At 44.7% G+C, this 143,066-nt stretch overlaps 1 protein-coding gene across 13 annotated transcripts; it reads left to right on the top strand.

Annotated features, from left to right (window-relative positions):
• Positions 1-37,882: 37,882 nt before the first annotated feature.
• TNRC6C (trinucleotide repeat containing adaptor 6C) lies at positions 37,883-136,700 on the top strand. 13 transcript variants are annotated; one of them, XM_088176640.1, is made up of 25 exons: positions 37,883-38,571; positions 38,742-39,385; positions 58,387-58,486; positions 59,270-59,291; positions 81,488-81,856; positions 98,897-101,482; positions 108,431-108,640; positions 109,838-110,004; positions 110,648-110,752; positions 111,195-111,275; positions 111,902-111,971; positions 112,167-112,312; positions 117,550-117,723; positions 118,948-119,094; positions 119,517-119,639; positions 120,927-121,010; positions 122,054-122,285; positions 123,928-124,095; positions 125,133-125,324; positions 125,462-125,605; positions 128,286-128,402; positions 130,668-130,862; positions 132,131-132,201; positions 132,904-133,043; positions 135,557-136,700. In XM_088176640.1, the coding sequence occupies exons 3-25, from the start codon at positions 58,424-58,426 to the stop codon at positions 135,915-135,917; spliced, it is 5,967 nt and encodes a 1,988-aa protein (XP_088032766.1). In that variant the 5' UTR covers positions 37,883-38,571; positions 38,742-39,385; positions 58,387-58,423; the 3' UTR covers positions 135,918-136,700. The 13 variants fall into 13 exon arrangements, with proteins under 13 accessions (XP_088032766.1, XP_088032773.1, XP_088032770.1 ...); XM_088176644.1 differs by lacking the exon at positions 37,883-38,571 and having other exon boundaries at positions 38,625-39,385; positions 111,902-111,959; positions 117,574-117,723; XM_088176643.1 differs by lacking the exon at positions 37,883-38,571 and having other exon boundaries at positions 38,625-39,385; positions 117,574-117,723.
• Positions 136,701-143,066: the final 6,366 nt, after the last annotated feature.

The raw sequence follows: 143,066 nt of genomic DNA, 5'->3' as shown, positions 1-143,066 counted from the left end.
AGGGCAGTTTGGTTGGCTGCAGCAGGCAAGGCAATGTAAGAAATCCTTTTTTCTATTGTTATATGAGAAGTACTTGCAGGGTGTCATTTCCAAAGATGAAATTTGGCCCAGGAAGAGCTGCTGTTGAGAAGTGCTTCTCGTTGTTCTGCAAGAAATTGGATTTGATTCGTCTGAGTTATGAACCTTTGATAATCATAAGCTTACCATAGCCAATACATTTTTCTCCTAAACTCCCAGCTGTTTTCTATAATTTTCTCCCTCATCCAGACACACATTTCACAGGGAGAAACAAGACTCCAGAAAAATCCTCTTCTTCCCTCAGTGCCATAGTCAGCAGGAAGGTGCTCACTTACAGGCTTTGAAAAACACACACAAATACAGGATACCTAAATGAGGGGGTTTTCCTGTTTTCCCCCTCTGGAAAGTACTTATCTTTCTGAAGGATCTTTGGAGCAAAAGTTACAGAGCTTGACATTTAATTCCTGCAATTTGGAAGATCCAAGTGGAATCTCCTGTTCTTCTGGGGAACTTTGGGTGAGTCACTCAACTCCTTGGCCTTTCCCTGGCCAAAAAGAGCCAGGACTTTGCCTTTTCTTCCCACAGCCCCCTGCTTTTGCCTATTAAAGTACAAAATCTTTTGGGTCTGGAAGATGCAGTCCTGGATGGTCCCTCTTTCATCTGTCTGTGGAAGGACAAGCCATGGGCACCCCTGCAACATTTTACAGAGGGAGAAAAAGTGTCTTTATCCAACATGTTGCTTCAGGTGAGATAAACAGGCAAAATTCCTGTTTGCAAAAAGCTTTGCCTCATCTCTCCTCTAACTTCCTTCAGGAGGCCACAGCTCAGCTCAGTGCAAGGAGGATGTGCTTACACAGATACCTGCAGAAGGGAGAGGTAAAGAAAAGAATCTGGAAATGTTTAATGTTGTCCACATATCAGCAGAGTTCACTCTGTTCATCATAATCCCATTTTCTGCCTCAAACGTGTCATTACTGCCCACTGGATTTGGGGAGATAGCAGCAGAAAATGAGCTGGAAAAACATCAGACAGTTTGGGTCTTTTTTTAAAAAGTCATTAATACCTTTAACATAGTTAATGAACTGCAAGCAGCCCTTGGAGTGGAGAAGGATAAATTCACTGTGGGTGAGACAGTGAAGGAAGGCTCTGCTGAAAGGCAGGAGGAGAGTGCTGGGTTTATTTGGGCTGGAAGGCAAGCCCTGTCCAAATGGCAAAGAGAAGAAGGGAGATGAAAAAGGCAGGAGAGTGTGGTTCCTTCTCCTCAGGGCTCTCCATGGGCAAACAGAGATGTGCAAGTGGCTCCCACCCCTGCTGCCCTGCATCAGCAATACTGCAGTGCTTGCAGAGGTGTTGTCACCAGGAAGGTGCCATCATCTGACTGTGTGCACCTCTGAGAGGATCACCATGCCCTGTGTGCACCTCTGAGAGAGGATCACCATCCCCTGTGTGCACCTCTGAGAGGATCACCATGCCCTGTGTGCACCTTTGAGAGGATCACCATGCCCTGCCCATGGCTCACAGGCAGGCTCAGCTGAGCCCACCCCTGTTGGCTGTTCTCAGTTTCCTGAAGCAGACAGGAAAGGGAAGTGAAGCCAAGGTGTTATCCCAGGCTGAGCTGAATTCCTCACTGCCCACAGTGCTCCAAAGTGGCAACTGTAAAACTCACCCCATTTATCCACTGTTAGGGTGGGCAGTGCATCCCAGGGGAGCCCCTGCTGCAGCCAAACTCCAGCACTTCTGTTTTGGCACCCGCAGCTGTGACCTGTGTGCCAGCCCAGAGCCCTGGGAGCTGCACATGGGCTCTGCCACTGCCCTCCCCTGCTGGCTCCAGCCCTCTCTGACCATGATAAAGCACTGGAGAAATTGTTCTTCCTATGTACCAGCCGTGCTGTCTGCACACCGACGAGCGGATCTAATTTGCAGCACATCTCTCGGGTGGGGAGAGGAATTTATCCTTTTGACAGGCAGAGAGGGGCCAAGTGCCTTGTCCAAAGCATGGAGTCTGTGAATTACCAGGGACTCAACCCAGACCTAAACGGATGCCCCAGCTCCTGGCACACACTCCCTGCCTGCTGGCAGCTGCTGGAGCGTGAGCAGAGAGCAGAGCAGTTTGTTTTGCAGGCTGCTTATTTATAAGGACAGACTCTTTTTGGGTTTTGCAGCACTTTATAATTTAAAATTGTCTGGGCTGTCATGTCCCTGTCCTCAGGGCTCCCGTGGGGGGCAGAGGTGGGAAGCTGGGATGAAGAGGTGGCACAGGCTGTGAGGGGCAGGGCTGGGGCTGCCTGGGGGCTCTGCTGCACAGCCCTGCTGGCACTCAGTGCTGGCTCCAGGCAGGAGCCCTGGGCTCTCTTCCAGGCCAAGGAGAGCTTACAGGATTTAGCAGGCATAAACTACAGTGCCACTTCCCTGCTCTCTTGACCCTTTCCATATTGACCCTGTCAGCCTGGCACAAATTTGTCACCTCCCCAGTTTGTCCCGGTCACCATCTCCTGTCCCATCCCAGTTGTTGCCCCTTGGGCATCTCAGCCTGGATCCTCCCTTCCCTGACCTCTCTCCCTTTGTCCCTTTCCCCACCCACCCTGCCAGTCTCAGTCCTCCCCTCCCAGGCTCTTTCCCAGCCCCATTTCTGCACCAGGGCAGTTTCCAGCCCCCAGGGGCCAGCCCTGCCTCACCTTTGTGCAGCCCCCCATCAGCACAGTGAAAAGCTCGTGGCAAAGGTAAGGCCTCGGCCACCATGCTCTGAATTTTAAGTTCCTCCTCCAAAGCGTGCAAAATTGTCCAAAAATTTCGTGCCAACACAATTGTCCCACAAAACCAGCAGGGCTGCAGAGGCTGGAGATGGTGCTGGGACAGCTGGAGAGGCACACACTTGCTGCAGAAAGTTTCAACCCAAACAATTAAATCCTTGAAAGAATTTCCAAAAGCACCTAAGCAGGTTACATGCCTAATTCTCAGAGCCCAACGGGACTTGGACATCTAATCTTCTTAGCTGCTTTTGAAAATCTTTGCCAGGTGCCTGCTTGCCTGTTTAGGTGCTCTAAAACCTCTGTGAGTCTGAGCTGTGGAGTGTGGTCAGTTTGGGTCAGAGCAGAATTGCAGCAAATCCCATCTGGAGACGGTTATTTGGGCTTAAATCTGAGCTGGGCAACCAGCAGGGTCCCCAGCCCTGCTGAGGGACACCATATGTCCTTTGTCATTTTGCTTTATTCTACTTTTGGCAGACTTATCATGGGTAAGGCAGAAAGGCAGAGCCTTCCCTGTGGGCTCTCAGCTCTGTCAGGTACCACAGAAAGAGACTCTGCTGCCCAAAACTCCCTGTGCTGTGGGGTTTTTGGCAGAGCTGGCCCATAATGACCATTGCTGTGTGTGGCTGAAGCTCCAGGCCAGTAGGGGCAAAGACAAAACCTCCAAGAAAGAGAATTGAAATCGGAGCAGAGCAGCTCTTTGTGGAACAGCAACACTTCTGTCCTTACAGTGCTGCTGAAAATCAGAAACTCTGCAAAGCTCTGAGCTCTTGGCCAGCACCTCTGATGGAAGGAGAACCACAGACTCTTCTGAGCTTTGGAAAATCAGGTTTGGAGTGTGAAACACAGACCTGTATGAAAAAATTTTGGCTGTAGGACAGCAAGGACAACCCCGATGTGTGGGAACAGGGAGATGCTCCAGCATGAGAAGGAGGACTCAGGGTCCTGTGTGCTGGCTCCTTGAAAGCTCAGGAGATCAGCAGCAGTGCCCAGCACCTTGGGGGATGCCCACACTGCCACATCCACCAAGCCCTGACAACCTCTCCTCACTGAGACTCTGACCCCTCCTTTATCCAACTCTACCCCACCCCCAAAAAGTGACCCCATTTTCTGGGAAATTATTTCCAGTGCAGTAATTGCAGGCTGGAAATTAGACCCCAGCCTTCAAAGAGCAGGCTCTGAAGTGCACATTAGCTCTCTGCCAGGATGAGCCATCGTACCAGTCCCTGCTCGTCTCCTGCCTGAAATTATGTTTGACTACAGGGCATGAAATGTTATTCATCCTTCCCCATCTCCCTCCCATCCGTTTCTATTCAGATTCAGCACCGAGTGGTAGCAGCAGCAGGTATATGAAAAGGATTTTCAGGTGTTCGTGTGTCTTTTCTTTCTTTTTTTTTCCCCGGCTCCCCTTTTATACATGAGAAAGCAGCATGAAAGGCAAAGCAAATGAGAATGGGGAAGAAAGTGCTGGATTTAAAGCAATCTGTGAGCACGGGGGTGTTTATTATGTGCAAAGATGGGGCTGTGGTGTGCAGGGTGAGTGGCAGCGTGGCCCCAAGAGCCACTGCTCTGATGGCCATGGTCAAGGCTGGTGTGGAAAGGGTGGGGCTGAGGCAGCTGATGGGCACGAGGTTAATTCTCATTTCACTCCTTGGCAGCAGCAATTTCACGGATCTCGTCATCTGTGGACAGTTGCAGAAAGGGGAGATCAGAAATGACAAATATCTACATTACCTTCAGAGATTAAAATGCCACCAAATGGTCTTTTAATATGAAACTGCTGGTGGTTCTGGGATTTGGTTGGTATAAGGGACCATTGTCAGCTTGGGATTTATTTTATTTTAATTTAAAAAAACAAAGCACACTGAGAAAAACATTAAAAAATTGCAGAGGTAGCTGGAATTTGGAGGCTACCATGAAAAGCAGAGTGGATATCTAGGCTGGACATCTCCCATCTGCATGGATAATGGATAATCATGTATTTTTCCCACCAGTCAAAACCAGAGTTAGTTTTAAAGAGATAGAACTGGCTCTTGCCGTTTCCTTGTCAGTGTTATCTCATTAGGATCAATACTTTTCTTTGCTTTTCTATAAGCCTGAGAAAATCAGGGGGATGGATTTCCTCTAACAGGATAAAATCCTTGCAAAGGACTTTGGAGAAGTGAGATAAGAAATTAACATTAAGGAACGTGATCGCTATCGTGTGCAGAGGTTTTCTGCTGAACCCCACCTGAAGCTTGTTTTCCAGCACATTTACATTTCCAACAAGCTCCAGCTCTTGCTGATTTGAAGCTGCAGGGTGTAAAACCCCCCGGGGCTCTGCTTGGCTGAGAGTTGTCTGTCCCTGCACGTAGGAAATCCGGGGTGATGCCGACCTTGAGGCACAAAGGGATGCAGGGACAGGAGGGTGTAGGGGACGTGCAGATGTTGTGTGTTGTTGTTGTTGTCATCCTGCTCAGGGCAAATTAAAGCAGAGCAGTGCAAGGTTTTATTTCGTTTTTCCTGCTGGAGTGCAGCAGTGGGGATGGAAGAGCCGTCCCTGCTCTGGTGTGACCCCAGGGTGCTTTGGGTTATTTTCCCTCGTGTCTTTCCTCCCTCCTCCCATCCCTGCTCTTCTTAGCTGCCACCAAACCTCCTCTTGTGCTGTAGGAGGAGAGAAGAAGGGAGGGAAGGAGCCAGTGCGGGGTCTGGGTCAGGCTGGGGCGCTCAGGGGAGGAAGGTGAGGAAGAGGCACAGCAGCATCCCCTCCCTGCCTGCCCAGTGCTGCTCCCCGGCTCCCACACGAGCTGCTGCTCGGGGCCAGGACAAGCCATAAATCAAAACCTTCTTGTGCGCTTTGATTAATGCCTGGGAGGTGTGGGATGGCATTGCTGGTGTCCCCAGGCTGGAGAGGTGGCAGAGATGGATCTGGAGGCTGCTGCCATGGGGGCAGCGTGGGCATGGCCAGGGCAGCCCTGGGATGGGGCAGCACAAGCTGAGCAGCAGCTTGGCAAGTGTGAGAAACAGCCTGGAGGTGTCCTGGGCAAGGGAAATTTAAAGCATTTAAGGAGAAGAGACAGGGTGACTCTGCAGGTATTTAAGGAGAGTCCTTCTGGTTTGGCTTAGAAAGAAACCAGAGGATGGAAAATGGAATGGGAGGGTGATGGAAGCTGGCTGATGGGGGTGGGAACTGACAGCTCAGGAGCAAATGAGACATGACAGAAAGGGGGGAGATAATTTAACAGGCTTGGCCTGATATTGTCCTTCATAGTCATGTCTTGATTTTCTCTTGCTTTAGGTTTGTCAGATCTGATTTTGCACAGAGGATGCAGGGGGGGACTGGTCTGCCCTGATGTGCTGTGCAGAGGTGCCTGCACAGCTGCCTGTTGCTCCTCCAAGCCACAAGCATGCAAGAAACATTTGGTTTTAAATGCCTGGAAGTATTTTCACGTTTTTAAAATGACCTCTTCTTCACCATGTGCCTTCTTGAGAGCTGTTGTGCTATTTTTTGCTCCAAATTTCCAAACAAATCCCACCCCCTAAGGCAGAAACCACGAGCAGGAACCATCAGGAACTGTCAGCTTTACTGAACTAAGCAAAAACTGAGATTTCCAGCAAAAGCCTTTGACTCCTGGTGGCCACCTCGGAGCAAGAGGCTGCAAGCCCTGCACCCTCACCCTGCTGCTGAGGCTTGGCAGCTCCCCCACGGTAGGAGGTGTTTGTGGTGCAGCAAGGGGAAGGTTTGGGGGGGATTTCTGTCCTGCTGGAGCCTCAGCCTGGCTTCACCCCACAGCTCACCAGGCTCCAGCATCAGCTGCTGGTGGAGTCCTGAGGCTGAGGTAAAAATCTGTGCCCTGAAAGCTGCTGGACACCAACTTTCCCAGCCAGAGGGGATGTGGTGAGCTCCCCTTCAGGGCAGTAAATCCTGTGGTTCCTGGGCTCACCCCTGCTGATTTTGCCTGCTGTGACACTTTGGGGAGGACAGGACACACTGATGGCTGTGAGGACAAGCCACAGCCCCTGGGCACTGCAGTCAGGCCCCCAAGGGCTGGGAGAACCAGCTCAGCTCCAGGAGCCCACACAGATCCTGCTCCAGCCCTGCCCAGGGCAGGGGTGTCCTGAGCCAACCTTGGGACCTCCCAGGCCCTGATGGGTGAAGGGTGGTCCCTAAGGATGGTGCAGACTGTTCCCAGGGTCACTGTAGGATGGGTGCCCCTCTTCCAGCTCCACATAATAATAATAATAATAATAATAATCATTGGTAGTTGAGTGCCCTTCTTCCAGCTTCGCATATAACAATAATCATCATCATCAAGCTTTTAATTTTTAACCAAAATGGCCACATAAAATAATTTCTTAAGCCCTTTGCCCATGGCAAATGCCTTAGAAGGGCATAAAAGACAAGCTCTAATTTTCCTCCCTGGCCTTTTTTATGGCTGTTGCCTGGCACAGCTCCTAAGGCACAGGTTCTGGCAGCTTTGGGGGCTGTGCCTCCACCCTCTGCAGAGCCAAAGGCAGGGAGCTGCTGGCAGCCAGGGGCTCTCAGGAAAGCTTCTAATTGCCATTCCCCTGCAGATATTTGCTTTGGTCTCCTCAGGCCAGGCTCTCCTGGGCTCCTGCTGGGCTGTGAAGTCGCTGCCCAGGGCACGGCACCGGGGGCTGGGCACGGATTGCAGCAATTTAAAAACCACTCCTCAAACCCCAGAGCCAGATGGGGATTAGAAGGGGTTTGCCACAAAAGAAATAAAAAAAAACCTCCCAAGGCATGTCGTGGTGGTGAATTTAGCCATCACAGGGGTTGGTAATTACAGGGAGGGAATGAGCCTTGGCTCACGGGGTGCCCTGGGGAGCTCGGGAGGTGCTGCTGGAGTGCTCAGGTGACACTGCAGGTGACACTGCAGGTGACACGGCCCAGGTCACGGCTCACTGCAGTACCAGGGGCTCCTGGGGTGATGTCCCACCCCCCATGAGCTGTCCTGGGAGCTGGCACTGGGGACAGCTCAGTGGCTGTGTCCAAGCCTCTGTGCTGAGCTCTGGGGGTGCTGTCAGCCCAGGGGGAGCCCGGCCTGCCCCTCCCTGGAAATTCCTGCATAAACTATGGAAAAATGCCTGTCCTTCCTTGGGTGAATCCCACCTCACCTTTCTCAGGCTCCACCCCGGCTCTGTCACAGCCTGAGGGACCCAGAGGAGCCTGTGCCCGAATGCAGGGTGCCAACGCTGTGCACAAACGTTCTGACTGGGAAAAACCCTGCACAGCTTGAACCTGCTATGAACTCCTCTTGGATGTGAGCTCCTCTGGCTCTCTGTAGGAGTTACACAATGCTCTGAGTGTGCTGAACACTGCAGAGCCATGACCAGAGCTGGAAGAAGAGAGGCAGGACCCCAAAGCCATGCCCAGGCAGGGGCAAACCCTGCTCGCTGGCCCTGGATCTGCACAAAGCTTTGTGTACATAACACAGGGGTGACGGGCTGAGGCTCAGACCTTTTTCTTCAGCTGTTTCTTCCTGGGGAAAACCAGGGAGAAAGGAGCTGCACAGTGCCCAGGGCAGCCCTGCCACCCTGCCTGGCCCTGGGGCAGCCCCAGTGCCACTCAGGTTATCAGCAGCCTGGGCCAAGGTAGATTTTAATTGTCCACATCCCTCTGATGCCCTCTTCATTAGGCTGGGTAGGCTGCCCCAGGATCCAGCACATGAGGAAGGTGAGACGATCCTTTCTTAAAAGGACATTGCCCAGTGATTTTTCACACGGCTTTGAACAGTTTTGCTGATTCTTTTATTTTTAATTGGTTCCCCTTGGAAAACTCGTGCTGGAATCTGTGTCCTTTCATCATTTTGTGCTCTGTTGATGCCAGCAGAGTGCTCAGAACTGCATGGGGCACACGAGGGGCTGGGGTCACCTCACACATCCTGCCCATAAACTGGGTCAGAGATTGACAAAGGGATTTTAGCTGGTGCTGCCATCACTGTGCAAAGCCTGTGGGGGTGGTTATGGGAAGGTTTGATTAGAAGAGACCTATGGAAAGGTTTTCCTTACCCTGAGGAGTGTCCTTCACTTCCAGGGCAGGTGGGGTGAGGTCATAGGGGTCTGCAGCCACTCCCTGGGACCGAAATCTGTCCTGAAATGACTGTGTGGGTCTGCTGTGTGATGGGGAAGGGGGAAGGCAGAGCTGCCAGCCTGCTGCTGGGGTTAGATGGGGCTGGAGCTGGGACAGCAGCACCTGGCACCCTCCACCCCCTGGCAGGACCTTTCCTGGCAGGGAAAGCCTTGAGCAGCATTTTGGGGTTGTGTCACTGGGTCTCATTTCTCCTGGGCTCCACACTGCTCCTTTGGGAAGTCCCCAGCCTGCACCATCCTCTCAGCCAAGGGGTGAGACCTGAGCACTGCCACCACCCCAGCCCCCAGCACAACCACCCCAGCCTGGCACCCACCACCATCCTCACTTACCTTGGCCACAGGTTATGGATTCCTGTCCCCTGCCAGGCAGGGGGGTCACCCATGAGAGCAGCTGGAGCCTGGCACAGAAGGGAAAATACAAGGAGATAGAAAACAATGATACACAAAATGCCTGATTTCCTTCACCTGTGCTGAGTGCACTGTGGGTATGTGTGGCTCAGCACTGAAATCTCCATTACCTGGGCAGGTGCAATGAGGCACCACCCACACACCAGCACTGCCACTTCTGCCTTTCCATGAGCTGAGAAGCTCCTCTGGGCAGTGCTTCCCTCACCCCCTTCCCCTTTGCTTGTTCCTGCTCCTAGAAGTCCTCCTCCTATTCAACCTCCCTGAACTTCATCTTTCTTGGGCCACAGGGTTCAGTGCACCCTTGTCCTGGGGAGCACAGCTATAAGGGACAGATGTGAAGGAGGGTGTTGGGGTTTTGGAATAGAATCACAGAAATCCCAGAATTGTTTGGGTTGGAGAGGACTCAAACATTTTGTTCCATCCCCCTGCCATGGGCAGAGACTCCTTCCACCAGACCAGATTGCTCAGGGCCACATCCAACCTGGCCTTGAACTCTTTCAGGGAGGGGGCAGCCACAGCTTCTGGCCCTAATAGATGTAATAAAACATTGCTGGCAGTCAGGAGAGGACCAGTGGAGAGAACTGGGCAGTGCTGCCCATGCACAGGAGCAGAGCTGGGGTCCCACACCCTGCTCAGCCTCAGGGAGGAGGCTGATGTGAGCCTGTGCCAGGGCAGGGGGGCTCCTCTCCTCAGCTCAGCACTGCCCATGTGATGGGCTGGGGACACAGACCTTCACCCTGACCTCTGCTTGGGTTGTCACCACCTTTGAAAACAGTTTTATACCCCTCAATCATTCCTCAGAATAATTTGGTTTGTGGGTTTTTGGAGTCCATTTAGGGAAGTTGTAGATGTTTTCCAGCACAGTGGAGGGGAAGTTTTGCTGGGTCACAGCAGTGCCAGATCCATCAGTGGAGCTGCTCAAAGCTCAGGAATTAAACTGGGGTCAAACCCAGGGGCCCCAGCACCAGCTGCTGTGACCAGGGCCAGGAGAGGAAGCTGTGAGCAGGGAACAGAGCACCCCCAGCACCTCTCAGCAGGGCTGGGAAGCAGGAAGGCACCAAGGGAAGGTGCTGGCCCTGCAGGCATCACCCCAGCTGAGAGAGGGGGTGACTGTGCTGCTCAGGGTGGCAGCTGGCAGCCTGGAGTGAAGGGAAGAGCATCCTAAAACCCAGCAGGCAAACAGAAATCCTCTGCACAGCAAACTGCCTCCATTTCCACCCTCACTCCCCTGGTTGTGCTTCCCTGCCCACCTCCCTCCATAGCTCAAGGCAAAGGGGACAGTGACATTTGTCACTTTTTTCACTACCGTGCTCACAATGGTTCTCTTTCCTCGGGGCAAGAGGAGGTGATGGGTGTCCAGCAGCGGCTCTGGAGCTGGCTGGGGATGGAGCCTGGAGCCAGAAGCATCTCCATGCCCCTCCACCTCCCCCAGGTAGGCTGTCTGCCTCCATTCTTCCTGCTGCCACAGACCTGCCTTTTACGAGTCTTTAAAGATAATGAAAGGACTTACAAAGCTTAATATGAGTCAAAGTGTTTTCAAGAAATGTCAGCTGCCACATGTCTCTATTTAAATAGGGAAAGGGGTTTTTTTTTCCATCTGTAAAGCACAAAACCATACTGCTGTGTTAATTCATGAAAATGCCATGGAATGTGGCGGTGAGAAGTAAAAAGGGAAAAAATGACCAGGTCAGATCCACTGGCAAAGATGAGTGAAGTGCTGAAAGGCTGAACAGAAAATGTGGTGTTTGAAGAGATTTGGTGCCTGATTTAACGCCGTCCTTCCCTCTGTAGTTCCTGTGCTATTGTATGGAACACGATGGGCCCTGGAGCAGAGGCTGTGCTCCAGCCGGCACATTTGTACCTTCAGCAGGAAAGAAATATGCAAAAAAGGATTTTTTTTTTTTTTTCATTTTGGGAGTGAGTGACATTTTCCTTTAACAGCCTTTATCTCCTGTCCTTGTGCCCAGCTCAGACTTGCCCTCGACCTCTGCAGCCTCTGGGTGTTTCCCAGAGCAGAGCCCAGAGCACAGGGCTCCTCCAGTTTTGTCTGCATGTGGAAAAGGGCCTTGCATCTCCCTCCAGGGGGACTGGATGTTCCTCTGAGCAAGAAAACCCCCTCTCTGTGGCAGGAAGGACCCCTAGTCCCCACCAGCTGTGTGCTCCAGTGTTATTGCACACATGCCATGCCAGGAGCTAGGAGCTGGGATCCAGGAGCTGGGATCAGGAGCTGAGATCAGGAGCTGGGATACAGGAACTGGGATCTAGGAGCTGGGATCAGGAGCTGGGATCCAGAGCTGGGATCCAGGAGCTGGGATCAGGAGCTGGGAGCAGGAGCTGGGATCAGGAACTGGGATCCAGGAGCTGGGATGAGGAACTGGAATCCAGAGCTGGGATCCAGGAGCTGAGATCCAGAGCTAGGATCCAGGAGCTGGGAGCAGGAGCTGGGATCAGGAGCTGGGATCAGGAGCTGGGATCAGGAGTTGGGATCAGGAGCTGGGAGCAGGAGCTGGGATCAGGAGTTGGGATCAGGAGTTGGGATCAGGAGCTGGGAGCAGGAGCTGGGAGCAGGAGCTGGGAGCAGGAGCTGGGAGCAGGAGCTGCAGCCCAGTGCCTGTTTGCACAATGGGAGTCTATTAGCTGAGTTACTGCTGTAATTTCCTAATGGGACAGGGAGCGTGCAGGAAATGATAGAAGTGTGTAATTAAACCAAGCCTATCTGAGGATCTTCCATTACACCATGGTAATTTCTGGGTCTCAGCATCCTTCTCTCCCTTTTTCAGAAGTGGGGGAGAAGGGAGGTGTGAGCGTGGCTTTTCCCTTGAAGCCATAGGTAGAGCACCTTTATGGTCATAAATCCCTGCTTATTTATGATCCAGGGAAGTTAACCTTCCAAATCAGATTACACAGATAATTCTGTGCTTTGCCTTTGCCTGGCTGGCAGGAAGCAGAGCTGCCAGGGAAGAGGCACTTATTCCAGCAGTGGAATCTGTTGTGTATGGGAATTTAGCAACATCTTTCTGAATAAATGGAGAGCTCTCCTTCGGGACTCACTGTGTTTTATTGCAGGAGCTATTAAAACACTATGAGAGCAGCAGGGATCAGGGCAGCAGGTTTGGTCTATTTGCAGAGGGTAGTTAACCTGGTTATTTAGAGTCCAGCTGTAGATGTTCCTCCATATTCCTGAACTGCAAGGACTAAAAGCCACAGCAGTTTGCAAATTCTCCTTCCACGCTCCACTTCCAGGACTTGCTGTTCTCTGCCTACTGCTCAGGGACCTGCTCCTGACACTCAGGGCAGGTCTGCCAGCACCTGCCGTGATCAAACACTGCCAGACCCAGCAAAACATCACAGCACAGATGCAAGATTCCCACTGAAGCAGGCAGGAGCCAACGTTTTGAAGACAAAGCCAGGCAGCCCAGGCTTTGCCCTAGAAAAAGCCCCACTGGAAGATGCCAGGAGGCTGACAATAGGTGCTGTGCACGGAACAGAGGTGTCTCCTTCAGGGTTATTCTGGGCACAAGCCCTTGGGTGATTGATGTCCGACACCTTCAATGCAAATTCCTCTTCCCTGGGTCTGGTTTTGACAATGCAGCCCCTTTGCTCTCAGCGAGGTGAGCACAGCCTTTGCCCATCCAGGCAGTGTAGAATGAAGCACTGAGGAAAGTGCATCTGCACTGGGACAAAACCACCTTTGTCTGGCCTTTTTAGTGAGCCTGATCTTTAAACTGCTGCACTGACATAGTCCCATCCTCACTGGGAATATCAGCTTGTCTTACATCCTTGTCCAATTTACAGTGTTATTGTTGGGACAGGGTAAACAGTTACTGAATGCAAGCAGATATTTTATGGCAAGGAGGGATCTGAGATGCAAAATTTAGAATTTAGACTCGCAAGAAAGCAAAACATCCCCAGAATTGCACTGAATAATTGGATTTAAGGCTCCTGGGGTCATAGTGGGACATGAAGAATGGCAGATTCACACAGTTCTTCTCCTTCAGTCAAGTATTTTGTCATTTGGATGCAAATAAGTGATCTGTGACCATCTTGCTGAGATCTGTGCATCTCACTGGCAGCTGGCAGAGTTCTTTATTCTCCCATAACTCCTGCACCAACATCCCACACTGCCTTCTTCTCTTCCTTTGAAAACTTAGGCTCTCCTTCTAGTTAAATGGCTCTGCTCTAGCATCAGCATCTCTTGGTCCCACCAGACTCAGCAGGTACAAGAAAGGTGAAAGCTGGAGTGTCTTTTTTGAGGACATATTGGGCACACTGGCAATTTGGGGTGAATTTCCCCCTCTCTGCCCTGTGTTAGTTTCAGACAGGTTGGAACACAAGTAGAAATGCAGAATTTCTCCTTTCAGAGACAGACAGAGCAACCACCAGCAGGTCAGATATGCAAATCTGAACCTGTGGCGTTCATCACAGCCTGATAATATTGGCTAAGGGTGGCAGAGAGGATATTCCTCATACAGCCTCTGTGAGTCACTTCTGGAAAGGAATAGATCCTGATGCCTGGAATTTCCTGGGCAGAGGCTGCAAGCTGACAGATTTTACCACAGAGACAGTCCAACCACCAGGAATTGGTTTAAGTCCAACAAACAAGATCCTCAAGTGACCTAAGAGCCATTGGGGTGTGGCCCTCCAGAGATGATAATGGAATAATTTAGGTCAGAAAAAACCTTTTAGATCATCAAGTCCAACCATTAACCCAAGGTCAAGGCCACCACTACCCCATGTCCCCAAGTGCCACGTCTATGTGTTCTTTTAGTACCTCTAGGGATGGCAACTCCACCACTTGCAGAACACATGACAGGAAAGATGGGAATCTGACAAAAACGCCTCCCTGCTACATGAAATGAGTGTCACTGCATGAAATGAGTGTTACTGCCTTAAATGAGTGTCACTAGCACTAAGAAGGATGGGAGAAATAAAAAAAAGAAGCCTACCCAAACATGCAGAAGTCTGTGAGGTCTCTGGGATCCTACAACTACTTCAGGCCTGCCTGAGATGCCGAGCACTTGGCAAAGACAAGATCCAGGTGAGCAGGATGTTATTCTGCATTCCTATCAGAACATTCAGAGGTTTGTATCCTTAGGTTATTGGCATCCTGGGACAGTGGATAATGGAGCTATAAATTACCACCATTAACTGTCACAAACGTGACTGAAGTGCCCAGCTGGAGACAGCACACCCCAGTCAGCTACTGCAGCACCCAGGACCTGTTCATCCAACATAAAACATCAGTAACTCGACCCATCTAATCCCTTGGATTAATGAAATAATCCTGGAAGGAGAGGGTTTGAAGCAAAGACTTCTGGCCTTTCAGCAAAGGGTCCCAGCTGGAGGTTTGGTGGTGGCAGGACCTGTGCAAAGGGGCACCTTCCCCACTGCTCAGGTGCCTGTGGATTCACCTGCTCTTGCCTTCTTAGAGATGTGCTGTGAACTTTGTAAGCCTGAATTTCAGTGCTTGTCCGTGGTTACTCTGCAAAGAGACTGCAGGTCCTCGTGGACTTTGTGCAAAATCCTCCCCTCCCCTCCTATCTTCAAATTTTGCTCGTGCTAAGGAGATAATGAGTGTGATCCTGCTGCAGCCTGGTCCTGCCCAAGGAGCATCCATTGCCTGGACTTTATTAGGCTTTATTAGGACTTTATTAGGCTGTTGGGCAGCAGTGGGGTCAGGGGGCTGGGCAGGAGGTGAATTCATATAAATGAATTCTTCATTGATAAATGCCCAAGGAAGGGCATCCCGGGCAGCACTGCTCTGCTCCAAGGACAGCAGCGAGGTAGAGATGAACAAATCAGCTATGAAAATTATACCCTTGCCTTTCCACTTAGGAGAGCATTATCTGTGCACCCTGATGGAGGCCTGGCTGATGATAAATGGGTGCTAATGGGAAGGAGGGAGTAGATCTGCCAGTCGTGGTTGGTGTTACCCATCCCTTCCCCAGCTGTGTGAGGAGCCTTCATCCTCTTCATCACCTGGGCAAGGAAAATGAGAGGCACAGCTGGGCACACAAAGCCCCCTCTCATTCCCAGGGAGCTCCTGACACCACGGAGTTTGAGACCCTTGTTTTGGATGCAGCTCACCTAAGCACAATTAAACTTTAATTAGTAAAAGCTCATAAGCAGCAGTGAAGGAACACATCCTTGGCATTTGCTCACAACGTGGTTTGTGTGTCTGTGCTTTGCAGCTCAGCCTCGTTGGAGTTTTGGTTCCCTTTCTCTGCATGACTACAGCAGTATCTCTCTGCAAATTAATCTATTTTAATGTTGGGGTTTTTTTTGCTGGAGAAATTCTCAGCATCAAAACAAACCTGGTGTGTGGGTAAGGGAGTGATGAGGAGTGAGTTCTCTCAGCTGATCCTCACTGTGAGCACAAAATGCCTGAATTTTGGTACAGTTTTGATCCAAATTTGCATCTCATTTTGGATGGGATTAGCCAAAACAGTCCCTCTCATCTCCAGGGCAGGTTGCAACTCATTGAAAAAAAGAAAAGAAAGAAAAGGAGCAGTTACTTTTTTCCTTTCTCCTTCACTAAATTGCAAAACCCATTCTTTTAACAATTAGTATCAAACATATTTTTGCTCATATTATTCCTTAACTGAATAATCTCCATGTATTATATGGTGCTTCTGAGATCAGACATTAATGTATTTCTCAAAGGTAATCTTTAAATGCTCAGGCAGATTTTGTAAAGGGGAAGATGTTGGTCTTTTCTAAATAATTTGTTTTGTTGGAGGAAAGGTTATATGTATTTATTATGAAATGCAATAACATTTTAATGAGAAAATACAGCGTTAAATATATTTCACGTGTATTTATTTCTCAGAAAACTCATATTGTTCAGTCTTTGGGTGGAAGCCAAGCACTTGTAACAGTTACCTGGCATGATGTGGCCCCGTGACAGAAAGTCTAATGAAGACTTTCTTGATAGGAATGTAATTGTAAAGAAAAAAAATGATTAAAAAATTGGTTCCAGTGCTCTGTGATCCAAGAGTTCATTTGTTTCCTCATTCATGCACTAAACAAGTCCCTAATTAATCTTGAACCTTGGAGAAAGGAGACTAGATTGGCATTTTCTGAATACGAACGTACTTCTCATTTTGGAAAGTTTGAAGAGGCTCTTAAGCATTCTCTTTTAATGGTATTTTTGCAAGGGTTTAAAGTGGCTTCATTAGCCTGCCAAAGCCACTAATTGCATTACCATATTTTTAAACTTAGGAGATTCCTTTAAAAAAAAAAAAGAAAGAAAAATTAGATTAATTTGCTGGCTGAAAGCGCCTGAAGTGTTCAGTGAGTGTCACAGTCCTCAGCGTGGCACTGAGCAGTGGTGGCTGCTGGGCTGCCCCAGAGGTGCCACCCCTGCTGTCCCTGCTGGGCAATTCAGGCAGCAGGATCTCCCATCCTGGGCATCTCTGCCCATGGAAACCTGCCTGAATTCCTGCCCATGGAAACCTGCCTGAATTCCTGCCCATGGAAACCTGCCTGAATTCCTGCCAGCCTCCAGGAAATCTTTGTGCAGGGGCAGACCTGTGCTGGATCTGTTTGGGGTAGAAACCAGAACCAACTGATCACACACACCTACTGATCTCTCCCACATCAGCTTCAGATGGGGAATAAAGAACTGATTGTGTTTTAAGCATCTCTTTTCCATCAGTGGGGGATTCTCAGCAAAAGCCCCCCCAGCCCTGGGGGTGCAGCCCATGCTGAGCACTCAGCCTTACACAGCCCTGCCGTGTCCAGTGGCCAAAACCCTCCTGAAATCCCTTTTGGTGGTGCTGATTAACTCCAGCTCCTCCGTTCCTCTGTGCTCTGAAGTGTGAAAGGGATGGAGTCAAAGGCTCAGATGGAAAGTGCCAGCCAAGTTCAAAGCGTGGCTGTGTTCGTCCAGCTGTTCTTATTAGAGTAAATAGGCACCTGAACTGTAATGAGGTCACTTCCCTGGATCTTGCTTGTGTGCAACCCCAGGTGGCTTATCTAAGGTAATATGAATAATAAGAACAAGATAAGATAAGGCTGTTAGCCCCAAACAATATTATCAGCCTGTGATTTTAGCTGCCTACCTACTCCATCCTGACAGCGAGGGATAAAAGAAAACCTAAAACTGCAGCCTTGGAGACTTACAAAAGCCTTGTTAAAGCCCGTACGAGCTCCGAGAAGAAATATTACCCTGTCTGGGGGAAAGGGGGTGGAGGAGAATCAAGGGCACCAAGAAGAAAATACAGCTCACGGTTGAGGGAGTTGGGTTTTTTTCTTCCTTTGCAAATGTGTTCTTGCTCATTTCATTGTGAGCACCACAATATATTATCAGCTTTCACGGAAGTGAAGAGTCGCCGAGGTTTCATTAGTTATGTTTATGCCAATAGAAATAAATCTCTGCAGTCATCAGAACAGGTTTGTTCATACTCCCGGTCCTGACTGGGGAATTTCACTGGCCACATCCCTGTTGTGCTGGTGGAGCAGATATAGTTTGAGATATACTTTGGCCTTATTGATTTGAAGGCTTCTTCATTACTTCTCCAGCACTGCAGATCAATAGCCATGCCTAGAGCAGCATAATAGATTTTTTTAAAAAATCAATTAAACAGAATATTTTTAACAGAGCCTAGTGCAAAATTCTGTTGCATTTCGATATGTGTGTTTTAAGCCTTGCTGCATTCACCTGCAGACCCTGATGCCTTGCTAAGGAATGGGAGTCTTTGTTTCAGCATCCCTGTGCTGTGGTGTTCAGCCTCCAAAGGAGGAGGAACGACTCAAGATTAGAAACAAGAACCACCCAGCTTTTCTCCTTTGAAACCCATATTCATCACTGCAGCCTCACCAGAAAGTGAAATAATGTTTGTGGTCTTGGCTCAATCCCCAGTGGACAATAATTCAGTTAAAATATACCAAAATCTGTCATGCTTTTCCCTTGCTCCATGTCTCTGAACACCGGGAGATGAGCTCCTCTTAAATTAGCTTTCATGCTCGAGGGGTTTCCTTGTGCATGCAGAGCCTGATCCTGTCCCCGCTGGGGCTGGTGACAAATTCCCTATTGATTTTGGTGGCCCGGGACTGGGGTCAGGCAGCAGCGTGGGTCAGGGCAGCCCTCGGTCTTGCTGCCATCCTGGAGCTGGGAAAAGCAGCTGCTCCTGTCCTGGGGGACTGGGAGACTGTGCCTGGCCCTGGAACTGGCTGGGAATCTTCCGTGGCAGATTTTAGCAGCAGTGCAAGTGGTTAACATGGTGTAACAGAGGCAGGTAAATCCAGGAAAGGAAAACCCTCATATCTCAGAAGCTTTTCCCCAGCAGAAGGATGTGATGAAGGATTCTGGTGTTGTTCTGAATGGTGATGCTTTTGCCAGTCACAGCTCCCTCAGATGGGACACTTAAGGTCACCCCACAGGCAGCCAAAACCAAATTTCCCCATCATTATTCCTCCTTCTCCCTCCTTCCCACTTTTTCCAGCTCTATACCAGCTGCTCTGGGCTGCCTAAGCCACTGGCCACTCTCCCACCATTTCTCCCTAAGCCCCAGGTTGAATTATTTCTTTGAATTATTTGCATGGCAAATGACACGAGTGGGTATTTTCAGAGCTTGCCTTGTCACATCCCAGCACAGCAGCTGCAGCCACATTGGGTTGGTTTGGCTGGAGCCTTTTTCCTTTGCAAAATGCAAATATTTGTGGCTACAACCTCTGATGTACTTGAAGCTGCAAACTGTGAGGGTTTCTCAGCGATCCAATCCAGATCTGCACACTGTGGACCAAACAAAGCAAAGCCTTAGGGTAAGGTGCAGATCCCCCCTCCCTCTGTCTGAGTCCATCACCAAGCCAGGCTGCTCCAGCCCCATTCCCAGGGAGATGCTGTGGCAGGGGATGATCTGGAGGGGACAGACTCCTCTGCATTGCTGTTGTAGGAACAGCTTGTTGGCCAGGCAGGGAGCTGAGAGAGGCTCATCGGATGCAGCCAGCTCCTCAGATGTCTGCAGCTGGGAGGTCTGGAAGCCTCCTGGTTTTCTTCTTGCTGTCATCCACGCGTGTGGGGGATGTGAGAACCACTTCGAGAAAGCCATGTCTTCCCTCTGCTCCCTTGGTTTTAACTTTAAACATTTTATATAGCCCAATCAGCTTAAAAACATTGTTTAAACCTGGAAAGGGAAGTGGTGCGAGGCAGAGCCCGAGCACACGGGTTGGATCCCACCCAGCCCATCCCAGCCATGGCAACTCAAGTTTAAAAGCCAGCGAGATGTTTTCTGTGTGGATGTGAGCTGGGGAAGAGGCAGCAATGAGGGGAGGTGCCGGGTGTGCCTGGGGCAGTGTGCTGGGCTGAGGGCTGTGGGAAGGCTGGGTTGGGGGCTGTAGGAGGGCTAGGCTGGGGGCTGTAGAAGGGCTGGGGGCTGTGTGCTGGGCTGGGGGCTGCCAGCCCGGCTGGGCTGTGCCAGCAGGGCAGGTCTGGGCGGCAGTGCTCACACACACACACTCTGTTCATTCATTTTTCATGCCTCATTTTCAGGCCTGCCTGATTTATGAACCTCATTCTTCCTTCCCCTCGGTTTAAATTTATCTTCAGAAAACAAAGCCAGGGTTTAGAGCAGACCTTCCCTTCCCTTGAGATGGAGAAGCCTGAGTTGGTTTAAGGCCACCAGCTCTAACCAGGGCACGAATGATGTCCTGGGGACCTGGAGGCTCCTGGGTGAGCAGCTGCCCCCAAAGGTGATGATCACCCTGCTCCAGGTCCTGCCTTCACCCTGAGCCCCATCCAGTCCTTGGCAGGAGCTAAGCCAGCAGAAAGGCCCCCTGTTTGCCAGCAGCTGGGATTCCCTGGGAAGCACCAGAGCTGGAATCTGGAGTGGGCTGGGAAGCCAGACAAGGAAAGGCAGTGAGACAGGGAACACAGAGCTAGGGGGAGTGCTGGATGCTGTGGGGATGGGAGGTTTCCTGCCCCACCTCTGGACACTGCTCCCACTGTCCCACCAACCTCTGTTGTCCCCACTGACCCTCAATAACCTGGCAGGGACCACTGCAGGGGCTGCCCAGCCCTTCCCTCCCACAGCCAGCAGGGCAGCTCCCATTCCTCACCGGTGCCAGCAGCTCACTTTGATATCCTGCACTGGCACAGCTCCTCTGGAATTGCCCCATCTGCCCCTGGATGGGAACAGGCACCCATTACCCACCTTTAGCTCTCATGTATGTCACACAGACATCCAGGCAGCAGAGTGAGGAGCCAAGGGGCTCTGGATTCAGGGAAAACACAGCCCATGGGGCTGGGATGGGACTTGCAGCCAGTCTGCCATGGTGGCATTGCTGGAGCTGAGCTGTCCCCTGGGCAGCCACGCACGAGGTGGCTCAGGGCCACCTGGGCTTTGCCTTTTCCATGCTGCAGGGCTGAGTGAAGTCTCTGGTGACCCTTCCAAGGGTCACCACGATCCCACAGCATCCTTCTCTGCCGCCAGCTGCAAAGGTGTCAAAGCTGGGGACAGCAATTCCCACGGTGGCACTGCCCTGGCACAGGTCCTGGCATGCCATGCATCTTCTGCTGTGCACCACTGACCTTCCCTCGGCTTCAGCTGCGCCAGCACTGTGGGTAATTACTCAGAGAGCTAAGAAAAGACCTTGTTATTAGGAAGCTTTTTTTCCCCCAGTTATCTTTCAGCTAATTTTTCCCCAGTTCTTAATTTGCGCCTGGCTCCTCGGAGCCGTTTCAGATCTGTCAAGTGCTCTGGTGAAACGCTTGTTTTTGTTTGACTAACACGTTCTGGGGGAGGGGGCCGGCGCTGCTTTGGAAGAGCCGGTCTGTTTGCTTTGGTGATAGCAGTGATATTTGGGAGAGACAGATGGAAGGCACTTTTTATTTTCTGCAGACACTTTATGATCCAAGCTGCTCATATTGTATAAGAGAGGCCAGATGCCTTGTTAATTCATAGACATGTTTACAGCATGGAGCTTCTAATAGGTGAATATGAATACTAAATAGTGATTAGTGCTTGTCTGACAGACGTCTCCCTCCTGACTGAAATTGGATCTAAGTTTGACCTTTGGTGAGGGAGGAAGGTATTCTGGTATATTACAAGCCTTTTTTTTTTTTTTTTTAATATAAATATCTCTTCTCTGCGTGTAGAAAGACAAATCCTTCACAGACAAATCCTTTTTCTTCCCACTGAAGGATGTATTTGCCCTACAGACACGCCAGGCTGCCAAGCTGGGCCGTGCCCCTGTCCCCATGTCACTGTGGAAATGGAGGGGGAGCCCTCTGAGTATTAAGAAACTGTGTTTTAAGTGGGGGCCTGAGCCCAGTGGTGTTTTAGTGCCCACAATGGGTGGCATTTTGGCTTTGTGAGAGGGACTGAGGAGCACCATGGCTTTCCCCCTGCACCACTAGGCTTTTCTGGGATGCTCCAGGTTGGACAAAAGCTGGTGTCTGTGATTGATGTCTGTGCACCCCGTGCAGGAGGAGAGGCTGCAGCAGCAAACCAAACACAGAGGATGGAGGCTTATAAACAGGACAAGGGAAGGGTATGGGGAGAGAAAATAATTAGCCAAGAGACTTATTTTAAGAACAACCCCAACACTGCTGGTGGAAGGGGCCACCAGCTCTTTCAGAGGATGGACCAGAGTGCCAGGACTGTGTTCACCTCGTCCATGGGGCTTCACAGCACCTCCCTGCAGGACCCAGAGCTTCGTGCACATGGAAAACACTTTGAGAAGCAGCACCCAGTGTATGTTAAATTGTCCTCAATGTGATATGACCCCAAAACCAAGAGGGTGGCCATCAGCCCAGGATGGGAGCACTGCTCTGGTGTGTGACCAGGCTGCTCCAGAGGTGGGGGGTGGTTTGTGGAAGAGAAAGCAAGGAAAGAAGAACTAGATCTCAAAAGTAGGTATTATTTAGGTAAACTGCTCTTTAAAGACAAGCAAGCACGGACATCTCTCTTTCCTTAAGGAATAGCCCCCATTTGTGGAATTGCAGACTGTCTTTGGGAGGATGCAAAGCTGAGGGAGAGCTGCAAGGGGCAGCTGGCTGCCAGCAAGGTCCCACACTCTGGGGCTGTGCCACTTCTCCCTGGGGACTGCTTCAGTGGCACCAAACCCAAGGGACCTGGGGGACACAGCAGAGCAGCTGCACAGCCCCAGGTGACCTGTCCAGGGCTTCCCAGGAGCACACCCTTGGCCACACTGTCTCTGTTATGGGAACCAGGAATTTCCCAGCCTGCTTTGGCTGGGAGAGCTTTGTGATGCACAGAAACCTGGTGGAGCTTTGGGAGGAAGTGAGAATGCTGAGGGAAAGCTGAGTGCACAGCTTTTTATGGCTGTGCTGAGCAGCCACAATGAGGGACACTCCTGTGTCACCAGCTGGGCACATCCAGGTGGAGAGATGGTCCTGAGCCAGCAGGAGAGCAGAGGGAGTCTGGTGAGCAGCCAGAGTGTGGAGTGAGTGGGTCAGGCCCTGTGTCCCCAGCCAGGCTTCCCACCCCAGGGAAGGTGCAAGGCAGCAGCACTTATGATGTCCCTGCATCACCAGAGCATCCTTTAATTGATGTAAAATCATCTCATGCCCGTCCAAGGCACTTTGGGACAGAGGCACCACGTATGGATTATCACCCAGGAACCACCCCACAAATCTGAGTGGGGCTGCACCCAGCATAAGGGAGACTGAGCTCAGTCCCTCACACCCAGCACCCACGGTGCTCCAGCTCCTCCCAGCACACAGCAGCTCCCAGCTGAGGCTGCTCACTGTTTTCCATGGTTTCCCAGGTTCTGCTGGGCTCCCAGTGGCTGTGTGGGGCAGAGAAGGGCCTGGCTCCTGGCACAGCCCCACTGGCTCGGAGCACATCAAGGCAGAGCTGCTGCTTCCTCTGGAGATGCAGCCCCAGCCTGTGCCTGTGATCACGGCTGGGTGCAGTGCTTGCCTCGGCTCGCTTTCATCCCTTTCCTTTTCACTTCACTCTTAAAATTAGATATTAAGTTTATTCCCCAATTAGACCAGGAAAGGATAAAATGTTTGGTTTGGGGGATTTTTAGTTTTATTTTTTCTTTTAAAGGCTCACTCTTGCTGTGAATTTATTGGGTATTGCTGACAGCAGAGGAAATCCTGTGGTTTTTGCTTTCCCTGCTTGTTGTTCAGATGTGAAGGTACAGAGGATGCCTCAACCCTCGAGTGAGCTCAGCTCTCACACAAGGCAGAGAGAGCACAAGCGATTGAGCAAAATCAGTCCCTGACTCTCGTTTCTGATCTCAGCCTCCCCTCTGCTTGGACTGGGAGCTGAAGCAGGAATGTGGTTCTGGCAAACAGCCTTAAAAAGTAAATTGCTTGCTCTGTGGACTGAAAATCACACTCTTTCTCCTCTAACCAGCTCCTCTCTACAGGGAAACAAGCCTATAAATGAACTAGGAAAGAGACCTGGCCTCGAGAGCTTAGCAAAGCAAGAAGGTGGCAGATCATGGGAGCTGTTCCTGCAGTTTGGTGGGGCTGGTGCTCCTGCCCTGCTCTCACCCTAGAACCAGCCTCTGTCTCTGGAGAGGAGGAGAAAAGGGATTTACCACATAAAACACCATTAAGGACTTTGCTTTAGGTACCAGCTGAGTGCACTTTGGTGGCCATAAGCCAAATGATGTGTACCTATCCTGTGTGTATGTATGGAACACAGATAAGCTTGTTGCAGGTTCTCTCAAGGCAGGCTCTGCCTCCTCCCAGCTGGGAGGGAGGGGAGGGAAGGAACAAACCCACAGCCTCTTGCACTGACATCAGTGCCTTCCCCAGACCTGGCTCTCTGAGCTGCTGTGGGGCTGGTGCTGCCAGCTCAGGAAGGTGGTGCTGTCTGCTCCCCTCTCAGAGCTGCTTTGGCTCCAAACCATATCCCTTCCCAAAATTCCAGCATCCTCCTGTGCCCTGGGCTGGATGGGACAAAGGGGGCTCTGGCTCCAAGGCAGAGGTGGCAGAGGGGCTGCAGGTCTCCCAGGGATGCCCTGCATGTATTTAAACCCCTCCAGTCAGCAGGCAGGAGAAATATCCTTTGCCTTACCAAAGCTCAAAGTGACTCCTCCATTCTCTGCCTGTGACATTTCCAGGGGGGCCCTGGCTGCCACGCAGGGCTCTGGCTCTCAACTCTGCCAGAAAAAATGATGGTGTTTGGAGCTGGGGTTTTGGCTCAGACCCATCTTGAGCAATATTGTTTCTCTTGTTTTCGAAACCATAATGCACTGCACTTGGTGGTGATGTCAGGTACTTGTGGATTGTAATTACTGTGTAACCCAGCAGCCTGGAGAGGGATGTCTCAGGAGGGGCAGCCTGAGGGGAAGGAAACTTAGTCCTTTATGAAATGCAGATGTTTTTAAAGGGCTATAATTAACTGGACTGGATGCAGAGTATTGCTGATATAAAAGTTTAACAGGCTTTTGATTTTAAATGTTTGCTGTGTACTTCCAGGGGTCACTCAGCTCTGCAGTGCACGATTTCAGTCCTGGCCATGCTGCCCTCAGGGTCACCCTTGTGCTTCGGGTTCAGACCTTGCCGTGGTGCTTTTTCTTCTCCACCCAAAAACTGAGGAGCACCAAAACTCTGCGTGCAGGGCTGTGTCCCTCAGCTCCATCCCTCAGCACAGCACAGGCTGAAAACTGGCTTCAGGATGATGCAGAGAATGAGGCAAGACGGGCAGCATGGAAAAGAAAAACAAAACCCCCCAGCGTTCATAGCTGAATAGGAGCGAGCTCTCCAACCCCAAGTTATGAATTTTGTCAATGAAATTAGCCAACAATGTTTGGGAAAGAATAAAAATAAAGCAGCGAGGGCTCAAAGAAAAACTAGCCGAGGCCTGGGAGTGAATGGGGGCTTTGTTCGGGCTGCGGTCCCCTCAATAGGCAGCTGAAAGCCGGTGAGTCACGGCGCTGCTGCCGGGGCCTCCCGGAACGGCCAGGGGGAAAATCCGCCTCGCTCCCATCCCACAGGCTGACCGGCCACAGAATAAAGTTAATTTACTGCTAAAGTTAATTTGTTGGGTGCGAGGAGGGAAACGAGAAGCATGTTATAGTAAAGGCAGCAGCAGAGAGGCTGTGGGAAGTGTCTGAGTGAGGGCTGTCCCTTTGCTTGCCGGGTTTGCTGTGGCTTTGGGTCTCACGGAGCCTCAGGGATCCCAGGAACATTCCCTGCAGGGAGAAACCACCGCAAGAACGCCCTGGAACAGCAGTGGCCTGATGCCAGTGAAGGGATGTGCATGAGCCCGGCCACCTCCAGGGCTGGCTGTGCTTCCTGGGGACAGCCCCGAGCCTGGCACCAGATCCGTGCCAGCCCGAGCTGGCCACGGGCCCAGCGAGAGTTCTGGGGGCTGCAGCGCAGGCAGGGCCGGGCAGCACCTTCGGCCCGCGGGGTGGGCTCGAGGGGCACATTCCCAGGCTGTGATCTCATCCCCATCCCTGGACACACACTCCAAGCTTTGGAGAGCCAGGATATGCTCCCCGCACAGACCTGGCAGGGTGAGAATAGCACGGGGAGGGACCAGCAGGGACCATTTTGTGCCCAAGCGCTCCTGTGTGTAACATGGGGCTCTGCAGCACGGAGCCCTGTGCGTGGTTTGGTGAGAGTAGCTGCTGTTTCCAAACAAAGGGCTCCTTTCTTCCCAGCAAGCAGAGGTAGCTGGTGTGAGCTGAATACAACCTGCCTCCAGCCTTTGTTCCGTGCTACCTCGCCCATCCCAGCGCTTGGTGCTCGGCATTGGACAAATGTACAGCAGGAAAAAGGCGGTCCATCCCCCACGGGGCTCGGAGGAGCTGCCTGGCTTTGTCCCACCACTTCAACCGTGGCCCTTCCCAGAGCCAGGGATGTCCCAGCTGAGGGCTGTGGCTGTGCAGGGTGAAGGACTGTCCTCCTGGCACTGGCGTGGTGTGCCAGCAGCTATGCAAGCACCCAAGCTCCTGCCCCCCCTTCCCCATCCTGGCCCTGGGCACGCCGCCACGCTGCCGTGCTTTCAGACAGGCACAGCTTGTCTGGGGAGGCGGATGCCGAGCAGGGGAATTAGGGCATTGCTGGGGCCATCCTGCTGGAGCCTGGGGCTGCACAGGGGGGAGCACGGCAGCGGCACTGCGCAGCCCTTGGAGTGGAAATCTGGTGCCAAGAGCCAGTGCATTGGATTGGTGTGGATGTCCAGGCTGTGACCCTGTGCCATGGGCTGGTGTGGATGTCCAGTCTGTGACCCTGTGCCATGGATTGGTGTGGATGTCCAGTCTGTGACCCTGTGCCATGGGCTGGTGAGGATGTCCAGGCTGTGACCCTGTGCCATGGATTGATGTGGATGTCCAGGCTGTGACCCTGTGCCACAACCCAGTGCACACATCCAGCTTTGGCTGGGCTCTCTTGTGGTCCAAAGTGCAAACATCCACATCATCTCCCTCACCATGCCAGCCAGTATCTAATGAAGCAGAGAGGCACCAAGATCATTTTTGGCTGACACATCACTTGGGAGGAAATTTTAATGGTTTGTTACAGTATTTTAAAATCTGGGTTAAACCCAGAAATGGCACAGCAGAGGTAAATGTCAAACAGCAACAAAACGGTGCCATCTCCCCTTCCCAGCTGCACAAGGCCATGTTGTGACCAAGGCAATCCTCCTTTCTGCTCACATCACCTTTCCAGATTTATCATTTTAATGTTCTCTGGGCCACCAAGCCCCACAGCTGTAAATTAATTTTTAAAGTAATACAGGTTTTAAAACTTCCATCTGCTTTAATGAGCTTGGGGGAATCCTGTTGTATTAAAAAACATGCATGCAATTATTTTTCCATCTTGGGTTTCACCAGTTCCCAGCACCACTCGGTGATGACATCTTCTTCCCCTCTCCAAAGTGTTTTCTTGTGATAATGTGGCATTGTATCCTGATGGTGTGTGTGTTTTGCTGCACGTGGGCAAGGCTAGAGAGGACTTCTCTAAGGACAAAGCAGTATCATTAGCAGGTCCCTTGGTGGCTTCCCAGTCACCTTTCCATTAATCCAGTTCTGCATCACAGAATTACCGCAGCGGCTAATGAACAGCTCCAGCGCCGGGAGCCTGGAGGTACCGCATTAACCGGACGTCTCTTTGAACTGTCTGATTTCTGGTGGGAAAACTTCATGGAAAAATGAGATTGTGTTTGTTTTCACAGCCTTCTGCATTTGTTTTTAAATATTTGCTCACAGTAGTTCCGGGTTTTTTTTCTTCTTTTTTTTTTTTTTATTAGCAATTAGCCTAATAAGGCACCTTTTCATTGCTTTGCATGTAGATTAACCACTTCAGAGAGTACAAAATAAACATTTTGCAATGCATGCATGTATCTTCTGGAAAAGATGAGTAACTTGCTTCCACTGAGACAAAGTCCTCTTAACATCAGGGTTTTGCTCTAATCATTAGTGCCCAATATTTTTTTTTTGTTCGTTCCCCTTTATTTCCCCTAAGACAACTCCTTACAGCGTTTGTTAACCTGAATTTTTAACGTAATTAATTCTTATTTAGCTAGTGCATTCAAAATGATGTTCTTTATAAGTAACAAATAAATAGCCTGAGATTGTGCATCTTCCTTCTGCTATTTGAGCATTTAGAAGATGCATCTCGATCAGCCTGGCTGGCTCTCAGTCAAACCAGCAGAGCCAACGAGCTGCTGTGCACTTCATGCAGACCCTCCTCTAGTTCTTCACCCCCATATCTGTAGGATCTAAACCTTTTCCTGGCTTCTCTGTAGATGTACCCCCAGGATGTGCTCCCAGGATGTGCCCCCAGAATGTACACAAAAATGTCCCCCCAGGATGTCCCCACAAGGATTTACCCCAAGGATGTCCCCCCCAGGTTATGCCCCCAGGTTATGCCCCCAGGATGTGCCCCAGGATGTGCCCCTAGCATGTGATGTGCCCCAAGGATGTTACCCCCAGGTTGTGCCCTGAGGATGTACTCCCAAAATGTACACCCCAGGATGTGCCCCAGGGATATACCCCCAGGATGTGCCCCCAGAATGTACCCAAGAATGTGCCCCAAGGATGCATCCCCAGGATGTCCCGACAAGGGTGTACCCCAAGGATGTCCCCCCCAGGTTGTGCCCCAGGATGTGCCCCTAGGATGTGAAGTGCCCCAAGGTGTCCCCCCCAGGTTATACCCCCAGGTTGTGCCCCCAGGTTGTGCCCCCCTAGGATGTCACCCCCACGCTGCCACCCCCAGGATGTGTCCCCAGATGTGATGTGCCCCATGATGTGCCCCAGGATGTGTTGGTGGCCCCGGCTCCTCCCGGGCTGGCCGGGCACGGCCCCAGCTCTAATCAGATCAGTGCTGCGGCGCGTTCCCCCAGCAGCGGGAACAATGAGCTTCTGTCCCACCCGCTGCCGCAGTGAGAACAAGAACCAGGCCGAAAAACAGGAGGAGAGGAGGAGGAGGAAGATCTTCATTTCTGAGCGAAGCTGTGCCCGTGCTCGCCTCCTGCCTGGGCGAAGCCGAGCCGCTCCGTGCCGCCCCATCACTTCCGAGCGCGGCTGAGGGACCGTGTGGGGTTTTCCATTGCCACCCCCTCCAGGGACCCTTTGCTCCTCTCGTGCCCACACGGCCCCTTTCCAGAGCGGGTGACAAATTCCACATCATTGCAAAGGAATTTCCTTTCACTTCCAGAGACGCTGGACCAGGCTGGGTGCAGCAGCGTGGCCCCTTCCCTGTTGGCATCTCCCGAGGGGGTTTGCTGGGCTGCCCTGGGCAGGGAATGCCTCCTCCAGCTCCTCCTCCTCCTCCCATGAGCAAATGGGGTCCAAATCTGGAGGATGACCAAGCAGTGAAATGGAGATGGATCCATGGACACCACACTGTCCTAAACCATGGAATCACAGAATGGTTTGGGTTGGCAGGGGTTTTAAAGGTCACCTAGTTCAACCCTCCACCATGGGGGCTTGGAACTACCTTTGCTCCTGTTCCAGGCTTTTGCCTAAATGACAGCTGCAGGTTCTTGGGGAATTTGATCTTGCTCCCACTCTCAGGGCCAGGACAAGCCCAAGGTTTCTGGCTGAGCTCCAGGCTGGCTCCCCTGAGCACTCCTCACCCTCCAGGAGTGTGGCACAGCAGAGCCCAGGGCTGTCAGAGGGACAGCGATCACCTTGGATCAGCCAGGCTGTCCTGGCCCCACAGGATCAACAGAAAATCCACTATGGGTTTTCTTTGGAAAGGTTTTTAGGAGAGAAGCTCTCAGGAGAAGGTCCTTCCAACAAAGCAGGAATCGTGCTCTTCCCTGCTGCTTTTTTGCCTAAATCTTTCCCCTGGGCCAAGCAATTAGTTGGTGTGACTCAGTGGCTTTGATGGAGCACCGCAGATTTACACCAGTTGATGAGCTGCTCTGATTTTCTTATAGAAAATCACAGTTAGACTGTTACACTTAACCTGTACTAAACTGTGCATGAATGATTTATTGTGAACTTCTCATGCAAATGACATTAATAGACTCTGTCATACATAGAAGATGCTGGAAGATTACTAAAAGCTGCTGCACTTAAAAATGTTTCAGAAGAAAATAATGTCTTATATTGTATTACTTGAGAAATCCATCTGATCTCCCCTTGAAACATGAACATGAGAGAACAGTGTGAAGGTTGTGCTGCATCGTGTGCAGTACCTTGAGGCTGTAACAGAAAAGCTACAAGAAGTATTTTAAAGGAATATATATCGATACCCAGAGCTGCATTACGAGCAGGGAGAGAGCTGTTTTCCTCACGCACATCGTTCAACCAGCCTCGTGATCCAGGAGTGTTTGATGACTTCAGGATCACACTGCAGAGAAGAAACAAACCAAAAGCAGTCCTGTCTAATTAACTGAACATATTTACATGTGTAAAACTCTCCTGTAGTCCTGGTAATGACTAATGCATAATTATGCACAGACAAATCCCCACAGTAAACACAAATATTTTTGTTTGTGATTATTTATCTCAGGAGAGCTTGGCAATTTGTCAGGGCTTTGCTGAGCTTCTCAGCTGAGTCCAGTGAGGTGTGGGCAGTGAGTGACTGCTGTGGTCACCCCGGGAGCTCTTTCAGCCATGCAGAAATAGAGGAAGGCAGCTTTGGGCTCACAAAATGCTTTCGCATTGAGAAATGTAGATTTATGAAATCACAGAATTGTTTAGGTTGGAAAGAACCTTTAAGATCAAGTCCAAGCATTTACCCAGCACTGCCAAAACCACCACTAGACCATGTCCCTCGGCACCACAGCTACACATCGTTTAAATACCTCCAGGGATGGTTTGGATCAAAACAAAGTATTTTGCAAGTTTATTCTAATTCCATGGAAATACTGTGATTCCCCCCAGTTTTAGACAACATTCACAACCTTTTCATTTGACAACCCTCCCTTTTTTATGCTGTCTCCCTCAGACTATTGGAACAGGCTCATGTGTGCTCATCTTGTCCAGATGTTAGCAGATGATGTTTGCCCACAGAGAAAAGCCATGTCCCAGTGGCTCCTTCCACTGTTCATGTTCAGTTATCTGAGCTGCAGGAGACAAGTAGGATTTGTACTTTGCATTTTGACTTCAGTTTTTGCTGTCCTGGTCCACCCCAAGGCATTTCATAGCTCAGCTGCAGGGACAGACAAATTTCCCCTACCCAGCCCCTGACCAGGGCCAGTTTGACATCAGCCCTGACGCCCCTGGTTTCAGTGGGGCATCTGTACCAGAAAATCCATCATGTTTTGATTCTACACAGCCCATTGTGGTGGTCTGGAAGGCTGTGGGGAAGGAGGGCATGGGGCACCATCCCCAAGCCAGCACTGCAGCAGGTACAGAGAGCTGTGGGAGTGTCTGCCCAGTGCCCTGAGCACGTGTGGGAGCTCTGGTCCACCCCACTGTGCCTCCTCTCTGAGCTGCCATCACCCTGCCTGGGAGCTGTGTCACATCTCACCCATACTGGTGCCTGCTCCTGCCTGAATCCCCCGGGGCCAGCAGGATCTCAGTCTGCTCTCTGAGCCCTCTCTGCCATGTCATCTTAATCCATGGAGCCAAGCAACCCCCAGTGATAAATTCATCACTTAGTCGCTGGCTTTCCTCCTAAAATCCTCTTCAGGGAACAATTCTCCCATGTCTGATACAGTGACTAATTGATAACTTTCTTTAAGGGGACTGCACAATAACTTTCTTTAAAGCAGTATATTATGATCAGTGGGTTTTCCAAGGAGTGTGCTGCTCTCTTAATTCTCACCTTCATTATTTTAATACCTCCGTAAAATGGATTTCTAATGGATCTATATTGCCATAAAACTTTAGGGATGGTGGGTGGGTGTCAATAAATTTTTTGCAATCCGAGCAGCTCTGCTAGCTGGGTAGGGAGCAGAGTGACAGGCTCTGGGGAGAAGCCAGGTCTTGACTCAGGATTGCAGCTTCCAGCAGTGTGACCTTCCCTGATTTGACCCTGTCCTGCTGTTTCTGAACACCTTGCAAAACTTCATTAAGCAACATGACTAGTATCTGTCACAAGCAATTCTTTCTCTCCCACCTCCTCACCCCAGGGATAAGTCATATCAGCTCTGTCAGGAATACAGAAGCTGCCCTAGGTACAATCCAGCCTGAAGTGTTGATACCTGGTGAGTCTGTACAGAGCAACAGTCATCACATCACAGCGTTTTCACCCAAAGTTCCCACGGCAGGCAATAAATGTACATTACACTGGCATCAACCCCCTTCAAAATGTCCTCTGCCATCCACACAGAAGGAAGGCAGCAGCCAGGATGCCCAGCTTCATCAAAGAAAGAAAGAAAGAAAGCAGTGGATGTTATGGCCCTCTGAAGGTTTTACAGAGGTCAAATTATTCCCATGTGTATTAGCCAGGACATTGGGTAAAACTCTTTTACCATCACCTGATCTCATAAAAACTGCCCAAGAATCTCATTTTTGTCTCATCCATATGGGCTATCATAACTCGTTTTTACCTTGAACACTGAAGTCGCTGGCCCAGCAACTGCTCAGAAAGGAGCTGCAGCTGTAAGCATTTGCCATTCTGCCATCCTTTACCCTCAAGAGCTCCCAGGATTAGGAGGTGATGGAGTGAAGGTGATGCCCACACTCAGCACATGATACAAAGAAATCCTCTAACAGAAATGTTGGAGGCTGAAATATGCTCTGTTATTCCACTGGCAGCATTGGATGACTGATATATATTATAAAGTCCTGCTGCAAAACCCCACCAAAGGCTGGTTTGTCCTAAGGAAATGGTGTTGGGCTGCCACAGGCACTGCACAAACCAGTGTGGGAGCATTTCCTGGCCCAAGGACTGGGGTTTATTTTTTAACTTAAGTATTTGCAAGTTCTTTCACCACTGCTTTGATAGCTGGTGAGGTGCTAGAAGGTATTCTCCCTAGCCCTGGTTTCAGAGGAATTTTTATCCCTTAGGTGTTTCTTGGCTACAGCTGTTTGAGCTACCAAAAAAGGTCAGACTGGTATATAAAGTAAATTAACCTTTTTGTAGCCTGCTCCCAACTCTGCTTTTTTTTTCCATTGGGGTGAGAGACTTGCAAACAAGTAGGAAAACCAAAAGCACTTTGACTTTTGAGGACATCATGAAAACAGCTCCAGTGCTTCCCATACGTGCAGGAGGTGAACCTAAAAATCTACGAGCTGAAGGAGACTTGGAAAAACCTTTTTGGAAAGGCTTTTTTACAGCAAAGAAGCACTGGCAGCTTCCTCCCAGTTCATTGAAATGTTGGGTAATCAGGGGTTTTTCCCTTTCTGCTGCAGGATTTTTATTACAAACACTTGGCTTGGTGCCCCAGTCAGTGCCAGAGGTGACAACTCCAGTATTTCACTGAGGGTTTGCATGCTCAGCAAGGGTTTTCTGTACAAAACCAGGGTTGTCTGTAACATTTGCAGCCGTGCCTGGCTGATGAGCACTGTCTGTGCCACTGGAACACTCTGTGTCTTCCCTCTGCTTGTTCCAGCCCCCTTGTATCAATAAGTGATGACCTAAAAAACAGAGGAAGAGAGGCTGATTAATGGCAATACTTTTATTCTCAGAAGCACAAAGGGAAATTTGCATCTGCACATTCCTCCAGTCTATAGACTTAACTCGAGGTGCCATATTCACCAGAGTTCCAACCTCTAAACCATTTCTTCCTCTCCCCCAAAATAAACCATGGGGTAAGCTATGGGGTGAGCTATGGGGTAAGCAAATCCTGGGCTCTGAGCCCTCTGTTCAGGGCAGATTATGTATTTATTGTAAAACAGCTATTGATAATAAGCAGAACATGTTATCACTGCTGCTGTGGCAGGCAGGGTAGGGAGTCATGTGCTTCTTGCTCGCTTTTTGGCCTCAGGACACTTGTGTTCCTGTTTGTACAATAGCTCTGCTTGGAGAGCAAGAATAAAAAATACCATGTTTTCCCCCCTGCCAGATTGCTGTTTAGCATTGTGCTACATCTCTCTCGTGGGAAATACAGGTTAGAGACTCTCGGGTTGGGGAGGGAATTGAATCCAGATGTTGTGTTTTCGGGGCAAATGTTTCAAGTATTTGGTTGTTACACCAAAAAAGGGGAACCAGCCCATCCAGTGCAGGGTAAGAGGTGAACTCTCAGACTCCTGTAATGATGCTCACCACAGCGGGTTTGCTGATGGGAAATGTCTGTGCCAGACATCAGGAGGAACGTGGGGTACCAGCTTTTCAGGAGCCCTTTCCATTTTGGGCCAGTGCCATGGAGAGGACATTTCATAGCTGGGTACAACCACCCTGATGTAGAGGTGTCCCAGCAAGTGGGAGGAAAATGTGGGGAAAGAAGTGTAAGTTATGAAAGTGAGTTTTTCCAATAGAAAATGATGCATAAATTCAGTACAGTTCATTAATGGTTGAATCAAAGACCTTTGAGGTCTTTTCCAATTTAACAATTCTGTTATTCCATTTAAGTGTTCACCCTGAAGACACAATTTGTGGTAGGGTGGCCAGGAGGGATGTGCTTGCATCCTTCAGAGGGACTCTGTACAAATGGCATGCACGTTCATATATTCCTTGGAAAACTTGGGAAGAGGCTGTGGAATCCTGGCTCCCCAGAGTGACCCTGCCCATCTGATCTCTGAGCATCCCCTCAGACAAGGGAGAGCCTTGGAGCTGTAGCTTCACATTGTGTGGGCTCTGGGAAATCCTGTTCAGCATCAGAGTCTGGATTCTCCTGAAGGAATGAGGTTGTGTCACTGGAGCATGGCCAATGCTTGACTTGTGCTTTGATATTAATTTTGTGTGTGCTCATTATTGCTGGGTAAGAAGTGCAAGAAGTGCTTGGAGACAATTTTGCACTCGGTTGGGTGATACAAAACCAAGCAAGAGGTGTAAAGTCTACGGAGGAGGAATAGTTTGCCTGGGTGTGGTTGAGCCACCCCAACAGAGCCCTGAATGTGTGAAGACCTTTGCTTAGCTCAGCTTTGTCACTCTCAGCAGAGAAAATGCTGTATCTGTGTGAGTGCCTGGATCTTTGTGCCCAAAGCCACCCAGCCAGCACACCCAGCACCCTGGGAACACTTTGGTCACAGTCCTTGCACAGAGACACAGGCAGACTGGGCAAGTGGAGCTTCACAGGCAGCAGAATCCCTCCTGCTCTGTGAGCACTGAACCGCTGGCATCATCTGTCCCCTCCTCCCCTTCACACCAGCTCACATCTGTTCTTACTCACGTGTGACAAAAAGCCACTACCTGAGCGCTGGGGGGAAGGAGAGGCTTCAAAGGCAGCAGAGGCTGTGCTGGAGCAGCTCTGGCAAAACACAGCTCAAGGAGAAGCTGTGCCCTGCCAGCGTCCTGTCAGCTCAGGCCGAGGGGCAATTAGGGGACAGATGTACCATGCGTGGTGACAGCAGCCACCAGCTGCTACTGAGCCTCAGCACATGCAGCTGGGGGGGCAAACCCACCCAGATCCGAGAGAGCCCCCAGGGAGAACAACCAGGGGAGTGGGAGGGCAAAACCCCAGTGGGAGACCAAAGTAGGGGGAAAAAAGCAAAATGACATTGGATAAAGCCCTGTATTAAATGGTAAAAGAGCTCAGGTAAGACATGAAAAAGTTGACTAGAATGTGTTTTTATCCATTAAGGACAGTATTTCAGAACAGGAGTGTCAAACACAATGGGCTCTCTGTGTCTGTGGGGCTGTGGTTATATCATGGTCTTGATGGTAATTTCTCCAGGGCCAAGAAAACAGATTAGTACACAAATCACTTTCAGTTTTATTCCATTTTGACATTTCAGGGTCTCCAGCAACTTGGCATCGCTCTGCGAAGCCAGAAATATTTGTGTGCTAAAAGTGTGTTTTGAATTACAAATATTTCAACGTTCACAACACGAAATTTAGGGACCCAGGAACATTCCTCCGCACAATTGCCAAGCAGAGTTTTTGGTGCAGAGCAGCCTCCCGTAGGTGCATGAGAAGGATGTTGTGCCACAAGTATGGCATGTGGCTTCTGTTCTGCCTCTCTGCAGTGGCTTATCAGGAGAGCAAAATCTCCTTGGGAAGCAGCAGTGGTGAGCTACTGCAGCTCTGGGGTGAAGGAATCTATAGGTGCTGACTTATATTTAAGTAAGGACAGTGAGGGGACACAAGGGCATTTTCGTCCAAGCCGGGTCTGCCACCATCCTGGTGTATGAATTCACTCCCTGTGAAAGGTGCCAGGCTGACATTCAAAATATGGGGGGGAAGGAAAAAAGAGCCTTGTTCTTAATAATTCTTTCTCTTCTTTGTGCTGATGAAGTACAATGGGACATTTAAATCTGATTTTTATAACATTTTGCATTGCTATAGATCACGGTCTGACCTGGAGAAGACACTTTGTTCTGACTACAATGATATGATATTTCATATTTTAGTATTTTTTTTGTCTTCCTCGTAGTGTTTCTGTTGCATTCTGGCACAATATGGGCTCCCTCCAGTGGTCAAGGGGCTCCGGGCTCCTGGTGTCGTTTGCCCAGGGGCTGGCACAGGGTGGCTTTGGGGCTGGCATCACAAATGGCAGAAGGAATCATCCCGGGACTGTGCTTCTTTCAGCCCGAATCCCCCGCTGTGGGTGCCATCCCAGCCGCAGCAGTGACAGCCCTGCTCTGTAACCCGGGCTCCATTCAGATTCCAGTGGAATGGCCTGAGCAAATAAAGATTCAGGTTCTGGATTTCCTTGCAGTTCCCAAAACGTTCGCTGCAGAAGGGGGAGAGGAAACAGGAGAGGAGAGAGAACCGGGGAAGATCTGCTGAAAGACCCAGACACAACAATTTTTAGCAAAAAATGACTCATTATTTTTTTTGCATTCCACTCTTCCCGTGGTATTTTGAGACCAGATCCTGACTTTCTCCTGACAGAAACAGTTAATGTGGTTATTGTGGGGGACAAGTCAAGCGCTACCACTCTGAAATGTGACATTTCCATCTCCCCTCCCCGACCTGCACAATTCCCGGCCGCTCCCGGGGCTTGCTCAGCCACGGGTGCATTTGAAACACCGGAGTCATTTTTGGAGGCACCTGGGTAGGACGGGGATTCCCTCTGATGGCCAAGAGCCCTGCAGGGCTGTGCGGGAAGGTGTCCTGGGGGGCCGGACCGTGTCCATGGATACCCCGAGAGTGTAAGCCAGGGGTGTCCCTGCAGGTGTGTGCCCACACCTCAGTGCACACCTACACCTGGTGTGCGTGCTGGGACACGCACGGCCGTGCGCACTGCACGTGCCAGGGTACGGATGTATCCAGAGGGATGGATGTTTAAGGCAAGGGATGCTGGCAGAAAGAAGGGGCGCTCTTGGCAATTCGGGGAGCAGCAGGAATGCTAAACCCCTCCTTTCCACCACTGGATCAACCCTCCCAGACGTGTGTGAGGAGGGGTGAGGGCACCGACCCCCATTTGCACGGGGTGGGGGGGGAGCCCCTCTGCACTTCTTTATACGCTTTATACCTTTTTTGGGGGGTACAGCTCTCCTGCCACCCCCTTGGCCAGGGGTTGTGCGGAAGGGGTGAATGCGCCTAATGCCGTTTGCCCGGTGTCTGTGTGTGTGTGTGTGTGAATGCACTGACCCCCATTTGCACGGGGTGGGGGTGAAGCCCCCCTGTACCGCGGGGGTGTGCGACGGAGGGGTGAATACTCCGATGCCCACATGGACCGGTGTGTGTGTGTGAAGCCCTTTTGCACCCCTTCCTGGGGTGCACAGCCCCTCCAAACCCCTTTAGGGGGACACATCTCTCTCGCCATCTATCCCTCCACCCACGGTGGGGTATGCGAGGGAGGGCTGAGCTGCCGTTCGCCCCTGCCGCTGGCAGGGGGGGGCTGTGTGTGTGTGAAAGCACGGGCACCCATTTCCCGGGTGGGGGTGACCCCCCTGTACCCCTTTGGTTTGAGGGGGGCACAGCCCCGCCCCCTCTTCCCGCGGGGCGCGGGCTGCGCGCGGCGGCGGTGGCGGGAGAGCGCGCGCCTTTGCGGGGGGGGGGGGGGGGGGGGGGGGTGTGGTTTGGGTAGCATAGGGGGCGTGGCCCGCGGCGCGCGCGCGCGCCCTCTCCGCTGTTTGGCTGCGGCCGCCGCGCTCATTTGCATATCGGCGGGGGCTCCCCCCTCCCTCCCTCCCTCCCGCCCGAGTCACGTGGTCGGAGGGCCGGGCCGTGGGGGGGGGGAGGGGGGAGCGCGGCACTTCCTGTTCGCGGCCAGCGCGGGAGGGGGCGCGCGCGGAGCCGCCCCGCGGTCTCGCGCTGCCTGGCGGGGCTCTGTCAGTCAGCGACAAAATGGCCGCGGCGGCGGCAGCGGCGGCAGCGGCTCCTCTGCTCCCCAGGGCGGCACCGGCGGCAGCGGCGGCGGCGGCGCGGAGGAGCGGGGGACCGGCCCGGCAGCACTGAGCCCGGCACCGCCTGCCCTGCGAGCGGACGAGGCGAGAGCGAGCGGGAGAGACGGCGAGCGGCGCTGCGTCCCCCCCCCTCCCCCTCAGCACCCCGGCGGACCGACCGACCCTGCCCGAGGCGCTGCTGCGGTTCCCCGGGGACACGCCGCCGCCTCGGCTGCCCCGCTCCCCGCCGCCCACCCGGGTCCCTGCCGGATCCCTGCGGAGGACACGGAGAGAGCCGCGGGATCCCCTCCCCTCCCCGCCTGCCCGCGGATCCCGCTGCGAGCCAGGCACACAGACTGTCGGGTTTCCCCGCTCCCTCCTCCCTCCGTGAAAGACTTTGCTGGATCCTCCTCCCCGGATCCCCTCCCCGCGCTCGCTCCTTCCTGCGGGAGCGGCTGCTGGATCCTCCTCCCGGCCCGGATCGCCCGCGGGGTCCCTGCGGAGCCGCGGACCCTCCTCCCCTCGCAGAGACACCGCTGGATCCTCCGCCCCCCCGGAGCTCCCGGCGGGATCCTCCTCCTGCCCGCAGCCCCATGTGAGACTCCGCATCCCCCCGTGCCTCCGCGGTGGTGGTTTATTATTTTTTTTCTTTCCCCCCCCCCACCCCCACCTCCTCCTTTTATTTTGAAGGGGGGATCCATCTTAAAACTCTTTTCTGGATCCCAGATTCTCTTTTTTGATTTGCACTTTTTGAAAAACCCTCAGATGCTCCTCCATGTGGACTGAGAACCCATCAAGACACACACACGAGAACTCATCCCGATCAACTCCAAATCCTGGCTTTTCGTGGGTTTTGCTGCAACACATAAAAGCAAACTTGTATTTAAGACACACTCGTGCAAAAATTTAGCTGGGGACTTGAACGTGTATTTTGGTTTCTTGGTCTTGGTTATTTTTTTTGTTGTTTTGATTTTTTTTTTTTTTTTTGCTTCACTGGAAATCAGAAGCTTGTTTTGGAATTGGACCTGCTTTTGCTGCACTTCTCCTCTGGGCTGGATAACACTGAAGCTCTTTGCTTTTCTACTTGGATAGTGTTTTCCTGTTGATCTGTTGGGTTTTTTTTTCATCTCCTGTGTGGCAGACTTTTTTTTTTTTTTTTCCCTGAGGGGGGTAAACAAACGACAACAACAACGAAAAACTTAATTTTTTTGGCCGTGTGAGATTTTTTTCGTATTCATATTCGTGAAATTACGGGTACACTTACAAAAAAATTAAAAAAAAAAAAAAGCATTAAAAATAAGAAAGGAACACGTCAGAAAGACCCCTACACGGTAGACAAAATACTCGTTTCCTTACAGCAAGACTGAATCGAAAGCTGCCAAAGAGCCCCATAAAGAAAAGACTAAAAGGTAAGAAGGGGTAAGAGCCTCTCTTAATCCGGGCATGGTAGAAGTTAGCAGGGGAAGAGACCTGCAAAGCCGGTGCATTCCTCCTTTTTCACAAGTCTGAACGAGATTCTTATTATTTTTAAACTGCTTATTAGTCAGCGAGGCAAGAAACGCCCCAAAACATTTCAAAATCCATTCTATTTTTATCCGATTTTTAAAAAAATGAGAACAACCTCCGGATTTTTTTTTTTTTAATGCTAGAATTAATTCCATATTTTTTCTCTGTTCGGAATCGCTGCTTGGCCGCGAAGAGCGAGCAGAAAGTGCCATTTGTGAGCGTGTTGTGCCACTCAGACATGACATGAAGGCGGCTTCTGCTGCAAGGCATGACCGTGTGCTCTTCCTTTAGAACTTACACGTGTGAAAATTATCGCAGAGCGGGTTGGAAATGATCCCAGGGCTGGAAAATTGTTGGCATGGCCAGCAGTGCTGCCCTGTGGGCGAACACAAGAGCTCCAGCTTTGTCCTTTGGCTGCTTTCTTTTAAAAGTTAAAATATCTAGATTTGTGTTATTTTTCCTTTTTTTCCCCCACGTAATGAGATTGTGAGGATCCGCAGTAATTTTCTCCTGAGTATTCACAGAGAGATCTTCGTCTAAACCTGGAATGTCCAGAGGGAGAGAGAATATTAAACAGAGTTTATTCCTTTAACTGCGACCCAGAAGGGGAGGAAAATGGGGAGGGCTCAGTTGTTAACCTGAGAAATCTTGAAACACTGGAAGTTTATTAATTGTTCGAGGCTTCTTTGTTTGTATCACAAGTTTGTGTCAAAGGTTAATCTTCTTAATATGTAATTAGTTGAAGGTTCAATTATGGGATTTATTGGACTCAATTGGGTTTTCCCTCCTCTTTTCCCATTAAAAATAATACTGCAGGTCTTTGTGGCTAGTTTATTTTCTGCTACGACTGGAGTGTATCTGCGAGAAGAGATTTATTCAATTATTCTAACAGCCAGTTTAAATTTAGAAATAATCTTTGGGACGTCATACCCGTGTCTGTTGCATATTTTTCCCTCTCGTTTGCATATGTATGTATCTGGCGAATTATGCTAATTTATGTACAGAAATTTGCTGTGGACATTAGGCCGGTTAAGGTAATTAAAATTCCAATAAATCCCGCTGTTAGTGGGCTGGCCGGTGGTGCAGAGCTTTAAATCAGGTGGGTGTCGGTGGTGCTGTGGACCTGAGGACAATGCCAGAGCGGAGGAGCAGGAGAACATCTGCACTGCTGCTGGGAGAGCGAGCCATGGCTTCCAGATCCTGCCCTCCTTCCCTGCGGTGGGTGGGTTTGGTTTTTTTTTTGGTTTTTTTTTTTTTTTTTTTGGATTCCCCGACGACTGAGAATTTAAGTGGAGTTTCCTCTCGGATATTACATTTTTTAAAAATAATAATTTCGAGAAGGTAGTGGGAAGGTACACACGGGTTCTCACTGCTTCCCCTGGTGTTTTCCAAGGAAATAGGAGGTGACTTGCAGTGGCTGCAACCTGTGCTTAGCACATCACAGAGTTTCCCACAGCCGCGGTTCCTCGGGTTCAGGAATCCCTGGGATGTCTGGCTGGCTGCTCCTGTGCGTTATTTGTGAGCTCAAAATGGTGTGCTGAGGAACAGACCCCGGATGCGCTGGCGTCCCTGCTCTGCTCAGAATTCTCTTCTGGAATTCTTTCCCGAACGTGAAAGCATCAGTGTCAGCCCTGGGTATAGCCCAGTGAGGGAACTGCTCCAGCCTGTGCAGGCTCGGGCTGCCCTGGGTAGCACTGTGGTGCTTTTTGGGTGAGATTGCAGCAGCCTCGGCTGATGGATAACCTAACCTAGCTGCTTCCGAGCCCGGGACTCAGTCTGTGAAAAAAGCTGTAGTAAATCAGATTAATTTGAACTTTTTTTTTTTTTTTTTTTTTAGAGAAAATGAACGCTTAAGGGCACCAGCAGTAGTGTAATAATGCCTTGTGTGGTTTTATCGTTATCTTCAAAGGGGACCGGATCATTTCTGACTGAAGTGATCTGCCTGGCTTCCTGAGATGAGGAAGGTTCATTACAGTCCAGCCCCCGGAGAACAGGTGCAGCCATAGGGAAAGCTGCTGTAGCCAGGACTTGATCCAGGGTGAAAGGGATGGGTGTTAGTAGGGGCTGTATTTTAGGCATTATTTTGTACTTTTGTCTAAAGGTCTTGTTTGTAGCAATGAAAGAAACAAGACAAACAAACCTTTTTATTGAGAGCTCCTCTGGATTGCAGCAGGATATATTTAGGATATATTAATATTCCTGTTCTATGTGTGGATTCCCATATTGACAGATTTAAGTCTGGGTATCCATCAGAGTGAGAACGGTTGTGTTACACACGGATGTTTTGTGTGTGCTGTACCTCAGCTTTCCAGCACATGGATTATTTTGAGCTGTCAGCGTGCAGGGCATCAGTTCCAGTGCCTGGGAATGTCCTTGTGGGCAGCCTTGGGCTGTTCCATTTCCCTGCTGGCCACGGCAGAGTGGAGTTTGCTCTGGGACACTGCCTTTGGGCTAAAAACCATTTGGGGACTTGGGGGCTCACCCTCAGCCATGGCAATTTGGCTTCCTCCAAAATCTGTCTCTGGTCACCTGTGAGTGGGTGGGATTGCTCGTTGCAAAGCCTGCTGGACCTTGCTGGGATCAGTGAAAACCCCACCTCTGCCTTAATTTCTGGTTTCTTTTCCAGGATTTTTCTTTTTTAATAAGATAACACACTCTGCTTTTGATGAGTTGAGATCTTTCACTGGTGTTTGAGGGAAGTAGAGGTTTTTAAGACTTGGAAAATAATGAGATGGAATTTCCTTAAAATGAGAAAAACATAATTGGGCATAAGATTACTTTTGATCTGAAGATTCTTTGCTGAAGTTCTCAAAGCTCCTATGTTCCCTACCTTGCCAAGTATGGACTAACAATAAAACAAGATAAAGTGAAAGGTTTTGTCAAGCAGGAACGTAGAATCTCCTTGTGTAGTGGAGCAAACTGTTGCTGAGTGGCAGTCTTACAGAAAGCATAGCTTTAAATTAGTCTAGAAATAAACCCGCTTATTTTTCAGTTTTTTTCATTCAGAAAGGCCAGGAATTTGATTGACAGAGTTACTGCGTGCTGTTCACTCAAAATGACCTACACTTCTGCAGCCCGTTCAGATGCTCCATGCCATGGAGACTCCTTTTCTCTTTCGTGTTACATTTATTAAAAGCCCAATGGCAGCGTTTACTTTCAGTTTTAGCTGTGAAGACTTAACCAAGAGCGGGGGATGTGGGAACGGGTAATATGTTAACTTAGCAGCTGGCCTCGCCGAGATAAACATGCGCTTTTCCAAATGCTGTCATCTGGCCCCTTTCCAAAACAAGCTGAAGGAGGAGGTCAGGGGTGGAGCCATCCCCTGCTTCAGTAAAAAGAGGCTTTCATTTGGAAAGAATTGCCAGATCGTATTGACTGAAAGAACTGCAGATTTAAAATAAAATGACCAAACCTTTCCTGGGTAAATCAAATGGTCTCTCTTGATGACTTCAATTTAAGTGCCTTGTTACAGTGCTGGTTCTCTTTGAAGGTTCAGCAGCTTCAATGCAGAGTGCATATTTCTGCTTTTTTAAAAAAAACAGTGCTGTATGTAAGACTTTGAACATGACAACTGATGAAAAATATATCATCTTTGGTTACGGTAGAGACCTGCAACATAAAAGTGCTATTGTTTTAACTGTTTAAAATTCAGATTACAAGATAATGGTAATGCCATTAGAAGGTTTCCCCTTGGCCTGGAAGCTGCAGGTAGGAGTGTGTCGATCCCTCAGTATTAAAGATGAATGATAAGGAAACCTCTTAAATGCCTGTGACGCTGCAGTCTAGCCAATTTAGGATCAGCTGATGCCTTCTAGTGATAATGGCTTGAGGTTTTCAGCTGTATTATGAAGATATCAGCCAGGGCAAATAGTGTTTAGAAGAGAAGTATACTTTATTGAACGGGGAGATGATCTAGAAGTGACAGAAAATTGCATTACTAAATGATCTATGTGCTCTGCGCCGTCTCTTCACTGGCAAATGCTGTTGGTAAAATGAAAGATGGCTATGCTTAATGTATGAAAGCAGAGGAATCAAAGTATTATTTGATCTCCCTTTAGGAATCTCTGCTAGTTAGGAAAATTGTCAACCAAAAGCATGGCTAAGTTGTACATCTTAAATGCCAAAAGTAGATGTACTTAGGCTTATTTTATCTTTACTTAATCATGGTTAACTTCACTGTGGATTCCCAAGTACAGTTACAACTGTGTTTTCTGAAACTTCATTTGTGCACCTTCCTACCTTGTCACCACTATGTTTTAAAATCTCCCGCCCAAGATGAAAATGTCTGGATTTGATCATGAACAAACTGGCTGTTCCTGCACAGAACAGTCACTGTGCTCTTTGAGGTCGTGTCAAAGATGGTGGAAAATGCAGCACTACTCTGAAATACGCATCTGATTCTTTTGTCTTTTTTTTTGAGGAGTAGCATGAGTAGCATGTCTCTCTCTTCCTCCCAATAAAAAAGACATTTCTGTCACTGAAGGCAGCTGTAAAATAACTGGCTGGTTTTGCATCTCGGGGTTCAGGGTACCAGGCCAATCTGAGTGAGTTTTGGTCTCAACCCTGGGTGTGAATCAGCGCTGTAATTTTTCAGCACGGAGGTCTTGAACGTAGTTGTAATTCAAGTTCATAAAATATTAGAAGCCCTGACAGTCCTGAGGTCTGGTTTCTGGAGCTCTTCCCCGTGGGTTTGCAGCCAAGGATGGCTGAGAGCGAGAACAGTTATCTGTGCTGCAGCAGTGATGGTTTATGGCTGGGTGCCCAGATTGTCTGGCTTTGCACACAGCTTTATAGTTTGCCTTTGAGGGCTGTGGAGGAGGTGGAAGTCATTTGTAATAAACAGCTATCTGCAGCCTGCTTTTTCTGGGGTTTGAAATGTACAGCCATTTAAAAAATTGCAAACTAGATGTGCATTTGCTTAGATTTCAGTCCAGAACTTCTATGTTTTAGGAGCTCGGTTATGAGAAATGGTAGCAATTGCTTACTGCGTTGTATTGAAAATACCTGATATTTATCCCTTGGATGTTTGGGATGGTTTTTAAGCTCTGCATTGCTAGTCAAGGAGATTTTTCAGGTTTGGGTTTTTTTTTGTTTTTTTTTTGCTTTTTTTTTTTTTTATTTGAGAGAAAAATTGACTTGTCAAATCGGTTGGCATCCTTTATGATAATTAAGCCCCTGAGAAAAATATGTTTATATATCTCAAAACAGTTAGAATGCAGCTACCAGCTATAGGCTCATTTAAGAAAAGATAACAGCCACCCCCCTTCCACTGCAAGGAAAACAACCACCCTGAGCTATGTTTAGTGGCTGCCCATGGGTGTTTTCAGAGGGAGATCCATTCTTTTCTCCACTTCTCTCCTCCCTGTTTCTTGTTCCTGGGCTCTGTGCATGTTTTCCCATGCTGATTTTCTGAAGGGATGGTGGTGCTGCCTTTGTTACGGTCTTGCCCAAGAGGAGTCTCTTAGAATGGCATTACCTGATTTTTCTTAGATGTGCTGTTTTCCTTCCTATTCCTTCCTTCTCTTCCTGTGTTCTGTATACACAAAGTTTACAGTTTTCTCTCTCACCCTGTATTTCCGAGGCTTCCTGGTGGGAAGTGGGAGAAGCTGTTTGTTTTGGTGGAGGGATAGGGAGCGCTTGCCGTGGTGGCTTGGATACGTTCTGGGTGGTCAGTACATCCACGGATCGATTGTTAGTCCAGGCTGACTTCTGCCAAGTCTATTTTAAGCTCAGCCAGATATCTGGGTTGTGTCAGTCCGTTTTCAGTCCTGCTCAAGCCTCTGACTCTCAGGTCTTTTAGTTCTTCAGAATTCCAAAGTGTTTTCATGGCTGATGCTCATGTCATTCATTGGTGCTGACAATGGAGATCCTTGTTTTTAAACAGTTGCTGGTTACTGGTAAACAAAAGAGCATCAGCCCAGTGCTTTAACACAAGCCATTCTAGAAAAAAGGAGCAGTTCAGGGAGAATGCCAAGGGAAAAAAAAAAATCAGCTGTACAGATGCATAATGTGCCGAGTCTCATTTTCCTGTGTTCCTGCAAGGTCATTAATAGACTATAGAAGGTGGACTTGGTGGTCTGTAATGTTTTTACTTGAATTCAGTGTATCTACACAGTAGCCTTGAGGATGATCCTGCACATGAAATATGAAGCTAAAAACTTCAGTAGTATAACCTATTGCAGGGGGTGTGTGTAAATCAAGTCTCTTTATACAAGTGTATTACCAAAGGCAGGAGCAGGATTCGTCATTATCCTTCTGCTAACATCATTCTGTCCATCTGCACGTCTCAACTTTCCTCTTCCCTCAGTGTTTTTAATTGCACTTACCAAGTGCACAAACTTACTTAACAGAGGAGAATTGCTTCCAGTTTCTGTTGTCTGAATTTTTACCACATCCTCAGCTTTGAAATGGGTGCTGCAGCTTGAAATTCTTTCTCTTGCAAAAGATGTCCATCTCTGCAAATCTAATCATCCTTATCTCCTTATGCTGTCGTGACTGGAATGCTGTAAGTGCCCAGAATTGTACCTCATTCCTGTTTTGTGATGCAGGAAAAATTGCTTTTAGTTAAAAATAACCTGTTGGCATATGTGTGCTGTTCACATCTTCCTGCCTATGAAATTATTTGGTTTCTCTTTGCTGTTGTAAACTATAATGAGGTGTATGTTTATCTTAAGTCTTTCAAAAATAAATTAATATGGAAGATGCAGCATCCTCTTATAAGGAAGGAGGAGAGCCTAGTGGTAGCAAACTAAATGCTATTTAATGTTTTCTACTATGATAATAATAAAATATATGTCTGATCCAGGTGTGGAGCTAAATTTGGTCTCTCCCAGTAATAGAACTGCTGCTGTTAAGGAGCAGAGTCTCTGTATAAATGGCACTATTTCAGGTGAAAGATTGATTATCTGGGACTTTGTGGAGCTTGGTGAATGTGTAATTTTTACTATTTCTATTCTTCTAATCAATCTCATAGAACTCAACTCCTTCACTTGAGAAAAGAATGGTCCGAGTAAGTCTCATTACACCAACAGTGCATTAGAGATGTCAGTCTTTATACTCTGCTACCACATTTACATATAATAATTGAATAAAGCAATGGTTGGCTTAGTGGATGGATGTTTGCATAGTGATTTGCCTAAAAAAAAAGACCCTCAACTTTAATTTTTTCTTACATTTGTGAGAATGAAATGTACTTCACAAATTTCTAGGTGAAATCCTGCAGTGATGACAAAAGTCATTGCTTTTGAAGCCAACAACCCAGACTGATAGATACAATCCTTTTTATCTGGGTGATATTGCAACACTGATAGTCCAACTGCACTGAAATTGTGCTTCTATCCTGCCCCAACCCCAATCCCTCAGTCAGCATCCAGACAAGCAAGAGCTGCTCTTTCTGGAATTCTGTCTGCATCTACTGATCAGATAACATACTTGGAGACATATTGGATATATTTCTGAGAATATTTGCTCCCCTGGGCGTTTCATGCACTAAATGAAGGCATAAAATAGTTATTGCTAAGATCATAATTGACCATAAATTGATTTCCAAAGTGGTATTTACTGCAACTAGTCTTCCTGTCCTGGAAGATCATTTATGGCTATTTCCTTTCCCCATCTCTCCCCCACCCTGTCTCTCCTCCCCCATGGAGCTGCTATTCATTTGCTAAGTTGAAAAATGGATGATGGCCCATTCTGATGCTGGGTGTGATATTCTAATTTATGCTTTTACTATGGAAAGTGGAGTAAAGGAGCAGAGAAGTTTTTTTCCATTAAGTCCATCAAGTTTTAAGGATTACCCTTTCAGCACTGCAGAGCTAATCTTTTAAACTGTGGTAGGTTTGTGGAAGGAAAGTTGCTGGCATGGATTATGCTGTTTCCTTAATTTTGGATGATAGGATGTTTCTTTAACTGAATCCACTTTCCAGCTTAAAGATAGGTACAGAGTAATTGTTTCTTATCTTACTCAAATTATGTTGCCATCTTGATTTTTCAAAACAGCCTTGCAGCTGAAGATACAGTGGAACAAAAACTTTAAAGCTTCAAAATGTATTAAAAGCTTCAAAAAGTATTTTCTTTAAGTTAAATGACATGATTATGACGAACAGCTTTATTTTTGTAGTGAAATACTGGGAGTGTGTAAAGTGCACAAACCAAGTAGATTTTCTTCATTTGTGTTTAAACTTTCACAAATTCGCAGTGCACAACTTTGAGTACAGTTTATTAGTCTATAGAGTGTTTTGTCTTCCTTGACTCGGATCAAATTTGGTGTTAACCTCCTGCCGAGAATTCCAGGACCCCTGACATTTTATTGTGACTCTTGATTAGCTCACCAGGGTTCCTGCTAAGAATTCTTCTTTCATTCATTTGATAAATTGAATTCCCTATTCACAGTGCCTTTAAATAGAATGGTATTTGGAAAACTTGAAGACAACAGCTTGAATGTTCAATGAGCTCACTCAGCAAATTTAAAAATGCAGAGGAAGGAAATTAAGGGTTTGTGTATTCTGAAATCTTCTGAAAGAATAAACATCTTACAGAAACTTGTATCTCCATTATCATACTCGCTTTAAGTTGATTTCCCTTTTGGTTTCTATGACGAGGAGCTCTTTTGACATCTCTTTTCCTTTTTTCATCTTGTTTTGCCTTGTTGTGTCAGGAGCTGTGCATTCACCTTAGCTGTCCGTGTGGGAGCAGGAATGATGAGGTGACACAGCACAGAGGGACTTCAGCTTCCCCTTCAGCCGTGTGTGTGTGTGGAGAGAGAGCACCTCATCCTTCCCACCCTGGGCTCCATAGCAGGAGGAACAGTGTCCTTGTGTTTTCCTGATTGTAGCTCCTTGTGACACCCCCTCCCTGTGAGGCTGCTGTTCTTTGATTCCCCCATCCAGGTCTGCAGGCTGCAGCAGTGTCCTCATCTCCCACCACTTGTGCCTCCCCAGGGGACACCTGGAGATCTCAGTGCTGTGGTAGCAGAGGCCCAACCCCTGTCTTTCTAGACATTGGCTTCTCCAGCTTCTGCCACACATCTAGGAAATTGTTTTAATATCACAGGAAAGCCTGGGCTGGAGGGGGCCTTAGGTCATCTCAGAGGACAGATGAATGTTCAGGTCGAGTGACGTGTGTGTGTCTGGTCACTGCTGCTCTCACTGTCCTGCTCCTGTGTGTTGCTGTTATTCTTGGACAGGCCTGGTACAGTTTCCCTGCCTGTGGGTAGGAATGAGGGCAGTGTGTGCATTTTTCCACTGTGCCTGTGGCAGGAAGTCTGCCTAAGGAGAGGTGTTACTCACCTTCCTGGGCCTGTTTGATCACTCATGAGCATGGACACCCAATGGACCCGTGTGTCTGTGGCTGCTGTAAGCTACAGGGGTCTTTTGCTGAAGATGTAAGCACCACCTTATTCCCAGAATAAACACAAGAGCAGCACCATAAACATATCTGTCTTCAGGGGAAATTCTATTTCCTACATTTTGATGTTGTTGGTTGTGTTGTCCAGCCCCACCTGTGTGAGAACACCAACCTGATCTTCAGTCTGTTAAATAAATAAGTTCACTGTGCTGACAAAGTGCTTGGGCTCTGAAATCATTGAGTACTGGCACCAAACAGTGATGGAAGGGGGAAAGGAGGATTAGGCGTGTTGCAGATCCCTAGAGGCAAAAAGGTGCGTCACTGTAGTTACACAAACAAACTTTTCAGTTGTTTTCAACAGAGGAGCATAAAGGCTTAGCTGTGCTTGCTGGAGGGCTCTGAAAGTTTGCTGCACAGTGCTCCCAGCTTTGACCTGTCCCTCCTGACCTCGTTGTCCCTCCACAATGACAGGTGACCGACTGGCTCCACCAGCCTCCGTCCCTGGGAGTGGTCAGCTCTGAGTCTGCGTAGCAAAACATCCTGTGGAGCTGCTGCTCCTGTTCCAGTTTCCTGGCCTCCTACGTTGCAGCGTCCCTGTGCAGCTGCCCCAGGAAGCAGTGCTCCTCTAAAGTGTTCTTGGAGTTCAGCTCAATAGAGCCAGCAGCTTGTCTCTGTAGGTTGATTCTGCTCCTGGATCAGCTAAGGGTGACACTTAGGGGGCTTTGCCTCTGCTGGCACAGGGCTCTCATCTTCTGAAGTATTTACAGAAACCAAAATAGCCATCAGTATCTGGAGAGACAAACATGCTGTGCTCTTGCTGAGCTGCTGGATTCCAAAGCTGTTTTCCTTTGTGCATTATGTCCCAGGAAGATTGGGGACGAGCTGTGGAGCAGATGCCAGATCAACTGAGGGTAACTATCATCAACTGGGAGGGAGGCAGTGCTGGGAAAGTAAATCTGGTTATCTGCACTCTTCACAGTGTGTAGCTTAATTTTTCCATCACTCCATGTTTGCTGGGGGAGGAGAGTTGTTTTTCATAGCATGTTTCTTGCTGTTTGTAGGCTGCTTTGAGTGATGAATTTAATGCAAGCTTTTTTTGTGGGTGTGGGGCTTTTTTCTTTTTGTCCTTGCATATCCTGAGTGGTGCCCATGGTGGGGTACTTAAAGTCTGCTGGGGTGTTGCCAGCAGATTGAGGGAGCAAATTCTGATGTGGTTCATGCCTGAAATGCATAACTGGCTGAGGTTTGGTGTTCAGTTCTAGCCCATGCTCAGATTTGCCTACTAACTCCTTAAGCTGCCCCATGTTGGAGCTTGTATGTCCACTAATAGGCCTGCACTGTGGAGAGCAGCACCTTCACAGGAGAGGGGATGTACCTGTGTGGTGGCATCCCTGTGGGATTATCTACATGAATCTCTGCATTTGGATTGGAACTTCCATGATTGATCAGGTGATTGTCCTCACTTGCTGTGCTTTGATTGGCATCATGTGTCCTGGAGTGCAGTTATCAGATTCCTTTTAAATAAAACGTCACTGGATGATGAGTTCCAGGGGTGCAGTTAATGCTTTCCTGCTGCATGGGAGCAGACTGGAGCCAGGCTCCACCTGTAACAGGGATGGTGTGAATAGGAAATCCTCTGCAGTGACAGCTTTGCTCTGCAGATCCACTCTGGTGTGCACTGCTTAGCAATGAAACACCTGAAACATTCCTGCTTGTACTCCAGTGCTCTCATCAGTACCCATCCCTCTCAGCTAACACACCAGGAGAAACTGGAGTGTGTTAAACAAAACCAAGAGGAAGTCTCTAGATGAAAAACAAAAACTCCAAGCCCTGCAAACATTTACAGGGACTTGGCAGTGCTCAAGGGACTCTTCAAACTTGTGGCTTCTCAGTCATAGTTCATCTGCATCCTTAGTTTATAAAACCTTTTCTTCTCTGGAATTTCCCCCCTTAGTCATTGGTACTAACCAGTAGAAGCTAAAGCAAGGCCAGGTCGGGGCGCTTTTGAAAAATATCTTGAATTGAATAATAGTAACTACCTGTTCTGCTTTATTTTTGTTCTAATCTAATCTGCTTGAGTGGTTATTTACCTTACATGTACATAAAGGAGAGTCACAGTAAGTTAACATTGGGTGAACTGGAAACTTCCAGTGGGAGCCCAGGTCCTGCAGCACACACCAGCTGGAATTCTCCTTTTCTCTCCTTGGGGTCCTGCCAGGATTTTATTGCTCTTCAACCAATATTCCAAAGTGGCATCTTAGAAACATCGTGTGCTACTGCTGGAAACGCAGCCTTGAGAAAGAGCATGGAACACAGAAGCTCTTTCTGATCCTGGAATTTCTATTTTACAGGTTGTAGGAGCAGGATTATTAATTTAATCTCTTGGACAACATAAAATCTGCCTCTAGTTTCACCAATTTTAATTGAATGTGTTGCTTTTCACACCATGTTCTTTGCTGATGCTGTGATGTTCTTGGTTGGTTTTGAATGGCAGCTACACTCTGCTCCTGCAGAGACTCCAAATTTGGTGGAATTTTTAAGTGACTGCAGGAATCCAGCTGCTACCCCTGTTCAGAAGATCAGCTTTCTGTTACACATTTCAGGATAAGTTCACCATAAACTGGAGGTATCAAAGTCCCAGCCCACATCTGTTAGCAATGGATGATGTCTTGATGTTTCAGGGGAAGGAATCCCCTGTCAAGACAAACAATCTATTATATAATTGCAGGACAGGGACATAATCGGACAGTGAGAAGCCCCAAAACATGGGATCAAGAAATCATAAATTGAGGTCAAACAAAAACTCTTATTTATGACTCCCCATGGGAGCAAATTTGCACCCAGACTTTCAAATTACAGGGTGTTGTTTGAAGCTGTGTGCTCACACCTGTACATGTAACTGTTCCATAGACTTAACCTTGTCCACAGTGGTGTGGCTGGGGGCTTTTCCCCCACTAACTCCCTGGAAAGGAGATTGTAGGATTTCACTTTGTAGGGCTGAGTAGAGGCCTCCAGTTCCCTGTCTAATTGTTTTTGTGTCTAGGAATCAGTGTGGCCTTGTATCAGTGCTGCTTCATGAAAAATAAATCTTCTTTTCTTTTTGTGTTTTTCTTCTTTTCTTCTCCAAATGTGTATTTATAAAGACTTGGTATACATTTTAATGTTGGGGTTTTTTTTAAATGCTTCAGTGTGGAGGATTTTTCTTTTCGCCTAATCCAAATCTTCTTTGTTGCAATTTAAATTCAGTGCTACTTACCACAGCTAAAGGAAAAAGATTTTACTCCATGCTTCTCTTCTTCTGTCTTTAACACCTTTTTGAATAACAGGGTTGTGATCTCTTTAGATTAAGTGAATCCAAATCTGAAGTTTTTTTTCAAGGGTCTGTGCTTTTTTGATTTCCTTGGTGCTGTTTTCTGGGCTCTCTAGCTGACCTGTGTCTCTCTTGCAGTAGATAGTCCCAAACTGGACCCAGAGCAGCAGCTGAATGAATTTCTGACCATCTGTGATGTTGTGGCTTTGCCTTTGTAGTGAAATCCGCTGTAGCACCTGCTTTTTTTCCTCCCCAAAACTGGTATTCTGCCACTTGTTCCTATGCTGTATTTATATAGGATTTTTCCTGCCAAACATGGTACCTTGCACTTTTTCTCACCGATCTTCTGCCTTTTTTCTGCATTTTGAATTTATCAGGGTGTTCTGAATATTGTCCTTCCCTTACTGTTCTGCAGCCCCATGACTTGATATATTCTGGAAACGAAGTAAGTGGACATATTTTTTTCCAGCAGCAGAGTGGTTAATAAAAATTTTTCTGCTGGATGTGTGGCACACTGCAACAAAAATTCATCAGGTTCCTGCCTTGTGGGAGGGGTTTTGTGGGTTTTTACTGCAATTTTGTTATTATAATTATTAAATGATAGTTCTTAAACCTATCAAATAATAAAGCAGTCTTATTCTTACTAACAAAAATCTCCATGTGGATTGACAAGTCAGTTATGCAGTTTGGTTGCTTCTCTCTCATGTTTTCAAAAATATCTGGGACTAGGCTGTAGGAAAAAAAAATCAGATTTTTTTTTTTTCTCCACAAATCCTTGTTAGTTCTTGCTGATGTTTTTCTCTCTTTCCTTGTAAATTATATGCACAATCTTTGCCATCTGCTGCTCTTCCAGAGTGCCATCCATCCACCTGCTCATGCTTTAAGGTAACCTGCAATGGCTCAGACATGGTTCTTCCTGTGGTGAGTGGCAGCAGGCCCAGCCAGTGGGGGAACATCCCATTTCACTCGGGAATTTTTAAGCTGTTCTTGCCTTTGCTGGCTTTATTTCCTCTTTGGAGTGGTAGCAAAATGTTTAGCTCCATCTTGTTTTCTTCCCTGCCATTTCATGTGAGTTTTTTTGAGAAGCCAAATCATCTCGAATTTTGGGTAAAGGGATTGTAAACACATCTTGGGTGTCTTGCCTTGCGCTGTATTCTGCAGCGCTTTGGGAGGGAAGCCAGAATGGACCATTGCAGTGGTGGAGGTGGAGATCCTGGGCAGGAGCAGCCTGGCTGTGGGTGCTTTGCTGCCCCTGGCACCAGCTTGGCCAGAGCCCCATGAAATCCCTGGGAGAAATCCCTGGGAGAAATCCCTGGGAGAAATCCCTGGGAGAAGTGTCGTCATCTGCGGGCTCCGCACCAGTGCCGGCGGTTGTTGGCCATCTGTTCCCTGCTGACCTCTTTAGGGAGGGCTGAAGCAGAAAGAAAAGTACTGTCACTTCAGCCCTCTCGGGTCATCTGTCACTGCTCCCCCTTTCCCACCCAGAATCTAAACTAATATTTCCTCTTGCATTTTAATGAAGCACTTAAAGGTTGATTTGTTGTTGCTTTTTGCATGCACGGTGCTCATATTTTTCTGGCCTTTCTCGATTTGTCCCTGTGTGTTTGTGCTGGTTTTTTTCATATTTCCTTCTTATTTATTTGACCTAGTTTTGCATGCTGCTTTCTTTTTTGAGGTGATTGGAGAGCTTGTAATTAGGGACCAGCTTGACTCTTCTTGATTAATGACTGAGCCTGGATATCAAGGGAACAAAGCTGGCACTTTAACAGTCACACCAGCTCCTTCCCTTCACCCATATTTACTCTGCAAAGGTCACAGAGCTGGGCCATGTTAAGATAAAGCAGGAAACAAAATTAGCAATAGGCAAATACAGAATTTTAGTTTATCTGTTTCAGCACTTGGGAAAACAAAGATTGCTGGTGACCTCTTGCTTTGTGCAGGATTCCTGCCATGCATGTGGATATCTGCATTGTTGTTTAAATTCCTGGTGATTTCCAAGAAACAGCACCTGCCTCTTCATATGGGAGAATATTTCAGGTGTCCTGAAGGAATCAAAGCCTGCCTTTCCAGAATTTGATGCCCTTTTTTTGATGTTAATTTTTGATCCCATTTCATCACCACCCTTCAAGCTGTTTTCTACCTTCAAGATTTCAGCCACTTCTTTCTTACAATCAGATCTTGAAGGATGTCCTAAGTAGTAATTTTCTTCCTTTCTGTTTGAAACTTTATGATACCAGATTTGGAGAACTTGTCTTTGAGAGCTCGAGTCTGTGCTGTCCAAACCCTCTATTATCTGTTATCACCTGTAACAATGCATGGATCTATTAATTCCTTCCATAAAGCCTCCACAGCCTGTGTCTGGATGATTATTTGCCAGTTCCTTACAATTCTAGTTTAAAGATTTTTTTTTCCCATTATTTTCCCTTCCCTCAGCACTGTTAGGGAAAATGCCTGTGCAGGAATGCACAATGGCCTCTTGTACAGTGAGGGAAGTTAAAACCAGAGCAGTGCTTGAGCAGTTGTGTGCAAGCTGTAGGATTTCTGTCAGTAAGAGCAACTTCCACAGCTGTCAAGACAGTTTATTCCAGCATAAAGTAGGATTTAAGGTACAAGAGGTATGTTGGAATTAAAGTATGGTGGCTAAACCAGACAAAGGCATCTGTGGGCAAGGATTAGGAATGTTGTGCTGAAAAGGCAGTTTTCCTATGTTGTTAAATAAACCTTCATTATTTTGCATATACAACAATATTAATGAGGTTGTTGAGGTTTGGAGCAGGTCTCTGTTCAGCCTTCAATTACTGCAGGAGCTTCTGAACTCTAAAATACTGTATGGGCAGTAATACAAATAGACTCTACCTGAAGGTTGTTGAAGAACACTGTTCCCAAAGGAATATTGCAGAATGCTGTCAGAATATCTCCTCAGTGCTGAGCCACAATACCAGCTGTGCCTTAAGCTGTGGAAGCAATCCAGCTAGAAAACTCAAGTTCTTACTTAGCTTAAAAAATAAATCAGCCTAGATTTGTTAATTTTTTAAAGGGATTAATAAAGCCTTTCAGCAGCAGGCAGTGCTGGAGTTGTTGTGGCCCTGACCTGCAGCTCCTCTTGCTTTCCTGTTCTGGGAGAGCTCTCCAGCACAGGCACTTTAAAGATAACTTGGGTTAGGCTTGGATTTCATAAGCGATTTGCAATCTGTGAAAACACCACTTCATTCTGTAGTAAAACTCCTTGCTCATAAAAATCCCTCCCGACTCAGATCCATATGGAAGAACAAGGCAAACTCCTCCAGGGATATTCTGAGACACTCCTGCTTTAGAACATGAGCTTTGTGTTCATAAATGTTTTAGCGTATTTCCTGCAATAAAGATTAAATTGTCGCTCAGGAAGTAAAGCTGCAACATGTGCTTTTGACAACGTAATCAAACTTTATATAGCCATGTTTTTATTGTTTTCCTTTTGTTTTGCTCTTAGATGACTAATTCCTGCCTAAAAGTGACAGCACGAGTTGCCATCTGAGAGGCCGCTTGGAGCTTTATTTCTATTTTAAGCATATTTAAAGCACATGGATTCAGAAGTGTCATTATGTAAATCAGTTTTGAAAATTGAGCTCCATTAAAAATTACAGTATCGTTTTCTGAGCTAATCTGAGGCTATTTTAATCTCAGAAATGAAAAAATAACCCCACAACCAAACCTCAGGTTTTTTTGAGGAGTGGCACTTCCTACCTCTGATGTTGGAATTGCTGTGCTAATACGGTAATAAAATACATTGTATTCCTGGTGCATTTGGAAAATCCACTGACACGATGCATTGCCTGGAAGCAAAAATTGATAATGGAGTCTAGTGTAAGGAATGGTTTTGGCAGTAGTGAAAGTTGATCCCCAGGGCTGGATACTTTAAAGGCTTGGCTGGACCAAGAAAGGTTGGACCAGATGATCCTTAAAATCCCTTTCAACCTGGTATTTTAGGAAAAGAACTTGATATCACAAAAAAGAGGCCTAACGAGGAGGTTGGGTAATACATACTTTTATAGCTTAAAGAAAACTCTACATGTTAAGCAAAGTGGTGGTGGTTTGTTTTTCTGTGTGGTTTTTTTGTTTTTGTTTTTAAATACTGCCCTGAGTATTGGAGGAGATTTAAATGTAACTGTGGTGTTCTGGGGTTTCTTAAGTACTAGCAAGAGGAAACCAAAAAGTTTCTCATTTTACATGGACTTGTTTCATTCACCTGCTTTCAAAAACCAAAAAAAGCTGAACTTGCTCTGGCAATAGTCTGACAGCTTGGGGGAGTTCACTGGAACAGGGCCTTTGTAGAGTCTGCTGTGACTTGGGTAGGGAGCACTGCAAATGAAGGGACTGGATGTTGTTTCTTTGTAGTTACTGAGATCCTGGGGACTTCTGTTCTCCACTGAGCTAACAGGAATAAAGGCAAATCTATTGCAGTTTCAACTCGGTTTCTTTTGGCAACCTAAGTCATCACTTTTTGCCAAGTCCTAGAAGAAGCCATTTAAAAGTACAGTTTCAAGCACCTTTGTCTTAAGTGCAATTTAACACGGACTAGAAATCCCCACCTGCAGTTCCTAAGGGCAGATGTTTCCCAAACCTCAGTTTACAGTGCAGGATTTAAAAGGTGCCCCTTTGGAACTGCCATAAACTGAGTAGTCGTGCAGGTGGTGAATTTCTGGTCATGACAGAAGGTGGATCAGTATTTAAAAAACAGAAGCCTAATGCCATTTCAGCTGTCTGGACCTCCAGTGGTGCACCAGGAGCTCCCAGATGTGCCCAACCTCTGGCTGCTGTTCCAGACCCTGGGTCTTGCCATATCTCTCACTTCTGTAAATAGTCTGAGTGCAGTAAAGTGTCTTAAAAAGGCACTAACACCTAAATTTAGAGCTGTGAATTGCTTTCTGTAGTGTTTATAGTTTGGGGTGACACAATGAAAGGGAATCTGCTTTTAATTTAGTCTGGAGCTCCATACAGGATCTGTGTAAGCTTTAAAGCATCTGCAGTGGCCAGGATCAGTATTTTCAGGCTAGTGAAAAAACCAAATCCCAGAATGCCCTTCAGCACCAAAATATCAAAAGGCTACAATGTTCCTTTTTTACAACAAAGGGAAACTATGTAGGAAAATGCAAACTTGTTAAGAGGCAAAATGTTTCGTGGGGAATGTTTGAAGACACAATGTGCAAAATCTGAAGAGTGGTTTTCTCCTCTAGGTAAAGAAGAATCTCACACATTCTGACCAAGAAAAAAGAGTTTTGTAACTAAAAAACTCTTTCTTAACAACAGCAAAGAAGAGAGAGGGGGGCTGCAGGATTTGGCAAGTGAAATGTAAAGCAATAGGAAATTAGGCTAAAAGTGGTCTTGAGGAGTAATTGGAAGACATTGAATCTAATAATAGTGATGGTAATGGCTTCAGCCCATCAGAAACAGCCTTCTCAGAAGATCTGTAAGGCTGATAAATGATCAGGACCTGAAGAGCTGTCAAGGAAGATAAAGGAGTTATAGAGAAGTAAATGAATTATTTGCATTGGTATTTATTGAAAAGGATGTTGGGGAGGGTCATTGCTATAACCATTTATTTCAGTGATGGACATAGGAAGCAGAGAAAAGAAGATCTCAGATAGGTTTTCTTCTTGATTTGGAACGATTCAGGTTAATTTTTAATCAAAATGATGCTGGAACAGTCTTGTTTTGCATTAATGCAAATTCTTCAGCTAGAATTTATAGGATGAACACAAAATATGATTATTGGAATTCATCTGGGCCTTAGTTTACAACTCTTGAGAACAAAATTGATGTGTATGGAAAATTAATGCAGCATGTGTTTGATCAAAAAGAGAAAAATAGTTGCAAAGTAATGCACTTGCTCATGATCTTCAAGGTATATTGTGAATCACAGCTGCTGAAAGCCAGCAGAACTTGCATTAATTACTTGGGTTTGTTGCTTTTTTTCCCCAGTTTCAAACTTTCTTTCCCTAGAATATGCTAATATTAAGCAGTACTTACGAGTGATTGTGGAAAGAGGTTCCAAATAAAATCTATCCATTCTGAATTCTCACTGCCTGCTATTTTATTTGTTGTGAGTTTCAATTTTGGAACAGCTCTTTTTTAGTGCTTTTATTGCAGCATTAGAAGCAGCCTTTTTTAGACATGAGATGTAGAAAGTTAGCAATGCAAATATGGATTATTCACCTTCCTAGAGAAACTTCATCTTACTGAAAAGCTCTTCCTAACCTTTGTTTTTATCAGGGAGAAAGAACAAGAAACACAAGAAGAGGAACATTTGATGGAAGAAAAGAAAAAGAAAAAGCAGGAAGAAAAGAAAAAGAAGGAAGGTGCTCAGAAAAAGGTTTGTTCATGTTCGTGTTGCAATCGATCCCTTCACTTCTAAACGGGAGTGTGGGTGCTGATGCTGCAGCTTCACCTCTGGGACTGAGCCTGGCACAGGTGATCATTACCTGGTCACACAATCCTGCCCAGGCTGCTGTGCCAGGGCCTTGGCACTGCCCCTGCTCTCCATGCCCTGCTGGGAAGGGGCTGCTCCACATCCACACCTGCTTCCCATGGCCACTCCTCAGCCTGGAGTACCTGGATCAGCCCCAGCAGGTGCTGGGGGCACTCTGGGATCTCAGGCTCATTTTCTGGATTGCATAGTTAGTTTTAATTTGAAATAGGAAATGATCACTGTCTTTTCTGATATAAAAATCAGACATTATTAAAAAAAGGGTAGATAGCCAGATTAAAAAGTAAGCAGGTCTTCTGTGAAAGCTGCTAAGTGTGGGTGGATTCACTGGGATGCTGGACAAAGTCACAGAAGTTAATTCTGCTGGGGGCTCAAGGGTTCACAGACTGTGTGGGTGCTCAGGAGAGGGTGGATGGGGCTGCTGCACCCTCTTGTCATTCTTTACACTTCTGTGGCATCTGCTTCTGGCCTCAGTCAGACAGAGGTTGCCATTCCCACATTCCCATCACATGGAGTTAAACTAACATTCTCTAGTCCTTAAATGAAACGAATGCCTGATTTATGTAAGCAGACTCTGCAAAAAGTTAGGCCTGCAGCCCTATAATTATTCAGTATAATTTGCAATATTGACAAGTAGTTGATTTTTTTTTTGTTCTTCTCTTCTTTCAGGCTGCTGAACAAAAAACCAAAGGTAAATTCATGTTTATTCTTTGTGAAATGTTTGATATTTTTATAAGCTTGTTTAAAAATGTGCTTGTACTTTTTATTCATTGTGTCTGTTTAATGAGAGGAGTATATCTTACTAGGATTGTTATGTTCCTAAAGTTTTATTGGGATTCTCAGCATAAGCTTTGGCTTATCTTGCTGGGTATTCTCCAGCAGCCTTTTGACAAGAATATATGGATTAATTTTCTGTGAACCATAACACAGCATGTGTCATCTCTTTTGTCAAGACAGATGCAGTTTTCCATTTAGTTGTTGGTAGTTATTTATCTGTTTCAAAGACAAGTAATTGCCCCTTTCCCCTTGCACAATTCAGCTCAATTGAATGTGTAAACTCAAGGAGCTTAGGAGAAACTATTTCCCCCGCTGCCACCATTGCCTGTTTTTCTTTCTGTGTGGGTTTTTTCTGCCTGGGAAGTGAGTGGAGCTGCTTTGCAGCAGGGTCAGGAAGCAGCAGAGGTAAGGAATGCCTTCCCCTTCGGGGGCAGTGGCCTGCCAGGTTCCCTAGGAGAAAAGGGAATGAAGCTGTGCCTTTCAGAAAGGTGAGGAAGGGAGGCAAGGTAATGTCTGTCTTCTGCAGCTGATGGCTTACAAATCTTTTTGTGTCATCTGCCCTTTGATTTGAGCAGTTCTGAACCTGCTCAAATGCATTGGCATTTATTGGTGGGTAATTAGGTGACAGACAAGCAAATGGAGCTTCCCAGAGTTCCAAAGACTGAGAATTAGAGAAAAGCCCAAGCCTAACGTAAGGAGTGGACTAAACAACTTATGTTTCAAACACTTCTTATGATTTAGACAGCAGAAATTAAATATTACTTCAGTACTACGAATTCAGAAAAATAAAGTACTACCTGTGTGATGAAGATACTGCAACAGTAATTTATTGAAACTCTGTCCTTTTCTTTCTAAGTTTTTCCTGTGTAGAAAGTGCAAGGTCAGAAAGTTCTAGTTTTTATTCTGTAGCACTGTGAGATCTCATGTCATTTATAACACTGGATTTTATTTCAGGAGAAGGGAGCAGAAGTATGTGAGTCCCACCAAAACTTTGGTACATAAAAAACTTTGGAGTTAAGATTCATGAGAGCAATTTCTAAATGGAATCTAAATGGAATATTTCTGTTTTCACAGTATTGCTTGTTTTGTTCTCTGTATCAGTTCGTTTCTGTGTGAAGAGGTTTCACTGTTCCATAATGGATTATAATGACTTTTTAATATCACAATTGAGCAGCAGATGTTTTTGCTGTCAGGGTAACTAAATTCATTTTCACGTGTTAATGCAGTGGCTCTTCATTTCTGTTACTAGTGAGACACAGAGCCTTCTGCTTTCCCTCTGTGGGATGTTACTATTTCTGTCTCTGTTGTGACAGCTTTGCTTTTAATTGCTTGAAACTGCCATGTTTAAATTTCTAGTTAATAACTTCAGTTTTTCAGGTATGCTTGTGAGTTTGTTTCTTTCAAACTTAGGGGCTGCATTTCTCTGCATTGTGTTGGATTTTTTTGGTTCACTCTCCATTTGTTTAAGCATCTTCTACTGCTATAAAACATGAATCAGGAAGAAGACAGCAGCCAGTAAGGATAGTTATGTTAGTGGTTAAGCAGCTTTGGCATTTATTTTTTTCATCTGTCAGAAGCAATGATGCAGCTTTTTGTGGTTGGAAGGGGGAACCTGTCCCAGAAAGAACCCAAACCTCCTGTTCATGCTCAGAGCAAGGGCCAGGGGTTATTTACAGTCCTGTAAGTGACCTTTCTTTGAATTTCCTTTGTCTGGCAGCCACTCAGGTTGCTCTGTGGAAATGTTTTATTTCCACTTTATAGTGCAGTTCCTTACATTTATCTTTAGGAGGGATGTGCATGAGCTCATGAAAGGCAACAGGAATTTCTTAAAATACAGAAAATATTAAAATAAAATTAATGAGAGGAGAAATTGACTGAACTTTTTTTCCTACAATATTCACAGTTGACTGTAAACTTCATTGCAGTCCTGCATCAAGTGCTTTATTTGGATACATTTTCAAGGTTGAGTGACCCATGCTACTAGAACTAAAAGGCAACACAGGGATTATCATTGAATTTCGTTAATTTATTTCCTATCTGGGACACAGCAATTAAATTAGTTGTGATGCCAGGATGGCAGGGTAAAACTGAGTGAATGGACTGCAGCAGGTAATGCATGCCAGTGGGCAGGAAGTATTTAATCACAGATTAAAGCTGCACTGAAATTGGACATTTTGCAAAATGTAGATTTTGGCAGGTAAGATCTTTATAAATATAACTTAATTGAGCTGCTTGTAGTAACTTTAAAAAAAATGGCTTAATTTTATGTGTGTCACTGAGTTCTGCAACTGGGTTATCAAGGCAGTGGGAGGTGCTTGCACCATTGGGTCCTAGTGGAGAAGAAGAAGAAATGATACCAGTGCAGGTGGATCTGGCAGGGTTTTTCCGTTGCTTTCTCAGCTGGCTGGGGCAGGGTGTGTGCACAGGGCCTTGTTTGCTCTCAGCAGTGTTTGTGGAGGAGAAGGCTCTTTGCTCAAGTGGGTAGGAAGGGCCAGGTGGTGGGGCTTGAGAGGGAGGGGAGGGTTTGCCCTTTGGGTTGGTTTCTTCTGTGCTAGAAACCTGTGACCAAGGTCTAATTATTTTTAGTTAATAGTCAGTTTTTCACGGATTTGGCTGTCACAGAGGTGTGGAGTTGCTGTCCTGGCCATTAATGTGTTTAGTACGTGTAGCTCTGAGCTGATCTGAGCTGCTGCAGCTTCAGTCACTGGTGAGGCCTCAGGAAAGAGAAAAGAAGTAAGAGGAAGGAGGTTTCCTGTGGGTGTGTTTGTGGTGTGTTGTCAGTTCAGTCTTGCTCTGAGGCCTCAGTCCCAGCTGAATGTTTCCATTTGTGATGTGGAACACAAGCCCCTTCCAAAACAAACATGCATTTCCACCCTGAGGGGAAGGTATGTGGCTGCTGCTGGAGTCCAGGGCTAGGAAATGCTCCCTCACACAGCTCTTGCATCCACCGAAACAAATTATTTTTTCTGTTTAAACAATGATCCAACCCTTTAAGTCTTCTCTACATAACAGCTCCTTCAGTTTCTCTTTTTTTTTCCTGCAACATTGTTTGCCTGAGTATTTTTGCGAGGCTGGATCTTTTATAAATACCCTGTTGGCAACAATTCTAGAGAATGTGTGAAAGGAAGAAAGATTGGAGAGCTGATAAAGACCTGAAATGTTTCTCAATTACTTGAAAACAAACGAAAGTAGTCTTCCTGTTCAGCTGGAGAGAAGCACTGCAGAATTAGATGAGGTGGGAAATGAGCAGGTTTTTATTGCACATTCAAGTTGTTGTTCTCTTATGGTAATTTTTTTGAGAGCGAGACTATTGAGCACAGGCTATTAGTGTTTATTTTACATATGCAGTTTATGTGCACTTGATCAAGAAACTTTGTGTATAAAGGCTTTTCTAATGAAAACATTCAGCTGTAATTGTGAGCTCTGTTCTGTGTGGTAAAGGGTCACTAGTATGGGAATGGCTGTTACTTAATAACTATAGGGGCTTTAAGGGGTCTGTGCTTGTCATAAATATTATCAGGGTGTGTTTTGCTGCCTGCTTCTCTTCTAGCCATCCTGCTGCAGGTTTAGTCAGCACAGGTGATCAGTTCCTTGCCTGCTTCACTCCCACTTCAGCTGAATGCATTTGTCTAAAGCTGATATAAAATAGCATGAGTGGTTTGCTACTCAAACATCCACCCTGGTAATTGAAAGGCAAAGTATCCATCCAACCCTATATCATTATCTGCAATAAAGGTAAGTGCTAAATCTGCAAACACAGATGTAAAAACAGCTAAGTCTATACACCTCAGTTAGTCTTAACATAGAAAGTATTTTGGTAAATAATTTTATTAGTAATGTTAGCTGGAAAATATTTTTATCCCTTTACTGTAAAGCAGAGATGGTCAATCTGTGCCTCTTGGACCTCCATGATCCTTGTAGGTCTGTCTGGCATGTTCATGGCATGGGACCAGGAAGGGAGGGGTGGGCTTTGCAAGGGAAAAATGGGAATTTCAGCTCACTGCTGGGGGATGATGAAGCAGGATTGCAGAAGCTGCAGTGATGCTGGGATTGATTCAGCCTGTCCAGCACTGCCTGTCCTCTGTTGCAGTGGTGCAGTGGCTGCTGAGCTGAGCACCATTCCCTTCCATCTGTGCTGTGCTCTGGAGCTGTCCCCTCCCCCAGGCTGTCTGGGCTGTGTGCCTTGGGACTCCTCAGTGTGAGATGATTTTAATATGCAGCTCGCAGAGTCAGGGAGCTCGTCTGCAGCCTGGGAGATTATTCTGCCAAGGTTTACACTCTCATACATTTTATTTTGGGGGATTGAACAGAGAACACTTAACAGTGTGTGGTTGCTGGGTGAACTGTTGTGATGTCACAAATGTTGGCATATTTCCTTCAGGTTATCTGTTATCCCACAAGCAGTGCTGTATATTTTACCTGGAGGAACATGGTCCACTCTATTAGAAAGGGGATTAAAAAGAAAGAAAGAATGGATGAAAATACCTGAGATCCCATCCCCTGCTCTGGCATTTCTGTTGGGGTGACAGGAGTAGCAGCATACCTGTCTCCAAATCAGCCATGTAAATGATTGCATATTTTAAATTGATTCTTTCCTTACCTGCCCAAATGGGCTATTAGAATGTTCTCTGCCTGTGCTCATGTGTGTGTGAATCACCTTCCTGTAACCTCCATTCTGCTCATATAGAAATGAAGTTTGTGGATAATTCTGGCTGTGGTAAATGTTACTGGTGTTTAATGGTAATTTCATAGGAAAGAAGGGAAAATGAAAGTTTTTAAAGAATCTCATCAGGATTTTAAGTAGAATTGCAACAGTGTGTAACACAGTCTTTTTTAAAAAGAAAAGCCTTGTAGGAACCAGCAGAGGCTTTTTCCATAAGATTAGAAAATGTGTTCCAGCCTACAAATCAGGTATGATTTACAACAGATTTACAACCTCTGACTCATTTGAGTATTTATAGCTTGTGCTTGAATATCTGCCTCTGTCATCTTGTTAGTTAAGTGCTGTGTTTGTACTGAACTGCTGCACATTGTAGTGACAAAATGTGCCATAAATCATCATTGCAGAAGGAGGGGGAGCACTGCAATAAGTTCTTCAATTAGATCTTAATATGCAGTCACTTGATAACTTAATGATAACCTGTGGCCATACGTTAAGGCTTTGTAGCACAAAAATGTTTTCTTTTTGATAAACGTTATCATGGGGGTGTTTTGCTATTATAAGTATCTTTAAACAAACATGAATTTGTTCATAAAACCCACTGAGATATCACTTCTCTGATAGAGGAGTAATTACCATTTTACAGCCTGCACAGAGTAGAGGATGGAGGTAATTTGTGAGTCCAGTGCTGGGTGAATAGGAGCAGAAAATGCAAAAAGATTGGAGCAGACAGGAGGAGCAATTTGCATAGTCAAGGAGACAAAGCAAGAAGGTTGAGCTTGGGAGAGTTGGAGTTAAATATTAGAAAAAAACCCCTTTGGTTTCCTACCTGCATTTCTTTCAAGTGGAGTGACTGTGACAGGCAGTATTAATAAGCTTTTTGCTCTCAGAAGTGCAAGAAATATTACGAGTATTTTCAACATTGTCATTGTAGGTGAAGGAGAAAAGGTAAACAGTAAATATATGAATAATCTTTGGTAAATTTTATTTGAGTTTGTAGCTCTTTCAGTGTGTGTCTTGCTGGTTTGCAAGTCATAGGTGTCCAAGAGAGATTTCCATTGAGAATTGGTGTCTTTTTGCAGGAGAGGGTTTGTCACACCAGGACACCCTGAGCCCTGCAAGCAAGCACTGGCAGTTGTGAAGGTTTAAATCTTTTGTAGCTCCTGGGAAGCTGCAGATTGCCCAGCTTTCAAAGAAATGTTCTTTTCAGACAACAACACACCAAAGCAATTAGTATACAGGTTTTTGGGAAAAACATTTATCTCTTAAAGAAAAACAGATATATGACTCTGGGGCTATTTGAAATTAAAAGAGTAACATGAAATATATTCTTCCTAATGTACTCCAAGCTTGAGTTGGATTTACAGGACAGCTGCCCCCTCAGAGGTGCTTCCATGTCAGTGCTTGCCTTGTGAGCTTTGCAGATTGCTCATCTGGGAATGGAAAAGTAGGTAAGGGCTCAAATAGGTACTCCTAGTTCTCCTCAGGTAGTTTTTACTTTCCTTAGAGATGGTCTGTTGCAGTTTGCTGTTGTGCAAATTTAGGCATAATTCTCATAATAGAAATAGGTATAAGAGAAATAGAAATAGAATCATAGAAATACAGTTAGAATTATATGGGTTTATCAGATTGAGGATGGCAAGAGCCTGACCTGTAAATATTTAGCTCTAGAATTAGACAAAAATAGGAGCTTTCCAACACTAGACACAATTGGTTAAAAGCACTTTTCCAGTGCTCTAGGTTGTTGTAAGGGTTGATGTCCTGCTTGAAGGCAGCAGGACAACATGTGCATCATCAGATTTCTATTTACATTGGCCATTTCTAGCCTAGGACATTTTCTCTCCAAGAAAACCCTTTGAGGAGAGAGTAATCACAGAATGAGTAACACCAGCTTGGCTTTTCTACTCTAGACCTAATTGTCAGGGTGCCCCTTGGTGGGAAATGCTCTCAGATAAATCCCAGTTTGCTTTCTCAGCAACAAAACTGCCAATACAATGTTGCCAATACTTGTTGACAACTGGATATTTTAGAAGATAAATTTTTACCCAGCTGCACAACGGTAATGGTGTTGGTTATGATCAAACTGCATGCTGGGTTATAGGTATTTATCTGCCCACAGTGAGTGCTTTGCTCCCTGCTGCTGTTCCCCAGTGCAGCGTGTGGAGCATGTGGGCTGTGAAATGGTCAAACTGCTGCTCTTTTGGCATTGCAGCAGCTCAGGCTTTGGCAAATGCTCTATTCTTCTGTCAGTCTGCTTGTAAAAGAACTGTTTTCCAATTATAAATAAAATGATGTCTGATATTTGCTCTCCATCAGAGCATGTACGGCCCAGTATTTCCTTTGTAAGATGCCACTTTAGTATCTGCTGATAGCAGCAGGCAGCCATCCCACATCTCCTCCCCACCCAGCAGAGTCTGCCATTTGTTTCCTTGGAAGTGACTATAGCACAGCTCACCTGTTCATCAGCTGCTTCCTTCTCCCTTTACTTTCTGAACTAAAGTCTTTTGTTCACTTTTATTCTTCTTTTAAAGAAACATATCCACAAAGGCAGTTTCTTCTCTGTCTTGAGGCCTGGCTCACGCAGGTTTTCATGCAGAAGGCAGCTAACAGTTTCCCATGAAAAAATGACCTATCAGCTTTGATTTATCTGCAGTGTGCTGACCACTTTCCATTATTAGATTATCATCTTGCTACCTGGAGGAGGCTTGTAAGGCATATAAATATAATGTAGATAAGATCTGCAAACTGTGAGCTGGAGAAGAGGTTCATCAGGAAATGTATTAGCTCGCTTTGGTAATGATTGTTTTGAGATACATGCCGGGTTTCTAAGGTTACCTGATCCCTTCCTCTGGAAGGATGAAATCCACTTTGAACTGTAACACTAGTACATGCTCCTGGAATAGTTGCCATACAAATGCTGGAGAGGGTTATCTGGGGAAAAGGAAGGGAATGAAAACGTGTTTTTGATTCTTTTACACTGTGTGTGAAGCGTGTGGCCTGAGGGACCTTGTGTTCTCTTGTTGACTATCTGCTGTTGACATTCCTCTACTCTGAGAACCCTTGGCTTCCCTGTGTTTTGCTAGATTATTTTAATGTTTTTCCTGAGTTGTTAAAGGTGGTAGCCCATATTTTAGAAATCCTACAGGACTACTTAAAATGTCTGTTTAGCCAGCTCACATTCTGGTAAATGCTCTGAAGCTTCTGCTCAGGTGTGCATCGTGCACCTGATCCTTCAGGTTCTTCCTGAACTGGTTCAGGCAGTGCAGTGTGCATTAGCATCTGGAGAGGAGGTGATTTTCCCTGCAGGCATCCTGGGGTGGCAGCAGTGGCTCATGCTCAGCTGTCCTGTGGGACCTGTGTTTAACAGCCCCACGAACGCCTCCAACGCTCCTGGCTGGCACCCACTGTCATTATTGCTTGCCCAATGGGAGCAGCTGAACTTGCTGTGACTCAGACTCCTGCTGGCCTCTTCTCATGTTAACAACTGTTCTCTGTTTTATCACAGTCTCCTGAAGACCTGTCCTCCTGTTTCCAAGATGCTCTTAATGTTTCAGGCATAATTTCTGATTTGGCTCCTGTTGCTATCGTTTTTTAATCAGTTTTTGTGGAGCCAGCCAGACTTTTCATCTTCAGGAGGCTGGACAGCCTCCTAAATGTGTTGAAGCACATGAGTTGCTAACCTAGAGAACTGATGATTCTTCAACTCTGTTGAAAATTGAAATGCCACCTTGAGGTCTTACTATCACAGGACTAGGTATATCCCTTTAGAGGAGCAAAAGGGGATTCAGATTTAACCTTCTCCTCTCTCTCAGACAGGAACAACAGATGTTCTTGAAAGATGTATTGATTTTTGTTGGAAAGGCATCTTCCCATTCAGCCTGTCTTTCCTATAACTTAAGCCCCTTCTTTGCTGGCTGCTTGGCCCAGGAGAGCTGATCTTCCCTTCTACTGCAGAGGCCTTTTTGTGTCTCCTGTTTTTTCCTTGACAGCCTGGCCAGTTTTCCCTTGTGCTACTGTTTTCAGGCTGTTTTTCAAACCGTAGTAACTTATGTTTTTCTTGTTTGGAAGTCCTTCCAGTGAGTGCAGAATTATTTTTTAAATGCAGTATCTGTATGTTGTGGTTCAACCCCAGGCAGGAGCTCAGCCCCTCGCTCACTCCCCCCGGGCAGGATGCTGAGAGAATTGGAGGAGTGAAAGTGAGAAAACTCGTGGGTTGAGATAAAAATAGTTTAATAAGTAAAGCAAAAGTCACACACAGGCAAAGCAAAGTGGGGAGTTGATTCCCCACCTCCCATGGCAGGCAGGTGTTCAGCCATCCCTGACAGCAGGGCTCCATCTCAGGGAGCAGTGCCTGGGGAAGACAAACACCATCACTCCAAACATCCCCATCTTTCTCCTTCTCCCCCAGCTTTGTGTGGAGATCATGACACCATCTGGTGTGGAGTATTCCCTGGTGTCAGCTGGGGTCAGCTGTCCTGGCTGTGTCCCCTGCCAGCTCCCTGTGTCCCCCCAGCCTCCTGGCTGGAGGAGCAGAGCAGGCTTTGGCTCAGCAGTAATGAAAACACCCTGGGTTATCAGCACAGATCCAAACCACAGCCCCACACCAGCTACTGTCAGAAAATTAACTCTGTCCCAGCCAAAGGCAGCACGCTGTGACTGGAGGGTTATTGAGTAGCTTTGAGTTAATTTTGAACAGTAACCTGCTGCTGTGTGCAAGTAAAACCTAAGGCTGATTTATTTTCTGTGCCTTTCAGGCTCAGCCCATTGCCTCGCTCTGTAATCCAGGCTGTTCAGAGCAATGCTAATTCTCCTCTCACTTTTCTGTCCCTAAATTTAGCTTGCCATGAGAAACTCCCAAGTTTCAGATACCTTATTCTGTAAAGACCTCGATTTGATAATGTGCAGTTTCTTCGTCACTCCCCATTTCTCCTGTTTAATCACTACCCATTTTTCCCCTGCAGGTAGTCCCCTGAAGTATACATTTAAATATATTCCTTGCTTTAATTTCCCCAAAGTTTCCACTGCAGTTATTTAGGCTTGATTGCCAAACCATGAGAGCCCTTCCTGCAGGTGCTGGGGGTGTCAGGCTGTCCTGTCCTGCACTGACAGTTCTTTCCAGCTGTACATGTGAGCATCCAGCATTTCCTTTCTCATCAGGAGAAAGTCTTCAGAATGAAATAGGAAGAAAATAATGTGTTCTGTGCCACCTTTCAGACACGGGCTCCATCATAATTCATGTCTTGCTACAGCTTCCATATCTTCCTGCCAGTTTCCAAGAGTAATAATTTCATTTTTTTTTCCTTTGTTGTATAGTTATCTCTAATCTTTTCCAGTGATCACTGTGGGAAATCAGGTGAGAGATTGTCTTTAGCCTCCTCAGTTGTTCAGCTATTCCTTCCCAGAAAAGATCTGTGGAAGACTTTGTGATTTGGTGTCTTATTACGGCTACTAAGACTTAAAAAAAAAAGTAGAATTCTAACTTAAAATCTGTGGATAATAACTTAGATGCATAGTAAGATTGAAGAGCTAAGTCCATAATCCCATTTTACTGATACCTGGGATGTAGGTGGGATGTTAAAGCTCATCTTGTTCTACCCCATGGGGGTGTTACAGCCTTAACTCACATTTGCTGGAGATTCAGGGAATGTTTTAATCTTTATTTACCATATTCTTTTAGTGGCAGTGCTGCCTTTCCTGTGAGTGTTGAGCTGGGCTGGTGCTGGGGCTGACGTCATTGTCACCCTGTGGCCGGTGGCAGATGTGACAGCTCCGTGTGCTCCCTCTGCTGTCACCAGCTGCCTTCTCAGCACAAACACAGCTTCTTCCTGAAAACTAAATAATGGATAAAGCTGAATTACGTGGTTCAGAATTCTGAGAAGTGAGTATTTAAATAGCCCCCACAGTGTCCTGGTGTGTCATGAGTTAAAGTCAGGGTTATGGGGACAGCACAAACACCATCAGCTGGCAAATTTAACTTTTTATTTACATGAGAAACTGGGAGCATTATAGATTTGCCTCCCAGCTGTCTGTTCTTCAAAGTGCAAGAATCTACTTTAAAAAACAAACTTAATAGTGCATTGTTAGATAGATCTGCAAAGCCATTAGAGGGTTGTTATTTTTGTACCTTGCCTAGGCAGACATGGTGTTTTCCTCTTTTTCCTCTTTGTTTGAAATTGGCTTCTTCTGCAAGATGTTTTCATTGTTTTCTACAAAAAGCAGAAATGAAACTCACTCTCTGGTAACTGAACACACTCATTGGAAGTGTACAATTTACCCATAGTGTGAGGGGAGGAAGAATCTTAGGATGTCACTTATTAAACCAAGCTGTATTTCTTCTTAAAATGCTGGTGTTACTTCTTTTAGCTAAGTCTAAGCCCATTTCTATGGAATAACTGTGTGTACTGCATGTGCAGTAATTAGGTATTCCTTCCTAGTGAGGAGAAGACATGTGTCTAAAATAAACTGAGCAGAATTTTTGAATTAAAATGAAGTAATAATATTAAGTTATTATTAGTAATCTTTATTAAAACATCTTTAATTTCTTTTAACATTCATGTAATAGAATCTGATTTACTGGGAGTGGCATTTAATTAATTTAATTCAATTTAGAGAGTTAACTCTATTACATATTAGTACAGAAAATTACCTCTGAACAGTCATTTCTCACTGGTGACATGCAATAAGTTAATTTAGCTGGGAGTTCGTTTGGGTGCATTGTGAGTTCTTGGTGAAAGTTGCTATGGTGACAGCCCAGGGCTGTCACTGGGACAACAACCCCACTGCAAACATGGGATGGATGCTCTGGCTTTGTCCTTCCTGCTCAGAGTGGTGCTGGAATCTCAGGAAGAGCTTCCCTGGGCTCACTGAAGGGGTGTCCTGCAGACTGTGCTCAGCAAATGAACTCACTTTGGCTTTTCTTTGGCTCCACCTTATCTGCAGGGAAATGACTGCTCAGTCCCCATCAGGTTTTAGTCTGCTTTTCTTTAGGAGATTTCCCTGAAGAACCTGAATAGGAGAAGGTCTGTAAATGCTGGAACTGCTTTCTTCACGTTTCTGAATAATTTAAATCCTGTTTTTCATATTAATGCACGATGGTACTGGAGACATAAAAAATCTGTTCAGCTTAAACTGAATTAATGAAGAGTTTGCTTCAGATTCGATGTTGAATCAGAAATGAAGAGTTTGCTTCTGACTCTCCAGGTTTGACTGTCAGGTAGATGAACTCAGAGTTCCAAACAAAAACCTTCCAGGAAAGAGGCCAGCATTGGGAACCTCATTCAGAAAAACACTATTGCATGTGAAATGTTATGCTTAGGTTTAAAAGGAAGTATTAAAAACTCTGAAATACAATTTTTAGTTCAGTGTATTTTCTTCCTCCTCCCCACTGCAGATCTGTATGCATACTTAAACACTCGTTTGTTTTATCTCTAGAGCACGACTTTAATTTAATTGGGTTTAACTGAATAAGGGATCAGTCTTCATTTTGGGCTTCAAATTCTCAGCTGCTCCTTTCTGAAGGCAAGAATGACATTTTCATGTCTTTCAAATGCTAGAAACTGCATCCAAAGAAGGATATAGAACCCCAAACATGTTTTTTATGATAGGAAATCTGTGAAATTTTATTAGTACAGTCCCCTAAAGTGATAACAATGTCTCTGTGGGTTCTGTATGTTAAAGACCTACTTGCTCAAAGCAAGTTTTCAAAATAATTTTGTGAAACATAAATGAACACGTCTTCAGTTATCCTAATAAGGACACAAGATTTTTACATCTAAGGCCAAAATATTTCAGGTTTACCTTTCATTGAGTTGGCTCCATGCTCAATTTCTCAGGGTGATGCTACCTGAAACTTGGAATGAATCCACACTGCCCGGGGCTGGGGGAAGCTGGTCCATGCTGGACACTCTGTTGGCTCTGCTTCAGCTTTTCCTGCTGACTGATTTAAAATGATAGCTCAGATAACTCTACACTATCTTTAGAGCTGTAGTATAAACATATTAAGTCTTCTTTTGAGATAGAATGTGAACAGGAGGGGTTATGCCAAAATTACAGAGGCCTGTTACTGGTTGCTCACAAAATCGTTGCTATTTTCGTGTCGCACATAAAATATTCATTTGGTTCCATAAATGTCCATGACAGGAGGGCTGAGGCTTTGTGTTTGCACAGGCCTTTAGTCAGTGTGACATGTGTGCCCAGTCCATGATTCCAGCAGCACAGGCAGTGTCAGGCAGCATTACACTTCCCATCTGAGCAGCAGCCCTGTCATCTGCAGGCAGTCACAGCGTGCTTCCATGGGCATGTCTGAAAGGAATTAAATAGCACTGCAGCCTGCTTCCCCAAAACAGAAATGAAATACCTGGAGGAGCTGTATTTCTGGTTCCCAGGAGAAAAATGTGCCTGTGTGTAGTGATGTGATGTGTCTGGGCTGTTGGCCCAGGGTGTGTCCACACTCTCCAGGCCTGGGGCTCCCTGGACGCTGATTTTGGGCACACAAAATCACACAGGCTGCCTGCACACATTGATCTCTCTATCCATTAAGATATTGATCCATAAATACACACTGACAATTTCCAGGCATTCCAGAAAAGAGCCAGAGAATCCTTCCCTTTTTTGCAGCTCAAATGTCAAAGTGGAAAAAGAGGTTGTGCTGTAGCATGAGTGCTTAGTATTTCCATTTGTCTTGGGTGGGATGAGGGCACTGACTGTGCCCTGGGACACCCTGGAACATCCACCCTGCATGGACAGACCGTGGGTACAGCACATATTCCAAGTGTGATGGGATCTGTGCACTGTGTGCCAGCACTGACTGGTTTCTGTAGAGGCAAGCCCAGATAGAAATGATGGGGATATGGAATATCTCTGCAGTACCCAACCACAGCTGTGTAAAACTGGAAGCATTTACACTGGGATTTACTCTCCAAACCCCAGCTGGAGATGGGCTGTACCTATAGATCCATCACTGTTCAAGGTGAAGGAAATTTCAGGCTCTTGGATCCAGTAAATCAGTGGATACTGAGGCTATCCTCATTTTCAATTTCTTAGGAATGCACTGTTTACTGGGAATTTGTATATTTATCTGTTTGTGTGTGAGGTTTAACGATTGGGTTTCTGCTGTAAAGAAGAAATACTTACTGCTCACTCTGTGCCTGGAAGTGGTCTGTGGAAAGGAGGAAGAACACGTCTGGTGTGATGGCTGTGCCATTTGTAAATTTGTTTTTTAAAAATTCTTTTGCATATGAAAACTGTGTAAAACATTTTCTAATGAGATTAAATGCACAGAGTCAGTTTAAAATTGAAGGATTTACTTCTCAAGCTTCTCCTTTCACTCCCAGGTCTGCCCAGGCTTCTTCTGTGGCTCTGTATGAAGTTATTTAATCTGTTATTATATGCTTGAATTTTCCCACTGGCACTTGTGGTGATGATAGTGTTGGTTTTGTGTAATTTAACTTTAAGCTGTTTCCTGTCTTCTCTGGCTCTTTTGTTGTGTAGTTCCTGCTGAGGGAACCTTGCCTGAGGAGGGTTTGGAGGGTGAGATGGAGGTGAACGGGGGAGAACATGCCCGTGGCTGGCTCCTGACATCCTTTGCTGTGTTCCTGAATTGTTGGAATTGTGTTTGTGATGCTCTCATGTCCTGTTAGTGGGATAGAACTTGCTGTGTTTCCCTAGTGGGTCTTTATACAATTAGTTGGTGGAGTTCAGATGTTCCTGAATACTCTGGGAAGGAATACGAGATGTGAATTCTCTGAGAAGAGTTCTGAACACTCTATAGGAAAGTCTTATAAAACCTGAAAATATTCTGCAGCATTTCTAACCGCTTGCTGAGAATCCCTCTCTTAATTCTGAGCTGCCCTCTCACTTAAATTTTACAGTAGTAATTTCCTGCACCAGTAAATTCATCTCAGCAATGACTCTTATCTCTCTCCTGTCCTTTTCAGACAGTTGTTAATGCTGTTGTTTCTTAACATTATTAATACGAGTGATTAAAAACTTCCAATAGCTTCATTATTTTCCTTTAGAATAGCCAAGTTCTCTTTCTAAGGCCAGTGTATTGCCCTGCTCTGGAGGTGGCAATTGGGTTTGCAGGAGTCTGAATTCCGAGTTAAGTGTGTGATGATGTGTTAAAGGAAATAAAGCACACAGGGCTTTGTGCTGAGATGTCAGAGGCTTCAGGACAGAGAGCAGCTTCTAGTCAGGTGAATCCATTTCTTTATTTATCTGTTGTTTTCCAAGGGGTAGCATTTGGGCAGGTCTGTGTGCACAGAGATGTACATGATTAATACTGGTGTTCCAGTTCCCAGTGCCTGCCCATCGGAGAGCTCTCGCTTGAAAGGAAACAGATGAATTGCTAAGTCTTGAAAGTTACCATCTGTTATCAGTTCAGTCCTGCAGGAATGCTGCTCTGTGAATTTAACTGTTCCATTGCCCACAGACCTGGTTCCTAGCTTGGGTGCCGAGTTTGAGGCCTGGTGTGTACAGTCCAATTTCTGCTCATCAATTAGCTGATGGCAAACCCCATGTGTGTGCACTCAGAGCTTTCAATAAACATGAGAGAGTTTGGCTTGCAGTGGGAGAGCATCATATTTGCTTTGGATTATCAATCTATTGTTGATGACAACCTATCAACCTAATTAGCTGTACCATTTTTAATGGCACAGCTAATTAATTGTGAATTTAAAATTAAAATTATAATCAGTGCTAACGGAGGAAAGCAGTGAGGAAAATATTAAAACTCTTAAAAGTATAAGTATTCTTCACAAGATTGCTGCATGTGACACCAACCTGAATAATGTAGAATAAGATTGAAAAAAACCTTAAAAATACATGTTGAGTCACCCCAAACAGGTTTTGTATCTTTCTGTCAAGAGAAGTATTTGTCACCCTCTCTGCTGACAGATCTGAAAGAAAAAAATGTAGATGCTGTTCCAGAAAGGGAAACAAAATTTTGTGAGTGAGCTCTGAAGTACTTAAGAATCTATGTTTTTGTTAGGAACTTCTCCATCTCTTAGGAAAAAAGTTCAGTTTGTGAATAGAGTTGGGCTCTGACCCTTTGCTGCACAGAAGTTCTGCCTCAGGGTGGGCTGTGCTGGGCTTACACAGGGGATTCACCATGGTGGTGAAGGGATAAAATGTCACTCAGGATTGATTCAATTTCAAATTTACATTAATCAAGAACAAAATGGAGAGGATCTGTAAGCAGGGCTGGTGAAGAAAGGCTACATCTGAAACTTATTTAAAAGGCAGCAGAAGCTGGGGGGACTGCTGTGACTAACAACCTGAGAGAAAAAGGATTTCTTTGTCATGGCTGAGGGAAGTGGGAGAACTGAGTAAGATGGATTTGGAGCTCTGTTTTACATGTAGAGCAGTAGAAAATGTGCTCTAAAGGGTCTTGAGAGGTCATTTATTCCATCCTCTTGCCCTGAGACAAGATCACCAAACCTGTATCATGTCTGCAGATAATCCTTAATCATCTTTATTGTTGGAAATGTAAGTTTAAATCTCCCTGACCGCCATTTAAACCCAGCAGGTCTTGTCTTATTCACTGTGGGGTGGAGGAAATTATTTCATCCTCTTTCTTTGTATTTTTTCTTTGTGTACACAGTGCCTTGTAGATTGTTTCCTTCATTACCTCTGTGTGCTGTGGTAGTTCCCTTTTCCAGATTTCCATTTCCTTTGTGCCCTTTTCAGGTGGTCCAGCTCCATCTGGGAGAGAGATGCTCAGCTGTGGGTCCAGACAGGGAAGGCTTTGTGATGCCAGGCTCAAGTAGATGGGTGGCTGGGTGTTTATCCCATTCCACCACTTGGCTTTTTACAATCTTCTTGATTGTCTTTTCCTCCTCTTTGCTTTGTGATCTGCTAAAACATTGCTTCTTTTTCTGCAGAACTGCTGTGGGGCGAGTTGTTTGCTGTTCTGTATTTAATTCCTCCTGCCTAATGACGTGACTTTCCTTATTGAATTGTAGTAGTTTTGTCACATTGCTTCTCCAGTTCCTCACTGCTGAGCTCTGATCCTGTCACACAGTGATCTGACCACCCCCATCTTCCTTCTCCCATCTTGGTGTCATTTGCAGATTTAATAAGGATATTCTCTAGTCCATCATCCAGCTGTTAACGAAATATTGAACAGCGTAGGCTTGGATCAAGTCCCTGTGGAATCTCTTCTGAAACATATTCTGTTTTGACAGCAAGCCATTGATTCTCCCAGAGAACATTTCAACCAATTTTACATTTTGCTCACATTTCCCCACTTTGCTTATGACAATATCAAGTAAGAATGTCATTTCAGCAGCCATTACATAGTTAAGATCTATAGAGCAAGGTTTGGCTGGTGGGACACGGGTGGGAAATGTGAGCAAACAGACAGAACTTGTTTGAACTGGGGTGAATGACTGGGTCTGAGGGGAGGGAGGAACAAAGGAGTGTCTGGGTAGGAGCCAGGGGTCAGCTGGATTTGTGGCTGCATTGCTTTAGAGTCAAAGTGGAGGTGGGGAATGAAGTCCTCAGTGCTTCTCTATTTCATACCTTTGCATAAAGCCAGAAGTTAAGAAGGTAAGACCTTCTATTGTTGAGAAATCCTAATAACTGACTTAGAAGTTTTCTGTGAACTTTGGAGCTCCCTGTTAATTCCTACTCTGACTTCAAGTTGTCTGGCCAAAAAAAAAAAAAAAAATCAAGTTCAGTGTAGAAGGTCCGAGTTGGTAGAAGTGGGAAGTCTGTCAGGAGAAGTGGATTATAGATGAGATTTTAGAGCTGGGGTGGTGAAAGACTAAGGAAGGAAATGTTGTAAAAGACAAGAGAAGAAAGTGGAGAGGAAACGTCTGGAAGAGGAAGCAGAAGAAACTGCACCATGGTCAGCTGCAAGGGGGGAAATGAAGTTAAATCAGGAAAAGACTTTATTTGTTCTGGGTATTAGATAAATGATATCATCATGAATTGGCCCAAAGTCAAGGCATTTCTTTAAATAAATGGTGACAAAGTTCTAAGGGCACAATAACACGTGTATTTTTACTTTTATCACTCAATGTGGGCTTTGATGTCAAACAGCAGTTTCTGGTTACATTATTAAAGCCATTATAAATTTTGGGATTATCTTGGCATTATACTGCAGGATTTTTATCCCCAGCAGTTTATGATTTTGGGGGAAGAGACGATCCAGGCAGAAAATTTGGCATTTTATGTGTAAAAACACTAGAAGTGGGTTTTATGCAATAGTTCTGAGCACCTTTGCTGTTGCCAGCAGATGTCACTGTGGATAGCAAATCCCAGCATTAGGAGACAAAGGAGGTAATTTGCTAAATGAAAATTCAGCCTTTGAAAGTAGATTGGGGGGGGCAAGAATTTTTTCCTGCAACAGACTTCTGCGAGCAAATAAAAATGGGTTTCTCACTAATGAGGACCTGTGGTTTTGCCCACTCCAGTGCTGTGTTTTGTGACTGTCTTCACCCGACTTGGGTAAGTTGCTGGCGCTCTGTGTGACCTCGGAGGGGGTGGCTGTGGGACTGTGCTCCTGCTCAGCTCTCTTTGGAAAGCCTTTGGTGTTTGGAGGGAGCTTGAACCAGCAGTGGATGTGCTGCAGTGTGTGTGTGTGCAGGGAACTGGCCGTGGAGGAAGTGGCTTCATTAAGGTTGATTTGGAGGGGGGAGCAAGATGAGGAAAAAAATTGCCCATATGATTGGCTGGGAGAATAGCTCTGAATTATGGGATCCATCTGTTTCCTGTAATGAATTCATAAACCCATCAAACAATGACCTGAACGAATTGCTGAAGGAAAAAAATAATACACTGGCATGATATGTTTAACGCAGTGAGGCATTGGCATTGTATAATCAAAAATTCTCCTCACATCCAGCACTTTGTAATGGAGCTGCTGTGTTTAATAGAAGCTGTAAATAAATCCTGTCACAGTAGCAGCCAAGAATGCATTTCTGGGTTTAACTGTTTCTCTTCTGGAATGTCTGGTCCTCAGAGGCTTTAGAAATGCAAGTTTTATAGTGCTGGAGTGGGGGATTCTGAAATACAGAGAAATGTTAATGAGGTGAATGAAAGGAAAAAGCTGCCATAAATCAGTATTATGTGGCTTAACCAGTTTCTTTCATTTATGCATGTTCTTTCCTTATGTCATAGAAATGTACTTAAAAGCTATTGTTGTAATTGAAATCTGTTAGACTGATCCTATTCATTATATTAATAAAATCCACCTACAATTGCTCGTAACACTTTTTTTATGCAGTTGGGATTCCCGAGATTGTAATCATCAAAAAAGCATATGGAGTAATTATTGGATTTGTTTGGGTAAAATTGGATTAAGAAGTTTAGATACCATTAAGTACTGATAATTATTACAAGCAAGCTCATTGTTTAGTGTATGTACAGCTCGGAATGGAGAGTAAGCAGATACCCATCACAAACATCTTAAGAGCAAGCAATCTCAAGGCTTTCATTTTACGCCTTTAATTGTATTTTTTTGCAAGAGGCTTTCCACTTAAATGTTTTTGCTTTAGCTCTTTAATCACGTGCTGGTTATGAAAATCACTGAGTGTTAAATCCTTTCCCCCACACGATTTAAACAACATTTTCGCATTCAGGCAAATTTAGCCATAAGAGCTCTGGTTTAATTCCTGGCTTTGCAGCAGCCACCCACATGCCATTAGCTGTGACAGTGGATTCCCTGCAGGTGGAAGGGTGGACAGGCTGCTGCAGGGCTCTCTGTGGATTGGCAGCTCGGCCCTTGGGGCTGATGGAAGGCAGAGCTCGCAGTGCCCAGGCTGCTGGGAGAGGCTCCTGCTGCTGTGCCTTTGTGCCCCGCAGTGGGGAAAGCACTTTGTGCTCTGCAAGGGGCACCCGTGGTGGCAGGGTGCAGCCCTGCAGGGACGGGAATGGCTCAAGGCTTTGTAAAGATGCTGTTATTGCCAATATCACACAGCAATTCATAATTAGGATGTCCGGGGCAGACACTTGGAACATTTGGTATTTCTCACAGTGCATATCAAGTGAAAATTGCTGGTTAAACATTGCTGAGCACAGCTTTTAGAACACAGCTTTGTAATATATATTCTCTAAGTACTGTTGATGTGTGTGAAGTCTAAATTCCAGCCTGGTATGAAGCTGGAATTTAGGGCTCAAGCCCACTCGTGTGATGTTGTTCACTCTTCTTGCTTTATTCCCTGTCATTGGTGTAATTAAACAGTTCTTTTCCAGCTACCCTGATTTCTAGACATAGTATTCTTGCAAGAGCTTCCATTTAAGTACTCTTTAAAGAGATTTTGATGTACAAAATAAAAATTACTTTGCTGTGTTGATTAGAGAAAAACAGTAGCATGAATATGCAGAAATATTTTAATTCTAAAGTACAGTGATATTTAGATTTTCTTTGTTCTTTTCTCTCATCTGTGATTCAGAAATGTAGAGGGAACATTTATTCTTACACTGGGAAAATGGGTTTCTCTGGCCTCATGTTTGTGATGAAACACTTAGTTTACATTAAAGTGAAAAGTGTTGTCTATTCTATGACTTGCATTAGTGACTTAAAAAAAAAATATATCTCTTTGGAAGTATCAGATATGATTTATATATACACAAGATTGAGAATATAATGCTTTTAAAAAGCTGCCCGTCTTGCTTTCTAAAATATGTTTCCAATTAATTAATATTCCTCATGAAAATCTTGGGGCCAGACAAATCCCAGCCCTGCTGGCATCGTGCCAGTGAGTGGTTTCCATTCTCTTGTCCTTCTCCTTCTCTTCCCTGGCATCCCCTCTCATCTGCTGGCACCAGGGGGTGTGTGCCTGGTGTGTGAGCCGAGCTGCAGAACCTCCCTGGCTGCCATGGTGGGTTATTTTTGGTTGATCAGCCTGTGCCTGCAGTGCTCTGGGTGAATCTTATGGTAAATGACTTTGCAGAAATCCTGAGTCCTTCCGATCTCACTCTTTGTCAATGTTTGCATCTCTGTGATGGTAGTGGAGCTAAATGCTTGCATTGCTGTAACAGTAGTAGCAGAAACAACAGGAGCTAAAATAAACCCATTACAATGAAGCCAGGCTTACTTTCTATCATGTGAACAACAGATCTAGTTCTATTGTGGAAACAGAATAGTTTTCACATACATGTTGAATATGCAGATTTGGTATTTGAAAATAATTATTCTGCATTCCACGACACTTTCTGTCTACTTTTTAAATTTCAAAGTAAACTGTTTCCAGAGGTGATTGTGTATTTTGAACAGCTAAGGAGGCTTATTCTCTGCTTTTCAGGTATTGGTGGTACTTCCGATTTTTTAATATATTTAGAGTTTCTTTTTTGTTCAGATAGAATCACAGGTGAAATTATTTAGGCTTCCAAAACGTCTTGGAGAAGTGGAGTGCTGATGGTTCTGTCAGACTTTTTGGCATATTTTTGCTTGGTCAAGTCCCTGCTTGCTTTGAGCCCACCCTCAGCATTCCCTTGGTGTGTTCAGTGCTGCAGCTGTAGAAGTTGTTGGGTTTTCTAGGTGTGTCAGAGCCTGGAGAGTGCGTGGGTTTATAGTGTCTGTGACACAGTTCAAGCAACGTTTGAACAATGTTCTTGGGCACAAGGTGTGACCAGCACTTGGGTGATGAACCTTGTGTGTCCCTTTCCACTCAGCATATTTGTGACTGTGAATGAGCTGGAATTTTGCACTTGTTGGTCATGGCTTGTGACGAGCTGCAGCAGTGCTTGGTTCTGTTCATCCCAGAAGCTCAAAGAGTTTCTCTGGGTGACCAAAGAGCTCTGGCAGCTGCTGCCGGGTGAGCTGAGCCAGGGCTGCCATCCCCCAGTGCCATGTGCACTCCCTCCTGCCTGTCCCAAAGGTGACAGGTGACTCGTGCCAGGTGTGCAGGCACATTCCAGGTGGCCTGTCTGGCTCACTGCAGCCTGGGTTACTGTGGGGGTATCACACGTATGCCTGGAGTGCACGTGTTGGTGACTGGGATGTCCTAAGGGTTTGATGCAAAGGTCTGGATAAAGACCACAAGAAAGCCAGGGTTTGTGTGAGTGCTGAATAAGCTGGTGGATCAGGTCTTTTAGCTTGGTTTTTTGGGAGCTTCTTAGGAGCCTTAAAATGGTTTCATGGCTGTAGGCCCTGGGATATGATGTTAAAATATTGGCAAGGTCACCCCCAGAACTGCTGAACTATAAAAAGACAGTGGGACTCAAGGTGGGTGCAGCAGAGTGCCACACACTTTAAACGAACATTCTGTTCAATACTGAATTATCAAAGCTTTCTTTTGTCCTCCCTCCTGTTTTAAACCATACAGATGCTTTGTTTCATTAGAAAAAGTTTTCAGTACCATCACAGAAAGTAAACCTACACAGAAAGTAACACACTCTACCAACTTTTCATCGGCTGCAAAACATCAGTTTACCAGTTACAGTAAAAACAAACCTGATAGCTTTTCCGATCCTAAACCAACGATTATTATTTTCTTTTACCCTAGTGCCAGAACCTATTAAGACCAGTTTAAGCCAGCCCCAACCTGCCGGTACCGGTACCAGTACTTCCACCAGCACTCTCACCAACAGCAGCAATGGCAAGCGCGCGTCTGCCAACGGGCAGCAGCCTGCGGCGTCCCGATACCTGCCCCGAGAGGTGCCTCCCCGCTTCCGCCAGCAGGAACAGAAGCAGCTCCTAAAGAGGGGGCAGCCACTGCCCGCAGGGGCTCTGAGTGCCCCCGGGGCTCTGAGTGCCCCCGGCCCGGCGCCGGGCGCGGCAGCAGCAGCAGCAGCAGCGGGAGCCAGCCCTCCTCCTCCTCCTCCTCCTCCTCCTCCTCAGCAGGGACAGCAGCATCCCGGCAAGGCCCAGCCAGGTAAGAGCAGCACCCCTGGGGGAGCGGCTGCTTCCCTGTGGAGCTGCCTCCTCTGCTGTCAAGATTGTTCTAAAGTTTCATTTTAAAATTGCAGTCCTCATATTCTGGTACAACGTGCCGTTTCTGGCATCCGCTTGTAAAAGATTTTATTGTTTGTTCATGTGCTTGGAGCTGTGGGGTCTTCCTCCAGTTTGGTTTTTTTCCCCCTCATGTTACTTAATGGATCTTAAGGAAGTATAAATATTTGGTGATGATTCTTAACAGAAGCATTGGTAATTTGGATATTTACAAGTTGTATCTATCATTCTGATAATTTTAATGGTCCTTGAAGAGTGTTTTGCATGTTTGTGAATAAGGAATAGGAGCTTTGCTTATGTTCTGTTGTGACATTTTTATACCTTTGCTTGCTTATGCTCTCAATTATTATTTTCACCTTAGGAAAAGAATACTTTGGAAAAAGTAGTTGAGTGTCTTAGGCCTTTCTACCACTTCATTCTGTCCTTTGCAGGTCACAGAGTGGTTTGAGTTGGAAGGGACATTAGGGAACATCTATTTCCAGCTCCCTGCCATGGCAGAGACACCTTCCACTATCCCAGGTTGCTCCAAGCCCTGTCCAGCCTGGCTTTGGACACTTCCAGGGATCCAGGGGTAGCCACAGCTTCTCTGGGCAACCTGTGCCAGGGAATCACCACCCTCACAGGGAAAATTTCATCCTAATATCCCATTTAATGTTTCCCTGTGCCAGTGAGCAGCCATTCCCCCTTGTCCTGGTACTCCAGGCCCTTGTCCAAAATCCCTCTCCAGCTCTCCTGGAGCCCCTTCAGGCCCTGGAAGGAGCTCTGAGCTCTCTCTGGATCCTTCTCTTCTCCAGGTGAGCACCCCCAGCTCTGCCAGCCTGGCTCCAGAGCACAGGGGCTCCAGCCCTTGGAGCATCTCTGTGTCCTCCTCTGGACTCTCCTGCTGGAGTCTCTCGTGCTCTCCATCCTTCTGATGTTGAGAGCCCTAGAGTTGGACACAGCACTGAAGGTGGGGTCTCAGACAGACACACAGACCTTTCTTTGGCTGTTGGAAATAGGATGTTGAGGAATAAGGCTCTTAGCTAACTTCATTTTCCTGAAGTTGCTGATGGGAAATAAGCAGCTCTCTTGTTATTTGCCCTTCTGGCTAGAGATGGTGTGAGCTTTGCAGTGGAGATGAGCTCAGTGGTGCACATCCCCTTTTCCATCTCTGCTTTCTGGGGATGTCAGACAAAGCAGGGACTGTTCTGGCATACAGTTATCCATGGCTTAAAAAAATTATCTGGACTAAATCATAAAGGAGGAGTTTGATATCTTGAATATTTGTCATTTCTGTGTGATCTCAAGTATTGCTCATTATCACTCATTAGCACTGTCAAACATCATAAAATTTGGATCTGAACTGTCTGCAGTTTTTCCCTTTGGGCATTAGCAAATCTTTCACTCTTTTTGCTGCTGAGCAGAACTACAGCAGAGAAAATTCTTTGGTGTTGTCCTTAGAAGTTTTGGTTAGATAAGAGAATAATCTCTCTCTGAAATTACAGCTTCTATAGTTATCAAAATATATTTGAAAATACCACCCTGCTACTCCTCAGAAACTCAAAACTGAACAGACAAAATGAAACAATTTATTATTTATTAAAATGGTTCTTTTCTGGGGGGGAGGAAAGAGGTCCTGCTTCTGTATTCTCAAGTATTTGGCTCTAGTGAAATGGAAAGTAATAATTTCCAGGCAGTTCTCTAACTTTTCTAACAGCAATCTTCCTTGCAAATCCCAATTCATCAGGAATGGTTCTGACATTCTTGGCTTTTTCTGGATTGGGAAATGCTTGTTAACTGTCAGGCTAATGTTCTGTGTCAGAGAGATGTTCATTACTTTATTTCATCACTCTGGAACCATAGAAACCATAGCATATCCTGAGCTGGAAGGGACCCACCAGGATCAGGCAGTGCAGCCCCTGGCCCTGCACAGACCCCCAGCAATGCTGTGCAATCCTGGCAGAGCTGTCCAAGCTCTCCTGGAGCTCTGGCAGCCTCGGGGCTGTGCCCATTCCCTGGGGAGCCTGGGCAGGGCCAGCACCCTCTGGGGAAGAACCTTTCCTGATATCCACCCCAAAGCTGCCCTGGCACAGCTCCAGCCATGCCATGGGTCCTGGAGAACAGAGACTGGAGCTGCCCCTCTCTCTCATCATTATTTATGTGGGACACACAACTCAAGTGGCTCAGGCTGCCTGGGGCTCAGGAGGTTTCTTCCAGGCATCATTGTAGATGTACCTGAAGCATCTGTGTTTGAATTTAATGAAACAAAGGCCACTGTGAATCATAACATAACTCATAAAAGAGCTTTGCTTGTAAGAGTGTAGTACGAGCTGTCTGACTTTGATCTTGCCAGATGCATTTCTACCTTGAGGCTTTATTTTTTCCTCAATTCCTATTTTAACTTGCTCTATGTGTAGTATGTCAGCCAGTTTGGTGACCCTCAGCAGATGTTTTACACTGTTGAATTAGTTTGGGGGGGTTTTAATTTTTTTGCTTCTTTTATGTTACCATTGGAAAAATTCAGAGTACAGTAAAAGTTAGTACAAATGAGAGGAAAAGAAACAGTGCAGCAGCTTTTTTGCTTCATTTTTTATTATTGCCCCAAACAAGTTAACCCAGATCAAACTCTTAGCAAAAGTGTACTTAGCATCACAATCATGGAATGGTTTGGGGTGAAGTAACCTTAAAGCTCATCTCATTCCACCCCCTGCCATGGGCTGGGACACTTTCCACCAGACCAGCTTGCTCCAAGCCCATCCAACCTGGCACCAATGTCTCACCACCTTTAGAGTGGAGAATTTCTTCCTAATATTTCATCTAAACCTACCCTTCTTCATCGTACAGCCATTCCCCCTTGTCCTGTCCCTCCATCCCTTGTCCCCAGTCCCTCTCCAGCTCTCCTGGAGCCCCTTCAGGCCCTGGCAGGGGCTCTGAGCTCTCCCTGGATCCTTCTCCTCTCCAGGTGAGCAGCCCCAGCTCTGCCAGCCTGGCTCCAGGGCACAGGGGCTCCAGCCCTTGGAGCATCTCCATGGCCTCCTCTGGCCTTACCACCCTTTGAGTAAATAATTTCTTCTTCATTTCAAATCTAAACCTGCAATTTTAATTGTTCAGTAGCAGTTTGTCCATAGAGTCACAATTGTTCTGTTGCTCTTTACTCTGTAAAGTCAAAACAAAAGGTTTCAAAGGCACCATAAGATCTGCACACTGAACAGGATCTTAAGGGAAATCTTGGCTACCTTTTTGTCTGCTGGCATGAGGTGGTGTTTTGAGATTTCAGTGATGGCCTTTTCCACACAGAAAGAACTTGCTGAATTCTGGAGCTCTTTCCAGCAGGTGGAGCATCAGCTCATTTACTGACTGCAGGCACAGGAGGAAAAGAATAAATGTCCAGTTCGGCTTATAACGACAGCAGCTCTGTGCCTGGCTGCCCTGGGAGGCCAAGGGAGGAGTATCTCTCTCCTGAGAGACCTTTGTAGACATGAATTGCACATTTTCACAGGCTCACTCACTCTCTCTTACAGGCTTTTGTTTTCATCTTGTCGAGCATAAAGAGCAAAGAAGTAGGAACGGTACCCAGGGAAGGCCAAAGCTTTTTCATCTCAGCTCTTGGGATTTGAGTGACTGTTAGATTTAGAAAAAAGTAGGGAATTCTATATCCTGTAAACATAAGAATTCTCCCAGAAATCTTACTCAAACTGGTATGTTTTTGTGAATATGAAAATGAAGAATTTTAAATAGGAGGATTCTCACTAAAATATTTATTGAAACAAAGCTTTTTGCCATCCTCCTCTTAGCATCAGCAGGACCTGTTTTCCTTTAAATGTCTTTCTCTGGCTCCTTGGGTATTTCATTTACTAAAGAGTTGTGCAGGTAAAAGTTCTCTGGGGACATGATGGGAAGGAACAAAAAAAATCAAACTTGTCCAGAAGAGTCGGTGCAGGTCCCTGAGGCACATGCAAAGAGGAATTTTATCTGCCTGAACAGCACCTGCAGTGTGGGAGAGGGATCCATGACTGGACATCCTCCAGGGTGAAGGCAGTGATGGAGCCGTGCTCAGAGCTCCCTCCCACCTGGGCTGGTTTCTGTCCAAGCACCACGGGCTCCTTTAGGCTCATCATGAACCACAGCAACATCTTTTTATGGGTGATTTGGTGTAATCAAAGAGTCAGGATTGCCCTACATGAACATCTTGTATCCAGAAGATGCTTGATGTGAGCTCATGTCTGTAGCATTTCTTCTTACAGCATCATATTCCTTCAGAGTTAATTTTGTAATTATGCACCCACACTCCCTACAGGCCTTATTTATAACTACCCAGGTACAAGGAATACTCTTAGAGTCATTGCCAGTCTCTCCACTAAAAATCACACTATTTTATCTCTTTATTCTCTTATCAGCAGCCCCTGTTATCTATTGCCTTGGCCTATCCAAAACACTTATCAGAACTTAACTGCAATGTCATGATTAAAAAGGATGTTCTGCCAATGTAAGGCAAGTGGGAATTAATGGCCACTAATATATTCTTTGTCAGGTTTATCACCTAGAAATATCAGTGAAGTGGATGAGAGTAGGGATTTTTTGTTTCTCTCTTAAGGTAATCTCTAAAATATTAACCAGACAAACGGTTATCAAATTAAAACATTTCAAATTGCATAGAATATTTTAGAAATCTTACCCCTTGAAAGCAGTCTTTTATTCATTGTTAACTCTCATGGGACTCTTTTCTGAAGTACTTTAGAGTAGAATAGTTATTTGTCTGGAACGTCTGTCTTGAGCTAAAGAGCTTGTTCTTGACCTGCTCCCTCTGTAATCCTTTCCAGGATTACACTGAAGGAAAGCTGTATCTCTAAATTATGAGCAGTATTCTATTATCTAGTCTAATTTGTTATTTTTACTTAAAGATGGGACTCTTTATCTCTTCCCTCCCCACTTTGTCATCTAACTCCACTAAACAGGTGAGTAGTTAGCTTCCCTTATTAAGGTGTGAGGCATTTTCCCATTCATTGAATTATTGGAGTGATCCTTTGCCACGTGATCTAAAAGAATTAGGATAATTTCTGGAAGCTACCATGGGAGATTAAAAATAACAAGTAATAGAGATGTCTTAGTTTCTTTACAAATGATGAATTTTATATAGGAGTCTCCAGGCAACCAGTGTGTTTGATGATTATTAGAACAGAGATCAAAAGAAGTTAATCAGTTCTCCTCCAAGATGCCTTTCCTGAAATTCAGCACTGTGAAGCCACCATCTGTCAACTCAAAAACAACTACCACGTCCTGCAGGAGTCAGGCTGGAACTTTTTATTGGCAAGTAGAGTACTTTGCAGAGCATGTTATCTGTTTCCAAAGTCCAGAAAGAAATGAGAGCAAGTAACTCCTGCAGTAATTAGAATGAGTAAACACACCAGCATTGTGGCAACTCGAGTTACACTCTTAATTTGTTCTATCTGTTGTTTGTTGTGAAGTGAGAATTTGACAGCAGTTACAAAGAGAGATTTATTTTCTCCATGTGGGCTGATGCCAGATTTTGTGCTGAACTTTATTCTTCTTTTCTCTGGAGCTGGGAGGTTTATTTTGTGTTTGAAAATTTCTTTAGCTGCAGTTGAGAGATTCATGCTTATGGCATGGTGTGGTATGCAGTGGTTGAAGTGGGCAGCTGGAAGTTGGTGATTGCTCTTCTGTGACAGGTTAACTCTTCTTATAATCTCTTTGTATTAACTTTGGTTTTGATAATTTTTTAGGAAATTTTAGGAAATACGCTGGTAACTGTTGAAATAATGTCTGACAGTACTCATTCCAAACATCCAATCCTTTAACTGCAGTTACTTCGGAATTCCCTTAGACTGGGTAATTTTCTGTGGTTGTAAAGTCAAATTTGGAGAAGAGTTTGAGGGAAGGATTATAATGCCTTCAAAGCCAGTCAGTATAGTTGGAAAACACTAATAAGCTTTTGACATAGAGTTGTTTAATCAGATCCAGCAAAGTAATGGAGACCTTTCTGCTAAAGTCATGCATGAGGAATTCAGCTTGAGCAGCTCAGCTCCTTGTGATTTGTGATGGCTGTAGGTAAGGCATGCACGTGCCAAAGCAGTTCTGAAATATATTAATAATGTTTAATTTCAAAAGTCTGAAATAAGATTTAGCTTGATCTCCTGGAGGCATTGCAAACAGGCTGAGCTTTGACAAACAAAGCACATGTGAAAAGTGCTTTTATGGAAATGATTTGCTGAACTTCACCTCTTTGGGCCCATATTCTGCAATTCCATTAGCAGCATATCTTTGTTGGCAAAACATTACTGTGTTTTTGCTTTTAGTTGAAAAGTTACACAATTAAAACCAGAAACTTTTAAAATGGATTTATTCTGGATCTCCCAGAGCAGAGATTTTCATATGTAATAGTTAAAACACTAAAAGCTTTAAAGTAAAAATTAGGTAATATTTATTCATTGTGTTTGCACAGTTCCTAGACATATATATATATATATAATTTCACACTTTATATATAAAATACACTTAAAAAAAAGTTCTCCATAATACCTGGATGATGTGCTTCATGGTGTCATGGCTGTTGATCTCAAATGAAGAAAGCAGCAAGTTGATGTTTCCTTGGAAACAGGAGTTGGCTCTTCATGCTGCTTCAGTGGAAGGTGCGTGTATAGAACAAACACACAATTCCATCCTGCCAAGAAACTCCTGACAGCTTCAATCCTTACACACCTCTGTTGGCCACAATTTGCAGAGCAATCCACTGTACAGCTCATCACTGCACACACATTTCTGTAACTTGTGGAAAACTGGATGAAAACATGGGAAAAATCATCAGAATTTGGCTTGATTACATTTTTTGCCACTATTAGTGCTGTAAGGGGGTGTGCAGGTGTAAGAGGTGATTGTGTTTCTGTCTTTTCCTGCTGTTTCTCAGGGCTTTGTTTAGCATTTGGTAGCACTTGATGTGTGATCTGTGGCCCTGGAAATCAGGCAGCGTTCCCAAAGGTCACTGGTGCCAGGTGTATATTCAGACAAAAGGAAGTTAAAACATCACACAAGGCCATAAATGTAGCAGATAACACAGACAAGGGATCTAACCCATGGTTCTGTCTCCTGGATGATGAAAATTTTCTGAACTGCAGCGACAGGAAAGTTGTGGGAAGTGAGTCTGATCTAGTTCAGAGTTTTGTCCCCCATCAACATTTTCAAAAACTCCTTATAATGCTTTGAATACAAGGAAGTGGCAATCTCTGTGTAGCCCAAATACAGGCATTAGGAATGAAAAATTATGGTAAAAACTCATCAGAAAACTAATCTTTGGAACGAATTTTTCTGTATTGTGGATGTTATCTGACATCAGGCAAGCAGAGCATGAAAAATAAATCTGCTGCTTCAAATCTCTTTGACAGTGATTAGAATTTTGCACAGGGAGAAAGAAAAATAGAAATCTGTGTAAGAATAAATAACTGAGGTGCTTTTGTAGTTTTGCTGTCCTCACTTTCAGAGTGGGGCTGTGCAAAGCTTGGTGGCTCCAAGGTGGCTGCTTTTGCTTCAGGAGCTGCAGAGCTGCATCTCTTCTCCAGCTTCACTGTGGATGGCTGTGCTGCAGGGACAGCCAGGGACAGGAGCTGCCCAGGTGTCTGTGAGGAAAAAAAGGTCAGGAAACAGTCTGGCTAGCTGGTCAAATGTTCAGGTGGAAATTTCTGACAAAGTACATGAAGAGACCAAGCAGCAGGACCTGTCCTGATGGTGGAGAAGTAAAAGGTAGAAAGCAACTAAGGTCAAAGTGACCAGGGAATAGGTAGGAGTTTAGTCCTTGGGAAGAAGAGAAAGTCCCATATGCACACTTGAGGTCATGTGAAAATTACAAGAAAGCTGAATTTGTACAGCTCAGGACTTATATATAATGCTACTAGAAAGAAATAAAGACATTTGTAGCAGTTTGGAGGGGAAAAAAAGCCCCAAAGAGCAAAAGCTAACTCATTTACAAGTGAGTCAGCAGTAAAAAGCCTCCAGGGTCAGTGGGACAGAGGAAACCACTGATGGATGGCATCAGGAATACTTTAAACACCTTTCCCCTTCATCTGTAAATTTAGAACTAAAGCTACAGTGAGCTAGAGCACTTCAGGAAATAGTGTCCAGTTGTCTGGAAATGATGACATTCATAGTGGACTAAGCCGAGCACAGATTGGAGCAATGTGGTCACTTCAGGAAAACTCTTAAAAGAGAAAAAGCCAGCCAATGTTAAGAGGTGAGACAGTTAGAACTGAGGAAGTGTAAATCAGTCAGAGTAACTGTTAGAATGATCCCAGGGGAAACAAAACCCAAAGCAGCCATTTCTGTGCATGTTGAACTTTTCAGGAGAGAAATGCAGAGTCAGTGGGGCTTGTGGAGAGCAGGTTATGCCAAAGGGGATAGTTAAACAACAGCCTTCAATAAAGTCTTGAGTGAGACCAACTGGAGAAGAGTGCTAGGCAACAGAAAGGCAAAATTACACTATGGAGTAGTGGTGACACAACTGTGTAATTGGATAAGAAATAAACAGGAAAGTTTCTTTATTTGGCCAGAGCAGCTCTGTACCCAAATACAGGTGTGTGGGTCTCACGCTAGGAAAAGGGATCTGGTCACAGGATAAACTTGATTAATGTGTGAAAAAGAGAACAGTCACTGAGGGATGGAGGCAGCACTGCTTCCCATGGGACATGAGGGATAAGGCCTCTGAACATTCCAGCTGGAGGTACTGTGCTTCAGAAGGAACCACTTGGAAGAGGCAGAGGAATTCAACAGGAACGGGTAGAGATCTTGGAGAAAAGCCTTGCCAAGAAGGAAGGAATTGGAACTCCTGACTGAAAGGAAGATTGGAATTATAAATGCTGAGATACCTAAATGGCTGCTGCAGGGAAGGAAATTACACCTTCTGTGTGCCTGTGATGGATCAGTAAGAAATTATGGGCTTCAATTTCAACAAGGAAGATTGAGGATGGACATTAGGAAAATCGTGCCGGTATGAAAGCTGTCTTGAGAAGTGAGATAGAGCACTTGGGAATGTGCAGGCTCCATTGCTGGAGGCCTTTCTTGCTGGGTTGGGATAATGTCACCTTGTGTGTGTGTCAGGAATAGTTCCTTAGACCAGGTGAGTAGGCTGTATCCCCATTTTTAGTCTTCAGATATTAATAATTACGAATTTCAAATTTATGAGACGCATTCCCCATCAGAATTGGTCCCAGATAAGAAGGGGATGGATGTGCTCTGCCAGCACTGTTGGTTGGAAGCTGCACTTCATTTTACTCCCAAGCTTTTTAGTGAGCTTTGACTCATTTCTTGGGGTTCTTCTTTGCCTTTCTGTGGCAAAAACAGTCCCCTTCAATAGGTGCCCTATATAACTATTTGCCTTCATAAATTGAAGTTGATTACAGGAAGTTTGTCTTATTTATAGGAAAAATACAAGGACCCCAATTTTGACATATCATTTTAACTAATGGAAATTTCAATAATGTGTAGTTAGTTTTAAAGGAATGTAATATACCACAACAATAGTTACACTTAAAACTGTTCTTGCAAAATTGGCTCTCAAGCCTAGTTCCTGCGTGCATTTGAAATAATTTTCTGAATAGAAACAAAACCAAACAGGTTTGATTTCCATTTATCTGCTGTTTCTGAAATGAGGTTGAACCCGACCGGTATTCAGAGACTATTGCAGAGAAACAGAGAATAAATATCTTCAGGAGGAAACCAGCTATTTTCAGGAGTCCTTCAGTGGAGCAGTTCTTGAGCCAAGAATAGCAGCAGCAATTGTGCCTCGGTGCTGGAGTGGCAGCGACCCCGAGAGTGTGGCCGAAGCTTTAAAGCGCCATCGGCGTGAGATCCAGCACAGAGGGTGACACCACTCTGATGAGCCTCTGACAGGAAACTGCAAAGTTGAAACGTGCCCCATTTACCACATCATTAATATGTATTTGGGGCAGGTAGGAGGGGAAATAATCGTAAATTGGACATGCTGGAAGTTTGTGTGAATTAGCCTTCGCCATTTGTGTCTGGGCACTGATAAAAGCCCTCTATGTGCAATCTCAGAATTTACGGCGATCTTTAGGCCCTATAAATGGAAAGCTGACCCCATTCTGCTCCCTCTGAGTGCCCTGGAGGGAGCCGAGGCTGCCGGCCCGGGGTGTTCCAAGATGGTCGGTCCCGCTGTGCAGGCGCAGCCAGCGCCCGCTCCTGCCGCATTGTTCGGGCAGCTCTTCCCTGCCTCTATAAACAACTGCGCTGCTGATTAATGCGCTCGCGTTTGCCACTTAGAGCTGGTTTAGATAGAGGCAGGGAAGTCATTAAAGGCTTGGCAGCAGTCCAGGGTACATCTGGGACTTGGGAGCTGCCGCTGGGGCAGGGAGGAGGGCGGCGGGCGGGAGCTGGGGCAGGGGAGAGAGAGGACGCTTGGCACAGGAAAGAGCCGGGGCAGGGAGGAGAACGATGAGACAGGAGCTGGCACTGGAGCAGGGAGCAGGGCGATGGGCAGGAGATGGGGCTGGGAGAGGGAGGAGGACACCGAGCAGGAGATGGGGCTGGGAAAGGAAAGACACCGGGCAGGAGATGGGGCTGGGAAAGGGAGAAGGACACTGGGCAGGAGATGGGGCTGGGAGAGGGAGGAGGACACCGAGCAGGAGATGGGGCTGGGAAAGGAAAGACACCGGGCAGGAGATGGGGCTGGGAAAGGGAGAAGGACACTGGGCAGGAGATGGGGCTGGGAGAGGGAGGAGGACACTGGGCAGGAGGTGGGGCAGGAGGAAGGAGGAGAACACTGGGCAGGAGATGGGGCTGGAAGAGGGAGGACACCGGGCATGAGATGGGGCAGGGAAAGGAGCAGACTCTGGGCAGGAGATGGGGCAGGGAAAGGGAGGAGGACGCTGGGCAGGAGATGGGGCTGGAGGAAGGAGATGGGGCAGGAGGAAGGAGGAGAACACTGGGCTGGAGGCAGGAGCCCAGGGCAGGCGTTCAGCAGCACCCGCGTCTTCTCTTGGCTGACTTTCAAAACAGCAGAAAAGCAGCTACGGGCGCTAATTGTAGCTGGGTCCTGAAGTGAAAATGTTTTGTGACAGTTGAAAGAATTTAAAGAGGAAGGAAGATCGGTTTAGTGTCAGCTGCAATTAGATAATCAAAGCTTAAAAATCCTGCTCTGTTGATACCTTCACCTAGAGCCGGGGAGCGGAGCTGGGGAAGGGGGAGGAGGGCTGTGCGTGGAAAGGGCATTTCCATAGCCAGTGCAGCCGGGGCCCGGCCGAGCTCGCAGGTTGTCTGGGCGCGCTCTCGCACACACAGATTTTCTTGGCAGCTCTACAGGATGAGGCTTACACTGTACACAGCCGACATATTGAAGCCGGGAGCCCTGGAGAACGTAGAGGCAGGAGTAGAAACAGCTCTGCACACAATGTAGCGTCTCCTAGGATGGTTGGGCGGCTCCTTTCTTCAGGTATTTTATTACCCATCAGCCCTTTTTAGAGCCAAAAAAAGAGAGAAAGTAACCCTAACCCTGAGAAAATAGCATCTGCTTCTGTTAAATCAATTTATTACATAACATTTCAGCGAGAGAGCAGCAGCACAGCGTCCTGAGCTTTTGGCTGCGTTTCAGGTTTGATAAAATGGCGTCTTCGCAGCGAGCTGCTTGTAAAGATATGTTGCACTGAGCAGAAAAATGCAATGATTTGGTGTTTTCTACTGCTGCTTTTGTGTCGGAGAGGTAGCATTTAGTGGAATCTCTACTAATAATGAAAAATCTTGTTTATTTTTGCTTGTTTTCTTAATGCATTTGAAAGCTTTCAGCATCAGAGGGAAGGAGCTACGTTTGAATGTCGTAGTGCAGAAAATGAAAAGGGGATAACAGGCTTTCCCCCGTGAGGGCTTAGCTATGGTTTAGTTTTAAAATAAATAAAGCTGCTTTATTCAATGCTTCCATCTCTTTTCTGCCTTTCCACGTTATGTGTGCTGTGAAAGATTTCAGCTTCCTCAATCCATGAGACTTGTTGTGAGTGAGCTTTGTAGGGGTTCAGATAGATGCCAGTTTTCAAATCTGAATGAGCTGGATGCAGCAGGTAACCTGAAATGTTGGCACTACAATGCCCAAATTTTCTGCTTTATTATATTTTTGTGCTTCAAAATAGATGCTTATGTCGTGTTTTCTTTATGAAATTAGGCTACATTTGCTTTAGCACTTTAAATGTTCCTGATGATTCCCATTTAATTTAGATTTGGAAAAACTCATTTATAGTATTTTAAAGATCTGCTCATGTTGAATTGAAAACTATATTTTGAGGCGGGGAGAGAAAGCAATTTGCCCTTTTTTTCTCATATTCTGACTCAGGATCACTAACCTTTGTGTGCCAAGGCAAATCCCCAGCAGGGCTGTCAGTGGCCCTTGGGATTTTTCTGTGTTCTGCATGTCAGAGCAGGGAGCCCTGTCTGTCATCTGTCCTTTGGGCAGCACAGGGCGAGCCAGGGGGTCTGATTGTTGTTGTTATGTGACGAATGTGGACTGAAAAATAAAACGAGTAATAAGAGAGGAGTCACTGTTAGATGTGATTTAAAATGGGGTGAGCGCAATTTATTAATAATGTTCCATTCAGAGTTCATCCCAGGCTTTGCCATTTCGTACCCTGTCTGTACTTTGGTTCCAAAGTCAGTTGAATGTTGTGTTATAGTTGAGACAGGATTTTACTGTGCAGCATTTGAACCAATTACTGCAATGGAAGCTATGAAGATGCAGTTACTTTTAACTCAGCTGAATAGAAAAATTAAGTATGATTGTAAGTGAGATTTTCAGAGGAGGTGGGAAGTTTGGGGTCAGTTGCTTGTGCAGGCAAAGTATTTTGCTTTTCTGAGAAATGCATGCAACAGCTTCTCCCATTTCACTCTACTCATATTTTGCATTTATAATCTATGTAAACGCTAAACTGATTTTGCAACTAATTATTCATTACCCAACACAGCCAAAAATGTTTTCTGTTTTTAATAAGTACTGAATTGAAGCTGGTCAAGTATGTTGGCTACAGTATGTAATAACACCAGCAATCTCCTCCCACCCCATTAAGGATATTATTTAAAAAAAAACCAGCAGCCCAAAACAAAACAACCCCCTCATGCTATTGGTTACACTGATCAGAGCTGTGCATTTTTCAGGTCATGTGTATGGTTGCAGTTGGACAGAAGTTTTTTGCTTGTTAAAAACAAATTTGGGCCATTATCCTCAAATTAATATTTCCTTCCTGATGGCTGAAAAAATGTTGTTGATCAGGGGAATGATAAAAGACGCACAATTCAGATTTTGAAACGCAAAGTATTAATTTAAAAATCATTTTCACTTTGTGGTGTCCCAGCAGTAGGATTTGCTAACATGGAATACCTGTGATTCCTGTTCCTTGTGCCTTGTTTACAGTCTTTACTCAGCTCACAGAGGAGGGATAGAAATGCTTCTCGTGGACTCAGTGCTTTTATTTCACATCTTTGCATAAATAAAGAGGAATCGATTCTTAAGAATTTTTAAAATGGGTTTCCCATTTCAATCTTAACAACTTTGAAAAGAAAACATTGGGAATTTCTGTGGAGTTATTTTCCTAGAAAGTTGGAGGAAATCAAAACAAACCCAAACAGAAAAGTACTCTAGATTTAATCATATAAAATATTTTGCATTCATTATTTTTCCAAAATGTTTAAGGTCTTTACAGATTAAGTAAGACTGTGCTACTCATTATTTATTTCATAGCAGCAAGCCCCTTTTAGTTAAAGAAAATGGAAAAATGCCTTTTTGTTATTTGCTTCTAGAGACAAGAATATAAAACGTACTCTCTTCAAGACCTGTGTTCAAACTCTTGGTTTGTCTGACAGCAAAGACCCAGTTTTTGCAGGTTTCTGTTCATTTTGTGAATTTTTTTTTCCCATTCTCTTCATCTGTCTTTTTTCTTACGAGCTATATGGCAGCAGCCTTTGGTGTTAGAACCGATTGTTCCAGTGGGTGTTGGACACTCTGAGGCTATTGCAGATTTTTCTCTGATTTTTGAATCTGTAACTTGTGGAAGGTGCCAGCAGGATCCTGCTGCTCCAGAGGGGGATCACTGATTTCACATCCCCTACACAGAATGACTGTAATGCCTGCCAAAGTCACCACTTTGAGATCAGCCCGTGGTTATTGCTGAGGGAATCATCTGAACCTTGGGAAGAGTGACTGTGATGGCACAGGAGAGGGAGCACCTGGATTTGCCTTGGGAAGGCCAGGCTTTGGAGCTGCACATTCCAATGGGATCCTGCTGGAGTAGCTGTGCTTGGCCAAGCCCAGGCACTTGGCCATTTTCTACTCTTAATGTGGACACCTCTTGGGTTTTATAGTTCTTCTCCATTATAATTTTCTTCTTGGTTTCTCTGCTCCTCAAGATCTGATCTCTTATTTAATGAATTGTTTTGCTCCCTAAGCTATTTTGTCATCTTCAATCCCACCCCTTCCCTTTATTTTTTCTCCTAAGTGCTTTCAAATTTGAGCACTGCTTTAACCACCATCTTTGGGGGAGAGGAGAAAGGAGCTGATTAAACAAGCAGCTCCCTTTCATCTCATCTTGTTTGCCCTGGTGCTGTTCCTGTGAGTGTTGGAGGTGTCCTGTGCTCTCTCCTGATCCCCCTTGCCCAGCCTGCCCTGCACAGCTCTGCTCAGGCAGCACTGCTGCTCTCCCAGCACCCGCACACAGAGCTGAGCTTTCAGCTCTCACAAGACCTTTCATTGGAACAATGCATTTCCAGCCACTTTCAAATCCTTCTGTCAAAGCTCAAACGCAGCCCTGAGCTGCACCACCCACAGGGTTGAAAAAAATCTCGTATAACTCCTCTTATCTGATTCCTTGGTTGCCTCAACTTCTTATCTTCTGGCCTGGCCTGCTGCTGCTTTTTTCCTTTTGTTCATTCTTACTCTGCTAAGAATTTCCTCGGCTCATTTCTCTGACCCTGCTGACCCTTTTTAAGTCCTTTCACAGCCTGCCTTCCCCTTCCATGTCTTATCTGAGATTTTGGTCTGTGTTTAACACCTGTGGAGCACATGTAGATCATCAGGTAAATGTTCAACTGTGCTGTAGCAGTGGCTGTGTTCAGGAATAACAGGATGCTTTCTTCCTTTCCCAGCTATTGCATGTAGGGGAAGGAATCCAGGTAAATCCAAGTGGTTCTGTTCACGTTCTTTCAGATTTGTCCTGCACTTGTCAATTATTATGGAAGAAATTCTTACCTGTGAGGGTGGTGAGGCAGAGGGTGCCCAGAGAAGCTGTGGCTGCCCCTGGATCCCTGGAAGTTTCCAAGGCCAGGCTGGATGGGACTTAGAGCACCCTGGGATAGTGGGAGGTGTCCCTACCTATGGCAGAGAGTGGAAGGAGATGAAGGTCTCCCTTCAAACCCAAGAAATTCTATTTTCTCTGATTATTTAGATCTTTCTGTGATTTAGGTCTTATCCTGGTATCATGAGAAGATAGGTGATGAACTAAGAATGTTTTCCCTTTCTCTAAAATTCTTTTTTTTACTTCAGTTAATTAAAAAAAAATAATCTGGATTGGTTTAGCGTGCTATTTCTTCATCTTGCAAAATCTTTATAAGGCAACCAAGTAATTACCTTAAAAAGCTACAGGTGAAATGTGGGAACAAGAATTTGTCAGAGAGAGAGCTTTTTCTAACCTTGGGAGTAATTTTTGCAGTATCAGAACGCCTCTAATTAGAGGAGCTAATCACACCAACATATTTGTGATTTAAATTAATTCATATTAGGCATTCGTTGTTAACAACTTGTTTGGGAGATTTGTTGCATCCATCTTCCCCACAAAAATATTCATTTTATTCACAGATCACAAAGAGCAGAAGCCATGTTTTAGCAGATTTAAAGCAAGTAAAAATAATTGACATCTGAAATTTGTTACTTTGATATGTGCAAGCAGTTAAGAGGAGCTCTTCTGCAGATTGTCTCCCATACAGATCTCTTGGATCAGACTGAAATACTTGTTATCAAATTGCTGTCAAAAGAAACTAAGAGAAATAATCTCGTACAGAGTAATTGGGATGGAAAAGATGCAAAACCCTGACTAAGCTTGAGTTCTTAACATGAGACGTGTTGTGCCTTCCAGTTTATCATCATACCGTGGCAAGCAAGCAGGTGCTCAAGAGCATTTGGTTAATTTTTTGACTTAGTGTCTGAGTTTGAGGCTGTGACAGTGCTGGAAAGGCACACATCACTTTTCATTGGCTTGGGGACACAGGGGGTTCTGTGTGCAAATGCAAAATGATGTTTAAACCACAAGTAAAGCCTGTGAGAGGTAAGTTTCTTGACAAATCTGTCAGTTATTTAGAGATGCCCAAGTTCTCTGCTAAAATATACATCAGAGGTGTTTATAACTGGCACCTGATGCTAAGGGTTGCTGTCTGTATTTGTTCCTCTATTTTGAGGAAGGGTTCTAAACCTAAATGCAGTGTGAATTTAGTGTGTTGTGATGTGGATATGTATGTAATATCTCAGGGCAGGCAGACATTTTATTGGATGCTCTTGCTTTGCTTTGTATTTCTCTGAAGAATAAGAATTGAGTCAAAATAGATGGTAAGAGTCTACTAGATATTCTTTTGTGTTTTTACCAAATTTGCTTTTTAGACTTTTCACGTTGATAAGTAGATTTGCTCTTCTTATTTATTGCCTGCTTATTATTTTTACTCTTACACTAGGGGCTACAAAACATTTGCTCCGTTCTAAAGTGAAATTGGTTAGTTATTTTAATTGAGAGTCTTGCCAGATTAAAAAAAAAAAACAACCTGAACAAATTAATATGAGCATCGTGCTCCATTGTAGTGAGGAAAATTGCTGTATTATGTTAGAGAATGTACTCTAAATTTTAGCAGAATGTAGTGTTGTAACTAGTGATGTAAAACAGTGCTTAATAGAGGGCTTTTGCAGTGTTGGAACAGTGGACTAATTTTTAACCTTGGATCCTTTCAGATCTCAGCCACAGTGGATTGGGAGACCATTATGAGAATTCCCACTGGGGACAGCAGCCCGCTTTCAGGAGTGAAGGCAACTGCAGCTGGGATAAAGTGATAATAGACAGGACTGACAAGGAAGCGTGGCCTTCCATTACCGGAGCTGAGACTGAGTCTGCCTCAGAATGTACTACAGACACTGACTCTGCCTCCAACTGTGGCTCAGAGAACAGTAGCATGGCTACAGGGAGTGCCCAAGGCAACTTCACTGGACATACAAAGAAAACTAATGGCAATAATGGCGCCAACGGAGCACTCGTCCAAAGCACTTCTAACCAGAGTGCCCTTGGAGCTGGTGGAGCAAACGGCAACGGCAGCTCGGCCAGGGTGTGGGGGGTGGCTGCGGGCTCCAGCTCTGGCCTAGCTCACTGCTCTGCCAGTGGTGGGGATGGAAAGATGGACAACATGATGGGAGACGGTAGAAGTCAGAACTGCTGGGGTGCTTCCAACTCGAATGCTGGCATTAATCTTAACCTTAACCCTAATGCCAATCCAGCTGCCTGGCCTGTACTTGGACATGAAGGAACTGTGGGAGCAGGCAACCCTTCCAGTATTTGCAGTCCAGTCAGTGCCATAGGTCAGAACATGGGCAACCAGAATGGGAACCCAACAGGCACCTTAGGTGCTTGGGGAAACTTGCTGCCGCAAGAGAGCACAGAACCACAAACGTCCACTTCTCAGAATGTGTCTTTCAGCGTACAACCTCAGAACCTTAACACTGATGGACCAAATAACACTAACCCCATGAACTCTTCACCAAACCCTATCAATGCAATGCAGACAAACGGACTGCCGAACTGGGGGATGGCCGTGGGCATGGGGGCCATCATCCCGCCCCACCTGCAAGGCCTTCCTGGTGCTAACGGAACAGCGGTTTCTCAAGTCAGCGGGGGCAGTGGTGAAGGAATGGGCAGTTCAGTATGGGGGATGTCCCCAGGTAATCCTGCCACAGGAAACAGCAATTCTGGGTTCAGTCAGGGGAATGGAGACACTGTGAACTCAGCATTAAGTGCTAAACAAAACGGATCCAGCAGTGCTGTGCAGAAGGAAGGGAACGGAGCGAACGCGTGGGACTCGGGGCCTCCCTCTGGCCCCGGGGTCCTGGCGTGGGGCAGGGGCGGTGGCGGGGTTGGCAGTGTGCATTCTGGAGCCTGGGGCCACCCCAACCGCAGCGCCAGCAACGGTGTCAACGGGGAGTGGGGCAAGCCCCCGAACCAGCATTCCAATAGCGACATCAATGGGAAAGGATCAACAGGGTGGGAGAGCTCGAGTGTTACCAGTCCGAATCCTGCCATGCAGCAGGGCAATGAACAAATGAACTCTTGGGCCAAAGCTGCAGCATCTGGCACCACGGCTAGTGAAGGAAGCAATGACAGCGGTGGGAGTCAAAATGAAGGCAGTACTGGGAGGGAGGGGGCTGGAGAGGGCAGGAGGAGAGACAAAGGGATGATAGACCAAGGGCAAGTTCAGTTGCCAAGAAATGACCTTGACCCCAGGGTCCTGTCCAATACGGGGTGGGGACAGACCCCTGTGAAGCAAAACACTGCCTGGGAATTTGAAGAGTCCCCAAGGTCTGAACGGAAGAATGACAATGGAACTGAGGCCTGGGGTTGTGCAGCTACTCAATCTTCAAACTCAGGGGGGAAGAACGATGGGTCCATCATGAACAGTACAAATACCTCTTCAGTATCTGGGTGGGTCAACTCTCCACCGGCAGCTGTTCCAACAAATACAGGTTGGGGAGACAATAACAACAAAGCACCAAATGGCCCAGGGGGGTGGGGAGAGTCAGCAAGCTCTACTACTGTTAATAATGCTGCTGCTGCCAAAAGCGGCCACGCTTGGAGTGGGACCGCAAATCAGGAGGACAAATCACCTACCTGGGGTGAACCTCAGAAACCCAAATCTCAAAACTGGGGAGATGGACAGAAATCAAATCCAAGCTGGACTTCAGGAGGTGGAGACTGGACAGATTCATCATCTGTTCCTGGACACTTGGGTGATGGGAAGAAGAATGGATCTGGGTGGGATTCTGATAATAGATCGGGGTCTGGCTGGAATGATTCCACAAAGTCTGGGACCAGTGGGTGGGGGAATGGCACAAACAGCAAGGCTAATACAGGTACAAGTTGGGGGGAATCTTTAAAGCCAGGCCCCCAACAAAATTGGGCTAATAAACCCCAGGACAACAATGTGAGTAACTGGGGAGGAGCTGCTTCTGTAAAACAGACGGGGTCAGGGTGGGTTGGTGGGCCAGTGCCAGCCAAACAAAAAGAGAACTGTGAGGCAACTGGCTGGGAAGAGCCATCTCCACCGTCCATTCGCCGCAAGATGGAAATCGATGATGGTACCTCAGCTTGGGGCGACCCAAATTACAACAACAACAAGACTGTAAACATGTGGGATAGAAATAATCCTATAATTCAGAGCAGTACCACAACCAACACCACCACCACTAGCACCATTATCAACACCAACATGGTTGAACCTCAGCCATCGCACCAGTCAAGTGCCCAGCCAAACCGGTCCCCGCTGCTTGGCCCAGGTATGAGAACACTTTTGTGAAATACTTCATAGAGCAGGTTTATGAGATACTTTATAGCAGTACCAATTGCTGAATGCTGTCTGTCCTGTCGGGGTGTTGGGTAGAAATCCTGTATTTATGTCCAGAATACGTTTATTCTTTTATTCTGGAGCAGTCTTTTCTTGTGGACAGAATCCGTGGAACCTGACACAAATTTCCATAATCCAAATGAATATAAGAAAAGCTTGAAACAATATTTGGTCAATAGCATGGTAGGTTCTTAAGTTGTGGATCCATATTTATTTTAACATCTCTTCCACAGTTACTTAACACCTTTTAATTCAGCCATTTGAGAGGGTTTTGACAAACCTTTCTTCTGTTATTCGACTGCTGTCCCCACTGCGCAGGCTCGGTGTGTTTAGACAGCCTGCATCTGTTTCTTTTCTGCAAAACATCTCTTGGCAACAGATGTTTGTTAACAATTACATGAATTGAGGCTGCTGCTGTTTCTCTGTCCAGTTTGTTGTCTTTTATGAAGAAATGGTTTTCAGGGTCAGACGTGGGCAGCATCCTGGATTTTGTGTGGTTCTCAAAAAGCAGGACTGGTTCAAGATGCTAATATTCAGGGTGGCTGAAGTTAGGTTATCCTAACTTCAGCTGTGTTTCAAAGACAAGGTTTTAGGCATTTAGGAATTTTGCTAATCAAAGGCAAGGTGCTGTTGTAGACAAGCAGCAAGGAATAAAAATGCATAAAAAGTGGGAAAAATGCTTAAAAGAGAGGTATTTAAATAAAAGTTACACTAACAGACCATATCTATATTATGGCCACAGACCTCTCCAAAATAAATCTAATAATGCAGTACTCTTTCAAATTCTCCATCTGAGTTTTTGTTTCCAGGTTTTTGTGTCATTGTGGTCATGGCTAAGTACTGACTTTTTAACCACGTTTTTCTCCAAGTGGGATTTGTTCTCTCATTCCCATCCTTTTTCTCTTTGATGTTTTGAAGTTATTCAAATTTGCTTTAATGTCTGTATAAAAATAGTCTTAAGTTCCCCACTCTGGCCAAATATTTTAACAGTAGAGGATACCTATTTTAATAAAATAATGTGCTCCAGAAGGAGAAATCTTTAAATGGCTTTGTACTTGGTCAGCCCAACATATGTGACTGACTCATTTAATCCGTATTTAAAACTTTACCCATGAAACAAGAATTCAGATTCCTGAATTGTAATGGAAGTATCATAAAAGTGGATTTTTGGTTGGATTTGGGTGAGGTTTTGTTTTTCACTAAGGTGATTTTTGGAGGATTACATTGGTGCTTGTAAAACTTTTCATACGCAGCAAAGCATTGTTAATGTTATTCAAATAATTAACACCTTGCAGAAGAAAATTTATCAGTCCAGAGCCCTTCAGATTCTGAAAATGGAATTTAAAAGCTGGCGTAAATCTGCAGCGATTCCTTTGGAGAGTGGACAGTAGCAAAGAAAAGGTTTCTTTGAAGCAATATGTTTATATATTCAGGAAGCTGCCTATGAACACATAACCAACCTGCTCAACCCTGACCAGGTTAAAGTGAGTGTTGGGCTTCTTGAAAAATGTAAGCTAGAAAGATTCTAAGATCTTTTAACATAAGCAAATCTTTTATCTTCTCTCTTTTTTTTTAAATTTTCCAAGATAAGCAAAGCCAGCTCTCAGAATATATTTAAATCAGTAATGCAAGAAAGTATGAAATGAGTAATAGTGAAGACAATTTAAAATACGGTTCTGATATTAAAATTTTGATCAAGTTGTAGCAGTCATAAATTAATCCTCATGTTATATATTTTTGCTCCATACACTTAATACAGTACAAGTATAAAGGCCAAACATGGAAATATTTGGAAGGATTTTTGTCTAAATGGAAGCAAGGAGCAGTCCCTTGTGTCTTGAGCTCTGCCTGTGTTTACTTGTGGCTGTGCCAGAGAGGGACCATGGCTGTGCTTATCTCCCACCCAGAGCAGCAGTGCAATTCCAAGTGATCCCAGTGACCCCTGTGGAGTGCAGGAGGCCCCGTTCTCCCCTGCACATGGCAGCTGCACAGCAACCTCCTGGTGCTCTGGGTGCAGTGTACACAGACCTGAAACAGCTACAAATCATCTCCCAGCTGGGACAGCCAGAACATGGGAAGCCAGTAGTGAGCGTGTTCCCTCCCACGCAGACAGAGCCCTGCACTTTGGAGTTGTGCTGTTTAACTCTTTCCTCCTCCAGTTCCCTCTCCACTTGGCTGTGCATTTCCAGCTCTGCATGAGGGAGACAGGAATCCTGTAACCAGGAGACTCCTGCAATCCACAGCCAAAGTCCATCCAGCAGCAGTTCTTCTCCATGCAAAGCATGATTGTGTTATTAGAGCCTGTGCCTTAGGGCACAGTTAAGGGCTCATCTAAAATCCTGCAACTCTTGAACTCTGTAGTTGCCATGGGCATTTTGTCACCTGCATGGGTCATGACGAGCTCTACCGGTCTCATTCAGAGAATAAAATGAATAAGGAATCATGGATTCCATTCCTGTATGAGTAGGGAGGAGTGGTGCAGATGGAAATTGTCACAGTCAGTCACATGTCCTGCAAGCAAAGGAGTGGATTTTAATTGTGCACTAGTTAGGGGTTCACAAAGGATTAACAGTCCCTTTTGGGATTGAACTTTATGCTTTATTAGTTTGGAAATAGAGGCCAAGTTACAGTCTTGTTATTCAAGTTGTCACCCATCCCCAGAAGTTCTCCAGATCCTTTGAAGGCAGAACTTAAAAGCCATTGATGGGAAGCAGATGTTGGTAAGCACTTGATTAAAATAAAGAATGCTCTAAGGAGTTTCATTTTCCATTGGAAAAGAAAGGGAAAAAAGAGGGAGGAAAGGGATCGATAGTGTGGTAGATACAGTCCTTTCTGGCAATGGTGAATTGCTTAGAAAGATGAGCAGAAAGCTGGTGGGTTTGAGTTAGACTGGGGTTTAATCTAAATTACTTGTGCATAATTCTTCCTAGCACTTCTAACTCATGCAGCTTTGATATGAGTGGAATAAAAAGAAATGATTTTGCAAACAGAAATGATTAAAAGAGATTTTTAGATCTCAAACAGCATCAGATCCTCCCTCCAAGTGCTGAGGAGTGGGCTTGATGCTTTCCTGTTCTCATTGCATCAGGAGAGCCTGGCAGGGCTCCAGCATCCTCCAGCTGAGGGAAGAAACAACAGAAGATAACACAGGCTTCCCTGTAGGGATTGTAGGTCACAAATTAAGGTCTTCGTGGTTACTAGAGAGCGAGGAGCTTAAGTTTTAAAAACCTGAACTGGGTCTAAGTTCTGAAAGCTCCAAACATCTCTGTTCCTTTCATAATCCTGTGCCACTAAGTGGCAGCTCACGTGACAGTGTTTTTCTTACTCTGAGCTTCCATCAGAATGGATTTGAAAGCAGCTCAGCTTTGGGCTCCTTTAGGGTGCTCATGTGAAAACCTAAAACCTTGGGTGCTCAGCCTGTGAACAGTCAGGTTTTGGGGGGCAGCCAAGTGATGCTGAGAGAGCTGCCCTCGATTTTAACACACGGGTGATGTCACTGCTGAAACCCGAATTAGAGCTTTCTGAATGCTCAGTCTTGAACTGGAATCCCTTTCAGAAAACGAGGATGTGAAAGATTAAGAGATGCAGGTGGCTCTTAAATGTATATATAAAACACAGAATAACTAGTGTGTAATTACTAAACAACCTCTTTTCTGCCTAATATCTTCTTTTTTCTCTGTATAAGGTTCTAGTATTTTGGTTTGCCTGTATTGTGCTCATGTGCTCTGGTATTTATCACGGACCAACAACTTGAAGAAAAACAATTTCTGCCATCCAAATAGCTATAGGGTTATTTTGAGGGAAAACAACTGCATCCTGCCACAACTTAGTTAACATTTCACTTTCCCTTGAGGATTTCCTGTTGGCTGTGGCCCAATGTTAATTATGTTTTTATTTCTATAAAACAAAGCTCTGCCAATGTGTCCATGTTTATTACTCGCTGTGATCTTTTCATTTCTTGCAGTTCTAACAGTGTTTTAAAACTTCAGTACTAAAGCCTCACTTTCTTGCCAAAGAAGCCTTTAAATGGAGCACGTTCTGTTGTGAAACAACATTCGTGCAGATCTGGGTGGGTTTTAAGGAGCTTTTTACCAGGAGAGCCGAAATTATTTTCATCAGAAAATAGGAAGTTTTCTCCAAGCAGAACTTTTGAAAATGTTTGGCAGGTTCAGGTTTTGAGACCACTCAGAGGTCTTGGTTTGCTTTTTCAACATCCATGGGGAGTTTTGCATCATCATTCAAAAATGTAACTTTAATATTTTAAATTTCCTAAAACAGAATCATTTGGAGTCATATAAAGATAGCACAGAGACAGTAGCATTGGGACAGCAGTATTTACACAGAGGGGAAACAGGTTTGCAATTGAGAAGTGCTCCAGAATTTACAGAGTAGTTTTTACAGTGCACAGGTTATTTCTCCAGCAGCCTTCAGGTTTTATTTACGAATTTCCTGCACTTAATTTTATCTGTTAAGATCGTTTGGAAAACTTTTTGATTTATTTAGTTTGCTTTTATGTACTTGTATTATTTTCTATTAGTAAAGGCTAATTCCTCCATTATTTGTAATCACATATTATTTCCTGCTCAGTGCATTTAAAAGCACTTAAAATAATTTGGACATTGCATATATGTGGCCTTTAGTTCAAGTCGTTGAATTTATAAGAGCAACAGAAGAACCAGGTGGGGTTTTTTTTTTGAGGTTTCTATTCTGTAATGTAGCACACTTTGGCTTTTTAATATATGAATTATGTTTTAAGGATGATTTCATAAGTAGAATTGGGACAAGGTTCCAGTAGAGGTTGCATGAAGTCAGGGAGATGTCTCTGCACTGAACCTGTTTGCAGGCTGTCTGGTGCTGTAGAGTGTTTTGTTTTCTGTTTCGTTTGCCTGCGGTTAATCTTTTTCAGCTGCCAATAAGATTAAATACACGCAGTTGTCTGCCAGGTGCCTCCTGAGTAGTGAGGCAGAAATTCAAATAAAGCCTCCCTTAAATAAAGTTGGCTTGAAGATACAAGCAGGAACCTTGAAATAAGCATTTTAGGTGCAGCACCAAGGAAGCTGTCATGTTAAGTACAGGTTCATTTAGGTACATCTGTTGATCTGCCAGTTTATCTTCTTTGCACACCTTAAAATAACCAGAAATGTAAGGTATGTTAATCAAGCCTAAACACGGTATTTTTGTTTCAAATGGAAATCACTTGAATGAAGCAGTGACATTTTGGGTTGTTTCAGGAGCTTGTTTTAAATCCAGTGCCTCTTGCTGCTAGAGTAGGAGTTTTATGAAGCTGCAACACACCAGTGGAGAGCTTGGCCCTGGGTTGTGCCATCTGCACTTGCATCAGTGTCTGAGGGAGCTGCAGTGGCTGTAGAGCCTAAAATAAATATGTAATACAGGACCACGGGAGCAAGGCACAGCTCTGGGCACATCTATTTGATTGTTTTCTCTGCCAGAAAATGTTGGAGTTGTTATTGGCAGTGGATGTTGCTGCAGTTTCTGGAAACGGGAATTCTGTGGAGCTCAGTGAATTCTGCAAGGACTTGTTGCTCACTATTGTTTGGTTATTCCAGTGTATTTCAGGGTACTGTTAGACACTCCCTTGCTATTGCCTACCTGTTCTTAGTGTCAGTTTGTGGAGAAAATGTTGTTCCTGCTTTTTGAAACCTTTCCAGAGTATTTTTACAGATGCCATTGTGGGGCTAAAAAAGGAAATAGTGCTGTGGCAAAGCAGCATCTGGTCATTCCCTTACAAAATACTCATGTCAATAATATTCATCTCCAGTGAAAAGACAACAAGTTCCTGATTTAGCAGCCTAATTATCAGTGGAAGTTTTAAGCAGACTTAATTCTACATTATTTGTTGAGATCTCAGCTGCCATGTAATGGGATGCAATTTTTTCTACGATTGTAGAAAAATAGGTTAGTGTCAGGTATCTGTAGGAATTTTGTTTTCTCACTTGTTGTGCCTCTCTTTGTTCATGTTTACAAAGTACCTTGAACTCCATCTGTGATCCAAGTCCTGTCTCCAGAAAATCTCTGGTAAAAATGGTTGTAAATGCAGTTTGCCCTTTTGCTGTGTTGCTCAGTGTTGTTCTGGAGGCTCAGGAGCCCTGTGGCTGTTCTGCCACGTTCAGCTGCAGGGCTAAAATCGTGTCAGATGGATTAAAGCGCATTACACTCAAGCCAAGCCAGACTAAGGCTGTTTCTTTGGAGTAGCTTATGTCTTCCAGAGAGTTAATGTAACTCTGTAGGAAAACAATGGCTTCTACCTGCCATTCCCTGTGCTTTGATCATGGATCCTAATTGCACTCTTTATTAGTTGACCTTAAATTATTATTTATTATAATGTAGAGAGTCAGTGATGAGGTAACCATGAGCTGTAATAAAAGCTTTAAGGAATACGTTCAGCACAGATAATCTTCACTCAGAGTGGGAACAATCAAACAGCATCTTACTGCCAGGGCATGAGAAAAGAGATTTTATAGTTTGTAAACAGTGAAAAGGAATTAAAATAGGTTAAAATCATTCAGTGAAGCAAGGCCCAGCTCAGACTGGGGTCCTGGTCTCCAGAATTGTGGCCCTGGGCAGGTGGGAGCAGCTCTCCTTGGGACCAGAGAGGTGCTCGCTTGGCAGCCTGGTTGCTTCTGGCTGTGGAGAAAAACCCTCTTTCTGTATTGGCAACTTGGCATTAGTATTGAATTAAGAAAAGACTCTCAAGATCAAATTTAAGGGATTTTTTAAAACGCATTTAACTACAATCACTGTTTGTACTTACTGGTTCATGCTCTGTCCAGAGAAACTCTTGATTAAAATGTGAAGTATTTTGGAATTACCTGATGAAGAAACCTTTCCTCTCATCACTGTTCTCCTTGCCTTGCTCCAGCAGGCTGGGGAGAGATGCCTGCTGTCCACACCAAGAGTGAAGCTTCCTGGGGAGAGCCCTCCTCCCCTTCTGCTGCAGTTGATAATGGCACTTCAGCGTGGGGGAAGCCCCCCAGCAGTGGGACCGGGTGGGGAGAGAATCCTGCCGAGCCAGCAGGGACCTATGGAAGAACAAACGCTCCAGCTGCTGCCCCAGCACTGTGCAAACCAGGTACACACAGGGCTGCCACTGTCCTGGCAGGGGAAGGGGGTTTGCTTCTGCCACTTCTGATTTTCTGTGCATTGCAGTCACAGGCTGCCTTCGTGATTTCATTCTCAAAACTGTCACAAGGCCACGTTAATCGAAATACCAAATTAATTCAAAACGATGAATATAGTGCATCCATCTGTACATTTAAAGGAGTAGTTTTGTGTGTTTGGAAAGCAGCATAGCAGAGGTGAAGGAAACTGAAACTGCAGAAGAACGTGACTGGGACTTAAAACCTTGATATCCAAAAGAAACCTGTATTGAGATGAGAAGCATTGGAGAACAGTCAAGATAGAAATGGCTCTTGTAGGAACACCTGAGAACCACTAGTCATAACAACCTCATGTTGGGTTAAACTGAGTGAGTGGGTGTTTTCTTCAGCCATTGAAACTGTTGCCAGGTTCAGGAACATCCTGAACTATTTCCTGCTTTGTGATTCCTGACTCATGGTACTTGATAAATATCCTCCATCTCTGAAAGTCCTGAAGGCCACGGTGATTGCTTTAGACTCAACTCTTGGCTGTGGAGATCGTCTAGAGTTTCACTCCTCCAAAACAGACATAGTTAGAAGTCCCAGAAAACATAAAAGGGGGGAGTGACAGCTCTTAAGATGAGTAATCCCAGCTTTAAACAGAGTAAACAGAATGAAATGGACTGAGGTGACACAACCTCAGCACTGAATATGAAGCGTTCCCTGCAGCCCACGAGCTCCTTTCAGATTCCATTCTTCGGGATGGAAATGAGTTTCTGAGCAGTAATGACTTTGATAGTGGGTTTGTTCATGGAAGAATGTGGTAGGTAAAATGGTGAGATTCATTGAAAGCAAAATGGCATTTAACAAGTGTGTGCTCATACTTTGGTTCCTTGTTCCCAGGAGAGTGGAGTGGCCATGACCACACATCCTACTGGTTCTGGGAAAAGCAGGACTTGCAGTTGCTGGGTGTTCTATTCTCTAAGTATTTAGAGAACTTTGTTGTTTTTTTTTTTTGCTAACTTCGAAGAAGACATTCTTATCATTTTAATGCCAATTAAGCTGTGTGATGAACCTCTGTATCTCTTGAAAATACTCACGTTAGCACACTGGATATGGCACAAAAGGTTATTTCTGTAAAATTTGCAGGAAACTGAACAAGATTTTTTCTTCTCCCACTTCCCCTCCAGCTTCAAAATCTATGCAAGAAGGCTGGGGCAGTGGTGGGGATGAAGTGAATCTCAGTACTAGTCAGTGGGAAGATGAAGAAGGAGATATGTGGAATAATACTGCTTCACAAGAGAGCAGCTCCTCCTGTAATTCCTGGGGGAATGCCCCGAAGAAAGGACTTCAAAAGGTAAGACAAAAATAAAGACACTCTCCAGCAAGAGTGGAATTAGTGTAACGTTCGTAGAATAAGTTGTCACAAATTTGCTGGTGCATTACACCTGAAATTAAACCTCTGACACCTGAACACAAGCACAGCTTGCCACTACAGTGGTTCAAGTACAGCCTACCTTGTTTCCAGGGGAAAATGGGAGATCTTTGAATTTAGGCATGTCAGATGCTTCGGGAGTTTTTTTGTTGTTGCCTTTGTTTTCTCTAAGTTTTATAAGCTTCCATGTATTCTAAAGAAATGATAATGTATTAAAGAGGAGAAGGTGTTAAGGGGGCTTTCAGACACTTCCCATGGTGGTGGAAAAGCAAACAGTAGTTTGTGATGGAGTTGCTTAACAAAAAAAAAAAATCTGTTTTCTATTTGTGAGGACGGTGTGTGTGTGTGTGAGAACAAAGCGAACTTGTGTTAATGCTGCACTCAACCGAGAACATAGACAATTGTGTGAGGAAATTTTCCATTGCACCGTCTTTATTTCAGGACAAGGCCAGGCTGTAACTTAAAGGAATTGGGAATGCATTTAGCCACTTTGTTTGTTATTCCATTAGCCAACAGTTAGGCCGGTGATTTGATCAAGTATGGTTGTTTCTTGTACTGTCCGCAGCCCAAAACAAATCCGCGCTTGTCCCTTGGTACTTTCTGGAGAACTGAAAGGAAGAGACTTCTTAAGGATTTTGTGATAGAAAAGCTGCACAGAGATCTTTTAAAGGTGTTTATCTAGACGCTCTTGTTTGTTTTTAAGAAAATACACTGAGTAACATTCTTAACTTCAAGGTCGCAAACTTGTTTTTGGGAATGTTTTTCAGGAAGTGTTGTACTATTTCAGCTTTATTTCATTATATTTTTCTGCCAAGGATTAAAATGAAATATGTAAATTCAAAGGTGGCTTTAATTCAGTGGCCAGCAAATCAAATACTAAATAGTACACTGAACACCTATTCAGCTGAGATAAAATTTTACACTTTTGGGGGCAGAGAATCGTAGTCGCGTTGCTCGGAGGGTTCTTCAATACTTTCTGAATTAATGTACTAATACATCTTTCAGTAGCATGTGTTATTAATAAAAACCACTTACCATTTCTTTTATGTACATCTCACTACAATGAACGTGGCAACCAGCCCATTAATGGAATCTCCTATTTATTTACTAAGGGCATGAAGACATCTAGCAAGCAGGATGAGGCCTGGATCATGAACCGTCTGATAAAACAGCTCACAGACATGGGCTTCCCTGTGAGTAGAGCTCAGCCAGCACACTGTGCCTTAGTTTTTAGTTTGTACTTCTGACTGTGGCTGTTTCAGACTGTAGCTACACCAAGGTCTTTTGTCTCCAGGCTGGGAAGTAGCTCTGACCTGCATTTAAACACGTACTGTGATTTCAGAAATCTGCTGTAAACCTATAGAATGCTCTGAGATCAACTGGGGATATCGTTTCCATGAGGACATTTATAATATTTGGAAGTTCATGGTTTTATAACAACAAGTATTACTTTGAACTGTAGTAATAATCTCCTCCCATTTCTCTTTTTTTATTAAACAGGTGAAATTAGAGTATAGCTGGGTTGTTTCTTAGAAAAAGTCATATCATTGTGATATTTGAGTTGTTAATGGAAAACAGGAAGAAGTTTAAACAGAACAGTGTGTTTCACCTTGTAGAGCCAGTACTTCGTCGACAAACTGAAATACCTGAACTGTGGGAATTGCTGAAAGCAGGAAAAAAACACATACAGACATTATTTAGGCTGCTGAGTGAACATTAAACCCAATATTTAAGAGATATGTCTGTTTTCTCAGGTTACTTTGAAATCACATGAATCATATGATCCCTTTTCCTCTTAACATAATTCCTGTTTTTACAGAGAGAGCCAGCGGAAGAGGCCTTGAAGAGCAACAGTATGAATCTCGATCAGGCCATGAGTAAGTATCTGTGTAAGTAACTTTTTTGTCTTTAAAGCAACACAGAAACCCTGCATGATTCTGAGCATTTGATTATATTCAGACCAATTGGATAATGCTGATTTTCTTTCCTTGCTTTTGTAAGCAAGATGAATTTCTCTGAACTGCTCCTGGCAACTTTCCTCTCTCTGCCTCACCTTCTCCAATATCTTTCCCCTTTCTGTGCAGGTGCTCTGCTGGAAAAGAAGGTGGAAATGGACAAGCGTGGAATGGGAGTGACCGACTATAATGGAATGGTCACCAAACCCCTTGGCTGCCGCCCACCACCAATCTCCAAAGAGTCTTCCATGGACCGCCCCACCTTCCTTGACAAGGTGAGTTCAGCTACAGGAACGTGGTGCACAAGTCAGAGTGTGCACAGTGTAGAAATGATTTTCATTGTCTGCTTAGAAAGCATAGAATGAAATGTGATAGATAAGTCTTTATTCCTTTTCTTGTCTTTTTTCAATCTTGTGGGGAATTCAGTCCTTGTGGAAAGGATCAATTACTTGATTCTCACTTAGAAATAAAGTGTTATCATCCCCAGTTTTACACTTGAATACTTGCTGAGGAATCAGCAACACAATGGAACTAGAAATGGAAAAAAAGAGCAAAGAATTGAGCAGAGGAATCTTGTCGCTCTGTGAGAGTCCAATCAGTGACCCTTGCCCAGATTCACAATCAGGCAGGACTAAGGCCAAAATCTTCCAAGAATTGGGCTCTTAATTTCTCTTCTTTTAGTTTTGAGCTTCTTAGAAATTTCAGTGAAAGTTCAGTACCTAAATATGAAGGAGGAGTTCAGGTATTTTTGTCAAGTCTCAGAGCAGACATGTACAGTCATAAATAGCTTCTCCAATGAGTTTCCCTTTCTGTGATCACATATGACAAATTCTACAGCACTATTTGATGACTGAGGAAAAGGCTCCAGAAGTTTGTGGTGTCCAGGATTCAGACTAAAGAAAAGAATATATGGAAAAGTGTAGCCCGATCTTCAGTAGGAAATGAGATTTACAGCCTTGACAGAAAATCCTGCAGAAACTTACTAAATCACCTAAGAATCCCCCTGAAAATTATTGATAAGAAAAGAAGAATCTCAGATGTCATTCTGTATTTCACAGGTTATTTAAAGGTTCATACAGATGGGGGGTGGAGGATTCTGAACACAGAAATCAGTGCTTTTGACAAACTGTGCTGAAATCATTTCAGATGAGCTGTGTACAAGGTGTGAGGCAGTAATGATATCCACTCACATAAAGTTCATTCTTAGCCATGGCAGATTTTAATGAATGTGTTAATTGAAGGCCACAAAGATGCATGCATGCCAGTTAGCCTTTCCTTATTTTTGGATAACAATATCTTCAGCAGTAAAATTCTTGCCAGAGAGAGAGGTGCATTATGTGCAGCTTGATGCATAATTCTGGAAACATATGTTAAATACAACTATTGAGAAGGGAGTACTAAAATCATTAATATTCATACAGCAAGTAAAATCTATCAGTCTAGGCATAATCTGTCACAGTGACTTGGCTCTAACAAAGGAAATAATCCCACACTGTATTTGTTAGCTATCACAGTGTTGAGCAACTTGCTAAGTGAATTAAATAAATATAGTTTCTACTCTAAGAACACAGGGGTTTTTTTCCCCAAAGAAATTATTTCCAGATTTACAGCTCATGCTGTAGAGCAGCTCCTCCAAAACCTTTTTGCCCTTTGAGGTACTGTTTCAGAGCATGAGTCTGGAGCTGTCTTGTTTCTGCTTAGGTCATCCTCGGTGAGGAACAAGCTCTCCTCACATCTGGACAGAGCACTCCAGCCAACATGCCTTGTTTTACTTATTGCTTTGTCAAGTCATCATCTTTTTGTTGGCTTTGCTGAATCTTCAACAAAAGATTCAAGCAAAGATTCAACCTTCTGCAAGGTTCCTCTTTATGAAGTTGTAGCTTGGGTTGGTGTGCTCATTGTTACTGCTCAGCTCACCTGCATTGAGACTCCATCATTTTTCTCTAAAGCCAGCACTTAATGTTTTTTAAACTTCATCCGTTTGAGGAGGGAAAATTTCCAACTCTGGCATTTGCTTCTGGGCCCACTGATCTCCCTGTTCTCTCTGGATCAGGAGTGGTCTGTGCAATTCAACATCACCTTTGAGTGTTTGCTTTCTCTGCTTGCTGCAGGTGCTCTTTATTCCATGTCACACCGAGTCAATCTTCAGCACTCAGTGCTTTGTTAATTTATTATTTCTCAGGATGTTATCTTGACCTGTAGCACCATAAAAAGGACAAGGGAGAAAATCCTTTGAGTGGCCTTGAGGGAATAAAGAAGCATCCCTGATACGTGATCTCAACCACATTATCTCACACTTGGTGGCAGATGTGCTGTGCTTGCTGTCAGGTTTGCCTGAAGATGTTACCTGCTGTCTTCTGGAGCCATCAGATTTGTAAGAAATGCATGTCAGATTTTCCTGGAAGCATCCTTAAAATACCAGAAATAAGCCTAGGGAAGGGATCTTATTTTCAAGTATAGAGACTCTGAAATTCTCAGCCTGCAGATGAAGTCTCCTTTTCCTGCCCGCATAGTCAGTGATCAGCTCCTCTTCTCTACTGCTGCAAAATCCAGGTCTACAAGCCTTGATGCCTCTTAGCTGCAGTCCTGTTCTTCCAAAAATCTTCTGACCAGACCTTTTCCTTGTTTCTGATGTAAACATAGTGTTGGGTTTTTTCAGCCTCGTCCTTCACATTCTGAGCCCAGTAATCTCTGGGCAGTGTGATTGGTTTTTGTCTTTAGGACAGCAAGTAGGATATTGTATTAATATGGAGAAACTTTTTTTAGATGTCACAATTAGATAATGATCACTAGGATTTTAAAGTTGTCTGTTAAATTCTTCTTTCCTCCATCTCTGCCACCTGTGATCCAATGACTGAAGCCATTTTCATCCCCTCTTGTGTGATGAGCACTTCTCTGAGTATTGCATTTCCTCCAGATTTCTTTTGCCTAATTCCTGTTTGATTTAAAGATAATTTTTTTAGATGAGATTTCATTACTTTACCTTCCTCTTTTAGGATAGGATTTTTTTTTTCAGTCTTTTTTTTAAGAAGTCAGTGTGTATTTTCTGCCAGCTACTGACTGTTTAAAGACCTCTGGCAGATTCATCAGCCTCTCATGTGTCTGTTGAGACATTTTGATTCATGAAGTGGCAGTTCTTGGCAGGTGACTGCCAAAGTGTCCAGGCATCCTCTGCTAAATTGTCCATATCTCATAGGGCTAAAAACCTTTGAGTAAATCCACTGTCATTCTGTCACATTTGGTATTTGAGACTATTGTGAGAGACTTCCTAAAATCTAAAAAAGCACCAGTGTGGTGCTTTGTGTGAGATAACAGTAGTAGGAAACACTGCTACCAGTAGGATTTTATAGGTGTGTCAAGTCTCTTCAAAAAAGTTAAAAGTAATGCTGGATTGAGCATTAATGTGATGATTCAGTTTTTAATTGAGTAGCCTGAGGAAGAAGTGTAACATAAATTTGTAAGAAAATCGCTGAAGAGGAAAGGTTAGGTAGAAAAATTAGTTCTTCAGGAAACAATTATTGCATAAAGGATCCTGAGAAATAATGGATCAGAAACCACTGTGAGCAGTAAAATTGTCCTCTAGTCTGGCTTGAAAATGGCTAAAGGGTGCTTTAATTTGACCAACTAAAATACTTCATGTTAAATGAATTGATTTTATTTCAATTGTAGTGCACAGATTTGTGCAGCACCATGCAATAAGTTCAAATTAAATAAAATAGAACCAGGTGAATATAAACAAAGTGTTAAAAACTTATACAAAGCCATTTGCTGCAATTCAGCCAAGGAACACACTTGTGAAGGAGGCTGGAAATTAAATCCCTGGTCTCCAGTGTGGTTTGTCCCCCACCATCCTTGGCACTGCCTATTTCCAAATTGGGAAAAATCATGTCAGTAAGGCAAGACTTGAATAAATCCGGGGGGCAGGGAGGGTCTTTCATGGTCAGTGGATCTGTTCACAACGGGAGCAATTGCATCTGAAGGGGAGAGCGAGCACCAAGCTTGAAATTATTTTCACTTTGAAGGGGGGAGGGTAGAATTGTAAACATATGTCTGTGATCTAAAGAGAAATCCTTGAACCTGTTACTGTCATGCAAGCTGCAGTTGTTTGTGGAGTGTGACTGATGTCCAGTAGAATGTAAAATATCTGAAGCTGAAAGGCCTTGGGGATATCATTAGAAAATGTCAGTGTCCCCCTCAGGATCGTCAGATAGGATGTCAAGTGTCACTTTGCCTGATAGCAAAAAAACTTTTCCTTTGCATCAAAGGAGAGCTGTAGAAAATACATTTTTCAGGATTAACTTAAAATGTCTAATTCACTGAGCATGCTTGCTGCATGAGGTCATCTGTTTGGGTATGTGGTAAGCAGACTGGGCTGCCTTTTGAACAAAGGAGGTTCACCAGTATCTCACAGTCTTCTGGGGCATTGAATTTATTGCTTGAAATAACCTAACTCCTCACTTCTTTAAAAAGCCTTTCTTTGCAATGAACATACTGCCTGAAATACACCAGACCAGCACATTGCAAATTAAATCTCTTTCTCTCTGCCTGTTATTTTGGAGCCCTGCTTTGTACACAGTGTTATTTGATCATGCTTACCACAGGCTTCCCAGACATCAAAGCACAGTTTGAGATAGAACTCAGTGCCCTACTGAAACATGAGCAGAGATCTACCTGTTTGATTGGAGGTTCTCTAATTTATTTTATATTCAGCTTTTTCCCCCCCATGGGGGCTGCCTCCTGTGCATCAGATCCATGCTCAGCTGTGGTTCCTCACAGCCCAGTTAGCAGAGGGGGCTCCTCCTGCCTTGCTAAAATCTGCCTCCTCCTGGGGATGTCCAGGAAGGCTGCCCAGCCGATATTGTCATTACTGGGTCTGATGGTTTGTGTTCATTGGCTGCCTTGCCAGAGCAATGTTTCAGAGTGGGGTATTAATAACTCAGCGCTATGTGAATATTAAAAGAGGCTCATGTGTCTCAGTTAGGAAAGGGGATTAATGCAAAAATGCTTTTTTAAGAGCAGAGCTATGATGTGGAACCAAATCCAGACTGGTGTCAAATAAGCTGCTGTGGCCTTTCCCAAGATTTGGGTTTGTTAAAGTGCTGGTTTATGTCTGTGCTCCAGTGTGGAGTTTTCCAGGCAGACAGAGGGCTTCCCTGAAATGTGCTGGGCCTCTCCCCCTTGCACCTTTCAGTCTGGTGGAGAAGAAGGGAGAAAACCTAAATGGGGAGGAGGCAATGGCCACATGATAGCTCTGCAATCAGCTGCTAAAATCCCTCCTTTCCTCTGGAAGGGTGGGTGAGGGGGATTGTGCATTTGGGAATTAAATGCAACCAAGTTACAGAAAACAGCACCTTAATCCTGTTTCTCTCTCTCTTCTCCCTTCACTCCATGCTTTCCATTCTCTGTTATTCATCTCTTTTTTTTTATGTATCTCTTTTTTATCCATCCACATCTTTTTCTGTCTCCATGGGACTCTGTTTTGTGCGCTGTGGGCTCCTGGCACTGCACACAGCTCACCCTTTCTTTCTCCAATCAGGATGGCGGCCTAGTGGAAGAGCCCACTACTTCACCATTTTTGCCTTCACCAAGCCTGAAGCTCCCCCTTTCAAACAGTGCACTCCCTAATCAGACCCTGGGCGGGATTGCCTCAGGGCTGGGCATGCAAAACTTGAATTCTTCTAGACAGGTAAGGTTGTTGGGAGAGATCCCCAGGGGAATTTGGCTCTCTTGGAGTAGCTGCTAGTGCCTGTCAGCCTCTTCCCCAGGAAAAAAGGGTTAAAACTGCAAGTGCAACAGCTTTGTTCATGTGAAATATCAGAGGAGGAGCTACCTGCTGTGTAAACATCTCACCTTACAGGACATGAAAGAGCTGTGTAGTTGTAATTAGCCTGCTGATGACACATATCCATCCAGAAGAGACTGTGGTGTTGTGGATTTATTCCCCTGAACCCTGGTGTGGCTCTACCTTCATTGATGGGAAATCCCTTTTTTTGAGGCATTGCTAATTGTCACAGACTGTAAGGCAGTGAGATTGCTCTAATTCATCTTTGTTGGCTGGTGTAATTATTCTGTGATGAGATAGGGGAGAAGTGATGAGGGGCTTTTTTATTCTTGCTCCAAGAGTCAAGGCATCTCATAGTTTTAACAGGTGGCAAGACAGAAACTGGGCTTCCAGGACCTGGGTCAGGTAGAGCATTGGAAAGGAGAAAAGATAAAAAGGAGAGAAGATAAAGGGAGGGAGAAATGATAACCACCATGAGAGTGAGAAGCCATTAAGTACTGTTGATTATGAGAAGGTTATTTTTGCCATCAACTGAAGTCCCAGCAAAGATACGAAATAACAACACAGAAAAACTTTGTCATTCTGTTGTGGCTCTTTATTATATATATTCTTCTAAAATCAGTTTTCTTAAGGCAGTACTTGTCCAGCACTTACAGCCCATTAAGCACATCTTTCCAAAGCAGTCTCCACTAACAGCATGTCCATTATCAGTAGCTTTGTAAAATGACTAAGTAAAAAAACTGCTTAGCCAGCTGGAGGATGGGGTTACTGTGAGTTTAATGCCTCCATTCTCCTGTCCCTTGCTATACAAATATGAACATTTTTGGCAAGTACTTTTAATTTTTCATCTTGTAACCCTCCAGGGTTCTGCATCCTTAAGAAAGCCATCTTCAACTTCAGCTGCCTTTTGTTCAGGCATCTGTATAAAGTTTGGAGGTTGGATGTTGGGTACATGGTAATCTTTGCCCTGCCCAATTCTAAACCTGATTTTCAATACACTTTATGTGCTGGTCTCTTGATTCGTGCCTGTCATAACCACTAAGAATAAAGCCTGCACAGACGAGGAGCACGCAGGTTATGTGCTGAGTGGTGCCACTGAGTGCCTGTGTCACTGTTGTCCTGCTGCAGATACCGAGTGGCAATCTGGGTATGTTTGGCAATAGCGGAGCAGCACAAGCCAGGACCATGCAACAGCCGCAGCAACCGCCAGTGCAACCTCTTAATTCATCCCAGCCTAGTCTTCGTGCTCAAGTGCCTCAGTTTCTATCCCCTCAGGTCAGAAACACCTCACTCACAGCCTTTCCCTTCCCCTGCAACTCTTCCCGTGTGCTCTGTCGTGCTCCTGAGGCTTCCTCGCCACTGCTGCCTGGCTGTGCCCGTGTTATTTATTTGTTTCCTAGGCAGAAGATGTGGCATGGCTGAGCTGTTCTCACATGCATATCGTATAATTATGTCTGAGAGCACGTTCTTGTGCTCCTTTTTGCTCAGTGGTTTCTGAGGAGTTTGTTCTCATCTCTTTTTTTATAAATGAACACTTGAGTATGATTATTATGATTGTATCAGAGCCTTCTGCTAATTTTTTTGATAGTTCATGGTGTTACTTCTGGTGATAGTAACATTTTTCCAGCTGATGTGACTCACACAGTTGCCACTGTTAAAAGTAAATGTACAATGTTTAACACTCTTTTCTTCTTTAGGTTCAAGCACAGCTTTTGCAGTTTGCAGCAAAAAACATTGGTCTCAGCCCTGCACAGTTAACCTCGCCAATTAATAATCCTCAGCATATGACGATGTTGAACCAGCTCTATCAGCTGCAGCTGGTGAGTTAAAAGACGTGGCAGATAAGCTCTAAATCAGAATTGAAAGCATGAAGATAAAATAGGAGAATGACTAAATTTTTAAATGACATGACAGATCTTCAAAACAATCAGCTGCTGATTTCTTTGGTAAAGTTTCTTTTTAAAGAAACACCATCTTTTTTTTTTTCTTTTTGCCTTAGGCTTTATAAATAGTCATTTGTGGAATAATTATCCTTTACAGCTGATAAGTGGAACTAAAAGTCAGTTGTCTTCCTACTGGTGTGAATAAGACAGTGTGTTTCAAACAGCTCTGGCCTGTGTGTTACAACATGTCAGTAGAAAGATTAAACTGGACAACATAACAAGAGAAATCTTGGCAGTGCTGGTCACCTGAGTTACCTACAGAACTTCTTTACTTGCCTCACTGGAAAATAAAGTGTAGGGTGAATTTCCTTTAATTAATGGAGTGTCTATTAAACACATCATGTGATAAGAACTGCTGACTTCTGTGTACTTTTGCTGCGTTTGCAATATTTTAGTGCATATGAAAATACTTAATGGGATTTGAAGAATATTTTAAAAAGAGATACTGTGAACTCAGTATTGGCCAGGTTTAAACATAAAATTACAGATGACAGACTTGTTCAGTTGCTGGTCTTGGTGTGCTAGTTGAAGTCTTTTATTAGTAACAGTGTTTGATACTATTACTCATTCTAATAATTTTCTCTAGTTCTGAGAAGCACAGCATTATTCTCAAAATAATTGAACAGTACCCAACTACTTGGAAAATATCTGTACAGAATTCCTTTGGATTTTGAATTAATGTGTTTCAGAGAAACTTACCTTGTAAAAAAAATTTGCTGCCGAGCCAGCTACTTGAAAATTTTGGATATTTTTCAGGAATAAAGCAGCACAAGCGATTTAACTACAAAATGTTGGCAGAACTCAAAATGGCCAAACCAAAAATAACTATTGGTAGTTATAGTATTTGTATGATATTATAAACTTCATTTTAAGTTTTGCTTTGCATTACAGAAAAAAAAGTAGGTTCCTGTCTTTAATAACCATTTTTTGCCATGTGGACTTATTACTTTTTTTTTTTTTTAATGAACATGGGACTTAAATAAATAAATAAGATGCATTTGCAACAGGATTATTACTGTTGCTTTGTGGAGTGTTTTCAGAACACTGCAGAGTTTGCCTGTTCTGTGTTGTGGTGTAGCGGAGCAGTTGAAGGGGGCGTGTTGAGCTTGCAGTGTGTGACCTGTCCCTGTCCCCTGTCCCTGTCCCCTGTCCCTGTCCCCACAGGCATACCAACGTTTACAAATCCAGCAGCAGATGTTACAGGCTCAGCGTAACGTTTCCGGACCCATGAGACAACAGGAGCAGCAAGTAAGTGACCCTGGCAGCCCCACCCCGCCTTCAGGGTTGGCTTTCAGTAGCTTGGAGAGGCTCAGGGGCATTAGACCAAAGCAGCTAAAGCATCCTTATATCAGGAGTGCAGTGCATGGCTCGGGTGCTGCACTGGGAAGGTGCTGAGTGATGAAGCTGATCCACAGCCGTGCTGGAGGAAAGCTCTTCAGCCCTTTACACAGCCAGTTTGTGTTTGGAAATGTTGGATTTCAGGAAACTGGAGTTTTTGAGCTTTCTGGGCTTCCAGGAACAGACACCCTAGAGAACACTGGACCTGAAACCTTAGAAAATAGAAATAAATATAAATAATTATAAAATAAATATAAATACTATTTAAATATAAATGTAAATAATAAAATATAAATAATAAGTTAGAAATCATAAATGTGTAGTAGGTTAGATGTGTGTGTTTTCACTGGGTGATGCGTTTTAAATTTGAATTTCATTTAATTTTAAATTTGATGGGTTTAAATTTGGGTTTTAAATTTTTACAGTATAGTGGTAGTTATAAGACAAGATAAAGAATTTTGGGTGGTGTGTTTTCTTCTTGTTCATCTTCTCTTCCTTCTTCTCCATGGAACTTAAGTAGTAACCTCTAGTTGGTCAGTCTAAAGTCACTCTAAAGATCATAGAAATCTATTATTAAGTCAAAAGCATAAATAATATAAGTGTTAAACTTTTAATTAGTCTGTTTAGCTTTAAAAAGCCTTGAAACAAACTCAGCTTGAGGCCATTTTTCCTACTTCTAGCAAGGAGCTAGAAGTGCTTTCTGTAATTCTCTGATAAGATATAATAATAAACATCCAAGTCCGAACACGAAAATCCATCTCAATCACCTTTCTAATAATCCTAGCTCCAAACAAAAACAAACAAGGCCGATGACAAACCACCAATTATTGGTGCAAAGGCCAGCACACACTCCTGCAGTAAGGATACCTAAGACAGTGTGCAGAAAGGCAGAGAAGTGCAGTGTGTTTGTGTGGATCTCCACTGACAGTGGTGTGTTGGCTCTCTCCCTGCAGGTTGCACGTACAATCAATAACATGCAGCAGCAGATCCAGCAGCACCAGCGCCAGCTGGCCCAGGCCCTGCTTATGAAGCAGCAGCCTCCCCCTCCACATCTATCTTTGCACCCCTCTGCAGGCAAATCAGCCATGGATAGCTTTTCACCCCATCCCCAGGCTCCCGGCCTTCCTGACCTGCAGACCAAAGAGCAGCAGTCTTCACCGAACACCTTTGCTCCTTACCCTCTTGGTGAGTGTCCTCCTGCACAGGCAGTGTGTGGAGCTTCTCCTTAATGCACATCTCAGCGTTTTGCTCCACAGTGTAACAAATGCAGATATCAATATAACTCTGAATATAAATATCGATTGAATAGCACCGAAATGACAAAACAAAATCATGCCTATGTGACAGCTGTATCTGCTCACCTGTGTTCTGCCTACAAATATCAGAAGGTTTGCCTAATTAATTACTTATATATGTTGCTATTTATGAACTAAATATAAACTAACAGCATCATGTTGCAAAATGCAGAAATGTTATATTGATAAACAGGAATATCATCTGGGAAGAAGTTGTGCAAAGTTATCTTTCTGCTGTAATCAGCACTGGTGAGGCATCAGTTTTGGTCAATGTATTTCAAGAAATACATGGATTAATTTGAAGGAATGCAGAAAGATTGTAGTGGAGGTGATTAAACGTTTCAAAACACAACTGATAAGGAAAAAGTTAAATCCTCTGCTCAGTAGTCTAAAGGAACGATTTAAGATACTTGCAAGAATCTTCAAAAATGTAAAAGAGAGCTAGGAAGACATTTTCTTGCATTTCCTAATGCAAGAGGTAATAAACTTGAGTTGCATAAAAGGAGATCTGGTTAGACATTAAGGATCACTTGGTTTAAGCAGAGTAGAGTACTGGAATAAGTTATCTGGAAAGTTCCTGAAATCTTCTCCACCAGCATTTTGTGATAGGCTTAGACACAGATCTGTCAAATATGATTGAAGTAAAAATAACTGATTGGGTCTGGATACAGAGTGAACAGAGCAACCTTTCAGACCTGTTTGCTGTGTGATTGTTTGATGTATGCTACAGACTTTCTTTATGACATAAAGGAATTAATATAATCTCTTTGTGACTCTCTTTATGCTGGGTACAATAGTATTGCCAAGCTTTATCTGCCATGCAGCAGTTAAGAAGGTAATTCTGACTTCTGGCTGGGAGCATCAGAAGGCGAAAAATGGGTGAATTAAAGGCCTAAGTCTGAGAGGTTCTTAAGATATCTCAGCTTTCTGTGATCTGCTAACATTCAGGATTATATATTAAAAAAAAGACCCAGATTCATGTCACAGAAGCATGTCAAAATTATTCCCAGAATAACAGTCTGAGTGATTTTGTTCTGTTTATACAAAATAGAAGCCCAGTTAGTGCAGAACCTGATCTGATGAACAGCAGCTGTTTGTCTGACCTTTTAATTGGTTCCTTTTTTGGGGAATTTTTAGCAAAGTGAAGTGGCAGACATTGTGGGGGGGTGCTGGGGAGACATTAGGAGTATTTTGGCTTAGCCATGGAATGGTGCAAACTGGTTTAAACACAACATTCCATTGCATTCTTCCAAGACAAGTGAAGAGACTCCAAGTAGAAACACTGACAGCTTTAAAATATTATCCCTACATCTTGTTCCCCCCCGCTTTTTAACAAAGTTTTAACTTTTTCTGAATTCATGGCAGTTCTATTGGTGTTCCATAAAAGCAGAATTCTTGAAAATGTGCCTTGAAAATGCCACACATGCATACAGATATCTGAAAATCAACACTGAGTAATTCCTGGATTTCAAACCCAGCTTTTCAGCCCCTCAGTATATGATGATAGCTGAAGATCTCTTTCCCCCCCCCAGCTGGACTGAACCCGAACATGAATGTAAATAACATGGACATTACTGGTGGTTTGTCAGTGAAGGACACTTCTCAGTCCCAGTCTCGCCTTCCTCAGTGGACACACCCCAACTCAATGGATAATCTGTCCAGTGCTGCTTCTTCGCTTGACCAGAACTCCAGCAAGCACGGTAATGTCCCCTGGCACCCCTGCCAGCCTGCCTTTGCCTGATTCCAGCCACAATGCAATTGGAATTGCTTCTCTCTCATGTTACTTTTTGGTGTAAGTGCTCACAAATGGTTGGTACCAAGAGCCTCTGAGCCCATGAGATTTTATAGATGATTTCTGCAATGAAGGGCCTGCAGCTGTCACTCCCTGCATGCAATGTAGGGATGGGAGGTTTTTGTATTTCTTGAATTTTGTTGCTAAGATCATGGATTTCAAGTAAAACAAGTCCCACAATCTTCCCCTTGTTCCAGACCTGCATGCCTTCAATCCAAAAAAACTTTACACTGGCTTTCTCCTACAATTTTTCCAGTATCTTCAACCTCTCCCTGAACAAAAGTATGATAGATTACATAGTTACTCAGCCTAGAGTTAGGGACAAAAACTTCTTCCTTTTCCAGAAGTGATTGCTAATCTGTTTGAACTTTATCCCTAACGCCTCCAGTATCCTGAGCCAGTTATTCCTTAATTTCCTGTACCAAATTTATTCTCTTAGAACATGGGGCTCTGTTAACTTTATTATATCCTGAATTTTATTATGAGCAGCATGAATTACTTCTTCTACAGCAGTTTTTTATTCTGCAAGTAGCTGCAGTGCTGATGCCAAATTACTGTTTGATAGTTTGTAGGAACATGAGAACAGCCATTTCAAATCATCCCTCCTGTCAGCACTGAATGCCTAGGGAAGGATGAGATGGGGGATATTCCTTGGTATGCTGTCTCAGCAAGTTCCTACTTACCATGAGTGTGATGATTTGAATTATTTAGTCTCTTTTTGGCAGGAATTTAATGCAGAATTCTTTAACTTGGGTATCTAGATTGTACCAGCAGTGTGTCTCTCAGCTGTAATCCCTGCTAAGGCTTCAGGTGCTGTTAAGCTTGGCTTACTGTATTTGCATTACAGTTTTCTTTATATCTTTGTAATACAGAAAGAAAAAAACTAATAATTAAATATATCCTGATGAAATTCCATCCCCTCAATCCCCATTTCCCTCCTTGCAGGTGCTATCCCTGGAGGTTTGAGTATTGGTCCTCCGGGAAAGTCCTCCCTCGATGACTCCTACGGCCGCTATGATCTGATCCAGAACAGTGAGTCTCCTGCCAGCCCACCTGTAGCTGTTCCTCACAGCTGGTCACGTGCCAAATCCGATAGTGATAAGATTTCCAATGGCTCCAGCATAAACTGGCCACCAGGTAACACAATCCAAAGCCTTGGTGTTGGACTGGTGTCCCCAGAACGTTGTTGGGTGGGTTTGTTGAGTCCCGATGCACGGGAGCTTTGGAGAATTGTGACTTCACACACACTTCCTTTTTGATTGTGTTTGAAACAGAGTTTCACCCAGGAGTGCCATGGAAAGGACTGCAGAATATTGATCCTGAAAATGACCCTGATGTTACTCCTGGCAGTGTTCCTACTGGGCCTACCATAAACACCACGATCCAGGATGTGAATCGCTATCTGCTCAAGAGTGGAGGTAAACACACAAATGGCTTCCACATCTGTGCATACTTTCTTTTCCCTTCCAAGAAAGGGTTGACCTCGTTTGTTACAGATAGAACAGATTTTTTGCATGTGATCTTAATCTAATAATGCTTCTGCTCGGAACTGTCGCTGAATATCCAGAAATAATTGTTTCGAAAGAAGGGATTAAGATATTTCTTATTTTCCATGGGAATGTAAATATTTTTATATTGGAAAGGCTGTGAGATGTAATTTAAACTTCTGTGGTCACTGGAAGTTTTTCTAACCTGTATCACATGATTTTGAACAAGATTTTGCTCTCCACACTGCCCACCTCCTCCATACACTTTGTGAAATTCCCAGAAGATTCAATTTCAAAAAGTTCCACAGTTGTTGCTGAGACAGCAGGCTTCTGGTGCACTAATTAATTGTAGCTTTGTTAGAAGATCAATAAGGAAAATAAATTAGAACTGTTTTATCTCCAAAACCATAGAAGAAAAAAAATTGGGAATTGACTAGTAAACTACTATTTCCCAGTGCTATTTCCATTCTTTTTGTCTTGGCAGTGCTTACTTCAGAATAAAAAGGGAATTCTCTAAAACAAGAAAGCATTGTGACTGTGCTACTTGTTAGCTACATGTGCTGGAAGTTGATCAAGGGAAAGGTGGCTTGGTTAATTGTGATCTGAGTGCCAAAATAGCCAATTTATCTGCACTCTGTCAGAGCACTGCAGTTGGCACAGGAACAGCATAATCAGGCTGTCCAGAAGGACCTGTCAGGAGTAAAAATGAGGTTTGTTTTAACTGTTACATCTGTGATACCAGCACAGATTGTGAATCAGGGCTATCCTTGAAGTGGAGGTCCAGCTCTGGGCTTGTTACCTCAGGCAAGGGATGTGAAACATGAGGGAAAGGAAACCAGAGTGCTGACTGCCTGCAGTGATTTTGGTTGTTTCTTAGCAGGAAGCATCCTTTCTTTCAGCTGAAACGTGAAGTATTTGGGTAATGAGTAAGTTGGATTAACTTCTAATGACTCCAAAGTGCTTCCAAAGGCAGGTTTGAAGTTACAAAAAGAAAAGCTGTAAGATGTAATTCAGTGACACTTCAGATACAGTGCACCCAAGAAATACTCTCCAGGTCAGAAACCTGAACCTACAGAGCTGTACCTGTAAAATCAGATAATATCCACCACAGGTCTTGCTGCTTTAGAGAAGGAATGTTCCTCTGTTGGTGCATAATCTGCCTGTGGAATGAAGAAATAACTCCTCTCTTTAGGGTCAGCAGAGATGGCCTTTGCAGCATTAAACAGGCCCTCAAGAGGTCAGACCTTCTGAAAAGCAGTGCTGTGGGGGTCAGTGTGTGCTGCTTCTCCTCATTAACTATTTAGCTTAGTAATAATAGAATTTTAATAAAAACTATAGTTGCAGAATCTGTTTCTTTATGCTTGTGTAACTGCAGCCTGAAGCACAGAGTTTGTGCTGACAGAGCTGCTCCCCAGTTAGAGGGCCAGGCTGTGGGGTGTGCTGTCCTTGTCCTGTGCACTTAAAAACAGGCAAAACTTGGATCGATTTTTGCTTTGCCCTGTTTGCTAATGAAGCTTTGGAGGGTCAGTTTCTATGAGCTGAGAGTTGTAGCCACAAGGAATCAGGACCATTTTCAGCTCTGTGGGCCTTTGAATCTGCTATAATTCCATAGTTCCTGCCTGGGGAATAGATTATTTCCAGACAGGGCTGATAAAGAGTTCTCTTGGTTGAAACTGATGTCTGGATTGGTGTCCCTTGGAGCACAGGGAGTCTGGTTAAGGTCAAGTTTGGTTGGTTGCTGTTCCAGTTGAAAACAAAGCCTGTGTTTTTTATTGAGCTGTGAGGGATGAGATTGTCCTTTACCTCCTCCCTTCTACCTGAACACAGAGCTCTTTGCTACAGAGCTCACCTCTTTTTATGAGTCCGTTAAAGATGTTTCAGTATCACAGCCCATCTCTGTGTGTCAGGAGTGATAAGTCACCCAGCATACACACTTAATTTTGTTGGTGGCTAGAGAGAATACTTCCAGCTCTCCTGGTCTTTGCAATGCAAGATTTTTGATTTTATGTTCAGTTTCTTTCATTTGCTGCCAGTAAGGAAATTGTATGTATGCATAGATAGCTGCTCAGATTGTAAATGATTTACTGAGGTGGTTTTGTGCTATTTCATTTATGTTATCAGTTTGAGAAGAGATTGCTGAAATATATCTTTGCTTTTACTGAAAGTGTGCAAGAATTTAAAGATACTTGTGGGCATTAGGATGTAGGGGAAGTGTTCACCTTGAGTAATTTAGGACAGATCACCCATGGTAAGAGGTTAGTTTATCATACACATCTCTGCTCATCTACAGTTGCCATTGCCTAAGTCAGCTGGCAGAGGACCTTTATAAATGAAGCCTGTTCCTCTGAGACTAAACACTTTAACACTGATTTTTTGAGTCATGTATTTTAAAGGAAACACAGAATTTACCTTCTGCACTGCAGTTATTCCTGTGCCAGCTTTCTTCACTTTCCTTCTACTTCCAGTAACATCTCATTCCTAGACTTCAGAGACCAGGCTAATTAAGGAGAATGCCTTGCATGGTTTGTACTTGCACATAATAGATTTGCTTGTGTCACACCAAACATCATTATGCCCATCTTTCTTAGTTGCTTCTCTGCTGGTTCTGCAGGGTCATCCCCAACATCATCTCAGAATGCCACGCTGCCTTCATCGAGTGCCTGGCCGCTTAGTGCCTCCGGCTACAGTAGCTCTTTCAGCAGCATTGCATCTGCACCTAGCATTGCAGGTACGGCCTTTCTGCTTCCACAGCTTCTGCATTCCCAGGAAAAGGCCCTAGGGAGTGCTGTCCCAGTGCTTACAGGAGTGCTGCCCCAGGCAGGAATGTGTTTGTAGCCCTGAGCTGGGTGGCAGCTCTCCTGTCAGCTCTGCGGTGGGGAGTGGTGGATGGTGTGCCTGGGATTGTGCTGAGGAAAAATGGATTTGTTCCACTTGGTGTCACTCTTGGCATCGAGATCTTTGGGGGAGGAACACTGTGCAGGGCCTCAGCAGGAACAGACCCTTCCAGGAAGAGCTGATGTGAAATTTGTGTTAACTCACTGTTAAAAGTGAAACATCTTCCCCTCAGATAAAGCTCCAGTAGTACCTCCAGGAGGTACTTTTTGCATGGCTCTGGGAGGTTGGGTTTGGGGCTCTTCAGTGTCCTTTAATAGTCAAAAGCCAAAGCCTGATGCTCTCCTATATGGCTGAGCTTGTAGGTGAGCTAAATAATTAGCCCATTTTTTTTTACTGAGCTCTAAATTCTGGAGCTTTTTTTTGCATAACATAGAAACTTTGCTTGCAAACTAGCTACCTAAATATGCAGTTTGTCCCATTCTAAAATTGTGTTGGGTTGTATAGATGGATTAGATAAGAAAATGCTGATCAGCTGAAACCTCCCCACTTGTCTGAAGGTGCAGCCTCCAGGTCAGGCTGCAGAATGCAAAACAAAAAGGATTTATTTGGGATGTTTTCCTCCAGTGAAAGGAAAAGAAAGGAGTGGCTTGCTTTTCTTTAACTGCCATACATTTCTGCTTTATTTGCTGCCCTATTCTTTTTGTTTCTTTTGTTTTTGCAGTGTCATCTAATGTTTGTGTTATCTCATGAGAAGTAATGACATAGCAACACCTGGCCTGTGGTGCTGTGCCTGTATTGGGTGTCCCATCACAGGCTGGGCTGCTCTGAGCTCTCAAACTCAGATTTGCTCCTCTCCTCTCACCATTTTACACTCATTAATGCCCTCATTGTCATTGTCAAATTATTTTTGTTACAGTTTGCCAGAAGATGGGAGAGTGGTTGCCCTTTCACTTAAATTGTTATGATTCAATATGAAATAATTGAGTTAAACGATTTAGATAAATTGAGGCAATTTTGGGAATGTGTGTGTATGTAACTGAGTCTGTGATTTTGCAACTTGTAAATTTGGCTTTGGGACTCATAAAATTACTCAGTGCCTGCCTGATGTCTTAAAGCACTGATCCAGTGTAAACTTAAATCTGCCAGTTCTAGTTTTATAAAAACTCACAAGATCTTTGCATCTTGAATTTTATCACACCAAATATGTTCTTGTTCTCTGCAATCAGTATTAAAGCATTAGGGCAGCACAGTCACAGCATCGTTTGCTGGGGCAGAAGATGCAGGACTGTGCCCCTTCCAGTCCATTCCAGCCCTCCATGTGCTGCCAGTGTTGGTAACAGCAGGACTGTGCTGTGACAGGGAAATGGGGCTCTAATTGCACAGCACGTGTTGGTATCAGGAGGAAGGGCAGGGATGTGTAAGTCTAAAGGTGAAGAAAGATTTGTTTCATTATCCTTTATTTAAATCAATTCAGTCTGCCCCTCTGAATGCTGTACTGTGTCTGCTGTTCTTGGGTTTGTGTTATTTTATGAAGCTTTGAATTGGCAGGAACAGCAGTAAGAGTTTGAAAACTGATCAGGGAAAGGACAAGCAAAGACTGACAGTTTGTGGTGTGGTGTTATCTTCTGAAGTTTTTCTCAAAGATACATGGAAAAAAGAGTATAGGTTACTTCAAGTATTCAGAAGTAAAGTTTTTGTTGGTCTTTGATCTTTAGAATTTTAATAATGCATCAGAAGAACATATGGATGTACTGAATTCTTTGCATTAGGTAAAATGAGTTGTGCAAGAAAAAGTGTTTAAGTCCTACTAAACCTTTGAGAGACAAAATCTTGAAGTGTTTCGTTATAATTTTGGTGAAATCAGATTTCAAATACCTATGTCCATTTTCTGGACTTTTTTCCATGCAACATCTTTTACAAGAAAACAAAGCAATAGATTTTCAGAAGGGAAACTTGTATGTAACAGGTAGTGTGAGGTTCACTAAACACAAAAATTTACTAGAAATTGTAAATAGTGGTTTAAGTAGGTTCAAAGAATATAGGATTTGTAGCACTGGATGGTACAGAAAGTTGTTCTTTTCCTCCTGAGAAGCTGGGAGGATGTAGCCCATGACCCCCATCAGTGAAGAATACCCAAATGTACTCTTTTTTGTTGCAGGTAAACTGTCAGACATCAAGTCCACGTGGTCCTCTGGCCCGATCTCTCACACCCAAGCCTCTCTGTCCCACGAACTCTGGAAGGTTCCCAGAAACACTACAGCTCCAACCAGACCTCCTCCAGGCTTAACCAACACCAAGCCATCCTCCACGTGGGGTGCCAGTCCCCTGGGCTGGACCAGCTCTTACTCCTCTGGTACTCACAGCTCTCTTCTTTCTGCCTTCTCAGCTCTGTGTGTGGGGCTCCAGAACCAGAGCTTTAACACAGCTGGACTGGTTCTGTTCTGGGGATGCATCTCCTGTCTCTTTATTTCACTTGGAATAAGCTCTAAATGCAGAATCTTTCAGCTGCTCGTGTTAGTGATTTTACATAGGAGTTGCCCAATTTGTTTAACTCCCAGCTAGGATTTTTTTTTCCCCAGTTCCTTGATTTCTAAAAATGTTTTTCAAACGTGTGTTCTGTTCTGTGGTGTGATCTAAGACTTCAAGAGGAGCCCGTGGAATTCAATATGGAACACATGGATGTGAAGCATTTAGGACCTGATGGCATTGCAAGGCCCTCAGGGAATGCTTGAATTTTTTCATGCAGGTCCCTTTTTTTATATGCCTTTGTTTGCTTTAATACAAATATGAGAAACCATGAATCTGGCTACATATATATCAATATTTAGATATCTCTATCTATATAAATATAGATATATATGCAGGTATTACTCCTATTTTATCAAGCTGTTTTAATAATCTGCTTACACTAAGGTGAGAATTAAATGTTCTTCCCTCTTCCTGCCATTTATTTTGGATGCTTCTTCACCAAACCCCCACCTGGAAGGGCAGATAAAGCTGCTCCCAGGATTCTCTCAGGAGCACCCACAGGATCCATTGTGATTCTCAAATGCCACTCATAAATATCAAGCTTGTACAGCTTCTTACTGTAAACCACCAAGCTGTAAAGCACCAGGCTGAGGTTGTTAGAGCAGGTTTTGTTGGTTATGTCCTTGTATCTTGTCAGTGCAGAAATACCTGTTTTGAATAAGTCATGCACATTAATCTGTCATTGGCAAGAGAGCAGAGTGCTGCACTGCTATAAAAATCTTTATTAGGAAGCAGCAATCTGAGCTTGGACTGCTCAGAACTGCTTTTAAAATGCATCTTCCAGATTAATTCTAATGCATCCTGAGGATCCAGTTTGTTGCAGTGCCATACCTGCATCTGTTTGTTCCCTAATAGTCACTCTGGGAGTATGAAAAATGCCACAGATCTTTGAAATGTAACAAGAGCAGCTTTTCATTCAGCAACCTTTCCTTCCAAGGGAGGCAGTAAATCAAGATGTGAGGAAACTGCTGTAGGATTTGTTTTCAGCAGCACTGAGGCTTGTTAGTGTGTTGTGATTCCAGATAAATTTTGCCTGTAAGGTGCTCTCCAGAGACCATGATCCAATGTTTTGTTGTGGAATTTGTGTTGCAGGTTCTGCATGGAGTACTGACAGCTCAGGGAGAACAAGCAGCTGGCTGGTTCTTCGGAACCTCACCCCCCAGGTAACTGGAATTGTACAAAACTGGGCAGGAAAAGACACTTGAATTTAAGAGATGATGAGAACAACATTTACCAGCCTTGGCCATTTGATTCATTTGAAAGAAGAATAATTATTCTGCATTTATTACAAGTATCTGTCATCTACAGGGAATTTGTTAAGTTTTCAAAGTGCTGTTAAATCAAGTATGAACTTTCAAGCCTGTAATTAGTCATTCAGTGGGCACCATTTCTGTATGTGTAAGTCTAGAGGTGAATGATGTTGTAAAGCACATACAGATATGTAAAATCTGATTTTCTTGACTTTTTGGGTTCTTCTCATCTATTTCACATGCTCTACTTGTCCTTCATGGTGTCATTCCAAAGCCACAAAGCCTTGGATGCAGACATCCAAATTAGTCTTGGGGGAAAATTCAATTACATTTATGAAGTGTGTTTTTTCCCTTTGACTTATTTCTGGATTTCTGTGGACGTGTAACGATAAATATAATTTGTATAACCTAAATTGGGAAAATTAGTGCACTGGACTGTAGGGAATTCTTAAAAAGACAGGATGTCTGCCTCAATGCAGGGAACAGTAAGTGTGTAATCAAGTACTTCTTTTTTCCTTTCACTTGTACTCACTCTTTAGCTTTTAAACACTTGTTAATGAAGCATTTAAGATCACAATACCACAGGTAACCTTTGCTGCCCTTGCCCCCTCCCAGATCGATGGCTCCACACTGCGGACTCTGTGTTTGCAGCACGGCCCTCTCATCACATTCCACTTGAACCTGACCCAAGGGAATGCTGTGGTCCGATACAGTTCCAAGGAGGAAGCAGCCAAGGCCCAGAAGTCTCTGCACATGTACGTTTCTGCTGCCTCTTTCTTTTGGTACAAAGCCCAGAAAATGTTTTCTTTGCCATAACTGACCATTAGTTACTTCAATCTCGATTTTCAAGATTACTTAATGAGAGAGAAAAAAGTGAACCGGGGTCGATACTGAGTAAGAGGGCATTACAGAACTTTATTCAGCATAAATAATATCCTCAGTTAGGTCACCTGTAAGGACACAAAGAATTTGTAAGATGTGATAAGGATTCCAAAGGAAGCTCAGGGAGAGCACAGGACAAGGTTTTAGCTTTAGAGAGAAACAGAGAGGGTAAAACAATGTTAAATAAGGAATGTGTTCGTGGTGGTCACCTTTTTTTAAAGGAGTTATGAGAGAAGTGTATGACAACAAAATCTGCCTTTTGGGAGTTTTGAAATCCAAGAGACTAACTGGCATAAAGGCTGGAGAATTGGAGTGGTAAAATCAGTGCCATTGGGCAGGATGAAGAATACAGAGTGGTGTTTCAGGAGAATTACTTGGGTATTCAGAGCTGGAAAACAATTTCCTTTGTCAACAGTTTATAGCATGAGCATAATGAAATAAAGTACTGAGGCAGTGGGAGCATCATTTGGCTTGAGAGCTTGTGTCCTTATTCCTGAAGAGAATTGAGGCTCCAGGACGACTCAGTTAGAGGAGAAGGTCTCCACATGTGTGGATTTGGGTGTTTGTGGATGTAGGAAGGTGGACACAAAACAGGACAGAGCAGCCTTGGTTGAAGAGACAGGGATTGCTCAAAGCGAGAGCATGTGGTGGAAATTTCCACCTTGATTTCAGCCTGGGGGAAGGTGGAGCCTTGTCACAGAATTGCTTGGGTTGGGTGGGACCTTAAAGCTCATCCAGTGCCACCCCTGCCATGGCAGGGACACCTCCCACTGTCCCAGGTGCTCCAAGCCCCAATGTCCAACCTGGCCTTGGGCACTGCCAGGGATCCAGGGGCAGCCACAGCTGCTCTGGGCGCCCTGTGCCAGGGCCTGCCCACCCTCACAGGGAACAATTCCTGCCCTTACCCCATCTAAGCCTGCTCTCTGTCAGTCTGAAGCCATTCCCCTTTGTCCACAGTCTCTCTCCAGGTTCCCTGTAGGCTCCTTCAGGCACTGGAAGGCTGGAGTTAGGTCAGGCTGAACAATCCTTTTGCATATAGGTAAAACCTGACAAAGGAAAGGCCTTGTAAAATCATGGCTCAGGCCTGCTACTTGGGCTAAGTACAGCTAACAGCTGGCCTAACAAATATCTGTGAGAAAAAGATTCTGTATCCATGAGACCCATCCTGTACCCATGAAAAAAGAATGTAAATATCTTTAGGAAACCAAGCCTTTGGCAGGCACATATACTAGCAACTACTAACCAAAGAACTGGATAGCAACAGGTTCCTAACCAATGAGAATTAAACACGATGCTTTTAGAAAATCATATAAATCTGAGCTGGGAATAATAAGGATGCTGCATAAATGAAAGGTGTCTTGTCCATCTCAACTGTAACAAATCCCAATTCCCTCAGCCTTTCCTGACAGGATATCCACCAAAAGCACCCTTTGAGTAACAGGGTGGTGTTTTGCACCACTTAATCAGTGGTTTGTCTGAAGTTTCTTCTGTCTTTACTCAGAGGCAGGATTAAAAAACACGGAGATGAATTTTCTGGTGTTTGGACTTGGTTGTTTATTAAATCTTATCTGAAGTACAGAAAGTTCAGCAGCACTCCTAGCTACCAGCTAGGAGCAAGCAGAATGGAGGAGAATCCAGCTGGTTACAAGGTTTCTTAAAGCTAAGCAGTCCAGTAGAGAATTAGCACCTCTATTATTTATACTTTTGAGCCAATAACCAAACTCCCATGACCTTCAGTGCAGCACTGACTGTCCAACCAAAAACTACTACCTGAAATCATGAAGGACGAGGAAGATGAGCACCAAAAAAGGACTCCACCCAAAATCCTCCATCTTGTCCCATACCTATTACTATATTACAAAAACCTCAAATTTAAAACCTTTTACCATGTGAAATCATACCCTTCTACTTAACTACACCCCACATCCATCACTCAAATTTGGAGCCTTCTCCAAGGCTCAGGTCAAAAGCAGTGTTCTCCAGGGGTCAGTGCCAGAAAGCTCAAAAAACCCTAGGTTTGTAGGATCTGACACCTTTTCACCCCATACCTTATAGCCGTGGAAAGGAGTATTAACCCTTTAGATGCAGCAGAAATAAGACACACAGCTACATGGTCATCCCTCAGGACAGGAAGGAGACAAGTTTTATTCAGAAACACACTTGCAACTCCAAGGGCAGAAAAAGATGATTGGTTCAGAGAGAAGACAGCTTTCCCAGGGCCTGGTTATGTAGCACAACAGGTGTTCTATCTTTTTGACCAAGTTATCATCCTGGCAGAAATTCTCCCTAACTGAAACTGAGCCAGCTTATTAATCTGGGATCAGAGCTGAGAAGCTCTGGAGTATTTTGCAGGCCACAATACCTCACCTGTTGCTTGCACCCTCAGGTGTGTCCTGGGCAACACGACGATCCTGGCGGAGTTTGCTGGTGAGGAGGAAGTGAATCGTTTCCTGGCGCAGGGGCAGGCGCTGCCGCCCACCTCCAGCTGGCAGTCCAACACTGGATCCACCCCGAGCCGCCTGGGCTCCTCGGGCAGCTCGCACGGGCTGGTGCGCCCCGACACCGGCCACTGGAACCCCCCGTGCCTGGGGGGCAAGGGCAGCACTGACCTGCTCTGGGGGGGGGTGCCCCAATACTCCAGCAGCCTTTGGGGACCCCCCAGCGCCGACGACGGCAGAGTGATCGGGAGCCCCACGCCCCTCAACACCCTCCTGCCGGGGGATCTGCTCAGCGGGGAGTCCATCTAGGAGACGAGCAAGCGGAATGGAAGTAACAATCATCAGCACTAAAGGAAAACAAAAAATTAACAAAAAAAAAAAAAAAATTTAAAAAAAAAAATTAAAAAAAAAAACGGTAACCCTTTCCAGTCCCGGGCTTGATGAAGAATCCAGCTTTAACCCATGAGACTGGCAGCCCTCCTTAGTACCTCTGTCCAATATCGAATCTGAAACTGCAGAAGTCCTTGTGAACTGTTCCTGAAACAGTATGGGCTCCTTTGGTCAGTGTCACATGCTAATGACAGGTTTTACTTTTTTCATGGCTTTTTTTTGTTTGTTTTGTTTTGTTTTATGTCGTCTTTTTATGTTTGTATGGTGACTTTTTCAAAACCAAGTATAAAAGCTGCTTAGAATAGGTCTATCATGAAGGGCACTTTTCAGAATTTGGGCTGGAAAGGGTTATTTTATCAACTGGGGGGGGTGGGAAGGGGAAATGAAAGCCTATTTAAATGAGCCTGTGACTATTATGCACATTACAGAGGCGGACCCAATAATCAGAAAGGGTGAAGTGTGATATTTTACCATTGGTACAGAAAAGTGACGAATCCCAGTGGCAACTCTGGACTGTACAGGTTGAGAGGGGGGGAGGGAGGGCAGGGTTGGGGTATCTGTGTCCACTACTCCCATGGATCTGCCTATGCACATTACCCTTGTTTCATTACTTTTTCATGTCATTTTTTTAATCCCAAAAAATATAAAAAGTTTAAAAAAAAGAATAAAAAAATCAACAAAGAAACAAAAAAAAAAAACAAACCTTAAAAAAAAGCAACAAACCATATCAACATGCAAATACTTGAATCCAGCAGGCCAATAACAAAATGTGAACACTTTCTAAGTTGAATTATTACACTTCCAGGTCAGCATCAGTACACAAAAAACAGGCTCTAAGAAGTTTTTTTTTTTAAAGTTCAGACTCTATGTTTTTGTTGGGACAGATGTGAGTGTGTGTGTGTGTGTGCCTGTGTGTGTGTGTGCCCACGTGTGGTTTAACTCAACGTGTGAAGTTTTTTCCTTTGGTTCAGTATATGCTTTTTATTTGCTCATTGGTCAAATGTTTAATTGTTATTAGCTTCTAACTTTGCACTGAGTGTCCGCAGCCCTTCTTGTAGCTAATCCTGTAATGGTAAAAACACACAAAAAACAAAAAAAAGAAAAAAAAAAAAAAGAAAAAAAAGGAAAAAAAAAAAGGAAAGAAACTGATAGAAGGGGCCGGCGACAATTCATGTGTAAATGTTTACTCAAGGACTCTTATTGCATTTTAAAAATTACAGTGTGTATCTCTGGAGAATAATATGTATATCTACCTTTAGCGGCTTTTTATTGTGGACTAATGCAAGAAAATTATTACCGGAGTATTGCACCATTTTTCCATTCGGAATATAAAGTTTAAAAAAAAAAAATACTCTTGTTGAACTGTGGCCATAGATAATTGTAAAGAGTTGATAGTTCCCTTGCAAGCAGGAACAGAAACAAGCACTTGGACATAAGTTTTGACTGCTTTTGGAGGAGCCAGGAGTTTTGGCTCCCACCTGTTTACAGACCTTTTTTTCTCCTTCAAACTTTAAAATAAAAAAAGGAATTTAAAAAAAAAAAAAAAAAAAAAAAAGAGAAAAAACAAAACAAAAAAAAAAAAAAAAAGACTTCCATCGTAAAGAAAACTATTTTCAGAATGAAGATATGCTACTTCAGAGCTCTGGGATTGAACAGTGTTGTTGTATTATCCTTTTCTTTGGCCATTGCTGTGTACTATTTTTGTTGTTGTTTTCTTCCTCTTCGTCAGAGTGGCGAAAACTTTGTGATCACTATCTTGCACATGGTGGAAGATGTCTCAGGAAAGCCGGGTTTCCCGAGGAGCAACTCCACACCATTTCATGTATTTTTAAAACCCAACTCCTAGCACTGAAGATATTATTAAAAAACAAAATAAAATAAAAAAAAAAGACAGTAAGAAAGAAGAAAATACCTAATCTAATGTGTAGCAGTTACATATTTACCAAATAATGGACTCAAAAGAAATAGATGTTTGAAGAGTGCTTTATATATTAAAAAATCGCTTTATGTTTAAAAAAAGATCAATGTTTTTGATTGTTTTGAAAGGAAGAAAGACAATGGAATAACATACACTTCAAGTATGTTTTAAAAATTATATGAACATTGTGCTCCCTGCCTGCTTGGATCAGGAAACTTGTGCATTACATTTTTTTTTTTTTTGGAAGATTAGCTTTTTAATGGTTTTATCAGATTTAAAGGGTCCTGCAAGATTGCAAATTAACAAAAGCTGGTTTTATAGAGGATCATGAACTATGCACAAACTGGGTTCAAGACTTGTTTTGTTTTGTTTTTTTTCCTCAAGTTTTAGTAGTGTATTTAGCTGAATAACCTTTCCTCAGAGTAATTGCATCTCATTGCCATTACACGCCTCCTACATATATATTTTATATATATATATACACACACACACTTATATAAAATATGTATGTGTGTATGTGCGTGTTTACATACAATTTTCCATGCTGAAGTTTAGCATTGAGTTGTAGAAAAACTCCTGATATTTTCAAATTGGGAACGAAAATTTCTGTTGGAGGGGTTGGTGGGGGGGACAGGTGGGTTTTGTTTTTAGGGGCTCTTTTTTTTTTTTTTTGCCTTTCCTTTTGAATTAAAGATGTCTGTAACTCTGAGATTAAAAAGAAAACCAACAATTGTGGCTTTTAATGTTTATTCTCCTCATAGAATGTGATTGTTAAAAGAACATGCACCGAAAGTTGCTTTCAAGAGTACGAAGATTCTTTGAAACTTAATAAATTGCAGTTTTTTCTTGGCTGTTGAAATAATGTGTATTTTTCTTTTATGCAGGGGATACTAAATATATATATATTGTTAAATCTGTGAAGGTATTTCATGGAAGGAGTTTAATTTTGAATGAAAATGCCATGTACAGCCAGGCAAACCCCTCCTGTTGTGGTCACCCCTCTGCACTCTGCTGGTGACACTCATGAGCTTTTCCATCAACGCTTTGCACGTCTCATCCAGGAGCAGCAGAACCCATTTTTGTGTTCAGATTCTGCTTTTCTCATTTATCCATGTTCTTCAGTATCACAGTGGGTGAGTTTGTTCTCCCCTCCAGCCAGGCTGGGGGGCTCCCCCAGCTCCCCCCCAATTTCTGGCCCTGGTTGTCTCTGTAAAGTGCCAGTTCCACTGATCTTTTTGGGGTGAGCAGTAGCCCTTAGAAAGGGGAGAAAGAGCAAAATGTTTTCGTGTTTGGCCTTGCACGGTTCGAGTTCAGGAAGATGTTCACTGTTTGTAGGTTCTTTTACCCCAAAGATGCACAAGAGGTGCAGGGCTGGGGGTTCATGGGGAGATGCCAGCCTGGCTCCATTCCCTGGCTGTGATGCTCAGCAGGGCTCAGGGCTCAGTTTGTCCCCAGGAGCTCATTCCCCCAATGCCTTTGGGAAGGAAAATCTGGCATGAAAAGCTGGATTATTGAGAGTTGTTCCCAGCCCTGAACCACCACCCACACTGTTACTGGGATTGTGCACAAACCACAATCCCTTAAGAGAGACCCAGTGGGGACAGTTGGGTCTGAGTTGTGCTGGCAGATATTTATACAGTTTAAAATACTCAAATTCAGCTTTGGGGGTAGCTTCTGTTATGGAAACAGCAAAAATTTCCAGTCTGGAGCCTGTTCTGCCAATTTGATTGATCTGGCCCCAAAATCCCCAAAATCATGCAGGCTGTTTTTTGCTAGAAGCTGCCTCCCCTCCCAACCTCTTCTCTCTCTCTCTCTCTCTCTTTTTTTTTTTTCCTTTTTTTTTTTTTTTTTTGGTTGTTTGTTTTTTTGCATTCAGGTGTTTGTAATGAAACTTAAAAGAGTTGCCTTTTCCTTCTCGGACTCTTTCTTTGGTTTGTGTTTTGTTGGGTATTTTGTCCTTGGCAAGGAGGGCTTTCCTTTTGTCCCTGGCCAAGAGGGAGTTTTGGTGTCTCTGGGCTTTGTTGCCAAGACATTGAGGTCCCTTATGGAGATGTTTTATTCTTCCATGAGGTTGGCAACAACAACTTTCTGTAAATCAGATGCACTCTTAAAATTCAGAACCCCCCCGATACATTAAAAGAAATTTCAAAAATTCAGAAATTTCTTTTGGCCAAAATCAATCTTCTAGTGTTTGTGTAGCTCTTTATTTGTTTTCAGTGTCATTCTTCTGCTTCAATGCTATCCAGTATTTCTTAAATTATAAAGAAAGCTCCTGATGATCAGGATTCAACCCTCTGGCTGCAGAATCTTTACAAGAAAACATTTTTAACATTTTGTGTTTTTCTGTATATTGCATTTGCTGTACCCTCCATGGCACCTTCACTGCATGGCTCCCTGTCTTTAGGCCAAGAGAATTTCTCTTTCCTAAGTGGTCTGAAACTGTCAGATTTCTTAGCTCTTTGTCTAGTTTGTGGGTGGCACTGGCAGAGCAGATGTTTTGCTATTCTCCAAGAAATATATTATTGTTCTTGCTAATTCAATATATGATTGTGTATGTGAAGGAGCTTTTTAATTAAAAACAAACAAAAAAAAAATGTATGTGGCTATCTGTATATGTTAAGAATTCCTGGAGTTGGACGAGTCTGGAGATGGAATTGGAAAACCCTTTAGGATTCGGGTTGTGAGCAGCTGCAGCGTGGAGCTCCCTGTGCCAGTGGAGCATCCGCTGATGTCGCAGCTGAGCCGGGACACGCCGGGATGTGCGAGCCGGACCGGGGAGCCCCAGCACCTCTGGGTGTCACCTGCACAGCGCCTGCCGTGTCCCCGCGGCTCCGGGAACGTCCCCCTGTCCTTGTGTCACCTCGCAGGCAGCAGCGCACCCCTGACACCTCCGCTGTGCTTCCTTCCCCGGGCCGGGAATTGCCTGGATCGGCTCCGAGCCCGCCTTGGCTCCAGGTGCGATGGATGCAGCGCTCGCTCAGGTGCCTCTGCCGGGCTCCATCCCCCAGCCCGCGGTCACCCACGAGGATGTGCCACTGACACCAGGTGACATTGTGTCCCGTGTGTGCCCCCCGTGTTTGTTTTTACTGTCCCGTGCCTTGGAAACGAGTCGCTTGTACATTTTACTCTGATGAAAACGTGGTCCGGGTGCAGTCATGGTTTCAGCGTTATTAAAATGGTATAAAACATGATAAAATGGGAGATTGCTTTGCTTTAATAAATGTGGTTGTTAGTAAAGGGGGTTTGCCTTGACCTGCCCGTGGGGCTGCTGACCCCTGGGGTAGCTGTGTCCCATCTGTCTGTCCTGAGTTAATACTTTATGATTTTAAATGTTCATTTTGTTCAAGGGATAGTCTTGATAATATTCACTGCTGTGGCAGATTCCTCGGTAATTCTTCTATTGTTCCACCTCCTGGATTCTTTGCGTATTTCTTAATTTATCTGAATTTATTCTTCATTTCTACTGAAAACATAATTCAGGCAGGCTGCAGACTTATGTGACTGATGATGTTGGAAAAGAGCAGATTCTTTTTCCATTTTTGCAGTAGGCCTCCTTGTTTTTGTTGCAATATTCAGGTTTTATAATTATGTTTTACAAGAGCAGGAAAAGCTCACATTTTTTCATTATTTTATCCGATTTCAAGCAGGACCCACTTTTTCTGCCTTTTCCTGTCACTTGTGTCTGTCCCTCCCATCTCTTCCCTCCCCACAGATGACAGGGAACTTCTGATAAAGGCAGAGGAGGTGATTATTCCACAGGTAAAGAATGGCAGCTTCTGCCTGTGTGAAGTCTGGAAGTTGCCTAATTAGAGCTGTAATCCCAGTGGGAGATTGAGCAGCAGCAGAAAATACCTGAAAGACAGAGGAGGGGACAGACATCAGCCCCCACGGCTGAGCAGCCCTGGCCTCTTTGCTGGGATAATCACAAATCCTGAAGGGAAAGATTGCAAATAGCTCTGATCACTCTGTGATGCCTTTATTGGTGAGTATTTTCCAAAAATCCTGCCAGGATTGTGTTTCCCAGCACATTTCCCCAGCTGCCTGAGCCTGCAGCATGCAAGGTGGGATGCAGCTGGTGTGGGGAAGGGGACAGGGCTGGAAGGAATTGCACAGGGATCTGCCTGATTTATAGGGGAGTCTCATTTCTGAAAGAGCAAAAAATTATTCAAATGTAAAATTTTTTAAAAAATTTAAAACACATTTTTCCCTGTTGGCTCAGTGATGCATTTCTCTCCAGCATCACTGTGTAATCGTGAGCACTGAGGTGGTTCTGGAGCTGTGTCCAGATCACTGTGTTGCACTCATATCCTTTATTTCTTGCTCCTCAGCTTTTTCTACCTCTTGGTTTGTGAATTATGGGTGGCACAGCTGGGAGTAGTTTCAAAATCACTTCCCCAGGATGCTCCAGCACCTTTCTTGGAAAAATCCCTTTTCTGGGGGTTCTTCTGAAACACAAGACATGAAGTTGGGCACCTGGGACCAGCAAAGGAATTCTGTGACTGCAGCCTAGGACAAGTCTTTGGACATCCCTTGGTGCTGCTTTTGAGCACAGACATTCAGAGACTCAGAGTGGGTTTAATGGATCATAAAGCTTTAAAACTCTGTCTGCAATACAAAAATATTTTTTGATATTTAGTGGGAGTTAAGCACAAATCACTAAACTCTCATAATATGAAATCCAAGGAACAGTGGAGGTAATTTTTGCTTCTGTCCTTACTTGGGGCTGCACAGAAGGAAAAGTGAAGTATTAAAATATAACAGGACCCAGTACAAAGGTGAGAGGTTGTGTCATCTAGTATAGACATCTCACAGGGATAGTGATCCTTATGCCCTTACAGCTCAAACACTGAGTTTTGATCTGTTTTAGAGAATTCAGGTATTCTAGGGCACTGGAACCCACTGTGGGTTCCGTCTTTAGATGACAAAGGAAAACTTTCTGAAGTGAGTCTAAGGGGAATTGGTTGAAGTCTCCTTTTCTACTTGGAGCTTCAAGAAAGTTAGGAGGCCAAATATCACATTTTTCAAATGGGTTTCTTGTCAATACAAGACATCTGAAGTGCAGCATTCCCCTGGCATAGCAAGAACTGATGCATTCTTAAAAGTGGTTTGCTGGTTTCGGTGTCAGTGGGACCACAGAGGGATGAGCTGTG

Source organism: Sturnus vulgaris, chromosome 20 (assembly GCF_052056855.1).
Source record: "Sturnus vulgaris isolate bStuVul1 chromosome 20, bStuVul1.hap1, whole genome shotgun sequence".
In the NCBI taxonomy this organism is placed as follows: Eukaryota; Metazoa; Chordata; class Aves; order Passeriformes; family Sturnidae; genus Sturnus; species Sturnus vulgaris.
This window is presented reverse-complemented; position numbering and strand designations above follow the sequence as displayed.

Bases quoted from the DNA above. Each gene is read 5' to 3' on its own strand.
- TNRC6C (XM_088176640.1), top strand. From the start codon at position 58,424: ATGGAAGAAAAGAAAAAGAAAAAGCAGGAAGAAAAGAAAAAGAAGGAA. The intron at 111,972-112,166 runs GTAAGTAACTTT...CTTTCTGTGCAG, and splicing joins GGCCATGAGTAAGTATCTGT to GTGCTCTGCTGGAAAAGAAG. The intron at 121,011-122,053 runs GTAAGTGACCCT...CTCTCCCTGCAG, and splicing joins TGAGACAACAGGAGCAGCAA to GTTGCACGTACAATCAATAA.